The 123,152-nt window shown below is 31.7% G+C and overlaps 10 protein-coding genes, 1 long non-coding RNA gene and 1 pseudogene across 28 annotated transcripts in view; 4 read left to right on the top strand and 8 right to left on the bottom strand.

The window, feature by feature from the left end:
- Positions 1-21,689: 21,689 nt before the first annotated feature.
- On the top strand, positions 21,690-24,300 carry LOC137811399 (remorin 1.4-like). The gene is made up of 5 exons (XM_068613131.1): positions 21,690-21,909; positions 22,769-22,819; positions 22,897-22,984; positions 23,323-23,404; positions 23,874-24,300. Exons 1-5 carry the CDS (start codon positions 21,768-21,770, stop codon positions 24,072-24,074), a joined length of 564 nt encoding a protein of 187 aa, XP_068469232.1. The 5' UTR covers positions 21,690-21,767; the 3' UTR covers positions 24,075-24,300.
- A 2,497-nt stretch (positions 24,301-26,797) lies between these two features.
- LOC137811398 (uncharacterized) lies at positions 26,798-31,377 on the bottom strand. The gene is made up of 4 exons (XM_068613130.1): positions 30,825-31,377; positions 29,751-29,882; positions 29,536-29,652; positions 26,798-27,621 (listed from the first exon to the last, which is right to left on the bottom strand). The coding sequence occupies exons 1-4, from the start codon at positions 31,011-31,013 to the stop codon at positions 27,283-27,285; spliced, it is 777 nt and encodes a 258-aa protein (XP_068469231.1). The 5' UTR covers positions 31,014-31,377; the 3' UTR covers positions 26,798-27,282.
- Positions 31,378-33,913: 2,536 nt separating this feature from the next.
- On the top strand, positions 33,914-45,325 carry LOC137811397 (methyl-CpG-binding domain-containing protein 13-like). Of its 5 annotated transcripts, XM_068613125.1 has the most exons (12): positions 33,936-34,152; positions 34,998-35,295; positions 35,404-35,505; positions 36,352-36,468; positions 39,051-39,146; positions 39,302-39,397; positions 39,876-40,010; positions 40,608-40,703; positions 40,854-40,949; positions 41,469-41,603; positions 42,930-42,993; positions 43,162-45,325. In XM_068613125.1, the coding sequence occupies exons 2-12, from the start codon at positions 35,227-35,229 to the stop codon at positions 45,168-45,170; spliced, it is 3,015 nt and encodes a 1,004-aa protein (XP_068469226.1). In that variant the 5' UTR covers positions 33,936-34,152; positions 34,998-35,226; the 3' UTR covers positions 45,171-45,325. The 5 variants fall into 5 exon arrangements, with proteins under 5 accessions (XP_068469227.1, XP_068469226.1, XP_068469229.1 ...); XM_068613126.1 differs by lacking the exon at positions 40,608-40,703 and having other exon boundaries at positions 33,914-34,152; XM_068613127.1 differs by lacking the exon at positions 41,469-41,603 and having other exon boundaries at positions 34,009-34,152.
- Positions 45,326-48,703: 3,378 nt separating this feature from the next.
- Positions 48,704-57,503, bottom strand: LOC137811395 (uncharacterized). 4 transcript variants are annotated; one of them, XR_011081076.1, is made up of 3 exons: positions 56,595-57,503; positions 56,292-56,495; positions 48,704-49,671 (listed from the first exon to the last, which is right to left on the bottom strand). It is a non-coding gene; the product is annotated as an uncharacterized lncRNA (long non-coding RNA). The 4 variants fall into 4 exon arrangements; XR_011081075.1 differs by having other exon boundaries at positions 48,704-49,668; XR_011081077.1 differs by having other exon boundaries at positions 48,704-49,665.
- On the bottom strand, positions 52,042-52,147 carry LOC137813185 (small nucleolar RNA R71; annotated as a pseudogene).
- Positions 57,504-66,831: 9,328 nt separating the features above from the next.
- Positions 66,832-67,790, bottom strand: LOC137811406 (thaumatin-like protein 1). The gene has a single exon (XM_068613139.1). The coding sequence runs from the start codon at positions 67,672-67,674 to the stop codon at positions 66,946-66,948; it is 729 nt and encodes a 242-aa protein (XP_068469240.1). The 5' UTR covers positions 67,675-67,790; the 3' UTR covers positions 66,832-66,945.
- A 2,961-nt stretch (positions 67,791-70,751) lies between these two features.
- LOC137811407 (protein P21-like) lies at positions 70,752-71,688 on the bottom strand. Its single transcript, XM_068613140.1, has one exon. It carries the CDS (start codon positions 71,647-71,649, stop codon positions 70,972-70,974), a length of 678 nt encoding a protein of 225 aa, XP_068469241.1. The 5' UTR covers positions 71,650-71,688; the 3' UTR covers positions 70,752-70,971.
- Positions 71,689-80,783: 9,095 nt separating this feature from the next.
- Positions 80,784-83,220, top strand: LOC137811394 (heat stress transcription factor B-2b-like). Of its 2 annotated transcripts, none has more exons than XM_068613123.1 (3): positions 80,784-81,129; positions 81,340-81,669; positions 81,746-83,220. In XM_068613123.1, exons 2-3 carry the CDS (start codon positions 81,418-81,420, stop codon positions 82,565-82,567), a joined length of 1,074 nt encoding a protein of 357 aa, XP_068469224.1. In that variant the 5' UTR covers positions 80,784-81,129; positions 81,340-81,417; the 3' UTR covers positions 82,568-83,220. The 2 variants fall into 2 exon arrangements, with proteins under 2 accessions (XP_068469224.1, XP_068469223.1); XM_068613122.1 differs by having other exon boundaries at positions 80,956-81,129; positions 81,330-81,669.
- Positions 83,221-85,205: 1,985 nt separating this feature from the next.
- Positions 85,206-88,354, top strand: LOC137811405 (protein ENDOPLASMIC RETICULUM-ARRESTED PEN3). Its single transcript, XM_068613138.1, has one exon. It carries the CDS (start codon positions 86,812-86,814, stop codon positions 88,237-88,239), a length of 1,428 nt encoding a protein of 475 aa, XP_068469239.1. The 5' UTR covers positions 85,206-86,811; the 3' UTR covers positions 88,240-88,354.
- A 7,022-nt stretch (positions 88,355-95,376) lies between these two features.
- LOC137811404 (E3 ubiquitin-protein ligase At1g12760-like) lies at positions 95,377-100,615 on the bottom strand. Of its 2 annotated transcripts, XM_068613137.1 has the most exons (5): positions 99,730-100,615; positions 97,667-97,786; positions 97,438-97,570; positions 96,169-96,333; positions 95,377-95,802 (listed from the first exon to the last, which is right to left on the bottom strand). In XM_068613137.1, the coding sequence occupies exons 1-5, from the start codon at positions 100,308-100,310 to the stop codon at positions 95,629-95,631; spliced, it is 1,173 nt and encodes a 390-aa protein (XP_068469238.1). In that variant the 5' UTR covers positions 100,311-100,615; the 3' UTR covers positions 95,377-95,628. The 2 variants fall into 2 exon arrangements, with proteins under 2 accessions (XP_068469238.1, XP_068469236.1); XM_068613135.1 differs by having other exon boundaries at positions 97,438-97,786; positions 99,730-100,496.
- Positions 100,616-108,206: 7,591 nt separating this feature from the next.
- LOC137811393 (protein IQ-DOMAIN 22-like) lies at positions 108,207-111,495 on the bottom strand. Its single transcript, XM_068613121.1, has 4 exons — positions 110,992-111,495; positions 109,267-109,470; positions 109,023-109,103; positions 108,207-108,931 (listed from the first exon to the last, which is right to left on the bottom strand). Exons 1-4 carry the CDS (start codon positions 111,292-111,294, stop codon positions 108,317-108,319), a joined length of 1,203 nt encoding a protein of 400 aa, XP_068469222.1. The 5' UTR covers positions 111,295-111,495; the 3' UTR covers positions 108,207-108,316.
- Positions 111,496-116,997: 5,502 nt separating this feature from the next.
- The window catches only part of LOC137811392 (probable serine/threonine-protein kinase SIS8), a 6,835-nt gene continuing 680 nt past the window's right edge, over positions 116,998-123,152 (bottom strand). The window contains exons 2-17 of one of the 9 annotated variants that reach the window (XM_068613116.1): positions 121,784-122,207; positions 121,585-121,680; positions 121,387-121,491; positions 120,843-120,863; positions 120,590-120,713; positions 120,300-120,485; positions 119,834-119,874; positions 119,686-119,754; positions 119,493-119,593; positions 119,178-119,256; positions 118,976-119,074; positions 118,834-118,902; positions 118,637-118,686; positions 118,167-118,248; positions 117,750-117,844; positions 116,998-117,661 (exon numbers count right to left, since the gene is read on the bottom strand). In XM_068613116.1, the coding sequence (XP_068469217.1) occupies positions 117,559-117,661; positions 117,750-117,844; positions 118,167-118,248; positions 118,637-118,686; positions 118,834-118,902; positions 118,976-119,074; positions 119,178-119,256; positions 119,493-119,593; positions 119,686-119,754; positions 119,834-119,874; positions 120,300-120,485; positions 120,590-120,713; positions 120,843-120,863; positions 121,387-121,491; positions 121,585-121,680; positions 121,784-122,207 (1,744 nt within the window). In that variant the 3' untranslated portion in view covers positions 116,998-117,558. Of the gene's footprint in view, positions 117,662-117,749; positions 117,845-118,166; positions 118,249-118,636; positions 118,687-118,767; positions 118,903-118,975; positions 119,075-119,177; positions 119,257-119,492; positions 119,594-119,685; positions 119,755-119,833; positions 119,875-120,299; positions 120,486-120,589; positions 120,864-121,386; positions 121,492-121,584; positions 121,681-121,783; positions 122,208-123,152 lie in introns of all 9 variants that reach the window. The other 8 variants (XM_068613119.1, XM_068613118.1, XM_068613120.1 and 5 more) reach the window with 8 other exon arrangements.

Here is a 123,152-nt window from a genome sequence, read left to right as displayed (position 1 = left end):
TTACAAACCTCAAATCCTCCCTGGAATTGGCTCCTTCTAAGAAGTGGTTCATAATGTAAGTAGCAACAAAAATCTCCATCGAGACAAAAGTATATGTGGTGCACTTCAACTATTCACATTTTGATAAATATTATTTTGAGTTAAATTAAAATTTATTTTTAATATAATATAATTAAATTTATAAACCGATTTTAGAAGATTGAACTATATATAAAAAAATATTATATTATTCTATGTATTTTTGTTATAGACAAGAGTTTTAACAATATCAGATCTAAAACATTCAAAATAGTCAAAATAGTCAAGAATATGTGTATTATTGGTTAGTGTGTAATCTGTTTTTCTTTCTTATGTATTCTTGGTTAGTGTGTAATCTATTTTTCTTTCTTATGTATTTTTAGTTAATGTGTAATCTGTTTTTTTTTCTTGTATATTCTCTATACTAAAATCTCCACACTATCTTCTTTGTAGTTGGCATTGTTATTGACCTAATTCAATAATAAATATTGCTTTCTATTTAAGGTTGATTATTCATAATCTTTTGATTTGTGTTGATACTGACATTAATATCTTTAAATAAGAATATCAGTAAACAATTTGTTGATACGCGGTATTGATAAGCTCATGAGAGTAAAGTAGAACTTGGGAAAGATATACAAAATTAAGATTCACTCTTTTTAATTTTGGTCAAACATTATTACATGTTTTTGTAAAAGTCTACTCCGTATTGTTGTTTTTTACGACAATAATCATAACTAGATTTTAAGTAAAGTGTAAGAATAGCTTAACGAATATTTAATAATTAAAAATAATAAATGTTTATAACTTAATTATTTTAAATCACATTTAAATCCTTAATTAACAATTGATAGCACAAACATAGAAATATAAATAAAATTGACCGTACTTTAATGCTAAAAGTTATATTTATTGAGTGTAAGTTAATCTAATTTTAAAAACAAAAGTACTGTTAAATGTTGTGTTCATTAACTATAATATAATTATCAGACGAACGGTTTTCCTGTCAATGAAATTGATTATGACAAATTATTCTTGATTATATATTTATTGTGTGTTCAAATTTAATAATTAAAAGCATATATTAAAATATGCATTAAAATACTAAAGAAACTTATAATAGAACCTGGTATTCTTAAAGAGCAATGGTGATTGTAAAAGAAATTAGTAATTAAAAATGTGATTCAAATATTACTTTAGAATTAATTTAATTTAGAATTATGTTTAAAATAATAAAATAAATCTCTTTTTTCTAGTATTAATTAGAATATCATGATTTTTATCAAACAAACAAAAAAGAAATGTAGTTCACAAAAAGCAATGTCGCGATTTTAAGAAATTAAAAAAAAAACAATATCGTATTTTTAATTTGCACCAGTAGGTATGCCAAGCTGTTTTTGCTTTTGTTTCATATGTTAAAAGTTCTGCTTTTTTTATTCAAATTCATATTTCGTGTACTTTGAAAAATTAATTTCTTTAATTTTGTCAACATTTATTTTTCCAAGCAATTTTATAAAAGCATAGTCAAATATTAAACACTTCTTTTGATGAGATTCAAATCATGATTTATTACTTTTGGTGGAATGCCGATTTCTTTTGATAAACCCAATTTATGTTTAATAAAGTCATGTTTTACTTATTTATTTGTTAATTTATATATATTCTTGTAACTTTCAGTATATATATGTGTGTTATATTTGTTTTTTTATGTAAGGTAAAAAAACTCATATTATAAACGATATTTACTGCTGCCTAATTTTTTTAGGGTTAAATATGTTTTTGGTCTATGTGCTATGATACTTTAGTTCAAACTTTAGACCATTTAAATATTTGTAATATGAAAATGATTGAAATAAGATATTATTTTGTATGTGAAATTGATTCAATTTAAGGTTTGACTTCATCAACCCATTAGAAGTAGTTACAATAGTCATCAGAATGCAACCAAAGTAACAACGAATTTTGAAAAACAAATAACAATCTTTAAAAAAATAAACTAACAATCATTTTGCATACAAAATGACATATTTCAATTATTTCTCATATATACACGAATGATTTAAAGTTTGAATCAAAAACAAAAATTAATTTCGTACAGATACAAAAATCAATAATCAATTTCGTACATGATGTAATTTTTGTTCCCTTTTTTTATTGGTGTATAGATATGTTGGTTTGTATGAGGATGATCTCATGACATATTCAATTTAAGTTGTATGATTGTTTGCCCGAGATGTCTTCCTCTGTATTAGCTAGAAAAGTTATGAATAGGCAGACTTAGGAGTAAGTCTAATGAGGAAAATTATGGTTGAGTTCATGTATAAGGTTGGATCACCCGTAAAGTGATTCATATTTATTATTTTTTATTGTCGATAAAAAAATTATTTTTTTATTCATAGAAATTAATTCATGTTAGGTAATTTATAATAATGTAAGTATTTTCTTTAATGAATTGAATTAGATAGCCTTTGACTAAAGAATTTGTATATAGTTATACAAGTGTGATTAGGATGACATAAAGTGTGACTCACTATTATAAATGGATTCTTTTAGAAGATTATATAATCATCCAATAATCCTTTTTAGAAGGTTAAGTACTTTTTAATTAGCAGAGGACCCAGTGAAGTAAGTAGATTTGTGTAATTTCTTTATTTGTTCTTTGTTTAATTAAAAAAAACTGCACCTTTAAACACATATCCATAAATTAACAATATATGGTGGTGATAGCAGACGAAAGTCTACGTTGGTGAGTGGGGTTTGTTTGGGGTTAAGAGAATAATTACTCCTACAAAAGAAAAATCCAACTCTCCAATTAATACCATAGTTTTCTTATTTCCTCTTATAATAAATTGAAAACGACTCTTCAACAAAATTTAACATTGTCTAATGTAATGTAGCTCAAAAAAAATGCTAACCAATCCTCCCCTAAATGCTTACTCAACAACAATATAATATAAATAAATTCTAAATAACTAAGTATAGAACATAAATTACTATCTTTATATAATAAATTTCTTGAAATTTTACAATTGTCAGTGTAAAAAAAATTGGTTTAATAGTGCATAACTGTTAATCACAGTATTTTTTAACAAATTTCTTCATAAAAAAATTAGGAAAGAAAAAATAAACTTCTATATAAACTAAAACTAATTGAAATCTTTCGTAAAATGTTTTTAATTAATTGATAAATTTTAGAATATAAAATTAATCCCTTGAATCACTGCTATTAACTCTTTTTCTTATCAAGTATACAAGTTTAACATGATTTACATATTTGTCGATGTTTTAGCTAATAATAAATATTTATTTTGTCTTGCGTGTATCGATTTAAATTCTAGGTAGATTTATTATTTTTTATTTTAATTAAAAAAAATGTTTTTTTTACGTTAACTTCAAACACTAATATAAATATATATGTCAAATAAAATAACAACAAAACCTCACTTTGTTGAATTCACATAAAGGATGTTAGTTACTTAGACAGTTAGAGCTAGATTAAGGGGCAAGTTATGGTGCAGGAGTGTTTTCAGATTCCGAATTATTGTATATATAATTTAATTTTAATGAAAAAATATTTTTAATATGATATTTTGAATAAAAATATGGTCAGTTAATAAAGTTTGCAGCTAGCTACTTATGCAATCTACATTTATTTGCAGAACTGATTGTACAATATGAAAAACTATTAAAAGAAATTAACTTCCCAAAATGGAAGTCTTTAATATTTATAGTTAGGAAAAGAAAATCACCACTATTGATAAAAAAAATTCTGATTTTTTTGGATTATTAATGCTCATTATTTATTATGACTGTGAGGATCTAGTATTCAAGAGTTATAAATTTAAGACTTAATTTTATTCAATCTTCCAATTAAAATATGTAAATATAACATGGAATTTAAAAATTTATATTTTAATTAAAATTATCTCTTACGTGAAACTAAATTTAAAAAAAAAACTTAAAATTAACATGACATAATAAAATGAAAAAAAAAAATGAACATCTCATATAATAACAATTAATTTATTTAAACTTGCTTAATAATTTCTGAATATATAAAAGTTCTATAATTACGTTCACTGGTTAAATTTTGCGAACTATTAGAATATAATTTAAGAACTAGTTTAACTGTACATTAGAAATAGTTTTATTATTGAGATGTTATATTTAAACACTAATTTGTATTTTTTATATATTAAAAAGCTAATACATATATTATTTCAAAGGTGCTCACTTTAAAAAGACGGTCATTTACCGGTTTTAAATGAATCTTTATGTAACTATATTGATGCCCAAATTTTATGCCTACACTTCATACTTTCTCTTTTGTTACTAAAAAATGGGTTTTTTTTTCAAATTCTTTTAACAATTTATTAATATTAGAATTAAAATAATGCACATTAATTATTGATGAAGATGAAAAACCTTTCACTATAAAATTTCTCTAGAAATAAAGAAATTTATTCGTATAATAAAAATATAATGAAAAAAAATCAATTAGAATAGATAAATGGTTTAACTTTTGGTACACTATTATTTAATTATAAATTAATATTTATAATTATTTAGGGGGCAACAAAGAAATCATATTTAATGGCATTCAAATTAGCCCAAAGACTTTATTTCTGTTACACCAATTTGTGTATTTGTTAGTTTGAGGAAGGTGATATTAAGGTTTGTTTGGGGCCCAGAATTATCCAAGTAGTATCTAGGTGATGACAGTAGTAAGTGCTTAACCATATATACCACATTGAATACTTTTATTTACTCCCAAAATACTAAAGTTGTTAAATGCTTGGGAAGAAATTGACATAAATGATTTGTGTGCATGAGTAACTAGTTAGATAGTTGCAGAGATGGTTGATTTTGTTGTACATAATAAATAGTGGTGAAATTTGATGGTTGGAGAGAAAAAAGGAAGAAGCGGAAGATGGAAGTTGAGGGCGATTTAAGTGAAAGTTGGATTGGTGAAGAGAGGTAGGAAGGAGGTGCTTTGGTTTGGTTGGCCTCTTAATTTACTTGCCTTTAAAGCTGGTAATGCGCAAGGTGTGATGCTGCTACTAAACTTTCAGATGAGTCAATGAATTACCAAAGTTTGCAGGGTCCAATTTCAAGCGTGCATCTGCAGTCACAACTCACCAGATTGGAAGACAACTCAACCGCACCATCGCTTTACACATACATATATTCTACTTCTATTCTTTACAAACATTAACATTTTTGCATCTCATCTATTCATGCCCAATGGAAAACGCCTTATTACTTCATGTTCCAATGCCCAACATCTATGTGTTTCTTTTCATTCTCCAAGTGCTGCGGTTTATAATCAATCCATCCACCCACATGCATACCTTCACCTTACCTAAGTATCTCTTAAAGAAAGTGAACTTTTTAAGTCTATCTTATATAATATAAGATGAGACGGTAAGGGAGTGAAGATATATATATATTAAGTATGGTTTTCAACTAACTACAAAACTTAGCGAACAAAATTTTCGGAATTAGAACAATAATAAAAGGTAATAACAATGTCCGTGAAAGGGTGGGTAGAATGGTAGCTGTATGACTGTCTATAGAGTCAACCTACAGGGAAAAGAGGAATATTCAAAGGGTGATTACAGGAAGAAGGATTAAGAGGAAGAAGAAAAATATCACAAAGAGGTCATACCCAAATCTTGTCTGTCCCTTAGGTCATACCCAAATCCTGTCTGCCCCTTAGATCATACCCTGCGAGCCTCTTATTGGTTGTACGTATTATGCTGCTTCTTCTTATACCCTCAGTGTGCATGCCCTCATTAACGTGTAAACTTTTTCTAATTGTCTGGCCAATTACCAAAAATCCCTGCTTTTTAGTTCTTTTTCCTTTGCTGCCCTTTGTGTCCGTAACAACATAAACTTAAATCTACTTATTTATTATAAATTTATCTATAATCGATTAGGGATCTTGAACACACTTCACTTACGTTCAGACTTTTCAACTCGTATGTTAGACTATGACCGATAGTAAGATAAGTCCAATAAACTCTCATTAGAATAGACTCGATAACATCTTAATAGACTTTAGTCCTAACTTAATTTAACAAAACAGATTCATAAGTTGAAATTTGCACTCATTTATACCTATATCATAAAATAGAGGAGGTCTAATAGTCTCTTCTTCTACCCAATAATTTCACCTGTGCAGTTTTTTGGCCACCTGCTTCTTCTTTTCCTACAAGCTGAACTCCAAGTTCTAGATGTATATTAGAACCGTGTGTTAAAGTTTCCAACTATTTTTGTTAATTCGTGGCTAATTGCCCAAGTGTATTATAAAGACTTGAAAAAGACTTGATTTTTTAGAAGAAAAAAATGGGAAGCATAAAGAAGTAGATGCTATTTTATAATGATTTTATTTGTTTATTTTGCATAGCATCATTACGCGCAGGCTGGTTGGTCCCATTGCATATTTTCAACGAGAATGAAGCCTACTCTGCTTTGTTCATGATGATTTCCACTTTTCAGCTTTATAACAAAATTCCATTGGATGCAAATTTTATATTTTATTGGTTCATTAATTCGCATCTTAAAGGAACCCCTTTCAGGCATAATATTATCAGCAAATCATCTTCTGAAAGAATCAGCAGAGAAATGAATGGAAGGGCTGAAATAAGATACATGGTTTTGCAGTTTCCACCAAACTGCATTACTACGTAGGAACTAATTGGACATGTGAACTAATTGTGACAAAGATTAAGAAGTTGCCTGTTACTTAACTTTGTCTGGTTTTGTCGTGTAGATAATATACCTTGCTTAACCATCATGTCAGGGAAGGTATATCTACAAAATTTCATGATCAATCGAAGTGAATCACTGACAAAATGTATCAATCTGCTGCTAACAAGTGCTAAAGCAATTTCTTCGCTGTCATAAGAGTATGTAGAATCATATTCTATAAAATGTGAAACTTTGGTTTCATCGGATGCCAAAGTTAATTTTTTTATTTTGAGATCCTTTCCTTCCAGATCAAGAATTTCAACTTCTAAGATATTGATTATCTCCACTTGAGCAGTTAAATTGTGAAGATTAGGTGAAACAAACTTCCTAATTTGAATGTTCAATTGTGTATGTGTACATAAATTTTGTTCTCGAAACTGGATTGGAACTACGAGAACGATCGTCTTCTTTTTGGTCAGTCTACCTTTCTTTCCTTTCACTTGAATGATCTCTTCATACTTCTCTCGCTTCTCTACTACTCGCCTCAGTGAACTCCAAGTTCGGATGACACCTGCAAAAAACATTCTGACGTTGAAGTAAGATTTCGGTGTTCGGCACTTAGTGCTATTAGTACTAAAGGATGACATATCTGATTCTTAGAATTTGTGCCTATTTATATGATTATCGTGACCCTTCGTTATTATATCAGATTAAGATTTTAAATCATAATTAAAAATATATTATTTTATGCTTAATTGTTGACTAATCTCGTTAATTCTCTATTTAGATATAATAATTTCAGTTGTTTTAATCGACCTTGACCAGATACTGAGCCTCCAGTTATGATTCCTGACCAGTACTAACTCATATCAGTATCCAAATTTGCTCACTTTATTGATTGTTAATTACTGTATGAATTTTAAGATCATGTTCATTTTTTACTACTATTAATAATTCTCATTTATTTTACCAAATTATTTATGAGCTCACTTGGGTGTAAGGAAAATAAAACAAGTTAGTTGGAAGACAAAAAATATCCACCCATCAATATCAGAAGTAATTGGCTAGCTCTGTTTCTTTGATTTACTGTTGTTAATACTCTCGTGAATATGGCTGTGTTAGTTTAGGCCATTCACTTTATCTCTTTCAGTAACGTGACTACAATGAGATCAAATGAAATCTTCCACGTATTTGCTCCATCATGCAGCCTAGGAAGATATTTATGTTCTACTTTATTTTTGTTTTCAGTTAGAAAAAAGACAAGGTTGAATGAGAGTAAGTGATTATAATGGAGAAGAGGGTGTAGAGTGCAGAAAAGTGATGAAGTTGTTTTGCATGTGTGCACAGAGGAAGAAGACATGACAAAAGAAGGTGTTCACATGAAGCATGCAAGTCCATGTCATATATACAATCTTACACTTTATTATACTTAAAAAAATAAATAATATTTTGTTAAAATGTGAAATATAAAGAGATAAATAATTTTAAAATTATAATATTAATTCATAATTATAAGTTAATGTGAAGTTGTCGAAGTGACATTTTAATATTATTGAACCATTAGTTTCACAGTACACTTAAAAGACTACTACATAACACATATCTCAGCTACTTGCACATCCCTCCATTACATATTAAAGCACATTAAATGTTTTCACATAAAATATATCACGTTTGCTTTCTAAAAGGACATGCTTTAGTCGAACTTTTCTTTTTAAATTTTAACGATATTTTCTAATTTAACAATTTTTAAAATTTAAGAAACAATATAATGTGTTTAATGTTATTTAACATTTCTTTTATAAATAATATTTAGTAACTATTTAACGTTTCAGTCGTCTCCAATGTAATTTAATTTAAAGTTAATTTTCATAGACATATTAGAAACACAAATGGTGAAAGCCATGTGCGCTCGTAAAAGAGTGAAAGTAAGAAAGAATATATGCAAATCCAATGTAAAAAAGTGAAGGCAAGGAAAGGGGAATGAAAGATAAAGGAAAAGAAGAAGAAAATGAGAAAAAATAAATAAAAATATCACACAGTATTTAGCCAAAGGTATAAAGAATTCACGTGATTAAAGAAATCCTATGACTATTTTTTCCTTTAATTGTTTTTAAGGGGTACCCCTACATTCTTCATCTCATCATCACACATTAAAAGAGGACGAGACAGATGTCGATTTTGGGCAAGAAATTTATTCATTTCACGGATGTTATAGCCAGATGTACTTTAAGGCTTCAATTTTTATTTCCAAATACTATGGTTTATGCCACGAGAGGTAAGTGGTCAAACTCAGAGTAATCAAACTATTTTTTTTCCACTAAAACAATTGAGACAACAACGTCAAAATATAACTACAACGAATAAATACTAATATTTACAACAGAAAAATTAAAAAAAATAAGAAAAACATAAAAAAAATTAATTATTTTTAAAAATAAAAAATTATAAATTTTTATAAATAATTAAAATATTAATATTTATTGGATTTAAGGTGAAACACAATTGTCAAATAAACATCAATCAAAACAATTTTCTTTCATACACGAGATACTTAACAATATGAGCATTTCTCTTAATAAAATCCAAATATTGATTTGCTACATTGTGCTCGCAAAAGTAACATCTCTGATGAGTTTTGTTGGTGGGTGTTCCTAGACTACGATGGATTTTTCACATTTTATTTTCCTTTCTCGTGTTCTTGTTTTTGCCAACCACGACTTGTTTAAGACTATTTCTTCCTGTATCCCCCTAGGTTCTTTTGGCACCTCCATACACAACATGAAAATATCTTTTTAAACTTTTTGTGTCACCTCCATAAAATAACTTTCGGATTATGTAATCCATATATGCATTTAAAAGAGACTTCCGGAGAATGTAATCCAAAAGTTAAAAAAGACTTTCAGATTACATAATTTGGAAACTAATCATGCATCTGAAAAAAGACTTCCGGATTATGTAATCCGAAAGTTAATTATGAATTTAAAAAAAGACTTTCAAATTACGTAATCCAGAATATTATGGAGGGGTATTTTTGAAAATATGAAAATGTATGGAGGTGGGAGAAGAATATATGGAGGTGCAGGAAGAAACAGCCCTTGTATAATCTGCAATTTTGAAATTTGGATTACGGCCCAAAATGCTTTTGTTTGTGCATCTTGTATTGGGCTGGGCTCGATCATGGGAGAAACACATTGAGGAGTTACAAACAATTTATTTATTAAATATAAAAAAATATTAAAGATCTTCCATATATTATTGATAAAAAATAATAAATATAAACTCTACTTTATAAATCAATTTTACAATATTAAATTAAATTTAAATAAAAAACAAAATACAATGAAATAAGAATGCGAAAGATGTTAGCAAGAAAAAGAACAAAAATATCCTAAATCCTAACACAAAATAGAAAAAAAAATATTAATTCATTAGCAAAGCCTTGTTGCACTCAACATTTACAGAAACCCTGCAACACAAATGCAGAAAAGACCTAACAAGTGTTTTGTGATGTCAATAAGAAATTGCACAATGTTTATTGAACACAATGAAGTAAAAGTGTGATCCATCATAGCATGCTCCTAATACGATTATAATTTCTGAAATGTGATGAAGAAGAATTCAGCAACACCAAGAGAATGAAAGTGTGCAGTGGTGAGAAAGAAAAGCGTAAAGCAAAACGTGAAGAATACGGGAAGAGAGAGCAAGAAAAAGAATCAGATATAGTATGTTATTGTTTCTGTGTAAAAGATACAAATAAAAGGTAATATAAAAGAGGCATGGGCTAACAAAATAAGGCCTAGAGAAAAGCGTTACACAAAGAAAATATAGGGCCCAAGAAGAATCCCAATAATATGATTAACACCCTCCCTCAAGCTGGGAATATATATCCTTCATTCCTAGCTTGGACTTAAGGTTCTTGAAAACAACAGGTGCCATGGGTTTAGTAAGAATATCTGCAGTTTGAAAGGCAGAAGATATAGGAAGCAATTTGAGGAGACCGATATTAAGTTTTTCTCTGACAATGACAATCGATCTCTATGTGTTTGGTTCTCTCGTGGAAAACCTGGTTGGATGCAATTTGAATGGCTGACTGATTATCGCAGTAGAGGGTGGCTGGTGAAGTGAAGGTGAGACCAAGGTCTTGAAGCATGTAGGTTAACCACTGAAGCTCACTAGTAGTAGCTGTTAGGGCTCTATATTCTGCTTCAGAGGAGCTCTTAGAAATTGTTTGCTGCTTCTTTGATTTCCAGGAGATCAGAGACTCACCCAAAAAAACAGAAAAACCAGTTATAGATTTTCGAGAATCAGAACAAGTGGCCCAATTTGAGTCACTATTAGCTTTTAAATGGATAGGACTATTGTTAGAAAGAAAAATACCAGAACCAGTGTTGCTTTTGAGATACCTTGATATTCTGAAAGCAGCTTGTTGATGAAACTTGGTGGGTGCAGAGACAAATTGGTTGAGATTGTTGACACTGAAGGCAATGTTGGGTCTAGTGTTTGTAAGGTAGATTAAGCGCCCAATAATTTTGCAGTATGCTGAGGTTTTGTCTTCATTGAGAGGAATACCTTCGGTTGACGAGAGGCGGGAAGAATGTGTCATAGGTGTAGGCATAGGTGCACAATCTTGCATTCCCGTTTCATGAAGAAGATCTATAGTGTATTTTCGTTGAATAAGATGAATTCCAGAACTGTTGCGGGCTACCTCGAGGCCTAAAAAGTAGGTGAGATCACCCAAATTCTTGATCTTAAAGGTCTGGTCCAGCATGTTGGTTATGTTAAGAATCTCAACACGATCATTCCATAAGCACAATATCATCCACATAAACAAGAATAATAGTAATGTTAGTGTCATGACGTTTTAAAAATAATGAATGATCAGCTGAAGATAAAATGTAGTTTTGTGAAATTAAAAAAGTTGACAGCTTTTCATACCATTGTCTTCCAACTTGCTTAAGGCCATAAAGAGACCACTGAAGTTTACAAACACTGTTGTTAGGAAGAAGAAGCCCAGGGGGAGGCTGCATGTAAACCTCTTCATGCAAGTCTCCATGTAGGAATGCATTATTAACATCCAATTGTGTAAGAGACCAGTTATATGCAGCAACAAGAGTAAGAAGGAGACGAAGAGTAGTTAATTTTGCAACTGGTGCAAATGTATCCAAGAAATCAAGACCTTCCAACTAGGGGTAACCTTTGGCAACCAAGCGTGCCTTGTAACGGTCTACAGTCCCATCTGATTTATATTTAATTTTATAAATCCATCTACAACCAATAGTCTTCTTACCAGGTGGAAGGGAAGTAATTTGTTTGATTGGCGTCAAAAGCATCTAATTCAACTTTCATTGCTAGCTACCAATAGGTTTGTTGAGAGGCTTCATTATAGTTGTGTGGCTCCATATGAGATGAAATAGAAAGAATAATATGCTTAAAACCAGGTGATAAAGCATGGTATGAAACATAATTTTGAAGAGGATAGTTAGAACTTACATTGTGTATAGCTGGCAAATCAGTTTGAAAATCTTCTAAATAAGCTGGAGGTCTCCTTGATCTTGTTGAACGCCGAGGGGGAGTATCAACAACATTTTCAACAATTGTGGTGGCAGTAGTTTCAACAGTATAAGGTGTAGTAGAAAAAGAGAGATCACATTTTGAATCATAATTGGGAGGTAGAGGTAAAGACAGATTATTTGGATTCTGTTGAACATCAATAGTCAATTGATATGGAAAATTAGTTTCATGAAAAATAACATGTCTTGAAATCTCAATTTTGTGATTTTTAAGATTGAGAAAAATATAGCCTTTGGTGTGGTGCTGGAAACCAAGGAAAACACCATGAACAGAACGTGCATCTAATTTCTTTCTATGTGAAGTGAGAGTGTTAGAGTAGCATAAACATCCAAAGACACGTAAATTTGAAAGATCACAAAGATTACCATTTAGTTTTTCATAAGGAGAAATTTTTTGTAAAAGGGGAGTAGGAGTACAGTTAATTAAGAAAGTTGCATGCTGCACAGCAAAGTTCCAAAACAAATGAGGTAGATGAGCTTGAAAAAGTAATGCACGAGTCACATTTAAAAGATGTTGATACTTGCGTTCAACAATGCCATTTTGTTCAGGGGTTTCAACACAGGTGGTTTGGTGAATTATACCTTTAGCAGAAAAAAAATCTTTCATAGCAAATTCAGCACCATTATCAATTCTAATAGTTTGAATAGTAGTTTTAAAGTGGTTTTCAATATAAGCAACAAAACTGACAATATGATTACGAACTTCAGATTTATTGTGCAAAAAAATGGTCCACATAAAGCGAGAGAAATCATCCACAATAGTTAAAAAATACCGGAACCTTGCATAGAAATAACAGAACACGGACCCCAAATATCCATGTGAATCAACTCAAAAGATTTTGAAGAACAGGAACTGCTTAAAGTAAAAGGAAGCTTATTCTGTTTAGCAGGATGACAAGTATCACAAACATCAAGCTTCTTAGCATAAATATAAGGGTATTTAGTGTTTAAAACCATCAATCTTTCATTTGAAACATGTCCCATTCTATGATGCCACAAATGTATGTCCTTAACAGTACAATGTAAAGCAGGAACAATATGAGGCGCAACAGTATTTCTAAAAGTATAATGTTAAAAAACATACAATCCAGTTCTAGCATCAACTAAACCAATCCTCTCTTTGGTTTGAGTGTCCTGTATCACACAGTTTATGGATGAAAAAAATTAAATTGCAGTTGAGATTAGAACACAATTTAGAGGTGGAAATCAAATTAAAAGCAAATTGGGGAATGTACAGGACATCAGTAAGGTAGAATTTGAGATTAAAAACAATCGTACCAGAATTTTTAGCAAAAATATTTTGGCCATTTGGTAAACTAATTTGAACAAGAGTTATACTTTTATATGTATTAAAAGCAGATAAAGAGGTGCAAACATGATCTGTTGCCCATGAATCTAAAATCCAGTAATTTTCAGTTTTCTTTATACTATTGGAAGCATGAATGTTACCCATGGGAGATTGGTCCGTTGCTTTGTTTGTGAGATCAACAGTGAAGGATCCCACCTGTTTCACATGAGTTGGATTTGTTGGAGTGTTGCAGGAATGTTGCTTGAATAGTTCGGACAACACTTGATATTGTTGTCCAGAGAGATAAAAATCTCTATTTTCCTGTTTCTTTTGAGAATGCTCAGAAACAACTTCATCAGTAGTAACAAAAGTATTAATTTGACCAGTTTTACCATTGTAGAATTTGTACCCAGGAGGGTATCCATGCTTTTTGTAACAAGCGTCAACCGTATGACCATTTCTACCACAGTGAGTACACATTTTTCTGTTATTTTTATAAGTCCTATTATCTTGTCCAGGAAAACCAACTTTACGGAAACACACATTCTCAGTGTGGCCAGTTTTTCCACAAAAACACAAACACCAAAAGCATTATTACGATTGGAACTAACACTATTAATATTGGTTACAGAGAAGTTGTTAGCCAGTTGACGTTCTTACTGAGCCACTAAAGAAAAAATATTGGGAATAGGTGGTATGGGTTCCATTAAAAGGACATGGGACTTGATGTTATGGTACTGTTCATTTAACCCACGCAAGAATTGCATAACTTGATCCTCACATTTTCTTTGACTAATAATCGAAGCAACAGAACAAGTACATTTAGTTTGACAAATGCACACAGGATTGGGTCTAAAATTGTCTAGCACATCCCAAATGATTCTAAGTTTAGTAAAATATTTTGTAACAAACAAATCTCCTTGATTTAAAGATACTACTTCAGATTGCAAGTCAGAAATTCTAGATAGATCTCCCTGGGAATATCTAGTTTTTAAATCGGTCTAGACATCAATGGTCATATCCATCCATATAATACTCTGTCTAATAGGAGTAGAGACATAATGCACTAGACAACCATGTTGTTACACCTTTGCTAAGCCGAACACGTTGGTTCGTTCTTAGCTGGGCAGGGATGTGAACCAAGAATGAATTCCACTTTGTTCTTTGCACTCAGCGTCGTCACCACTGATGTGCTCCAAGAATGATAGTTTGTAGAGTCGAGCACCGGTGACACTAAGGGGGCAGCAGGATTTTCATTTGGATGTAGGTAAAGGAAACTATTCACCGATTGGCTCTGTTGCTTTGAATCTCCTTCCGCCATACCTAAAGAGAAAATCAGAAAAAAAAAAATTAGGGCAAGAAAACAATTTAGAGAAAGAAATTTCAAAGTGCACATCAGAGCTCTTCAAAAAGAAGAGCTCTGATACCATAATACGATTATAATTTCTGAAATGTGATGAAGAAGAATTTAGCGGCACCAAGAGAATGAAAGTGTGCAGTGGTGAGAAAGAAAAGCGTAAAGCAAAACGTGAAGAATACGGGGATAGAGAGCAAGAAAAAGAATCAGATATAGTATATTATTGTTTCTGTGTGTAAAAGATACAAATAAAAGGTAATATAAAAGAGACATGGGCTAACAGGATAAGGCCCAGAGAAAAGCGTTACACAAAGAAAATATAGGACCCAAGAAGAAGCCCAACAATATGATTAACAACTCCTTCTCTATTGTAAAACGGATTTGAAGAGTCAAAAGTTGGATTTTGTTAACCATTGTAAATTACATATTTTTTATAGTGTTAAATCACTCATCAACATTATTGATGATATTATTGTTGTTTTTATTCACAGAGATAAAGCAATACAACTATGCACCATTTTTTTATGAACACTAGACTAGAGAAGACTTGTTTATTCTAAAGAAGTCAAAATAAGAAGCATAATTTTCTCAACCAAATCCCTCATTTCCGTAATAAACAACATTTTCATTCCCAACACATGTGCTATAATTTATATGTGAAAAATTATGGAGCTTTTTGTCCCTTTATTATTGGACCTTCCTTCCTCGTTTTCCAAGATAGAGAAAAAAGTAAATTCATGCAAGTGTTTATTTCAAGACATTTATGTTTATTTCTGGAATAAAATTCTTGGAAATATAACTCTGAGAATGATATTCTTTAGGAAAATGTTTGGTTGATAAGTACATTTTTCTTGTTTGAGTTTTCTTATATTATCGCTAATCATTAGTTTGAAAACAAGTAACAGCTTCTGGGGATATATTGACATTTCCACTTAAATAAAATTTATTTTCCATCAAAAGAAAATATTCAGCTTCTTTATAAATTAAAATTAACATATATAAAAAAATTAAATTAAATTAACTTATAAATAAGTTTAAAAAATTATACAAATTACAGTAAATAGGTTTTGCAGAATAGTTTATGTATAAATTAGTTTTAATATATGAAAAATAATATTTTATTTTCTATCTTTCCTGCTAAAGACATATAAACGAAACCGTTTTCTAGACATAACTTATCACAATAATAAAATTTACTAAATAGAATAAGGAATTAAAAATAATCTTATAATAAAAGTGATATAATTAAAATAGCATTTTAATATTTTATCTATTAAAATAAATCAAAAAAAAGTTATCCAAGTTTTATTATAAAATATGTATATAATTTTAGTTTTTTTTTTCTTTGCCTTTTCTTATAAATTGGATTTCATCTTTTATGAGATTGATTATTAGAGTTCATTTTTTGGATTCGTAAAACCACCCAATCCATATTTTTGTTTAGATTAAATTCTTTTTTGCTTTATTTTTTCTTTTGAATCCGTTTTTAATATTTAAGTTTAAGGTTTAATAATAGTATTATTTGAAAATAACAAGTTTTAAAAAAAAATATAAATACTTAAAAAATAAAAAATAACATCTAAAGAATAATTTTCCTAGAAAGACATTTTATATTAAATAGTTGTAAATAAAATCTTATCAGATTTTTCTTATTTTTAAGGGGTTTACCAATTTTCTATCTAAATCTTCTCCTGTAGTCCCATCCTTACAACATAATGAAACAGATACTTTTCTTCTTCAAATGTCACTCTTAGAAAGACAACTTTTAAAAATGACAGCTTAAACATACAAAATTTTAAGTTTACTATCATTGTAAAATATTATAGATATATTTAATCATAATTTCCTTTTTTAATTAATTAATAATTTGTTGTTATATTTAATTTTAGATTTTTAAAATACGCTACATATTTAAAAGAGACAAATTCTTCTATACCTATATATATATATATATTGAATTTCTCATTATAATTATATTTAGTATACACAAATTTCTTCTTATTTTATTTTTATTTAATATTTTATTTTATTAATTTATTTTGGTTATTTTGTCATTTTGTAATTTCATAGTTAAACAAAACAGTTTTTTAGTTTTAAAAATTTATTTTATTTTATTTATTTTATAATTATTTAAATTTAAAACTAAAAAATATTAATATTAAATTTGAAAAAAATTGTTTAAAAAACGTGCACTACATTTATTTTAAAATAATGAGTCAAGTAAAACTTTGAATTGAAAAGTTATTTGATTGAGAATCACTTTAATTCCCTTAGGTACAAAACAATGAGAGGAGTGTGAGAAAAAAAAACAAAATGAATGCAAATCACAAAAATTTAGTTTTTTTTTTTTCATTCTCACCTATTTAAAGGTATTTCTTATTAAACCGATGTCTTATTTTGTACTGATAAATCAATACATGTTGCATAAAATATGATTGTTTAATGGTTAATGTTTCTCATTTTTATTTCTTTTACTTTGTTTTTTATTTTTATACCACGAGTGGAGGTAGAAGAGGAAAAAAAATATATAAACAAAATATTCAAAACTGTTACTTGAATACACATGGATAGATGCGAATATACAACATTGTTGGAAAGAAGAGGAAAAGGATTAAAAAAATATATATTTTCTTAGGGTTTCTTAGTGGAGTTTTTCTTCTTATTCTTCTTTTTTTCCCTTTTCATTATTATATTTCTCTTTTTTAGTTTTATATTAATAACAAATCAAAATTAGTGATTTACAAGTATTGAGTATGAGACAGATTACAAGTTACGTAATTGCGTTGATATAATTATGTTCATTGTCTTATAATTTATTTTTTAATTCAATATATATTTTTTACTATAACTTAATTATTAAAATTGTATGTTAAAACTCATAACTGATGAGCAAAATGTTTCTATCTTATTTTTTTCTTAATGATATTTGATATTAATCTGAATATTTTTATCTGAGATCAGTCGAGACTTTTAATACAATTAAGATAAGTTAGAAATCTTTATCGCTGTCAAAAAGAAAACTTAATTATATACATTTTTTAAATATTAATTAAAATCTCGAAATGGTTAAATTAAAAAATTATTAATTTTCTACTTTAATTATAATTAAGCATAACTTAATTTATGGATATCAATAATTTAATTAAATTTATAATATTATTATATATTTAAATTCTTCAAATAATACAATATAAAATTAATCTTTTAAAATTATATTTTTAAATTTTAATTTAAAGATTTAATTAATAGACCAACTTATCCCACTCTATTTATGACTCTATTTATTATTTAAACTCAGATCTATTCTATCACTCAATTATCTCATGCATGTTTGTTTATGTGGATATGTTATTTACAATTAAAGACATTAAAAAATATCAATTATTTGAATCTAGGATTTTGTAGGAAAAGAACTGATGATATAAGTTTGAAAATTATCATCTTCTTTTAAAATGAAGAGAAACAAAAGAAAAATCATGTTAGCATGGGATTATTTTGAATTTATCTTTATTAAATAAATTTAACTAACATAGATATTTTAATAAAATGAAATAATAATAAAATAAATTTTGAATACAAAAATATATGTACTTATTTATAATAAATAAATTATATAATAATTATTATTATAAATATAATAATACTATTTACATTTAATATAAAAAGATTTTTTAATTACAATTTTAAAATTTATGAATATTTAAATTATTTATTTTTATATAACAATTGACAATTTTTTCATATATTCAAAATTTTAAATGTACATTATTTTTTGGTCAAGTAACTTGTATTTTTTTTGTCAGAAAATAATTATTGAACTATGTCAAATTATACTATAGCTAATTTTAATTTATCAAAATTTATACAAAAATATATAATATTTTATTATTATATTTTTTAAATACAAAGGTAAATTGTAATCTTACATTTTACACTTAAATAAAATAAAAATATTCTCACAACTACCATCACTTAACTCGTCAACTTCAATAAATTATCCTTTTTAAAAATTCACTTTAACGTACCACAATCCAAACACACTAATTTTTTATATTTTTCTCTTAAATCTTCACACATTCACTTAAATCCTTATATTTTCACTTCTTACTTTAAATAAAACCTTAGTATTAAACTTGTGAACATGATGTGTCTGTCATCATAACCGTAAAATTAAATTAAATACGCTTCATATGTCATGTCCAAAATAAAGTATTTTCTAACTTTTTAAACTAACTCCATATAATATCAAACAATCGATAGCTTGAGAGTATATAATAAGTTCTCTCATTTTCAATTTCTTTCTTTCTGTCATCTCTTTTCACATTCAACTCAAATAAAATTTTGAAAATTACCTTAAGTAGGTATCTATATATTTATAAATTAATCATAAACAATCAAACTGAAAAACCTCAACAACTAAAAAATAAAAACAATATTAGTTTTATTATTGGATTGAATTAAATTTCATATACAACCGATTTTTAAAATAGATCAAAATTGAACAAAGTTGATAGTAGTATACACACAATTTTATCTATCAGATTATCATACTATCGTTTTTGTATCGGTAGATATTTATTAAAGTACTATATTAGTCTTTTCTTTTTATAGTATAAAATAACAAAAAGATAAAATATAAGAAAAATCAAACTATCTAATTTAATAAATTTATCAAAATAATAGAATAAAAATATATGTTTATATATGTAAATAAAAAAAGTAGTATAAAAATTTGACTACAATATTAGAAGTTGAACGTTTAAGTCCCAATTTATGACATGTGGCTGTGGGGTTGAATTTACCATAACATAGTTATGTTGAAACATAAATATTCTAACCCGGTATTATTGGCGATAGAAATTATTTTTTAAGAATTTAATTAAATTTATATTAATTTGGGGCTGGTTAATTTGGTATTATCAAACATATATATTTATAATTTTCTATAATTTAATATTATTTATTTTTTACATAAAATATTATATTAGTTAGTGAGTTGTATATTACATGGTGAATTGTGATGAAATATTCAATATTTTTAAAATTACTTTTATTAAATTGATATTTTAATTAATATGTGTAAATTAATTTTATAATGCGATTTATATCAAATGGATTTTGAGTTTTGAACATGAATATGATTTAATAAAATAAAAAAAATTATTGATTAATGTAAAAAGTTATATTATATATATAGATTATGATATTTAATAAACATTTATTTTGATGAAGATTGAGAAATAATAGAAATAGGTCATGAAAAAAAAGTTGTTCACTATTAACCATTAAGAAAAAAAAATGAAAAAGAAAGGAATGAGAAGAGATAGATGAAGAAAAAAAGTTAAAAAAAAGAAAAAAAGTTAAAAAAAAGAAAAAAAGTTAAAAAAAAAATATTCACATATAGACTCTCATGGATCAAAATAAATGTCTTTTTATCTCTATTATAATTAAATATGTAATATGAGAATAATAGTTGGTAAGATCTCATGATGATTGATGATATGCATTGTTCATTATTGTATGTTTTTATTTTACATAACATCCTAACTAACTTACAATAATATTATATATTTTTTGTTTTATCTATTTTTTAAGCTTGGTTTACATCAAAATATATATATATATAAATTATCTAAAGATTATAATGCACATAAAAGTATAGATAGAAAAAACTTATATTTTTCAAGGAAATAAAGTTCCACTATTCCACCATTTAATTTATATATTTTAACTTAATAATAAAAGCTTATAAAACAACTTATAGTTTCTAAAAACTAAAACAAAGTATATGAAATCACACATACAAAGTATAAATAAATAGATAAACATATAACCTAATATAAACCATTACTAAAAAAATATTAAATAAAAACTAAATATAACAAATAACTATTTTTTTGTTTAAAATTATTTTTATTTAATAATTTTTAAATAAAACATTTAAAAGAAATCCTAAGATAAAAAAAAAAATTATTACTACGATCTAGTTTCGTTCAATATTATTTAAAATTTTATAATCTACTATCCACAAAGAAAATAAAATAAAAATTCTATTTATTTATAGTATTTAATTTGCAAGAAAACAAAGATTCTCTATATTTTCTTGTTTTAAATTTTGTTTAAAGTATGACATGAAGTTTGACGTTAAAACATGAAGAAAGAGTCGTATGCACATGTCATTGTGGTATATGAGATTATAAAGTGAATGAATCTAAAAGCGCGTCACTAAATGGTGTAAAATATAAGCAACCGCTTATAGAGTCAAATTTTGAGTTTTATATAATCATCTTCAATTGTCACAAAATAATCACTAGATGTAGGTGTAATTAGTTTTTGGATTTTGCTAACATTAATTTTAAAATTATTTTACTTCAATACAGATATGGAAGGGAGGGGTGATTTAAAAATATATTAATCAAAACTGATTTACTTTTAATAAAAAATTACTTAAATTAATTTTTAAAATCTCTCACCTCCCTTATAAATGAATCAAGAAGATTGAATATAATCTAATAACAATATATAATATATGATATGTATTAAAAAAAGTGTTATAATGAACAAGAAAAGACAAAATCATAGGTAGTAACTAACTAAGTAACTACTATTAAACACAAGAATGCCGTGAATATTCGCGTACTTGTGTTTGGGCCCAACTTGAAACTTCGCCGCGCCCTTACGTTGTTGTGCAAGACGAGGCTACCCTGTCACTCACAACCTTGTTATTTACAATTTTCAACCTTTTGTCCAATCTCTTCAATCTTTGCTATGCTATATATTTAACTTCATAACACTCCTCATCTTCATCCATTGCATCTTCCACAATAAGCAAGACATCATGGGAGAAGAAGTCTCAAACAAAACAGAAACAGAGTCACACTCTGCTGTTGTCGACTCTGTTCCTCCTCTTCAGGAAAAAGAATCAGATAAACCCGACCCTTCAAATGAGAACGTAACTTCTCCTTCTCCACCTGTTCAAAGTAAATCTCTAACTCTTATGACTGTCTCTCATCCCGCTTTCTTTTACTTCTTGACACTTTTCCAGAGAGACTATAATATATGGAAAGCAGAATCTGAATATGAATTTGTTTACTAAGCTTAACAGAAACTCACTTTATGCATGGCTTTTTTTTTTCCTTCTGGTATTTAGTCAAATCATAAAGGATGCTTCTTGCTAGTGTTTCTATAAACTCTTCTTTCTTGGTGATTAGCGTGTAGATTAAAAGTAGAATTGACGATCATGACGCTCTGTTTCTTTTTTTTCTTGACTCTTCTCTTTATTTAGTTTGTTCGAAGTTAATAAAGTTTGAAGAAGAATTTGTCCGGTGGCTGTACTTCTCATGTGTTCAAAAGGGTTTTCTCATCATATTACATATTTCTTATCTCTAGATTTTATCTGCCTCTTTCTTTTGAACCTTTTGATTTATCTAGTTTGTTTATCTTTTTGGGTACCTGTTTGAGTTTTTTTTTATTCTTTCTGCTTTGGTTGTCATGAAAATTTTTTCCCTCAGAATTAATTTCAAGGTTTGTTTGGTATTGTCAACTGTACAATAAAAGGAAAGTAGTTTTTCTTCCAGGAACTGCAACTCTTTATTTATCTTTGGTGGTAGAATATTATAAAATGGGAAATCGAGAAGAACTTTAAGACAATTTTATTTTTTTTTAAGTTAAGACTTTTGCTGTTAAAATTCCCTTCTGAAGCAGAACATATTTACTTCGTGTTGTTTTAATGCTTCTATTATATTCTTCTATGTGTGTATGGTAATTTACATCATTAGGCATGCAGTATTATATATTTTATCCAACTACTATTCATTCTCTCCATCGTGTTTTTTTCAGAGGTTGAAGATCATGCTGCTGAAAAGGATACAGAGGATTCAGTCAGCAAAGGTCATTCTCTAACAAATCTTTTATGTGCTTATTGAAGGTTCAAGAGAAACGTAACCCTTTTCATATTGTTTCACCAGATGTTATGCTTGCAAGAGTTTTAACAGAGAAAAGATTGGCTTTAATTAAAGCATGGGAGGAAAGTGAAAAGACAAAAGCAGAGAACAGGCGAGTTGTCATCTTAAATAATCAGCTAATAACTATTGATGATAAATCTTCATGTATCTAACATAATCCAAATCAAATATTATTCTTTTTTGTTCATTCACTAGAAACATGCTTCATAAGAAAATGCTTGTTTACCATTTTCACCTATAGTTTGGAGTTATTTGGTTCCATTGGTAAATGCAATGTTTCATCATTGAAAAGGGTTTCAAATATCTCAATTCTTTGGTAACTCTTTAAGTTTATCCATTACTTTGTATCACCTCTGACTCAAAACTTTTTTCAATAATTTTATGGATAAATTTCTTATATATTATTCAATTTTCTCATTGATCATTCAGGGCATACAAGAAGCATTCTGCTGTTGAGTTGTGGGAGGATAGCAGGAAAGCATCAGTAGAGGCAGAACTGAAGAAAATTGAGGTGATTAACTACATGTACAAAGACACTAATAATTACATTACTGAAACAACTAATTTTAGAGATAAAAATAGTTAGTTATTATTTGATTAAATTAGAGATATTTTAAAGACTAAAAAATTATTGATATCTAAAGTAATTTTTATTAATAAAAATTTATAAACTATTTTTTAAATTGATATTTATTAATTATCAAAGTTTTATCTACTAATATCTTAAATTCTAAATATTAGTAGTTAAAATCTTAGTAACTAATTTAGATATCAATTTATAAATTATTTTATAAATTTTTATTAACAATAAAAACTACTTTAGATATTAATAATTTTGTAGTCTAAAATAGTGTTTAATTTGATTAATACAATAAATGATTATTTTTTTATCTAAATTTAGTTGTTATTTAATGAATTTTTTTATAGTGTTAACCTTATTTGAACAGTTGATTAAAGTTGAAAAAAATTGTTTTGAACAGGAAAACATGGAAAGAAAGAAGGCTGAGTATGTTGAAAAGATGAAGAATAAAGTTGCTGAAATTCACCGGTTAGCTGAAGAGAAAAGGGCAAATGTTAAGGCTCAGAAAAGGGAAGAATTTCTGGGAGTAGAGGAGACAGCTGAAAAGTTTCGAAGCCGTGGAGTTACACCAAGGAAATTCTTTGCATGCTTTAGTGCCTAAGTTTCTTAGGCATATGAAGGAACAAATTCTCTTTAGATTTGTTATATGTTGTTACACATTTTAATATTGCTTGCTGTGCTGTTTTTTCCTATGTACTGTTTGAAGCTGTTGTTCATTTGAAGAAGACAAACTAGCATAGAAATAAGGGAAGAAGAATTTGTCTCCCATAATTTTTAAAAATATTACCAATTTACTCTTATTATGCTATTTTAATTCTTTCTTAAAATAGGTGCTTTTTCATGTAATTATAATTAGTTTTTTGCCTTTCAAACTTTGTCTTCAAACAATTGCATTTAAACCATATATTAATCGTATAATTATTTATTTACATTTTATCAGTATTCAATCATTAGTTTTACATGATAAGAAGAAAAATTGATATAAGAGTAATTGGTTTAATTGATCTAGAAGTGAAACTTCTTAAAATTTGTGATTTTCAATCAATTTAAGTAAAAAGAAAGTGTTATTAACATTTCTTATTTAATTTATACTTATTCCCATCCTATATAGTATTACTCTTTACTACCCTATCTTCAACATTGTTTCATAATTTTAAAAGCCTTCGAATAAGTAAGTAATGGGATGTTTTCTTGAAATATTTTGCTTTAGGGGAGAAAGTTTAAGCTAATTATTTTATAGTTAAAAGATATAATGGTTATATATATAATATAAATTTTATATTAAAAGGTGATAAAGTAAAAACAACAACTTTGATTTGATCAATTTTTTGTTTTGAGTATTTTTCTACCTCAAATATCTAATTCTTTTTGTTTGTCATATTGGATGCATGTGTAGTTTGCACGGTTGCATGTGACATTTGAGTCCAATAAATGAATATTTGCTGGTCTAGATCTCTAGTTATATATTTAGTCTGCAAACTAGGTTTTTTGAAATCAAATTAGGACTTTTAACTTTTTAGATATTTTAGAACAATTCTTTTAAAGAGTAAAGAAGTTAAGATAAGGAAAATTAATTTAATTCATTGTTTTGGAAATAATTGATATTGTGAGAATAAAACTAGAAGAGATAAAATCCTAGGACAATACAATATTTGGATTTTAGTTTGTGATGTTAAAATTGAAATTTAATTGTACGATTAAGTTTGAAGATTGTAAATTCTGATGATACCATGAGAGGTATTGTTGGCAAGGATTATATGAGATGGATAATGTATTAGGTTTATGTAAACCATTTTGCTTAGTAATATATTAGTTTAGATTGAGTTATTGATGTTGCTTTAATTTAGTGAGATATTTGATATTGGAATGCTATATTGTTTAATAGATTAAATTCAATTGAATTAAAAGAAGTATATTTAAGTGCTAGATTAAAGGGAATTTGGTTTAAAATTATTTATTTTAGTTTTATTAAAAATAAAGTGTTTCAGTACCGTCAATATAGTCTTACATCACTTTGGAATCGAAGTCAAGGGTAATTTATATACTCATTCTTTCTCCAACACAACAAAGCACTTTTAAGGATAAAATTGTGACAGAGCACCGACTTTTAAAACGGATAATACTTCAGATGTGGTGATTAACTCTAGCGATAGTTGAACCTTTGAGGGAGGATGAATGAATTATAATGCTACATAAATATTTTAGAATGAAATTATGCATTTTAAGAATGTTAATTTAATAATAAATTAAAAGATGATAATTTAAGAGAAATCACTTTGTGATTCAATCTTAAAATCCCAAATAAGTGGAATTAGTTATTAGCAAGAAGGTAAATCTATGTTAATGTGATGCAAACACAATTACTTTTAAGCATAGTGAGTTACCTATTATCCATAACAAAAGTTATATATATTTATATAAATAATGTTGAGTTGATAAGTGAGGTGAATATTATTGATTAAATAATAGTATGTACATTCATTACTTTTATTTAATTTACCTTATGAGCTATTTATAGTATCGTTTGATATATTAGTGAGAATGTTTTGATACACAAACAAATGACCATACAAAATAAAAGAAAATGGTTTAAATATTTATATTTTCATATTTTTTTAATCTTTCTTATTTTGAATGTAATATATATGAATCATTTTGTAAATATCAAGTTTGAATATATAGAATCATAAGATTGTATATCTTTAATGTTTAATTTGAGGATGTTAGACTTGACTTTGTGTTTTATAGTTTTTTGCATTTTGATATGTCTGAATCTAGCTCTATATTTTTAAAAGGTTTACTTTGATTATTTCTAACTAAAACGTGAAATTGATTAATAGAATTAACTGACACGTCCATTAACTTTTTGAAGGTATTAGTTAAGAAAAAAAGGAAACTTTTTTTAAAGAATAAAGTATATAAATGAATGTTTTTAAAACATTAACTCTATTAATCAAAATCAGAGATTTTATGGCATTCGTGCTACTGCATTTTATGTCAGTGAAGTAAGGAAGTGCGCACCACTGCAGAGCCTTTCTAATTTTAGCAGAAAACATTTTAAACCGCAATTAACTGCCTTTAATAACCATGGGTTAATCATCAGAAGAGAAGCTGAATAAAGAGATGAAAACTATTTACAAAATATTTGAAGTACGAGGCTTTTGAAAGGACCAAGTTCAATGGTTGGCAATGTAACGGAGTTGGAATAGAACATTCATTATAGTTACTTAAATAGTTTATAACAATTGATACATTTGATGAGTAAAGAGAGTTCAAGGTACCACTTTAGCCAAACGCAACAATAGATCATTTTTGCGCACTATATGTGAAAACGGGTCATACTTCAATAGCAATATAGATCATAACACCTTATTAAGATCAGCAATAAACACGGAATGATGAATACATCCTTAATGTGTATAAAGTAAAAAAAAAAATTGTTAACAACGGTAGAAAGTACCAATAAGAACCTCTTATGAATGTTTTTCACTCAGCCAATTGATCGTGTTTGCTAACATGGTTCGTCGTGTGCCCTTTTGTTTTAGAAAAAACACCAGAAGATGGAATCTGGCCATCGTTACCCTTTGGCCTTAGAATCGTGTATAAGTATAGATAGAAAGAATGCCTTGAATTTGCTATGGCCATTGTTTACCTCCAACTGATTCTGTACATCCCAAACCAGAAGCAGTTTGTTAACAAATAAAAAAGCCCATACCCAACTGAACGACATAAAGACTTTCTAACCACATGTTTTATGTCAACAGATGAGCTATATGAATTCATTCACCACTCGCCACTTGTTCATCGACTCAGGAATTATTTAAATTCTGAAAAAGCTCCGGAAGATGGGCATTAGTCAGCTTGGTCCTCTTAGTGATTTCATTCTTCTTCTTAGGTTTAGGCTTTGTTGAAATGCCTTCCATTTGCGCTGCACTCCTCCTCTTTGCAGTGTTAGTAGCAGGCTTCATTCCATTCTTTTGTAGATCCCTCTCTATGTCAATCATATCACGAGGCAATTCAATCCCCCGGAAAAGCTGTTTTAGGTCATCATCCACCTTCATGGGCACTTTAGGATCATTCGGGTAGGCAATGTCCTCTTGCGAGTCAAAGTTAGATAACAGCCAAACCTCCCTTGAAGCTTTCAAAGCCTAGAGAAACCAATAACTTTTATAAGGTCTTGTTCCGTGAGAAACCAATCATTTACTAAATTTTGACTCCTCACTGCCTCTAAGAAAATCACCTCACCGCTACAAACCATCCAAGTATTAGATCTTGCAAATCAAATTTTTGAAGTAGTTCCATTCTTTGAATATTTCAAAAAAAGAATACCACAAAGTTCACTCATGTACTATTATCCCAGTATCATGTAAACCTCTAAGAAGCAGAGACACAGAATGGTCTTTCAAGAAAAGAACAGAGACAAACTAAAGTACGCAAACGAAGGAGACATGGAAAGACTAAACAAATAAATTTCAATTGCAATGTTCTACAAAATGGAATACCACTCTAATAAATACTTGGTACAAAACTGAACCCCCTTCAGGTAAGACATTCAAAGTTCAACTTTTTGCTCAAGTATCGGAGAATTCAAAATCCCATATACGAGAAAAATCAATTTCCATACCAGCCATAATGGAATAATTCAATATTGGCAACTCGAGGTTGATAGAAAGGGGTAAAATGATTTTAAAATCTCATTCATGTGCAGTTCTAGTGAATAAGCAAATTAGTCCATAAATCAAGATCACATTTAGTTCACCCAAATTTTCTAGTTTGGCACCTACCCTTAACTGACATGAACATATTTTAAAGTTGTAAGATTCCAAAGTTTATTTAAAGTTGCAATTTTGACTTTCTATCCTTACGTTTTATATACTCACAACAAGATGGTATAAGCAAAAGTGCTAACCATATTTGAAACTCAATCTTTTTCAACTATGTCATTCATTGCTTTCAAAATAATAATATATAAATTTAAAGTAGGAAAGACAACCTCTGTATCTATAGTGGTCTCTTCAAGTTATGCTAACATAGCACAATTTTATGTAGATTTAAGGTGTGGAAATCTCATTGTGGTGGAGTTTTTGTAAATTAGAGAAAACTTTATTTTAAATAATTTATTATTTTTATGGCATCCACAATATGAATTTGCCTAAATAGAGTTTCATTGCATGAAAAAGCAAAGCTTTCAAGTACAAACTTCAAAATAAACGAAAAAAAATGAAAAGCTATTTAGAATGTGCTTGAAAGCACAAATAAAGGGTGAAATATACACTTGGACCTGTTCCTTTCCTTGAAAGAGCTAAGACCACAGGGTAGGTATAATATAACTAGTTTTTAAACTATATTTACACTATTTTAATTTGTCCATATAACAGGTAAACCTACCATCATAAAAGAACTTCACACCTCTCCTGCAAAAGCATTTGATTTTTATTCTTAACAAAATGAAATTTAAACCTAACTCATCCCTAAAACCAACTTGTAAGGTGAACTTTGCACTCACTTGTAGACTATAATTTGACTTTGTCTTTAATCAATATGGGCTTTTCAACACATTCCCTCATGGCAAGGACGTAACATCTTGAGCACGGGACTAGGGAAAGCCCGATAACAGGTGACACGATGCTCACATCTTGTTAGGATAAACTCTAAATAACTTTGATAGCATTTTAAGAAGGTGAAATTTAAGTCTAACTCAACCAAAAAAACGACTTGTAAGCTAAGATTTATACGTACTTATATACTATATTTTGATCTTTTCTCTAGTCGATGTAGACTCTTCAACACTTATATCCATCCTTGATATTGCTCATAACATTTGATTATTTAAACTTCTTTCACATGTACAGTGATTAGTGATTTTAGCACAAATGATTTATCCTAAAATTCAAATATGCATGGGAAGAAATCAAATCTGTGAGATATGAATACCTGCACAACGAGCCAAGGCAAATGTGGTAGTGAAAAATATATCTATATTCAAAATCCCACCAGTGCAATTGAAAAATGAATGCCAAGAAAAATTCAAGCAAAACAATTAACTAACAAGAATAATTTACCTGCAAGTCTTCCATCACAGTTGGGTAAGAATCTTTTAGGTCAACAACAGCAATGCCCTCTGGAAACTTACGTACCAGGAAAAGCAGCTGACTTTTGTCCCTAACATCATGCTTGGACTGCAGAGAAAAAGCAATGCCAAGTATCACAAACCAAACTACGGACCTAAAACTGAAACATGAAAGGTACAGTACATATACACGTTGATAAAAGTTACCTTGTAAGAGAATTTTTCCCCATCATATTTTATTTTTGGGTTTTTCCTCATACTCTCAAAAACATCTTTATTAGCTCTCATGTCCACGTAACACGCTTCATTTATTTGCTCCATCGTTAAAGCCTTTCGGGTCTGTAAAGCAAACATAAGCACAAACACTGAGCATCAATGACACTCACTAACCACAATTTAGAATGATCATCAGACACAAAGTAACTTACAGAAGGCTAAAAGAAAAGCATACTATGCACCATGCATTTCCCAATAATCAACAACGTAATATTAAAAATAGCCAAAATGAATTCAATTTTTCAATAAAATATTATCATTAATTCACTTTCATTGTGATTTGCAATGTACTCTTAGTGTGAATTCTGATAAAGGCTTTCTATTTTGAATTTCTTAACTGTCTTTAGGACACTGGTAAAGATCCTTAAAATTAAACATTTTTTTAGAGACCACAAACGTCTTTCACGATAAACAATTTTATTAAAGTAAATTAGGACAATTATGTGTACTGAGTATAACCCAGTTGCATACTTAACACTGCTGATTAAGCATTTTTTTATAGACCACGGGTATTTTTCACTTTTCACGAGAGTCAATCCTGTTTGAGTTCGGATCACTATAAAGTATAACGAAACTGCATATTCGACACTGGTCATTGTGCATTTTTTAGAGAGCACAAGACGGGAGACGACAATACTGAGTCCGTTAGGATCATTGTGGGTTCTAAGAACATTCTTTTAGAAATCACAAGTATCTTACATGAAAGACAAAACTACTTGAATCGGTCAGGATCATCAAGGGTTCTATGTTTCAGCTGTATATTCAACACTGCTGATCAAGCATCTTTATTTAGAAATCACAAAAATCTTTCCCGAGAGACAATCCAACTTGGCTAATACAACCATGGGTGCTACGTACAACTTAGCTGTATATTTGCCACTACCTATTAAGCTAGAACAACTTTATACCAATTGATCCATTCGGTCTTTACTAAACATGATGAATAAACCACAACACAGATTTTTTAATCATATAGAAAAGATGGAATTGAAGAATTATATATACCTCAAAAAGGAGATCAATAACACGCTTCATCTGAGCCCCTACGGGGGCTTTGCGTATGCTATTAACATGTTGAAGTCTTTCCGTGTCGGTAGAGAATTTGACAGCACCTGGAGTTCTTCCATTGTTTGAAGCAGAGGAATTCTTCTCTGGCTGCCTTTTAAACCTGTTTGCCTTCTCCTGAAACGCCATCTGACAAAAAAAAATTGTAGTAATGGCAGAACAAGGTTTTACTCTCGGATTTGCAAATCGATCAACACCACTCTGAGATTTTTTATTATCTACTTTTCTTTGTCTATAATTTGGGGAAAATGCTTAATCAATATATGTTATTGTTCGTGGATCGAAATTGGAAAGGGAATCGAACAGGTGGTGAATGAATTTTGAAAAAGGTAGAGTAAGAGAAGATTGAAAGATATCGCAGGGAATTGGATTGTAAGGTGAAGAGGAGAAGATTGACAGGTTTTTCTCCTGCAGAAATTGAATCAACGCGGACATAGGAAGGTTCTCTTATAATACTACTCCATTATTTCGGCGCGTGCCAACCTCTTGTTCTATTTAACTAGGTTAAATCCCTATATTTTATTATGTAGACAAAAAAAAGATTTATACACTTTTGATTTTATCTATAATTTTGTGAATATACAATTTTTATTTATATCAAATTTTAATTGTACATTTTATTTTATCTTCTAATGTTGAAATATTTTATAATATATAATTATATGTAATTTTTTTTAAACCAATTTAATAAGATTGTGTTATTGTACAATTTCTAATGTTATATAGTTTATATAAAATTTTAGTTGTATATTTTATTTTAATGTTCATTGTATAAATATTTTATAATATATAATTAAATGAAAATTTTATTTTATAAATCGTTTAATAAAGTTGTATTATAGTGTACTTTGTAATATGTTATTTAAAGTTTACTGTAAATATTTTATAATATATAATTAAATGCAAATCTTATCTTATAAGTCGGTTTAATAAGGTTGTGTTATAGTTCACTTTTTAATATGTTATTTAGAGTTTACCCTAGCGAGTGTTTGTATTTGTGTTGCAGATCCCACATAGATTAAGACATTTTATAATATATAAATGAGTGTAAAATTTATCCTATAAAAAAATCATTATAAAATTAAATTATATTTAAAGTTTACTTCTTAATATTTATTTTTTTTAAATAAAATAATTTTTATTGGTTAATAATATACCATCCGACTACAATAACATAAAAAAAGCATTAAAGCTTATATTATTAGTATTTTTTTTAAAGAAATCAATGAGATGTTAGGTGATTTAAAATAACAATTTAAAAAAATATAAAACCTTGTGTGCAACTGAATTTTTCCAAGAACCTAAATTGTATATTCGTAGAACTATAAGAACCAAAAGTAAATTTTTTTAAAAAATGAAAAGTAAGTGCCGGTGTTATTCTTGTACTCTTTTAAAATTTTATTTTTTTTACTTTCTTTATTATTACCAGTGAGAACACAACATTTTTTATTTTTAATTTTTAGTATTATATATATATATATATATATATATTTAAATATAAATTTATGTGTATTTGTATGGACGAGATATATGTTATTGGGTTTCAATATATTTAAGGAAGAAAAGAGATAAAATAAGAAAGAAAAAATGAAAAAACTGCTATACATTTAAAACTGCTTATGATAACTGTTTTAGATAGGAGAATCAATCCCTCTACTCTCCTGTCTGTTAAATGATCACAAATAAAATAAAATTTTAAAATTAAAAAACTGCTTATTTAATAAAGAAGAATATCAGTTTAAAAGAGTAAAGTAACTAATCTCTTCCCTACGTGAGTTAGGTGACAACAAAATAAAACTTATGTACCAATCTCTCCACTCTCTTGCAGTTAGGTGACAACAAAATAAAATTAACGTATCAATCTCTTCACTCTCTTGTCAGTTAAGTGAGAACAAATAAAATAAAATTTTAAAATTAAAAAACTACTTTATTAACTTTTAAAATTATTAAATGTTTAAATAATCAAAATAAATTAATAAAACAAAATATTAAACAATAATAAAATAGAAAAACAATTTAAAGTCGTTAAAGTGAGAAATCCCTACCTTTATATATAGGTAATGATTTAACCTATTTAACTAGGTTAAATCCCTATATTTTATTACTTAGACAAAAAATATTTATACACTTTTTATTTGATCCTATAGTGTTGTGAATATACAATTTTTATTTATATCAAATTTTAATTGTACATTTTATTTTATCTTTTAATGTTGAAGATCTCATTGTAAAAATATTTTATAATATATAATTATATGTAAATCTCATCTTATAAACCGGTTTAATAAATTTGTGTTATAGTCTAATTTTTAATGTTATTTAGAGTTTATATTAAATTTTAATTGTATATTTTATCTTCTAATGTTGAAGATCTCATTGTATAAATATTTTATAGTATATAACTAGATGAAAATTGTATCTTTTAAGCCGATTTAATAAGGTTGTATTATAGTCTACTTTGTAATATGTTATTTAGAGTTTACCCTAGCGAGTGTATCATGTAAATATTTTATAGTATGTAATTAAATGCAAATCTTATCTTATACATCAGTTTAATAAAGTTGTGTTATAGTCAACTTTTTAATGTGTTATTTAGAGTTTATCCTATTGAATATTTGTGTTTGACTATTATTACATCATTATCATATCATTCTTAAATATATAGTATCACACATAAATTAGAGGTCTCGGTTGGAGACCCCACAAAAATAGAAATATTTCATAATATATAGATGAGTGCAAACTTTATCCAATAAAAATCTTATCCAATAAAAAATTACTATAAAATTAAATCATACTTAAATTCACTTCTTAATATAAAATTAATATAAAAGAAGTACACTCTTTACTAAATTTGACGAACCACTAAAAACACTTGATTTCTCTAGTAATAATGTACAGTTCCTCGGTGTAAAACAGTAAAATTAATATACAGTTCAAAGAGCACCTTTACACCAGTTGGATGAAACAGTTATCATTCACTTTTGTTTTAAGAAATATTTAAATAACGATTATTAATTTGACAAAAAGACAGAAAATAACATTTTTTACAGTAGGAGTGAGACTAGGTATCCAGAGTCACTCTAGATAGATATATCTGTATTTTTTTTGGTATCGTCTTTTTATCGTATAAATTAGTTAAACGAGGACAATCCTTCTCGATCCCGAATTCCCAATCACTCAGCTCTGAAGTCTGAAGGTACTGAAAGTGGAGTTGTTCACGGTCTCAGCGTTGGAGCAGTCTCGGATCCAGAATCGATGGCTTAGGGTAATTGATTACTCGCTTCCAGCAAGAAGATTTAGGATTTTTATATCGCATTATATTTTTTCTCTGATTTTACTTTAACATGTTTATTCGAGCCATAATGAAAATCTTCTTTTACTCGCCATTCTACTCTGTTAATCGCCATAATAGAGAGTCTAACCGAGAAACGAAAAATTGTCGTGTGTTGGTTACGTCGTCTTAGGTTCAAACGTAGTATCCTAAAGCTGAGAGGCTAGAGTCGTCTTCAGTTATCTTTATTTTGTGCGGAATCTGTAATTTACTCATACGATCATGGTTGGATGCATCTTACATGCCGTAAATTGTTGTGAATATGCAATACTAGGTACATAATATATATATACACACACATGTGTGTGTAGAGAGAGAGAGAGAGAGAGAGGTTAAGTACAATCACAGCAGAAACTGCTTATTCACTTAGTAAACTGTAATATTTTAGTTTATGGCTATTTTGTGTACACGCCCTGTAATAATGTATAGAGATAAATTTCAAGAGATGGACAAATATTTAGCTGTACTATTGTAATTGTTGTGTCTGGTTCTGTTCTATATTTCGTTTCTCATTGACTTCAATTGTGGCCATTCATAACTAGTGTAATTTTTTCAACTAATCTTGAATTTGGTGGGGAATCTGTTTTAAAATTTTCTCTCTTATTGTATGTGAAATTACTATTTGACTACAATAGTAGAAGACAATGATATTGACATATTAAGGTATTTATTTGTTTCATAATCTAGTGAATGTCTCATGTTTAGATGCCACTTGATTGTATATTATCCAATTTTCCTTCTCTGGTGCTTTTTAATTACATGACTGTCTTTTGTCTCAGGAAAGCAATCCTGGATGGTAACTACTATCTTGGAGGTCAAGTCACAGCTTCTAATATGTGCGCTGATAGTGTGTCCTCCTTGATTCAATGAATCAAATTAGAATGATCTTTTTTGGTTTTGCCAAATTGAGGGAATTACTTGTTAAAAGGAAAACTTTTTGGGCTTTGTCTGATGACACAAATTTGAAACTAGGCTGAAAAGTTCTCTTAAATAACATCGTTTCTGAGAATGGGTAAAGCCCAAGATAAAATGGCTGAAGCAACCAATAGACAGATTATCAATAGCACAAAATGCAAGGTAAGTGCAAAATTTTATAGAATTTATATTTTGTTTTCAGGATGTTGTTTTCCACATTTTAGCTAAACTCTTATCACTCACCACTTTGCTGATGTTTGATAATTTCAGACTGCAGAGAAATCAAATGAACATCCTGAATGGTTACCTGATGGTTGGATTGTGGAATCCAAAACTCGAAAAAGTGGTGCAAATATGGGATGTGGGTATAAGGTGGTAACAGAATCTCTTTAAGTATGATGCAAATATTACTGTTACACACCTTGACAACTTTGATTAGGACATCTTCTGTCATTTTTGTATCTATTTTCTATTCTTATAGGCTGCAGTAAGTTCTTGTTCTTCCATTTAAGGCCAGTTGCGGTTAGTTAGTAGATAGCATTGCTAGCAACACACAATTGCCAGCTTAAATCTATAACGTGCACAACTCCTTAGATCCAAATGTGCAACATGGATAAAGATTTCTGTTGAAGCATCTGTAGTGGAAAGTTTTCCTTGAAAATGTGAATCAAGAATTAGCTGGAAGCCCAAGAGATCTTTAGCTGCTCAATGCTTGGGTTGTTATTAGCAGGATTATCACAGGATCAACCAGAAATATATAGAATATGTGCTGATTCTTACTTGCAATTGTGTCTATTAGTATGTAGGACAAATGCAGTTTTTGTTCTCCTGATCTGCCTGGCTAGTGATGAGCATTGGTTTGAGCTGGTTTTTGGGACATACATTTCAATGCCGTATTCAAAATATTTATAATGGTTATACTCATTGGTAAAACTGTAAATACTACACTCTTCAATTAATGTGAACATATGATTATGTACCTCTTGATATTGTAATCTCTTGCTCTGTTTTGGAGTATTATTATTTGACGTATTAATTGCATAACAGCAATGTGGGTTTATCCTTTGTCTTGTATGTCCACTCTCCTCTATTAATTACTTTTAAAATGGTAAAGTAAATTTTTTAGTAATATATGCAGGTGAGCCTGTTGTGCATTTGCTGGTTGCCATTAATGATACATCTCATCATCATGCTGTAAATCTGTGTTTCTTTTTGCAGTGTTACATTGATCCAACTGGATGCAAATTCTACTCCAAACCTGAGGTGTTACGATATCTTGAGACTGTAAACAGCAACAGTCACAGTTCCAAGAAGGAAAAGATGCGCAAAAGCAATGTTTGTATCTCTTTGTCTCTCATCTCTATTTTTCTTTTAATTCTTGTTTACTTTATAATCAAAACTACTGTTTTTATTTTATCTTGTTATCGTCTATTAAACTGTTGTGGTACATGCACAATTGGTTATTCGCATAATAGGAATTTTGTGATGAATGAAGTTGTAGTGTCATGAGAATTAAAGATAATTAATTCAGGAGTTCTGTTTACTCTATCTTTGTGATTAAAAGACCAAGCTGTAACTTTAACTTGAAGATACAACCTTAATAAACAAAGTGTATTTGCTCAGCTGTGAAATGATGATGCAGTCTGTAATAAAAGATTCACTGGAGATGGAATACCTGCATTAAGTTCTACTTAAGTGTCTTGTTCACTCTTTTTGTGTGTCTTGTTGCTGTGTTTGGATTGAGCTTCTTTCACTGATATTTTTGTTAAGATGTCTTTCGTCCTAGTTTACTTTCTGGACTTTCGTATATACTTATTACTTGTATCTATCTATTTTGGTAGTCTGTCATTGGTGTCATCAATGCCTTAGTACTATCACTATCATCCTGGGTATTTTGGAACATGGCTATAACTAATTATCGTGTGTACTATAGCTGAAATTGTTAATGAAGGGCTTCTTTAAATTCTCTTGTTGATTTCATGGATCTTGTTCATTGCTAGGTCTAATGTTTATGACATAATTGGAATATTACAGTATTACTTGTTGAACCATCAATCATCTATAAAAAAGTTACTCATTGTTGTATTTCCGTTCAGCCTATAGACGTTGAAGCTACAAAATGTTTTCTTAACTTGTTCATTGCTAGGTCTAATGTTTATGACATAATTGGAATATTACAGTATTACTTGTTGAACCATCAATCATCTATAAAAAAGTTACTCATTGTTGTATTTCCGTTCAGCCTATAGACGTTGAAGCTACAAAATGTTTTCTTAACTTGGTGCTGGCAAGCTTTTTTGAATAAATACTATATGCTATCCCACTGATTGAAAATCCAAATTTAAATAATAAGTTGAGTACCTTATGATAGGTGCTTCTCACTTCAAAGTAATGATTAGGTAATGAAAATGCCTTGGATTTGAGAGTGTGGCATGCTAAAAGATTGAATAACTATCTTATAGCAATTGTTTTATGATGTGGCAAAAAATACACTTTAATTAACATGATTTTTAATTCCTACAGCAGGTCATGTAACATTATACTCTGCATGAATGTTTTGGTGTCAAAACAATTATTGTAATACTATCCAAAATTATTAAAATGAACAAAGACTGGAGGTGTGATTTGGAAGCTCTAGTGCATACCTTCAATTGGCAAAACAAGGAACAACGTGATTTCAATGAAGCACTAGCTTATAGCACGTTTGATGGACACTTGCCCATCCCAAACGTGATTTTCCTCAGTCAAACAAACGGGAATTAATCTAATGAACTTGTGTTTCTTTATGAGCAAACTTGATTCTGATCCTAAACCACAGTTTTATTAAAAGCAATAATTCTCTTGTGTTTACATTTAAGCACTGATATATGGTGGAATAAAACACGTGATACCCATCCAACTCTTTTATCAACTTGTGCATTTGAGGATTGCAGCTCTTGTTATTACTTGAACCATTTTCTCTACCTTTTTATCTGACCAAAGCCATGAAATAGGACAAAAAGTAGTTTCCTTTGATTAAATTTTAATTTTAATTTCAACACAGATTTTGTTGTACCTTTTATTTATAAATTATAATATAGATATTATATTTTAAAATTCATATCATGATCTGTTTTTCAGTAATTACAAATTTAAAAGTGACTTTTTTATCAATATCTTATGGAAACATTCATATCGTCAAAAATCACTTATGAAGTATAAGTATCCTAAAGCATGTCATTATATGCCCATTACTGACCAAAATCAAGTTTGCAAACTCCAGGCACACGTTAAATAAAATGCAGGGAGATATCAAAATGTTTCTTCATAATAAACTAGTAACTTAGTAAGTTTGGCATTAATTTTTCATTATAATGGTTGATAGTAAACAAATTCACTGTGCAGCATTATATGAATGTCAATCTGTTATCATTATCTGAATGTAACTTTTGTTTTAAAACTATTTAGCAAGGTAGCTCTGGATTCAGTAAAAGTATAATAGATGTGTAGCAGCACCTTTTAAAAATAGAGCGAATTCCTCTAACTCCCTCTGATTATTGAGATTACGCATGACCCCTTGTTTTTTTTTATTTTTTATGTTTATGTTATGTTAACTTCCTTGAAGGGGATCCAGTGTAATATTTTGTAAATAATTTAGGGGAGTCAGTGTAACGTATAAGGGGTGTCTATACAGTGATTTTCAAACAATTAATGAAAGATAGTGTAGGGATAAAAAGGGTGGAGGGGCATCGGTGGAAATTTGACTAGAGCTTACAGTGAGTTAGTGCAATTTGCTCTAAAATTTTGCTTATGAAATTGATTATTGAAAAAGTTCCTATTTAATCTATTGCATATTATTAGAACTTGGGAATCTGAGTTATCTTGATAAAATTGTTTTTCAATATGCAGTCTTTATAGTTTTGGAAATATTATTTTAGGACGCAGTTGAGAAGTCCACTGCTGAGGATTTACCACCTGATCAGATAGCAGATGTCAAAATGAAGAAGAGTAGTAATGGCTATAGAATAGATCCGGTATTGTACCTTTCAAAATATTGTTTGTGAAACTGAATATTGATTAAATTTCTATTTTGTCCACTGAATACTATTACAAGTTCGAAATTATGAGTTGATGTGATAAAATTGTTTTCCAATTTGCACTTTTTATAGTTTCTGAAACGTTGTTTTAGGATACGGTCGAGAAGTCCCCAGTTGAGGATTTACCACCTGGGTGGACAATAGAAGCCAAGGTTAGGAAGGGTGGTACTGGCAATAGGAAAGATCTGGTATGAAATTCCATCAATATTTGATAGATATACGGTTTGTTGTTCCCCTCCACCCAAAAGAAGATTTTTTTAATACAGGGCTTGCTAGAAAGTTAAAACTTGAATTTTTGAAAATAATCCTACAAAAATTATGGGAGTATACTTCCTTGTTTCTAGATGGAGTATTTTAGGAAATTATATTTTTGGACTTATTAAAATACTGTCAGACGTGTAGCATGCTATAATACTCCTAGAAACAAGTGGAAGTATATTAACAGCCTCCCTTTGGTACATTTGAAACAAAATAAAAGGGATATTTATGACTTATATAATCTTTCATTTCTGTCAAATCTAGTTTTTTTAATTGTATTTCTTCTTTTGGGAGGTGGTGGTTAGCAAATCAAATCTAGTTTGGTTTTTTACGTCATATTGTAATATATTGCTGTAGAAAAATGTTTAGTACTTATGTAAAATTATGATTGGGTTATACTTCCCACAGTTTTATATAGATCCGGTGAGTGGATATGTCTTTCGCTCCAAGAAGGATGCACTGCGCTATGTTAAGTCTGGTGATATAAGTGCGTGTGCGATTAAACCATTTAAACGACAAAACCAAGATGAAGACAAAGTATCTGTAAGGCTTGTCTACTCAATATGAATTATACTATCTGACAATGGTAGCTTTTATCAACTATTACTAATTCCCATTGCTTCTAACTGTTAACTATTAAAAGATTAAAAGGAAAGAAAACTCTGTCAATCACATTGTTTGATAGCAATCTGATCAATAGATAAGTTTAATATTCATGCACTGACAGTGTAAAATAGTTTTACATTGTCATCCAATTGTAAATGATTGCTGGTATGACTTCGAAGATAATTATTGTAAAAATCAACAAACTTACTATACATGGTGGATTTTATATGATGACTGTATAAAATTATTTTACCCTGTCAGTGCATAGGTTTTTCTCTATTAATCTATGCCCCTGCATAAGTAAATAGGTGTAGTTATTATTATCTGAATTAAGCTTGTGTTCTAAAACTATTAATCAAGGTAGCTATGGATCCAGTAAAAAGATAAAAAAAATATCATGTACCTTTTAAAATATTGTTCATCAAACTGATTCTTGAATAAATTTAGTATTATTAGAACTTGGAAGCTATGAGTTATCTTGACAAACTTGTTTTCGAATATGCACTCCTTATAATTTTTGGAAATTTATTTTAGAATGCTGTTGAGAAGTCCATCATAGAGGATTTACCACCTGGGCATTTAACAAAAGTCAAAATTAGGAAGGGCAGTAACGGCAAAAGGATAGATCCGGTATTGTACATTTTAAAATATCGTTAGTGAAATTGATCATTGGATTGGATGAATTTCTATTTTGTCCATTGAATACTATTAGAACTTTGAAAATTATGTTATTGTGATACAACTGTTTTTCAATATATTTTAGTTTTGGAAATGTTTTAGGATTCGGACAAGAAGTCCCAAGTTGAGGATTTACCACCTGGGTGGATAACAGAAGCCAAGGTTAGGAAGGGTGGTACTGGCAAGAAGAAAGATCTGGTATGAATTCATTGATATTTGACACATATATGCTTTGCTGTCCCTCTCCATCCGAAAGAGGAAAATTTCAATACTGAGCTTGCTAAGATACTTTTTTGTGTTTTATAAAGATTAAGCCAGCATTTTAAGAATTGGATTCATTAAAGTAATCCTATAAAACAAATAGGAGTATATTAGCACCCACTCAGACTAGTATACTTCTCTGTTTTTTAGATGGAGTATTTTGGGAAATTACAACTTGGACTTATTTAAATACTCGCAGAGGTTTATCCTGCTAATAAACTCCTAAAAAACAAGTATGAGTATATTAACAGCCCCCTTTTAATACATTTGAAATAAAACATATGGATATGAATATTGTATAATCTCGCTCTGTATCTCGTTTCTGTCAAATCTAGTTTTCTTTTGGGAGGTGGTTAGCAATAATATCCAGTTTGGTTTATTACATCATAGTGTAATATACTGCTTTCCAGATGTTTAGTACTTGTATAAATTATGATTGGTTCATACTTTCAACAGTTATATTTAGATCCAGTGAGTGGATATGTATTTCGCTCCAAGAAGGATGCACTGCGTTATGTTAATTCTGGCGATATAGATACGTGTGTGCTTAAACCATATAAAAGAGGAATCCAACATGAAGACAACATAACTGTAAGGCTTGTCTACTTAATATGATTTTCTATCTTACAATGGTAGCTTTTAGTAACTGTTCAAAGATTAAAAGAAAGAAAAACTCTATAAATCTTACTGGACTAGTTTGAAAACAAGCTGCAAATAAACAAGTTCGAGTTATTGTCAAAATTTTGATTACTGCATGCTTATTAATTTTTATATTCAACAGAACGTGGCTTGCATTCCTTTTGCACTTTCTATATTATCTTTCAATGGTATTCTAATGATGTACTATGGTGTATGATAGAATACGGTGGTTTAGGGTTTATGGTTTCAGAATACGGAAATTAACTGAAAAGAAAAAGTAAATTTTATTTAAGTTCCTTCTCCAACTCTGGATCAGTGGTACCCAGTCTAGGGTCAATCAACAAGTGCAAGAATGATAAAAAAATTATTTACTCCCTAGGAATTTGAGAACTTACTCTCCAACCCAGGACAAAATGACTACCTAACTGCCTCCCCTTAACCACTACAACAGCTTTGCTAACACTTCCCAACTATCAGAGCTAACCCACTTGATTCCTAGGCTCATTTGATGTAAACTTTATTAATTGGGGGCCCTGTTCCTAACAAATACCCTATCCCCCTTCCCCCCCCTCCAAAAGGAAAGAAATAGATAAATAAGTAAAAGATTCACCCTGTCCACAATATGTGGAAAGTTATCCTTGGCTTGACATTCTTGCCCACTCGTTTTGTCTCTCAATCTTGCTATATCTCAAAATTTGTCTTGAAATGCTTGAGTGATGGGTAGAACTCAGCAGCCTGCCCAACCTTGGTACTCGAACATAATGGGGCATGTTTCATTAAATTTTTTTCCAACCTTGATCTACCCAGGAAATGGCTGCCCTCTATTTTTCTTCCATCATTTCTCTGCCATTGACGGATTAGGTCGTTCCTCTCCATCATATCGTTAATGTATTTGTTCTCACTACTTTTCCTTCCATATGATTGGTTTCTTCACCACCACCTCCTTGGTTCTAAATCTTCCTCTTCAAACTTAATTATTGCTTCTGTTTTATAACTTGATTCTAATCCCACATCTTGAACCCGAACTAACTGGTCCAAATCATACTTGGGTTGGAATTTTTTATGCAACTCCTTTTGAAAACTCTACCCCATTATTGTCTTGGGATTGCTTGCGTCCCAAGTTCCACCATTAGTACCAATGTAGGCTTCTCCTTCCCGTACTAAGCATTTTGTGTAGTATGGCCTTCCAACAAATCATACATATATATTTATTTTTTAATTTGGGAAATCAAGATGAGAAAAATTTATAAATCTTGTTTTGTTTTTTGTTCAATATAGCAATCATCTACTGGCAAAAAACAGAAACTAAAGCAGTCTGCAACAAATCGCCGCCATTCTGTAGGTAAGAAGTCACAAAATGTGATATTTTAGAAATCACAAAATGCAACTGCACACACTCCTGACATGATGAAAACATTTGATTCAGGTAGCTTAGTGCTAATAAAAGTTATATTGTTGAAAGAATCAGAAGAAGTTCTCTGATGAAGATGTTTTTACTTAAATCCTGCAGATGATGTGCTAGAGAAGAACCACGTTGTGAATATGATGGAGCATGCTAGTGAAAAGAATCACAGCAACCGTAGTTTATCCAAAACTAAGGAGTCCAATGTGGCTCGCCGTTTTTCACGGAGACTTTCTGGGGTTGAACATGACCAGTTGACCTGTGTGGCCAATGAACAGGCTCTTCAAGTTCCTAAAAGAGATTTCGGAAAAAAGATAAGTATTTTAGACACTGATTTGACAAATAAATCATCTCAGCTGCCGAGTGGTGTCCTGGAAATTGGGCGTGAAGAGCAAGGAAAGGTGCTGTTGAACTCAAACAAATCTGGAACCAAGAAAGAAAAACAAATTTTTTGTCGTGCTTCAAAACGATTAGCTGGACTTCAACCCAAGCTGATGAGCAACTCCATTTCCCACAAAAAAGCTTATAAAAGTAAAAAGTCCAAAGGTGAGGTCAAAGCAACCTTGCAGCAAAGTGATGGTCAGCCAGTTATGGAGCTTGCAGATCATGCAACAATAAATGGAGAGTCGTCAAATAAAGGCAGAAAACTTCCCGAAGCCACACCCATAACTAGCAATCAACTGAAGAAATTTGACGACAAAGAAATAAATAAAGATGAGAAATCAGAACTTGCGCAATCCTTTGCATTTCATTATTCTTGGTCTGACCCATGCTTGGAATTTGCAATTCAGACCCTCACAGGTACATTACCGGTTGAAGATTCAACTGACAATGGTAATGCCAGGGTTTCTGAAACTAATACATCTCCCAAAAATAGGTTGGTTGAGAATGTTACAGGAAACAGCAGTGACAAAACCTCACGTGTAAATTCAAAGAAATCCAAGAACAAAAAGGAGCCTACAGTGCCAAGGCAGTTGTCAAAGCGACTTGCTGGCAATGAACCTGAGGTACTTCCTACTGAAAAAGCTGTTGAATACGCCGCCCCTCAAAAGTCGTGCAATGACAATGTAGCTGCTACTGCGAGTTTAACTAATGGAGTGTCTGGGCATCCTTATGACAGGGAAGAATCCAAACTTGTTGTCCAGGCATCTGACAGGTTGTGTCGTGAATCATTGAGCAAGATTGAGAAGTCATATGATACCAAAACGGTTCCCAATGAACAATTGCGGAGGCATGAAGATGAAAATGTCGATGATGAAAGATCATATTCACAGTTCCCCACACCTTTTGGGGACTCCTGGTCAGATCCTTGCTTAGAATTTGCAATTAAGACTCTTTCTGGTGCTTTGCCAGTTGATGCACCAGCTGCGGACATTTTACCTGCTGTGACTCCTGATGTTAGTGAGACCCCAAATAAGGAGACACTTCAGAGTATGGAGCAGAAGAGAATCGATGCTGAAACTCGTGATGATCCCTACCAGTCCCAGACCAAGATAGAGTTTAATACTGTTTGCCACACATCAAAACAAGTCCAGAACCAGCCCGAGGTGACGACCTACTCCACATCTTGTGGAACTGATCCAAAGTTTGCAACTGGAGAGTCTTACAAGGATGGAGACAGTGTAGCCAGGAATTCTAATGGAAGAGAGCCCCAACGTATTAAATCTGGGAACCCAATAGAAATTGATATAAACAAAACAATTCTCGAAGAAGAACCACAACCCGAAACAATAAACTACGATAATTCTGAAAGAGAATTCGGTGCTTCATTTATGGATTCTTGGTCAGATCCATGCCTAGAATTTGCATTTAATACTCTTTCAGGCACAATACCAGGAGAGGAAAATATAACAATTCCAGCATGTTTCCAGGAAAACGCGCATAGCCATGGCCAAAGAGGGGGTGTCTCGAATATGCCGGAATTTGGATTTTCCAGCATTTCTCATAGTGGTATCTCATTTCACAATAATAATATAGGGGATAACTCCAACTCAGTGCAACAGTCACCAGCGAGTTCTTCTTTTCTCCCCCAGGAAAAACAGGACCTCAACGGTTTCTGGGGGGTTGATCCTCCACAACCATACTTTCAGAATAATAATAATTTTCAGAGAAAGTGAGTTCGCAAAACATTGCTGGCTAGCTCCAGAATAATGCTTAACGTCTGTGCTTGTGAGAACACCTATATCAATGTCATCAATATGCATCCTGCACGGTAGTATAGACTGTTGTATCAATTAAGAAAATCGTATCTATTTCAATTTTAATTAGTTAACCGTCTAAAGTTTTACAATTACAATACACGAAAATTAAATTTGGGAAAATAAACAAGGTAAACTTTGCGTTGTTTGAGTTTTGTTTAACTCAATTGAAAATTATAAATGAAAATAGTTAAGAACAATTAAATATTTACATTCTACGTACCGAATGTTTTACTTTAGATAAATGCAAATTAAATGTATGAAAAATTTATATGTGAGGGGAAGTTATGTTGATAGATTATTCGAATTAAAACTCATTCTTACTGTTATTATGATGTACGAATACAAAATTTGAAACATCAATTAAATATAGTATCAATGAAATATCAATAATCTTAATTTTAATTTATCTAAAGAAATGAAGGATTTATATTGATTTGTAGTGCTAGTATTTTAGCGTGTGTAACAAAACAATGCATATGATAAATATATAAATTGATACAATTAAAATTAATAATGAAGTTGGATTTATGATAAAAAATATATATTTATATTATAATACAATATTAAATTTAACTATTTAAAATTAAGTTAGAAATTAAGAGAAACGCCTATAAATAAAAAGCTCGTGAAAATGTTTCCATTAACAAATAATTTTCAAAAGGACTACACTACAACTATTCTAATTTATATAGTGTAGAAAGTAAAATAAATAAATTACAGTACAATGTTAATGCATGCACTGACAGTATTTATAATCCAATTTACACATTGTTGCTTTTTACAGTATGAATGGGGGTGGGTGGGGGGTAATTTAACCATTGCAAAATAGATTTTTTTTCCTGATAAAAAAAATTAAAATCTGTTTCTTTTCTCTTGTAAAACTATAAACTAGTTAGTGGTTGTTAGACTCGGTCCATGTAAAATTACCAGGCCCAAAAAGCAACCCATGTGGACGAATGATTTTGTAATTGGATAAAACTAGGCCACTACTTGAGAAGTCTGCCATTTATTATTATGTATTTCAGTTTTAATTGTAAGGCCCATGACCCACTTATACCCTTAAAAGGCGCTAAGTAATATGAATGAAGGCAGAGAATGTTTTATGGTAACCCTAGTTTAGTATAGCAGTAGCACAAACCTAACAAATTGGTGCTTTCATTCCCGACCATGCCTCCCACAACAGTCTCCAAAAACCTAGAAGAGCTCATCACCAACATTCAAACACAACTCACGTTGATCCAAGGCCAGCTAGAGGACACCTCTAACCGACAATCCACCTTAGAAGCAAAGAACGACCACCTTCATTCTACATTCACATCATTCATGGACCAGGTAACCACCGTTTCTCATTCCGAGACTCAACTCCCACCATTGAGCCACTAGTCCACTCCTTTCCACAACCATCATCAACAACCTCCAACCCCAACCATAAGGCCACCGACACTGAACCTTCCCTTTTTTTTATGGTACACATCCCCTCGATTGGCTTTTTCAAGCAGACCAATACTTTTCTTTTTATCAAATACCCCCAGACCAGCGCCTTACATGGTGGGATTTCACATACAGGGGGACGCTCTATCCTGGTTTAAATGGCTGCACAATAACAATCTACTTACCGATTGGAATTCATTCACAAGGGCCCTGGAACTGCGTTTTGGGCCATCAACTTATATCAATCATCAAGTAGAGTTGTTCAAACTCCAGCAAACCACGTCAGTCACAGAATACCAAGGCAGGTTTGAAAGATTATGCAATTGTGTTGTGGGGCTCACTCCTAAAACTATACTTAATTGCTTTATTTCTGGTTTGCATACGAAAATACGTAGAGAGCTCATCATATTGAACCCATATTCTATAGCCCAAGCCATTGGTCTAGCTAAGCTTATTGAAGACAAACTCAGAGATTCCAAACCCAAACAGAACCGTTTTCAAACCCAGCCCTATCATCAACTTCCCCCTACATCCTCTTCAACACACCCACCCAGACCCACTACCATTGCACCACCAGCTACTCATCTCCCTATCAAACGTCTATCCTCATCTCAAATGCAAGAAAGAAGAGCCTTAGGGTTATGTTACAACTGTGATGAAAGATTCATTCCTGGTCACAAATGCACTACTTCTCAGTTCTTATTGCTTTTGGATGAACCAATATCCGAACCCATAGAGGATCCCTCCCCAGCTACGGATTACACAAACACCATACACTTTCACCTTTCCCTTCAAGCTCTCACCGGTACCATTTCCCCCAAAACCCTTAAATTCATTGGATTGATTCACAACCTCCTAGTCACTGTCCTTATTGACTCGGGCAGCTCCCACAACATTCTTCAACCTCGCATTGCCCATCATTTAAACCTAGCCATATCACCCAGCCCACCCCTTTCAGTAATGGTGGGAAATGGCGCCTTCATTAAGTGCCAAGGCATTTGCCCAATAGTTGACATCTCTCTCCAAAAATCTACATTCACTATTCCCTTTTACCTTCTTCCCGTTGAGAGCGCAGATGTGGTTTAGGGCATTGAAAGGCTAAGCACACTGGGATCCATCCAAGCAGATTTTTCAATTCCCAGTATAGCCTTTACACACAACCAGCAACACATCACTTTACAAGCTTCCAATTCAACTGCCCCATCAACCACCACATATCACCAATTTTGTCACTACCTATCCACTAATTCTATTGCCTCCTTACACCTTTTATTAGTGGAACCAACCAACTCTCCTACACCCATCACAACTGAGTGTAACAACCCTGCCTCCCCGTTAGTCAATCTGCCCTTACCCATAAAATCACTTCTTCAAGAATATCAAAGCATTTTTCAAAGACCTTGTGGGTTACCTCCACAAAGACCCCATGACCACCACATTCCTCTGTTATCCAACACCTCACCTATCAGAGTGAAACCATATCGCTACCCCCATCACCACAAGGAAGTTATTACCTCACTCATTTCTGAGATGCTGCAGGAGGGTATTATTCAACCCAGTACCAGCCCGTTTTCGTCCCCAGTCCTATTGATAAAAAAAAGGATGGAACATGGCGTTTTTGTGTGGATTACAAAGCCCTGAATGCAGCCACTGTGCGTGACCATTTCCCCATTCTCACTATTGATCAATTGCTAGATGAGTTAGCTTCAGCTACTGTTTTTACTAAAATAGACTTGCATTTTGGTTACCACCAAATACTTCTAGTTCCTGAAGACACTCACAAAACAGCTTTCCGCACTATTGATGGCCACTACGAATTCTTAGTGATGCCATTTGGTTTAACTAACGCTCCTTCTACTTTTCAGGCAGCAATGAATGATCTACTGAGACCATATCTTCGCCGGTTTGTCCTAGTTTTTTTTATGATTTTTTGATTTATAGTCCAAACTTGCAGGAGCATACTGTTCATCTCAAAACTATATTGGAAGTATTACAAAATCAAAAATTCTTTGCCAAGCTCTCCAAATGCAGTTTCGCAACCACAGAAGTCAGTTACTTAGGCCATATAATTTCTGCTCAAGGAGTACACCCAGACCCAGATAAAGTCAGGGCCATCCACAAATGGCCTCAGCCACGCTCACTCACGGAATTACGGGGTTTCTTCGGCCTCATCGGATTCTACAGAAAATTCATCAAGCAATACGCCACTCTTGCCACTCCTCTCACCGACTTATTACAGCACCATAAAATTACATGGTCTAAACTCGCGCAGCAAGCATTTGAAAATCTAAAATTACACATAGCAAAAGTGTCTACCCTACACCTGCCAGACTTCAAGCTTCCTTTTGTGGTAGAGACAGACGCTTCCGTCGTGGCCGTTGGTGTTGTTCTTAGTCAATCAGGGCGTCCGCTGGCTTTCTTCAGTAAAAAAAGATGAGTGTCAAACTCCAAGCTTCCTCAGTGTATGTACGCAAGATGTACGCCATTACAGAATCCATAAAAAAATGGCGTAAGTATCTCATAGGTCAGCATTTCAAAATCATTACAGATCAAAAGAGCCTAAACACACTACTTTCTCAAATCATACAAACCCCAGAGCAACAGAAATGGACAGCAAAATTACAAGGGTATGATTTTCAGATTGTTTACTGACCTGGGAAGGAGAATGCAGTGGCTGACGCCCTTTCAAGACAAAGAGAGAATCAATCAACCATATTGTTCGCTCTATCATCGCCCATTCCTCAGCTTGTTCGCGACCTCCAACAGTATCTTGCATCCACAGAAGGTCAGGAAGTTATTCATGCATGCACCAGCAGTCAAACACAACCGAGCCTCTTCTCCACTAGCCAAGGGTTACTATTCTTCTGCCATTAGATTTTTGTGCCTGCAGTGCATGACTTTCGCCACCGCATCATGGTCGAATTTCACGCTACCCCTGCAGGCGGCCATTCCGACATTAAACCCACGCTTAAGCGTATAACTACTTCTTTTTATTAGCCGAAATGGACCAGAGACGTCCACCGTTTCATCCAACAATGCCCCACATGTCAACAAAACAAATACATGCCAACCAAAACTCAGGGGTTATTACAACCACTACCGATTCCAAAACAGGTATGAGAAGAAATATCAATGGACTTTATAACTCACTGATAAGTGTCTAATTTCAGTAATATTTCATATTAAAATATAGGCACTTATGAGGATTTATTGCTAATTTACATATAAAATAATTCCTAATTTATGAATTTATACCTTTTTACATTTTTTATGATCTTTATTTGAATAAGAGTATTTTATTCTCAAATTTGGTGTTAATTGCAGATTTCTAAGGAAGATTGAAGATTTGGATTAAAGATGAATGATTTGAGCTAAAAAGATAAAGATAAAAGGTCCCAGAATGGAAAAGATGCAAAGAAAGATTGGGCCTTTTTTATGTTTTATCATTTAGCCCATTAGCGCGACATAGGAAACAACCTAACCCTAGAAAACTAGGATAAATAGAGGGCTAGAGGCTCAACCTTAGTGTGGCAGATTGAGAGGAAAACACCATAGAGTGAATTGTAACCCAATTGAGAGAATGGAAGGTGATAGAAGTATGCGTGGCTAATTCTACCCTTTGGGATTGGGAGTAATCTGCTCAAACTCTTATGTATTGAGGTGATATTTTATATATTAATATTCAGTTCTTGATTGATTATTGGTATTGTTGTTTTACTTTTAATTTTCCGTGACAAATTGAGAATCTTAAATCTGACCGGGAGGTATTTTTAGGGTTCGGACCTAAACAACAATACTTAACATATTTGAGTGCTAGGAATAGACTTGAAATGTTAATTGCTATTAAACGTCCGAGCTTCGTTCTAAGTTGTTCTTATAATTATGCGAGGGATCGATAGTTAGGGAACATTCTTAAGGATTTTATATGCGAGGAATCGATATAAATGATTTTTATACGGGCATCAATTTCAATTAAAAAACTTAATATTGACATGTTAATCAAAATACATGAGAGTGAGAGAGATGAAACCTAATCCCTATTTTTCCAATTGAAACAATTAATTCTTTGTCTGTTTTCTTATTGATCATCGCCAATACAACCACTCTCAATACACTTTTAATTGTTTTGTTCTATATTTAGCGATTATTGTACTTGATAATTCACTGTTCCTTGTGGGATCGATATCCGTCCTTAGGGACAATTATTACTTCTGACAAACGCGGTGCACTTGCCGTAAAAAGTCATCAAGTTTTTGGCGCCGTTGCCGGGGAACAGATTTGATTTGTTGAGTATAATTTCCTAAATATTGTAAATATTTTATTTTTATTTTTATTTTTTTGTTTGTTTTGATTTTGTTTATTTTATTAAAATTAGATTTGATTTTATTTTATTATAGATTTGCTGTTTTAAAAAAAAGAAAGTTGTTGATTTTATATTATTTTCTTTTCTTTTCTTTACGTTATTTAATTTAGTTTATTTTTATTTTATTTTGTTTTGATTTTGATTTTGTTTTATTATATTTTATTTTAGTTTTTTTTAGGATTAGTTTACGTAGTTTTATTTAGATTTACGTAACTGTTATTTATTTGTTTTAATTATTATTTTTACTAGTCTTAAGTTTTATTTTTACGTAAGTTAGTTAGAAATTTTGTTAGTTGTTTACAATTATATTTTTTAGTTTTATTCTGGTTTAGCTTTATTTTATTTATTATTTTATTCCTAGTATTTATTTTTTATTTTTATGTACGTTATTTTTTGTTTTTATGTTTTCTTTTATTCTGTTTTTAGTTTTGGTTTTATCTGTATATATTGTTTTTAATATTTTTGTTATTTTTCTCTTAACATCATTTAGTGTTTTATTTTTATTTTTATTTTATTTTGCAGATTTGTTTTTATTTTTTTTTATTTTTATTTTTTTTAAAAAAAATACTTTGTTTTTTTTTCTCACTAATATGTTTTAGGAAGAAAGCAACATGGCAGAAGAGCAAGCACCACCTACACTTGGAGATTATGTCATGTACCAAGGACCAAGGCATTATTCTAGTATCGCAATACCTGCTACCGCTAAGGCCTTGAAAATAAATCCTAATTTTCTCACTATCATCATTACTCATCAATTCAAAGCAATGGATCATGAGGATCCATGTTCACATTTGTCTACATTTTATGAATTGGTGGGAACAATGGGCTTTCAATCAAGTGATCTTGAAAATGCTTATATGCGTTTGTTTTCTTTGTCATTGGCAGGAAAGGCTAAGGATTGGCTCAGATCACTTCCAAATCAGAGTCTCACTAGTTGGAAGGAGGTAGAGGAAAAATTCCTGCAAAGATTTTTTCCAATTTCTCGCTACATCAAAGCAAAGTCTGAAATTTCTGTGTTCAGACAAGGAGTAGATGAATCATTCTGTGAGACATGGGAAAGATTTAAAATGTTACTTAGAAAATGCCCAAATCATGGGTTTGAAGATATTGCTCAACTGAGCATATTTCTCTCCGGTCTCAGATCTGACACAAAGATGCTCCTAGATGCTGCAGCTGGAGGCACAACGATGACTCTTGATGTAGAACAAGCGACAAGGATTATTGCTGCATTGGCGTCAACTGATTATCAATCTCAACATGATAAACAAAATACTCAGAAGGAAGGTTCGTTAGAAGATGCACTCTTGGCTCAAAATAAAATTCTGACACAACAGATTGAGCAACTAACCGCACAAATGGCTAAATTGTCCCAACAGTTATATGTTGTGCATTCATCTCAAAGCCAGAGTCACTCAATCATGTGTGATTTTTGTGGAGGTGATCATCCTAATGGTCATTGTTTTTATCAGAACAATTCACCTGAAGTTGAGGATCCATCCATGCTTGAAAGAATGAATAAAGTTGAAGACGCTCTAACAAAGATTGTGAGCGCGCAAGACAATATTGTGAAAGCGCAGGACAATGGCATGGCCATGATTAGGAGCATAAAGATCCAGATGGGACAACTGACCAAACAAATTGCACAAATTCCAGAGGAACAAAATGGCCAGTTTTCAGTCAATAGCCAAACCAATTCAAAAGAGCATTGCGATAATGTAGTTGCTGAACAAGAAGAAAAAGATGAGACAAAGGGGAAGAGAGATGAGAAAGAGAGAAGTGAGGAGGAAAAAATAAAGAGGAAAAGTGAAAATAAGGAGAGAGGAGTTCTTGAAAAAGATTTATCATATCCTCATTCTCCTTCAAAAAAAGAGAAGGAAAGAAAATTCTTTGATAAATTGCTCCCTAAAAATTATTTTGCAGGAAATTTGAAGCAAGATTCAACATTTGAAAGATTTCGAAAGAATAGGAGCTATATTGAAGAAAGAAATATAGAGCTGGAGGATGGATACAATGTCATTATTCAAAAAGGCTTGCCTAAAAAATTCAAGGACCCAGGGAGTTTTAACCTTCCCGTGTCTATAGGTGCTTTATTAGTAGCCAATGCTTTATTGGATTTGGGAGCAAGCGTAAATATAATTCCTTTGGCAATGCTGAAGAAAATAGAGGATTTGGAGATTAAACCCACCAAGATGACTTTAAAGCTAGCTGATCAAGTAACCTAGTATCCGTATGGTGTGGTTGAAGATGTTCTTGTCAAGGTGGATAAATTCACATTCCCTGTGGATTTTGTTGTGATGGACATGAAAGAAGATGAGGAGGTTCCCTTGATACTTGGAAGACCCTTTATGAAGACTGCTAGAATCATAGTTGATGTCGACAAAGGAGAACTTCAAGTTAGAACTCAAGATGAGGAGGTAACTTTAAATCTTTTTTATGGTCATAAAAATTTTAATGCAGGAGAAGAATGTGTACAGAATGATGCAACAAAGAGAGTTGTCCATCTTGAAATAAACAGGCGTCAAGCTAGATGACGTTAAACGAGCGCTTACTGGGAGGCAACCCAGTCCACATTTTAGTTTTATGTTGTTATCTTTGTTTATTTTATTTTTCAAAAAAAAAATATAAAAAAAATCTTGTATGCCTCCTAATCATTTTGCAGGTTATGTATTTTGACCTGAGGACAGGTTCTATTAGTTAAGGGGGCAGATCCAGCAAATGAAGCAAGATTATAGATAAAGATTTTAACAAAAAGCTGGATGACTTCTTAAGAAGAGAGGATTGAGCAAAAATATGGTTCTATCTATCTAATTCTCTTTTCTTTTCAATTATTTAAATTTTATTTTCTGTTTAGTTTTTATTTATTTTATTTTATTTTTCGGTTATTTTGTTTTTTGTTTATTTGCTTTTTTTTAGTTTGTTTTAAATGCTTATTTTGTATTTTGAATAAATTTGTTGTTTTTTATAGTTTGTTAGTTTTAGGTTTTGAATTTTCTTTCTTGAATAAATTTCCAGTTTTAATTTGTTTGCTTTCTAGTTTATTTTTCTCAAATAAAAAAGAACTAGAATATTAATTTTGAATTGTGGAAAAAAGAATTTGTGTTTAAATATTAAATAGTGAGATGAATTAGACACAGGTTAGAAAAGAAAATTAGATTGAATCCTTATTCAAATGTAGTTAAAAGTATGATACATAAATTTAACAGGATGATTGATTAGGACAGATAATGACAAGACAAAAAGGAATTAGACCAATTAAACCAAGTGAGTGTGTGAACCTTAAACAGTTTGAGAGTTTTACTGATGAATTGACAGTTATGGTTGCTTAATTTTTATTTTTGTTGCATCATAAAAGAGCATGAAGATGTTTGAGGCATTTGTTTGTGTTAATTAGGAGCCAGGGCCAAAAAGCCAACCTTTATATTAGAATTCCATTTTTTTTATCCCCTTTGGGCCAAGAATTTTTTTGTTAATATTGCACCTTAACCTTTATTGATATAATTTCCTACCCTTTAGCATGTTTAAGGAAGGAGAACATAAATGCAATACTTATAGAAAAGGGAATGTTGGTTCTGATTGTGAAAGTCAAAAAGTTGAAAATAGGAAGAATCTTTTCCTATTATTGAAAAGAAAAAAAAGGAACAGAAGAAGAAAAATAAATAGAAAAGAAAGATAGAAAAATTTCATGAAAATCATGAAAAGTCAAAAAGAAAATGAGGGAAAATGTGACATCGAAAGAAAGTGATAATTAGATAACATATATGTTCTCTATAATTGAATTGTAGATATGTTCTTCTTCTTTAATATGTGCATTTTGTTATATAAGAAAAACCAATATTTTTTGGAAGCCCAACCTCATTACAACCCTGGAAAAGACCTCAAGATTCATGTTTCTAATATGTTTGTGATTTGAAGATGAAATGAAAAGCAACTGTGATTTGTTATGATTCAGTGAAAATAGAGAGAAACAAACACTTACCCGTGAAACACTTACCCGTGAGCATATGAGAAGATATTCCTTGATGAATTGTCATTTATTTGTTTTGATTTGATCCTGGAAATTGATTGTGTCTATAATTATCTATATTTGAATTTGGAAGCATCATAAGTTTCTAATTTGATCTATTGTTTAGTGAATTAAGCTGTTTGATATTTAAATTCAAATATATTCATTTACTTTGCTTGAGGACAAGCAAGATTCTAAGTTGGGGAGAGTGATAAGTGTCTAATTTCAGTAATATTTCATATTAAAATATAGACACTTATGAGGATTTATTGCTAATTTACATATAAAATAATTCCTAATTTATGAATTTATACCTTTTTACATTTTTTATGATCTTTATTTGAATAAGAGTATTTTATTCTCAAATTTGGTGTTAATTGCAGATTTCTAAGGAAGATTGAAGATTTGGATTAAAGATGAATGATTTGAGCTAAAAAGATAAAGATAAAAGGTCCCAGAATGGAAAAAGATGCAAAGAAAGATTGGGCTTTTTTTTATGTTTTATCATTTAGCTCATTAGCGCGACATAGGAAACAACCTAACCCTAGAAAACTAGGATAAATAGAGGGCTAGAGGCTCAACCTTAATGTGCAGATGGAGAGGAAAACACCATAGAGTGAATTGTAACCTAATTGGGAGAATGGAAGGTGATAGAAGTATGCGTGGCTAATTGATTGATTATTGGTATTGTTGTTTTACTTTTAATTTTCCGTGACAAATTGAGAATCTTAAATCTGACCGGGAGGTATTTTTAGGGTTCGGACCTAAACAACAATACTTAACATATTTGAGTGCTAGGAATAGACTTAAAATGTTAATTGCTATTAAACGTCTGAGCTTCGTTCTAAGTTGTTCTTATAATTATGCGAGGGATCGATAGTTAGGGGACATTCTTAAGGATTTTATATGCGAGGAATCGATATAAATGATTTTTATACGGGCATCAATTTCAATCAAAAACTTAATATTGACATGCTAATCAAAATACTTGAGAGTGAGAGAGATGAAACTAATCCTTATTTTTCCAATTGAAACCACTAATTCTTTGTTTGTTTTCTTATTGATCAGTGCCAACACAATTAATTTAAAACTCTTTTAATTGTTCTGTTTTTATGTTTTTATATTTAACGATTATTGTACTCGATAATTCACTGTTCCTTGTGGGATCGATATCCGTCCTTAGGGACAATTATTACTTTTGACAAACGCGGTGCACTTGCCGTAAAAAGTCATCAGTCACCTTCCAAGTTCGGCAGGGCACTCGGTCATTTAGGTTGTTTGGATTAGACTCACAAAATATGCTCACTTTATAGCCCTTCCGACGCACTTCACGGCCCAACAGCTAGCCAAGCGTTTTTCTGTGGAGATATGTTGCCTTCATGGACTGCCCAAATCCATTGTGTCAGATAGAGACCCCTTATTCGTGAGTTCCTTTTGACAACATCTGTTCAAGGCACAGGGAACAAAGTTAAATTTCAGTTCATCTTACCACCCTCAAACTGATGGCCAAACAGAGGTGTTAAACCGCGGCTTAGAAGCGTACCTGAGATGCTTCGTGGGTAACCAACCTAATAGGTGGTATCAATATCTGCACTTGGCAGAACTGTGGCACAATACCACATACCATTCAGCGATTGGAACACCCCTATTCCATGCGTTATACAGTCGGCAGCCACCCACCATCACAGACTTTGTTAACACACTAAATGTCGAAACCACCATTCAAGAGACGCTGACGGAGCACACCATTATCCTCCATGACCTTCGGGAATACTTGCGTCTCACATGCCAACGCATGTGCGACCAAGCCAATCGCCATCGCACCGATCGCTCCTTTGACGCCGGCGACTGGGTGTGGGTGCGCCTTCATCCCTACCGGCAACGATCGTTAGTTCGACGTCCAAATCAAAAGTTGGGTCCACGATATGCAGGGCCATACAAAGTCCTCCGTCGCATCGAAGCGGTGGCTTACGAACTCCAGTTACCGGAGTCGGCTTGAGTTCACCCGGTCTTCCACGTTTCACTTTTAAGACCTTTCAAAGGGTCAGTTGGAGAGTCCCCCTCGCCCTATTCTGAATCCACTCGATTTTCTCTTCCATCAGCACTTAACTCAACTCAAACTCCAAATCAAAAGTATCTGAACCCACCGCACATGGAGACCAATGAGCACATGACAGGTGTTCCACTCACAGATAACACAAACTTACCCCGCCTCGAGCCTTACGCACACGCGCATCCTTCCACGTCTCTTAATGATCTGTACACACCTCCTGCAGAAGCCACTGGACGCGCGACACGCGGCACACTCATAGGCGGTGCGGTGCTGCCACACCTCGAGCCCAACGCTCAAAACACTCCAACCACACCTAACCCTAATCCTACAACAACTACAATTTCTCACAACCCTAATGCGTCTGCAACCCAACCCACCAAGGCCCAAATTAACGTTGCACTTTCGTCAAACCCTAATTCTGCAACGGCTAGTCTCCCTTACAACTCTAGCACACCCACAACTCGACCCACTAAGGCCCAATCTCTCACGCCAACCCCACCTAAACCTAATCCCTCAACGGCGTCCCCTATCTTCAACACGAGCGTACCCACAAACCCCAATAATCCAACATCTAATATCCCACCCAACACACCCTTCACGACCCAAATTAACTCCCCACCCCCACCCCATAACCAAAACAATGATCAAGTGGGCCTACCCGGACCCACAAACCCCAATAATCCAACATCTAATATCCCACCCATCACACCCTTCACGGCCCAAATTAACTCCACACCCCCACTCCATAACCAAAACAATGATCCAGCGAGCCTACCCCAACCCACGTCCCCACCAACGACCCAACCAATCCAAAGGCTCCACTTTGAGGGCAAAGTGCTTTCGGAGCCGGATAGTAATGTTAGACTCGGTCCATATAAAAGTATCAGGCCCAAAAAGCAATCCATGTGGATGAATGATTTTGTAATTGGATAAAACTAGGCCACTACTTGAGAAGTCTGCCATTTATTATTATGTATTTCAGTTTTAATTGTAAGGCCCATGGCCCACTTATACCCTTAAAAGGGGCTAAGTAATATGAATGAAGGCAGAGAATCTTTTATGGTAACCCTAGTTTAGTATAACAGTAGCACAAACCTAATAGTGGTGGTAATGGTTAAAGAATTTATTATAAATTTTGTTACTAGTATTTGGCTTTTGATTTTATTGGCATATAAGATTTTGCTTCTACTAGTCAAACTCATGGTTGTAGTTTTTAAAGCGATGATGTGTTTTTTTGGTGGAGAAAGAGAAAGGTAAGCAGAAAATTTTAGTAAATTATGGTATTGATATATAGTATTCTACTACGCCTGAAAAGCTTTTCAGTTCCCATTCATTGAATTGAAAGTTTCAAAAGTTAATCCGAAAATGAGATCCCAATCACATCCAAACAACACCACTCCTTGACCTTGACTTAGTTTACTTAACTATTGTTCAAGTCATCGCACACCTCTCTTTCACTCATTCATTTCATTCGGTTAGAAGTAATTAATAATATCTAATTTCTTATAAAGCTTTTTTTAATCTCTTGTTTCTATTTTAAGCCAGTCTTATTGTATCATATCATTTTAGTAATTCTTTTCAAATTTTAATTTAACTTTAAAATCTTATAAGAAATTTTATTATAAATTTTTTATTTATATTAATTATATTTTTTCACAAATTAAAAATTTAATTTAACTACATGATTAAACAATTTTTATTTTATTGAAACTTATTATCTTATACAAGATTTAAATATTAGGTTTAAATCTTCATCATATCACATCAGCGTATGCAATAACTGCTTACCTACTTAGATCTTTAAACACGGGATAGACGAAGGAGAGATCCTTTAGGTGATGACAATAATCATGCCCTCGCCATTTAAAAAAAAATAACAATATTAAATTTTTAATTCTCAGATGATAAAAAAATGGACTATTTCTTCCTGCACCTCCATACCTTTTTTTTTCACCTCCATAAGTTTTCAAATTTTCAAAAATGTCCCTTTATAATATTCTGGATTACGTAATCTGGAAGTTATTTTTCAAATTTGTAATTAGCTACTGGATTACATAATCTGGAAGTCATTTTTCAAATGCATGATTATTCTCCGGATTACATAATCCAGAAGTCTTATTTAACTTTTGGATTATGTAATCCGAAAGTCTTTTTTCAAATGAGTTTCCGAATTACATAATTCGGAAACTACTCTATTGGGGTGATACAAGAAGGACAAAAATGTATTTTTATGTTGTGTATGGAAGTGGCAGAAGAAGATGTGGAGGTGCAGGAAGAAACAGTCTAAAAAATGAAGTTGTGAAAGAACTTCATTTCCTTGTTGGTAGGCCCGTTGAAGGAGCTACACAGAGTTGGTATGGTTATTTCAATATTGATTGGTGGTGGTATTAGGAAGCATGTGAAGAGGAAGAAAAGTGGTGCTAGGGAGAGTGAGTGAACCATGTTTATATGTTGAGTGTGGATTCCAAAACTAGTGTTTGGTGTTTATGTAGAGTTATGGAAAATGATACTTTGAAATAGTTGTATACAATTAAAAAATAAATTTGTAATTAAATAATATAAAAAAATAATATTAGAGATTGTAATATGGTGGTATAAGAAATATGAATTTCAATATATCATTAAGTTTGAGTGTAGAGTGATTTTAATGATAACTAGTTACAATAACCCGTGGGACTCACGGTGATTTTTCTAAAATTTTATACTTAATTAGATTATCTTGACATGTGGAACTTTATATATTACATTTAATTGGACATTCTAGAACGTAATATATTAAAATTAACATTCTAAAAGATAATATTTTTATTGCGTGTGGCTTTATACTATTGCTTATGAAGTGACCCCTTAACTATTTTGTTTGCTTGAGTGGTATTTATTCTAAAAGATAATATGAGTTGGATAATAATTTGTAAATTAAAATTACATCAATTATATAATTTAATAATAGATAAAATTGATATAAGTTCTATCATAATTTATAAATTAAAATTACATCAATTCTCAATTATATAATCTAATAGATATGATCAACATTTAAAAACAACTAATAGTATGAATTTAACAAAAATAAAGATCAATAGAGGATGATTGAAGAGTGTTTCCTTTGAATATGCAAGTTTTGGAATTTCTCTGATGTTACCAGATAATTAAATAACATGTATTAAATAAGGAAATAATAAATTATATCAACTAAATATATACCTTTTATTTCTTTGTTCATGGTAATCAAATGAACTCTCTGAATGAAGTTTTATTTTGATGTATGAGTAAGTTTTATTGCTTTGAGAGCTGCAAAAATAAAGGATATTGTATCTTTCACATAAAATATGAATATGGCGTAGTAATGAAGAATAAAAAATTAAAAATAATATATAGGTGTTCCTTATTTATTATGCATGTTAACCACTTCGAAAGTAGTCAACACATCCTTCTTAAGACAGCAAGCCAGAACTTAAAATATATAATCATATATATCCTACATGTATGCATTAATTTTGAAAACATAGTATGATAACTTTCTATTATTAAATAAACACTTTTAACATAACACAACAAATGATGAATTAGAGCAAGTACTCTAAGAGAAATAATGCAACAAATTCTTTACTTTTTCATAACTCTATTTAAACGTGAATGCATACAACAATTTTGCAACAATTTGATGGATAAAGTAAAATAATTTTCACAATAACAATTCCGAAATATGATGTATCGATAAATATGCTACATTTATTAAAGCTTTGTGAGAGAAGATCTACTCAATCACATAACAAAAAAGACTAAAAACAAAAAAAAATGGAATACATAACTACTTTTCTTTAGGTGTTATAATATGAGTGTTGAGAAATATGATATTTAATGTTAACATATTTGAATTAACACAACACGTTAATTATATTACCAAAAAAAGTAAGAAATAAAACAAAAATCTGAATGTAACCATGTGTACCATTAATAAAGAAAGAAAAAAATTTATAAATTATGAATAATGATTGAGTACCTCTCATAACTTCTGTCTCAGTAGTTTAAACCAAACATACAACTCAGGTTAATAGTGTTAGAAAAAATAAAATAAAGTAAAATAATATAAGAAATTTTATTAACAAAAATATATATTAATTTTGGTTTACACCATCCTGACGAAGTGGGTGAGGTACCTCTCCTGCTTGAGTTTGTAAACAAACAACAACATTCCTATGTGTATGCACTACAACATTTATTTTTTAAAATTGAACTAATCTCGTAATACCTAATTCGGTGTTTGAATGCTTTAAATGAGATAAAATGTTGATAAAAAAAATGTTCATATGCAATGTACTGTTATAAGAAATGAACATAATACAAAAATAAACACATTTCACGACTGATCGCTTTCATTAGGGAGCAGTATGTAACAAAACCTGTGTAAACTATTATAATACAGAACATGTGTAAACTATAATAACTAGATTACAGTCTATAGTGAATATGCACATTTGGGTTACTAAGCACATTGAAATTCCTGAAGTAGGACTATTCAGAATAAACAAATTTAACAAAACTAAAAATTTAGATAATTAAAATTATTGAATTTATTAAATAAGTATAGATTTGTACCTTTCTTGGATATCCTTTATAGTCTTGTTGAAAGATTTACTATCAGAGAAAAGAATAAACTTGTTATTACAAAAAAACAACGGATGAAAATTGTTATAATCACTTTCATATATTAGATTTCACTCTCGAAACAACAACATATAATTGCCCATGTGTACAAATAATGGACATGGTAGATATAGGCCAACTTTAGAAAACGTTTGACCTTAGCTTTTATTTATTGTCATAGTAAAACACAAAGATATTGGAAATTGTCTTCTCTGAAACTTAAAAGACAGGCCTTGATTAGAAGGAATCAAGTTCATTCTAGGAATAAATATTTTATCACCAATATTTTTTCTAGTGATAACTTTGACACCAATAACATTCTTTCCCAAGTCAATGACTTGTAATCTTGTTCCATTACAAAGTTCATTCGTTTGATCAATATTCCTTAGAAGCATTACCGAAACTCCAACTTTTAGTTTAAGACAATGATTAGTAATATTCCCAAATAGTTGATATCATTCAAAAATTATGATGTAAACCACTCAGCTTGAACCTTTTGTTGTTTATCAGATTGGCAAGGTGTGTCTGAACTTAAATAACTAATTTCTTCTTCGGGGATTAATGATAAGATAAACTCATTGACTTGGTCCACACATTCGGTGGTAGGACAAGGTATTGCACCATCATTAAAAAATTCATCAGAGGTCAGATTTTGTATGAAGTCAGGATAAACAAATTCAACCAATTTCAATAAAGGTTGTTCAATATTTTCAATTAAAAAATCTTTTGATATTTCAATAGTTGTTTCACTAACTTCGTTTAAATCCATATCTCAATCTTTAATCTGAAGGATCCAATCAGCAAACTCTTTGGTTTTGCAAAAATTCATATCATGTTCTGTTTTTCAGTAATTACAAACTTAAAAGTGATTTTTTATCAATATATTCACTGTGCAGCATTATATGAATGTCATATGTTATCATTATCTGAATGTAACTTTTGTTCTAAAACTATTTAGCAAGATAGTTTTGGCTTAAGTAAAAAGATAATAAATGTGTAGCACCTTTTAAAAATAGAGTGAATTCCTCTAACTCCCTCTGATTATTGAGATTACGCATGACCCCTTGTTTTTTTTTATGTTTATGATAACTTCCCTTGAAGGGGATTCAGTGTAATATTTTTTTAAATAACTAGGGGAGTCTATACAGTGATTTTCAAACAATTAACGAAAAATAGTGTAGGGATAAAAAGGGTGGAGAGGCATGCTGGAAATTTTACTAGACCTTAGAGTGAGTAAGTGCAATTTGCTCTAAAATTTTGCTCATGAGATTATTGAAAAAGTTCCTATTTAATATATTGCATAGATAATGACATATTAAAAATCCAAAAACTTTATACAATTAATTATAACTCCAATATTAATATTTTAATATTTTTTTCATATCATTTAATTACAAATTTACTTTTTATTATATATATTTATATTTAAACCCTAAACTCTGATAACTATCAGTGATAGTGTCAAAACTTCATTTTCCTATTTCATATTATTAGAACTTTGGGAATCCGATAAAATTGTTTTTCAATATAGAGTCTTTATAGTTTTTATATTGAATAGAACGTGCATTGCATTCCTTTAGTCAAAATTCTGATAACTGCATGCTTATTAATATTTATATTCAACAGAACGTGCCTTGCATTCCTTTTGCACTTTCTATATTATCTTTCAATGGTATTCTAATGATGTACTATGGTGTATGATAGATACTGGTTCGGAATACGGAGATTAACTGAAAAGAAAAAGTAAATTGGGCCTCAGGAGCAAGGAAAGGTGCTGTTGAACTCAAACAAATCCGGAATCAGCTATTCTAATTTATATATACAAAAAAATATAAATACTAAAAAATAATTTGTACTCGAGAGATCGAATCAACCTAAGAACAAACAATTTAATTTACTTAAACCATATTAATTAGGCAATTTCTTCCTGCACCTCTACATTCTTCAAAATTATCTTTTACAGTTTTAGGTGTTTCTGAAATAGTGGTTACGTAAGCAAAGGGTATTTTCGGAGTAGAAAATCTGAAAGACAAAAAACTCATTATGGAACACATTTTCTGGAACACATTTTTTTTTTCATTTCTGGATTGATAAATCCGGAATTCATAAAACATATTCTGGAAAAGATGTTTTGGAAATATTTCGAAAAGAATAATCCGGAAGTCATTTTTTAAAGGGGGAAATAGTCTTATCTGAAAATGATGGAGTGCAGAAAGAAATTTGTAAAGGTGGAAGAAGAAGTTGCCTATTAATTATAAATTATGGTTAAGACACAATTGGGCCCTTATCTGAATCTAAGAGTAGACCCATAACAGTTGAGACTCATCCCAAAGTTATAAATACATACACTCATCGTTAAAGGTAATTTTTCACTCTTAACTCACCTGCATATTGTATTCAAACTAACTTAAGTGTCAGAGCATCTTTCCAAGTATCCCTTCCCGCTTATCTCAAAGAAGGGAAGTACAAACTGAAAATCACTAAGTCTAAAAATCGAAAAAACAAAAAATCGAAACCAGAAAAAGTTAGGTATCCAACCTTAAAAAAAGTAACCAAATTAAATTACAGAGACCGTATACATAACATATTTACACGTTGTTGTTATGATTTTTATAGTATTCGTGGGGTGGGTGGGGGGTAATTTAATTTAACCAGTGCAAAACAGATTTTTTTTTTCTGATAAAAAAAAATTAAAATCTGTTTCTTTTCTCTTGTAAAACTATAAACTAGTTACTGGTTGTAATGGTTAAAGAAATTATTATAAATTTTGATAAAGGGAAGTGTTTTACGATATTTTGTACTAAGCAAACAAATTTAGTAAATTATGCTAAGTGCAAACTGTATTGATATATAGTATTCTTCCACGCCTCAAAAGCTTTTCAGTTCCCATTCACTGAATTGAAGTTTCAAAAGTTAATCCGAAAATGAGATACCCAATCACAGCCAAACAACACCCTTCGTTGACCTCGACTTAGTTTACTTAACTATTGTCCACATACATTTCATATCCCACACCTCTCTTTCATTCATTTATGTCATTCCGTTAAAAGCAATTAATAATATATGTTTCTTATAAAGCTTTTTTTTATAGTCCGTAACATAGACACGGATACGGACACGGACACTAACATGAAAATACGTAAAATATTTAAAATATAGGATACGGAGATACATATCTATATAATATATAATCATGAATTATATAAATTTACAATAAAGATTTATGTGCACAAGTATCTTTTAGATTATTTTTTAGAAAAAAAATGTTTTTCATAACTGGTTCAAAAGGATTTGTTTCTTATTTTTATAATCATAATAAAAATTTATACAATAAATTTGAATTGGACACTATGTACTAGAATTGTCAGAAATCCAACAAATACTTTTTGAATTAGACACTTCACGGATATGTGTGCGGCATGAGTATCTGACACTGACACGTTATTTAAGAGAAGTGTCTGAGCTTCGTAGTTTTTATAATCTCTTATTTCTATTTTAATCCAGTCTTATTATATCGTATTGTTTTAGTAATTCTTTTCAAAATCTTATAAGAAATTTTATTATAAGTTTTTTTATTTATATTGATTATAATTTTCGCAAATTAAAATGTTAATTTATACATAATTAAATAACTTTTATTTTATTGAAATTTATTATCTTAAACAAGATTTAAATATTAGGTTTAAATCTTGATCATATCACATCAGCGTATGCAATAATTTCTTACCTACTTAGATCTTTAAACATTGGATAGGCATAGGAGAGATCCTTTATGAAATGACAATAATCATGCCCTCGCCATTTAAAAAAAAACAATATTAAATTTTTAATTCTCATCATTATTCGGCTGCTTCTTTATGCAACTGTGTGATTTTTTAAACCTCAGTTGATGATAAAAACATACTATATTTGTAAGATATATTAAATTAAAGCAATATGATCTCATGCAGTGACAACAGTCCCTAAAATAAAATTATCAGTTCCCACTTATTCCATCATATATCACATTCAAATCCCATGTTTCATCATTAAAGACAACGAAAATCATTACGTTGTTATAATTCTGAAAAAAAAATACTCCTATGTTAAAAATTAATAGTAACATAATATTTCAGTATCAAAATATAGAAAAATATTATTTTAATAACAGCATCAAATACGTCACATCATGATACGTAAGTTTACAACTGTCATAGAATGAAATTTCAAAATTTCGAGAATTCACACAAATAATGTAATTCGCTAATGAAAATATAAAAATAGAAAATGCAGAAAAAATTACATAAATAATTAATTTGTCTTTTAAGATTGTATATGATGAGTAGGAAAGACCTAAATTTGAGTGGAATTCGTCAATCATATACATGAATTTATATATATTTTTTAGAAAAAATTAAATTAAATTTTGATATTAAGCATTGTTATTAATTAATTTTAAATAGTTTCTATATTATTATATACGTATTTTTATTTCAAAATATAAATTATTATTTTAAATGAAAAAAATAGTTCAACTGAAATGGCAAGTGTTAAGAGAAACTCAGTTTAAATAAAATACAATGAAGAGATTATCATATGGGACTTTGATTAAAAAACATTAACAGATTAGTGAATTTAATTAAATTAGTATATATATTTGAACATTTCAAACTAAAAGTCATATTTCTTTGTGGGGACATGATCATTTATGTATTTTTGGTTCATTCAAGAAAGAATTATTTCTCAATCTGCTGCAGGTTTAACAATATTACCATCAATCATAATCAGAAATAGGTAAACATTGAAAAATGATAGTTTAAAAAGTCTTGAAATCGCATGATAGTATAGGTTTTAAATTTGTAATTAAATAATATTAAAATAATAATATTAAAAGTTCAATAAATTAATATTTTAAATTATTTTCATTATATTTTTTAATTCAAAATATTATTATATTAATATAAGTGTTTGTGAAATATTTGTTTTTTTCCTTATGATGATATTGTTAAAGAAACTTTTTCCTTACAGAAACTAGCGCGACATAGAAAGTTGAGTGAGAGAGATTTCATTTTCTAATTTGATGGCAGTAGAAGAGATCAAATGAAACAGAAAGGAGATCCAATTTTATTGATGATAAAAAATGAAGTTGTGAAAAAACTTCATTTCCTTGTAGGTAGGCCCATCGAAGGATCTACACAGCGTTGGTATGGTTATTTTAATATTGATTGGTGGTGGTATTAGGAAGCATGTGAAGAGGATCTCCGAGAGGACAGAAGAGAACCTTGTAGTTAGAACCAGCAGGGCAAGTGAAGGTGCTGGTAGGGTCATCCTGAGGGTAACTGTAAGCATCACGGCACCTATCTTTGAAGAACCTAGAGTACGTAGTGGGTCCACAAGTTCCTTGCCCATTGGTGCAGCAATACTCGTTCGTCTTATACACGGTGCAGGGGTTGTTGCATCCCCCTTGGGCCCTTAATGGCCCAGGGCACTGCCCATTAATGTCGGCGGTGCAACTGATTTTGTGACACCCTCCGTTCACGGGGTAGAAGTCCATAGGGATGTTGAAACCGTCCACCAGGGAGATGTCGTAGAAGTCCAAGTTGCCGAATTGGTTCAGGGCGAACTCCGCCAGGGTGTTCGGAGGAACGCCCCAGCCCTGGCAGTTCAGGCCGCCGGTGCAGTCACCTGTCTGGCACCGCCCTCGCCCACTGCCGTCGAAGTTGCACCCGGTGCGACCCCATATGCGGGCCATGGCAGTGCCCGCGTTCACCCACAGGTTCCACGTCTGCCCGCGGTCCAGGCGCCGCCCGCCGCCGGGGCTGGCAGCCGCCCACACCGTGTAGGGGCAGTTGTTGACGATCTCGAAGTTTGCAGCGGTGGCGAGAGATAATGAGGCGAGCATGAGGAGGGCGCAAAGTGGCGTTAGGGAGAGTGAGTGAGCCATGTTTATCGTGTTCAGTGTGGATTCCAAAACTGGTGTTTGGTGTTTATATAGCCTTACATGGTTGAGTGTAGAGAGATTTTAACAATTTATATGAATGGTAATGATACGTTGAGAAATCAAATTTTTATACGATCATATTATAATTCTTAATAATATTTTTTCATATTATTTAATTTTATACTTTTATTATTATTATTATTATTATTATTATTATTATTATATATATATATATATATATTCTAATCAAGATCAAGAGAAATCTCTCTCAATTCGATGGTTATCAGATTGTATTCCTACAAATTTCATGAATTAAGAAAGGAGAAAACTCCACCTATAAAAAAATACTTTGACATTTAAGAGCATAAAATATAAAATATACTGAATATAATATAAAATATAAATTAGAATTACTCTTATGTCTTAGAATGTTACCAGTTGTTATTCCCCTTATCTCTCAGTTCTAATAGTATGTTATATGCTGTTCTTTATTAAGTCATCATATTTCTCTTATAAATAGAATATTACTCTTCTACTTCTCCTTATATCTAATTTTTTTTAACTATATTTCTAAATTGATTATAATTTCATTTATACAATCCATTTCAAATCTTTATAATTAACGTAGTTTCCCTTATAAAAGATAAATATATATTTTTCATTAATTTGAGAGAAGAACATTAAGACCGTTTCAATAATCTCATAATATACCCACATGGTGTTTGGTGTGGAGCTATCGCTTTTAAATGAACAGTGTGCGTGGAAAATTAGTCGCAAAGCTTTGAGGCGGCTATTCATTTCTTCTTCTTCCTTATCTCTCTGCCAAACTTTATTTTAATTTAAATTGTACTTAAAAATATTAGTCATCATATCTATGTATTATGTATTCGGGTCAAACACAACAGTTACACTCCAGTTCAATCAAATACTTCAAAAAAATAGACACGCCTACACGTGCCACCCAATTTTCAGATGTTTTAACAACTTCAACTTTGTGAAAAAAGAAAACCATACTTTAAAAATAAACACTTTACAACTTGTTTTAATAATATATATATATATATATATATATATAAATAAGTATTTTAAGTTAAAAATAAAAATATTAATTTTTCAAATGTTAAATATTGCTTCAAAATATCACTTTTCAACTTTATATTCAAATACTGTTTTATTTGTCACTCAACTCTGCACATTTCGCTATTATCTTAGGTCGCAGATACATCCCATTATATTTTATTATGTTATAAATAATTATTGATTATTTCAATCTAATAAGTTTTTTAAAATTTTAAGTTAGTACTCTAAATTAATCACCGAGGAAATAAAGAGTGCTTTACACAAAAATGAAAGATTGGTTCTGTTGGAAAAAGTTTTATATTTCAGTTTGCTTCTTTAGTTTTTTCAACAAATTCAGTCTTTTGAAATACTTTTTTTGCATTCCTTTGTTTTTCTTTAACCTGATTATTTTAATTTAATTTGATATTTTGATTTTTCCCAGGTAACGTTCTTTTCGGATATAATTGCTACCTTTATGTCTAAGTCAAGTAGAAGATTAACGAAAATGTTCTTGTCTCTTATCCTTCAAAGGTATTCTTATACTTCAAAATACTAAAAAACAGTTTCCTATAAAAACTTCAATAAAGGCCTACACTTTAAAGATGGGCAAGGCCCTTCCATTCTCCACCCCCATATTTTCAAGCTACACCCCCTAAATTTTGAAGTACCAATTACCCTTCTGAATTATGGACATTCGATGTGCTTGTGTTATTGTGAAGTTGGTAGTGCTCAGTGACTGTGGTTGTTGGTGTTTAGTGGCTTTTTTATGGTGGCTAGTTGTGTTGCACGGTGCTTGGTGATGCAATTTCGGTAAGTATTTCATTTTTGTTTTTGAAGTAGTTTGTCATGTGCATTTAGATCCTCTTTTGAATGGTAAATTTCATAATGGTAGAAAGTTAAATTGTTTTATTTTAGAATACAAAACATATATTTCAAAATATACAATTTAAAATACATATTTTTGTTATCGTACTTTTCAGAATCAGTCACCAAGTATCCAAATACTTCAACACAAACACATTGAAGATTCACACCTAATAATTTATTTTAAAATAGTAAAATTGAAATTTAAAATTTTATGGGAGTGCAACTTTAAAATATGAGGATGAAGAATGCAAGTGCATATGGACAATAGTCCAAATTAATTGGTTGCATTTATAAATTAGTTTCAATCGTTAAACCTTTTCCCTTATAATCAAAATCTCTTAAATAACAAGTAACTAATACATTTTTTAAGTAGCTATGGTTATGTATTGGAGACTAGATAGAATTATATTAATTAGCCTTCACTCTGGAAATATTAGATATTTAAGGGTCTTATTTTTAAATTACATTTTATTAACTACTAGAGTCATGATTGATAAAACTTATGTGAGAAAATTATAATAAAAGCTAATCAACTTACATATTATTGAGTCAATACATAAAGTGTATTATCTAAATAAGATTTTATGTCATTAATTTAACTAAGTTTAAAGTAGAGGCAAATGTAATTTATTCAATTATATAATTAAAGATGTTCTTTTTTATCATTTTAGATTTATTAATCACTTAAACAAGTAATTTTATCAAACATTTTTTGTTCAAAACTGATTTTAACAACTTTTTTTTACCAGGAAAGAAAATGTATAAAAACTTCAATTTCATTTCAACATCGCTGTTCAATTCTTAGTTTTTTAATTACCTTTGTCAAAATTGGGAAATATGCATGTCTAACATAAATAATGGATGGCAGTGGAAAACTATTTTGTTCATATGAATGAAACTCATAAGTCGTAGAGATAGGGGCATTCCATTACAACATGTTCATAATGTTTTCAATTGAAATTCTTTATATAAATCCCTAGTCAATAAAAATAATATTTTAATCTATATTCCGTAAATATATTTTTTAAAATTAAATACATTAGAAGAACCTTTTTTTTTCAATTTTAAGAAATTCATCATAAAATATAAGAAGGAAACAACATTGATTTTCCTTTGGAAATGCCCTCTTGCCATAATAAATAAACTCTCTAGGGTTCCAAGAACAAGAACTACTTGTTTCCTTTCATGTGAACTTTTATGTAAATCTTTGTAACTTATTTTGGGACAAAGAGCACCACATCCCATGAGAGAGAGATCCTCGCCTCCAATAACATCTTATTTTCTGTCATAATACATATATCAAAGTATCCAATAACAATACGAATAATGAAATTAAAAAAAAAAAAAGCAATTACAAAAATAAACACAAATGAATTAAGGGCAAAACACAACCCTATAATCAGATCCTCCCATGCAAGTGAATGTGCTGGTGGCATCATCCATAGGGTAACTGTACGCATCTGGGCACCTCTCCTTGAAGAACTTGGAATAATCGGTGGGACCGCACCCCGAAGCACCGGAGGTACAACAGTACTCTGTCGTATTGAAAACCGTGCATGGGTTGTTACAACCGCCCGGAACCTGCAGTTCGGTGGGGCACTCTCCGATGATGTTGGCGGCGCATTTTACGCTGCTGCAGTTAAATGTCGGGTTCAACTGAATTGGAAGGTTGAAACCGTCCACCAGGGAGATGTCGTAGAAGTCGAGGTTGCTGTACTGGTTCACCCCGAATTCCACCAGCGTGTTTGGGGGTGTACCGTGAGTATTGTTGCACACGAGAACACCGCCGCAGTCGCCGGTTAAGCACTCACCTCGTCCCGCGTCGTCAAAGGTGCAGTTTGTTCGGCCCCAAATGCGCCCTCCCGTGGTGCCGTTCGCCACCTCGATGCTCCATGTCTCGTTAGGGTTCAGCCTTGCTCCTCCGCCGGGCACGGCGGCGGCCCACACCGTGAAGTTGCAGTTGTTTGTGACGTTGAACTGCGCGGCCTGGGCTGCGGCGGCGCAGATCACGGCGACGAAGAGAAATATTGAGAGGCTTTTGGTGACTGCCATTGTTATTGATGGTTGTTAAAGGGGTAAGAGGTTTTGTGTTTGTGTGTATTACTTTTATAGGGTTGATTTAGCATATTGGTAGGTTTGAAAAGCAAATGGTTTTTGAAAAGTTCAGCTGGTGTTGTCATGGAGAAGATCTAAATTGTGGACTTTGAAGAGTTGTTGTGCGTTTTAAAATAAAAAATAACTGAATCTGTAGAAAATTGAAGATACTTACCAAAATAAGTCACGTTAATACATTGAAGCGTGTTTTAAATTTGAGCCGTGATTGTGGAAAGCCATGTAATTTGAAAAAACTATATTTTTGCAACCTTTGAAATAAATTGCGAAATTAACAGAAAACAATGTTGCATTGCAGCCATCTAAAAGATTTTTACGAACAAGTGAAAAAGAGAAAGGTTTATGATTTTTTTGGTTCCCCGTCACAATGAATGTTGAAAATGGAAATGCGCAAATATGAAAACATGCCAAACTAATTTCAACACGTAAGAACTAACTTATCTACTTACGACATAAGATTAAGAGTCTGCAAAAATAATAATATAAAAACTAAGTCTAAAAAACAGGCGTATATGAATTACACAATGAAGTTTCAGAGCCCTTAACATCTGTAAAATAAGCACCACAACGTAAATGGATGGTACTTTAGTATATGTAAAAAAAGTTATTATTGTTTTTATATAAGTGCAATATTTTGCAATCTTTTAAAAAAAACATACATAGTTACTCGTTACCCCCATGAGTTTAATTGATGCAACAGGAAAGCAACAAATTTGGTGTCAAATAAAGTCTTCGTTTGATGATATACGAAGTCTGGTGTTGGCATGTTGCTCCTTGTCGATATGATATTAACATTTCATTTTCATTCTTAAGAAACTAATCCAAATGGAAGGGGTTAAAAAAATGTCAAAGTCAAATCACGTTCCAGTTTTATTTAATTTTTGTTGTAGAGCTGCAGGTTGAAAAAAAAAATGAAGACAAGTAGGAATAAAATAAAAAAAGTCAATTAAAAAATGGGCAAAAGTGTTGAAAATCTTTTCTTAAATATTCAACGTTTATTTCATCTTGATCTTCTAGAGTTGGTAAATCTTGAAATTTCATGGCTTATTTACTTGCGTGTAGATGATAAACTTGAAAAGTCCAATTACTCCTATCCCCTACACAAACTAAGGCCTCCACTGCACCTCCATAAATTTTTTTTTTTATTCCCATAAATTTTTATATTCCAAAATTATTATTATTTTAATATTTTTTACTACATAAATCGAGAGTTTTTTCTAAATTTTTAATTAGCTTTTAGATCATGTAATCTATAATTTTTTTTTCCAGTCTCAGTCTCATTACATAATTTGAAAGTTTTTTTTGAATTATGTAATCTGAAATTTTTTTTTTTAAATGGGTGATTAGCTTCAAGATTATATAATCCGAAAGTCTTTTCGATATATGAGATTAACTTTCAAATTATATAATCTGGAATAAATGCGAATTACATAATTCATAGGCTTATCTCAAATCCAAAAAAGACATTTATGAATTTTATAAATCTAAAAAGACACTTCTGAATACAAAAACATCTTCAAGATTATGTATGAGGGTGACACAAAAAGGATAAAAATATATTATCACAAGAAGGAATGGAGTTGTAGGAAGAAACAGTCCACTAAAAGCAGGCCAGAGATGCTTGGGTTAATGAATGTCAGGCCCATAATAAGAAACATTGGCTCTATGTAGCGTAAACGATCTAGGTCCATCTTATTTACACTACCTATTTCATCTTCACACCGATTTATTTTTTCTTTATTTTTTTTAATAAGACTACTTTCCCATCTGTATAATAAATTAAGAAAATAAGCCATTACTTTACTATACATAAAAGAAATTGATTCCACCGTGTCTTGTAAAATGGGCACCTCTCTCTTCCAATTTACAATACACGGCAGTTATAATATTTTGATTTTATGTTTGCATGGAAACGATTGTGTAGAAAACACATAATAGATTTTTATAAGCATTCTTGAAGAAAGAAACATGCGTGTTACATTCAAGATATTTCCATACTTTTACAACTTTTTTTTTCATATCATTTGAAATATTTTGATATCTCCTTTGAGCATAGCACAATCTAATACCCAAAAACTTAATTTGGATTGAGAAATGGAACTGGAAGTGCGAGGATGTGAGAGGAAAGTAAGTGTGCTTGAATTGAGATGTATTAGAGTGAATGTGTTAGGAAGGTTTACTAAATTTTGTGATGGTTGTTAAAGATGTTTTTAATTTTTTTAGAATGTGTAAAATATAAATTTACAAATTTACCTTTGTATTTAAAAATATTTAAATGACAAAACATGAGTTATTTTTTTGTGTAGATTTGAGTTAATTAAAATATTATAAATTATTTTCGGTATCGTTAAATAATTTATTTTGGTACCGTTAAATAATTATTTTAAAAAAAATGAAATATATGAATTATTTAATATTGTCAAAACATTAAAAGAATCATAAAATTAATATTATCTAACCATATATGATGAAAAAATAATAAAACTAAAAGGTATTATTAAATATATTATTACGAGAATGACAAAACTAAAAATAAGCACAAAACGGAAAAAAAATCATCATGTCCCCTTCCATCTTTGCATCTGAAGAGGGATAGAGAAATTATTGTTCATCTTAATCCACTCTTCCTGTTTCCTTCATATTTCTTGATCCAAATCATGGATATTCCCTCACATCCTACACAAAAAAAAAAATATGATAGTGAGAAATAGATGTAAGTATAGTAGACAAATAATCCTTTAAGGTGTGAGAATGAGGCCCAAACTTACAAATATTAGGGTTTCATCTTTCTACACCCCACAATTTTCTTAAGTACCTTCCATACAGTTTGGTGAAAATTGGTCGAATTCCTTTCGTTAATATAATTGTTTCATTTAAAAACACACTTCTTTAAATTTTGAGCCAAGTGTATATTTTCAACTCTTATATAAATATTCAATTATAAATCAATCTATTTTAATTTTCGCAGCAATGAAAAATATTAATTACTTTTAATTTCAATTTGTGTTGTCGTTTTTTTTCTCTTAAATTTTTTTTAAATCAAGTTTTATTTCACATCGATTCCTATTCATTTCTCTATTTGTTCAGAGCAATGTGTTCTGTTTTATGGATAGATAGTGACAAATAATTGCAAGTAATAGTAAGTATATTATTGTGAGAAAAATAGTTTCCTATTAAAATAAAAGCTATCTTAATCATATAGTATAGGCTGACACGTGTTCCTCCTAATATTAGAATTTTTACTTTAGAAAAAGAGTTCATGTAAGCAAACATACTAAAATATCCTTATGTGTAAGAGTAAGAAGAGTAAAAGTGAAACAGTAAAAAGAGAGTATTATTCAATTAAAGTCAATGTACATAGGGGCTCAACCTTATAGTTATATAGGGGAAGAACCTATGTAAAAGATTCACTACAACAGAAAATAACTACTATGTAACAACACTTACAGTATTATATCTAACACCCCCCATAAACTTATGAGTGAGTTATCAACCACCCTAAGTTTATCTTTGAATTTCTGAAACATAGTTTCTGACAAAGGTTTAGTGAGGACATCGGCAAGTTGAAATTGAGACGGGAGATGAACAACCAACAGCTGCTTACGCTGAACACGGTCACGGACGAAATGTAAGCCAAGCTCGAAATGTTTCGAACGGGAATGTAGAACAGGATTGGCAGCAATATGAACAACACCGAGATTATCATAATGAATTATTGGAGTGGAAGAGGGGATGCGTAGTTCCGTCATCAGAGACTGGATCCAGGTAATATCAGCAAGGACAGCGACAATGCTTTTGTACTCAGCCTCAGTACTGCTTTTGGAGACAACTTTTTGTTTCTTTGATGACCAAGACACAAGATTGTGACCCACAAATATGCAATATTCAGTGGTAGACTTGCGATCATCCAAGTTCGTGGCCCAATCTGAATCACTGAAACCCGTGATAGAATAGTTTGGGGAAGGAGTTAAGAGAAGACCGTGAGTTGATGTGCCAGCCAAGTATCGCAGAATGCATTTCACAGCTTTCCAATGATGAATCTGGGGCTGATGCATGTACTGGCAAACACGGTTAACCGAGAAGGAGATTTCGGGTCTGGTGATAGTAGCATATTGCAAGGCACCAACAATAGACCGATATAACGTTGGATCATCAACGGAGACAGATTCATTAGCGATAAGCCGTAAAGAAGAAAGCATTGGAGAGGGTTGGGGCTTTGAGTTGACCATGTTAGTTCGACATAAGAGATCTTTAATATACTTTGCTTGAGATAGATGAATGGAATTGTCTTTAAGCTAAGAAACTTCGATTCCTAAGAAGTAATGCAGCGGTCCAAGATCCTTCAAGGCAAAGGATAAGCCTAACTGTTTGATGAATTCCTGCACTAAGACCAAAGAACTACCAGTAACTAAGATATCATTAACATAAATTAGGATAAAGATAGTGTGAGATTGAGTAAACCGTGTGAAGAGAGAAGTGTCACTCTTAGCAGCAACGAAACATAGACGAAGAAGAGTTATGGAGAGCTTTTCAAACTAGGCGTGAGGTGCCTGTTTGAGACTGTATATGGCTATATTCAGTCAACAAACAAGAGTAGAGTCAGTGGAGAATCCAGGTGGTTGTTGCATGTAGACAGGAGATGACAAGTCACCATGGAGAAAGACATTGTTGATATCGATTTGATGAATTGGCCACCGTGAGTTTAAGGCAATAGTCAAGACAATTCGAATGGTGGTTGGCTTGATGACAAGGCTAAAAGTATCAGTAAAATCATATCCTTCGTATTGTTGAAAGCCTTTGGCTACAAGCCGAGCTTTGTAGCGTTGAAGAGACCCATCATAGTTATATTTCAGTTTGAAAATCCATTTAAAACCAACTAAATTTGCACCATCAAGCAAGGAAGTAAGAGTCCCAGTGTTATTTAGAACAAGAGCATGATATTCAGATTGCATTGCATGAAGCCATTGAGGATGATTCATAGCTTGTTTGTAGGTGGACGACTGAAAAGAATCATTAGTCACAACAATATGGAGAATTTTGGGTTTAGATATACCTACCTTAGCGCGAGTTACCATGGGATGAAGATTGGGAACAAGAATAGGAGAAGTAGTCTGATAATGATTATGAGCAATATATATAGGTGATGACTGAGTGGGTGTAGGTGTAGGAGAGGAACAATTAGGAACAGAAACCATAGTTATAGGTAAAGAAGAAGAGGAAGAATCAATAGTATTACTCTCATTATGAATAACAAAAGGATTATCATGTTTGGAAAAAGGAAACAAATATTCATTGAAAATCACATGTCTTAAGATGATAGTCTTTCCAGAAGGAGTTAGGCAAACATACCCTTAGTGTGTATTGTTATAAACAAGAAATAAACACAAAGATGACTTAAAATCAAACTTATGTTGATTATAAGGTCTCAAAAGAGGATAACAAGCACACCCAAAGATACGAAGAAAGGTATAATTAGGTTTAGATGAAAACAACTTTTCATGAGGACTAACATTATCTAAAACAGGCGTTGGTAAAATATTAATAATATGAACAACAGAGATAAAGGCCTCACCCCAAAATTTAAGAGGAAGATAAGCAGCAGAAAGAAGAGCCAAACCCGTTTCAGCAACATGACGATGTTTGCGTTCGACAGATCCATTTTGTTCGTGAGTGTGCGGACAAGTAAATCGATGAGTAATACCATGATCATGCAAGATTTTTGTTAAGAAAATAAATTCCTTAGCATTATCATTTTGAAGACATTTGATGAGAAAACCAATTTGTTTTTCAGCAAGTAATTTGAAACGCAAAAAGACAGCAGTAGCTTGAGATTTTGAAGTTATAAGATACAACCAAATATACCTAGAAAACGCATCAATAAAAGCAATGTAATACATAGATCCATCACGCGCAGTAACATGTGAGGGACCCCAGATATCAACAAAAACTAACTGAAGAGGAGCAGTATAGACAGTGTGTGAAAGTGAAAAAGGAAATTGATGACTTTTGGCAACAACACATGAATCACAAAACAAATAATTTTTATTGCACGATATATTGCTCATTCGCATTACACATTGAACAGTTCTAGATGAAGCATGACCAAGTCTTTTATGCCACAATTCATACGGAGATATAACAGAGATGTGAGAACTAGTATTCACAGAGGGTAGCAAAGAGCTGTGTAATGAGGGAAAAACATACAAGCCATCACGTATGTTTCCTTGGAGAAGAATCTCTTTGGTATCCTGATTTTTGACAAAGCACTGATTAGGATAAAATTCAAAGAACACATTATTATCACGTGCAAACTTAGAGACACTAATAAGATTTTTATGAATGGAAGGAACATGCAAAAGATTATGTAAACGGAAGGAAGCATTAGAACCAGAAGAACATAGGGAAGCAAAACCAAGATGCTGAATATTCATACCTGACCCATTTCCCAATTGCACAGTATCATTACCAGAATAGTTCATTTTCTTGGAGAAGATAGAGGAATCATGCGTGATATGATGAGTGGCGCCGCTATCAGGGTACCACAAAGGGTCAGTAACGATGGAAGGGGTTCCCAAAATTGAAGGTTCAGGGTCACCTACAGAGGAAGGCTGAAAAAGGGCAGTATTAGCCGAAACACTGGATGGTAAAATAGGAGCAGACCTGTGCCAACAATGAAGAGCAATATGGCCAAATTTGAAACAAAGTTGACTTTGAACCCGAAGAGGTTGAGAAGAAGAAGAATCAAAAACTCCACTCCATGAATTCTTTTGTGAATTACGAAACCGTGGTTGTCGTTTATTGAAGGAATGACAGGCAGAGCCACGGCCGCCACACAAATTGGTTCCACGAAACGAAGATCGTGAAGGGGCCGAAGGGTTCCATTGAGTAGAAGCAGTATTAGCTTGAATGAAAAGGACGATCAAGAGACTATGTTTGTCAAACCTCTCTTCTTGAGCCAGGAGCAATGCTTCAATGTCGTCTACAGTGTAGGGATCAAGACGGGACGTGACAGAGGTGATGAACGAATCATACTCCTCAGGAAGACCATCCAGGATGGCTTCAAGATGATCTTCTGTGGAAACATTGGAGTCAACAGCCGCAAGAGAATCGACAACCCGCTTGATGTCAAGAAGATAAACACTGATAGATCGATCCCGCTTAGGGGTTTTCAACTGGGTTTTGAGCTTGCGAACTCTCGCACGGGTATTGGACGCCAAAATAGACATTCAGCTTGTCCCAAATTTGATAAGCCGATCGTAAACCAACCATTTTGGTTAACAAAGAATTCGACATCGAAGCCAACAGCCAAGCAACCAGAAGATTATCTTGTTGTTTACGTAGAAGAAAGAGAGGATTAGGGTTTTCTTTACCAGAAGAGAGAAACGGCGGAGGAGTGGAAGATGATTCCAAAAATTTGAGTAAATTGAGACCTTCGACCTGCGCAAGAATCTGTTGACTCCAAATCAGGAAGTTGTCATCGGTGAGTTTCAGGGTGAGAGACGTAGGAAAGGTATGAAGTTGAGAAGAGGGAGAGGAAGAGGATGAAGGGGTTTCTTTATCGGAGGTAGGAGAAGATGAAGAAGACATGATCAGAGTTCAAGAAAAAAATGAACCCGATCTTGATACCATGTAAGAGTAAGAAGAAGAGTAAAGGTGAAACAATAAAAGGAGTATTATTCAATCATAGTGACTGTACATAGGGGCTGAACCTTATAGTTATATAGGGGAAGAACCTATGTAAAAGACCCAAGACCCACTATAACAAAAAAATACTGATATGTAAGAGCACTCACAATATTATATCTAACTTTATGAAAATATTTGTTATAATTTAATATTACATACCTTAGCTTTGAAAAATGTAAATAAGACATTTATAAAAATGGGGTAGATAAATTGATTTAATCTTATTGGCAAGATTATCTATTTGACCACTTTTCTTCACATATAAATGTTTATTACAAAAAAATCCAAACTAGTACAAGATACGGTAAGACAATTAATTATAAAAAGGTAACTATTTAGAATTAGCATACAAATAATTAGGTAACTATTTTTCGTTTAATAACTTTTTCTCAGTTTGAATGTTTTTAGTTTAATAATATTTTTTTAGAGAAGAGACAATATAATCTATTGTTTGTTTATATATCATTTTAATCAGCAAATTAGTTTTAAATGATAAAATATGATTCGCTATTGACGTCATATATTAATATAGCAAAACTATTATCAAATTAACTTGCTTTCAAAAAAATATAACAAAATTCATAATGTATAAAATACTGAAATAAATTTGAAAAAAAAAAACATCATCAAGAAGTATTGAGCCACTATATTCAAAACATTTTCGTGAGTTATTTATTTTTTATTGGAAATATTTTTGAATTATGATTATCTCCTTGTACATTGTCTTTAAAATAGAAAATACTTTAAATCCTGCTATATGTGTAGGCGATTCATTGTAAATATTACAATAGATATGTAATTAAGTTACATACCTACATAATTTTCAAATAACACAAGATAAACACTCGTCAAATGTTTTTTTTCATCAAAAAAATAAAAATAAAAATAATATATATATATATATATATATTTAAAGAAAAAACTAATTTGATGCTATTAAATTTTAGTCAAACAACTTATTTAATTTTCAGTCATCTTTAAGTTTAATTTTCATGAAAGTCTGCATTAATTATTTCATAAATGTATGGCTTGACGAAGAAAAGAGGATGGATTGGTTATAATTTATTTTGAACCACAAAGTATATTTAATAATTGAGGATCCAATAATTAATACAGTATTCCCTAAAGTATTTCATTTTGAGTGAGTTTGATTAAGATTTTTGCAACAGTTAAAATCATCTGCAGCGTTGCAGTGCACTATGATTTGAAGCGAAAAAAAAAAAAGCAGCTGGGAAGGAGAGTGACGTGGGCCCTGTCGTCATAATAAACATTGGAACACGTGTTAATCAGATAAGGCATGATAACGTTGGAGAAAATGAATAAACAGTAGAAGAAATAAAAAAAGAAAAGTGAGAAAGGAATGAAGGAAGAGGAAGGTTCTGGAAAGTGGACAAAGCAACGGTTGAAAGCCATATTCGGATGCATCAGCGGCTGGATCAGAGCTCCGCCACGTAACCATTGGCATCCTCTTCTAGCGTCTTCTTCTATCACTCCTATTTCTTGTGGGCCCCACCTCTCTTTTATTTTTTTCCTTTTTCACAATTTCGCTTTCATTCTCGAACCATCAATTAACTCTCGCATCCGAAACTTCTAGAAACAACAAGAACCTACCATCCCTCTCTCTCTCTCCCTTTCTCTCTCAACCTTTGATTCTTCCGCTTCCGACCGTGTTTCTGGTTCTCCGTTGGGCGGGTGGCAGAACTGGTATTCAATATTTCTATCAGACAGATCAAGGTAACCTAATACATCGCTGATAATGATTATTGGTTTGTTAGTATTATTTTGTTTCACCATATATATGCTTTCTGGATGATATCAAGAGGAACCGGGTTGGGTAAAGGTTAGATAGGTTCCGATTCTAGACTTTCTCGTAGATGTAGTTTACCTTATCCAAATAACTTTGCAGTAGTTAAGTACTAAATTCATACATTTAGTTTATTTTAGGAGACGGTTATGAGCGCAGAGAAGTGATTAATTAGGCAGCTTAGCAAGGTTTCAGTTCCAGATCTGGTAGCGGAGCTGATGATGACCCCATTAGCGGTGGAGCAAACAGGTGAATCAGCGCCGGCGGACTTGCAGAGATCCATTCCGACGCCGTTTCTGACGAAGACGTACCAGCTCGTGGACGATCCCTCTGCGGATGACCTAATTTCCTGGAACGAAGATGGCACGAGTTTCATCGTTTGGCGGCCCGCGGAATTCGCACGTGATTTGCTTCCGAAGTACTTCAAACACAACAACTTTTCCAGTTTTGTCCGTCAGCTAAACACCTATGTAACCACTGCAGGCGAGCTCGTTTTATTTCCCTCTATTATCGAATGTTTCTCAGTTTGTGTGTTGTTGTGTGCAGGGATTTCGGAAGGTTGTCCCTGACCGTTGGGAATTCGCCAACGACTGTTTCCGGCGAGGTGAGAGAACTCTGCTTCGCGACATACAACGCCGGAAAATACTACTGGTGCCTCCAACTGCTGCACCGTCAGTAGTCACAGCCAATACTGTAACGGTGGCTGTGGCGGCACCGGCGATCAGAGCAGTGTCTCCAACGACTTCCGGCGACGAACAGGTACTATCCTCGAACTCATCTCCGATTGCTGGAAATAGTAATAATACAGTGCACCGCACCACGAGTTGCACTACTGCGCCCGAGCTGTCAGAAGAAAATGAACGGCTTAGAAAAGAGAACATGCAACTGAATCAAGAGTTGAGTCAATTGAAGAGTTTGTGTAATAACATAATCGCTTTGATGACCAATTACGCTTCTGGTTTTAGCCGTCAGCAGTTAGAATCGTCCACTAGTGCTGTGAGGACAGTGCCGGTGCCGGAAGGGAAGGCTCTTGAGCTTTTGCCTGCAAAGCATCTTTCGTCGGCTGATGACGCCGTGCATGTCGGTGGCGCTGCCGGCTTCGTGCCATGTACGACGGCGAATGCGGCGGAGGCAGAGGTTCCCAAGCTGTTTGGGGTTTCTATTGGGTTGAAACGGTGTAGGACAGAGTGCGAAGCGGAACAGGAGGGAGAAGAACAGAATCAAATGCACACGCTAGCACTAACGCAGGCACAGACACAGACACAATCGTCGCAAGAACCAGATGGCGGGCCAGATGTGAAATCTGAGCCGCTTGATGGGGATGAGTCGGATGATCAGGATGGTCGCTGGCTGGAGCTTGGGAAATAATGCGCCTTCAAAATCTCTCTACTAATTTGGTAGAATGACATAAGGCACGTGACTTGTGCGAGCAGTCTTTGCACATTAAAGACATACACTAAGCTAAAGCTGCAAGACCACATCGGCTTGCACTATCAGAGCTGAGACGCTACCATTGGCCTTGTTTGTAGTGAAAGCTGCACCACGTGGAAAGGGTATTTCAACTTCCTTTCCACTCTTCGCATGAGTGAAAAGTGTTGAAGTCAACTTGCCCGACCACCAAACCTCTTTTATCTTCAGAAATAAATGTTCTTGGTAGCTGATGTCGTAAAAGATAATGAACACGTCAAACTGAGACAAGAGAAAGGGCAGCCCCTACCCTAAGCATTAACGTCTCCTTTTTTTTAAGGAACATTTGTGCGATAGAGCATAACATGTATGTACATATGTGTGTACAACATTATAAATCTTTTCGAATTTCGGTTTAGCCTAGCCTTCGTCACTATGGAGTGTTCTGTAGTCTTTAAAAGTCTTTTTTAGAGGATCAGTGTTATTATCTCTCAAAAGTTTAATGTTTATGGCATCTTATCATAGGCCTAATTCTTAAACTTTTTTTTATTGTTGATTGAAATTTCAATCAATACTTAAAAAGTTATACAGAGTGTCATATTAGTTACTTTTTATCATGTTTGTATTTTCTTTTGTCCATTAATGGATTTTTTTTAGCTTTCTGATATAAAAGATTTGTTCGTGGTAACTTGATTGACCAAGACTTGTTATGATAATAAAAATCAAGATTTATTTAAGATATGTTTGTAGTAATATGGTTACAAATTTTATTTACAATAATTATCCTCACATTTTGTGAGGTGAGAAGTTGTGTGAAAATTACTACACTAATTGATCGGATTTTCAATTATTTTAATTTAATTAAAAAATGTAAAATGCGATTTAATAACAATTGATTAGAAAATTAGTAGGTAAAATTTTAGTATTTTGTTTCATTTATATGTGCTTTATTAGTGTTTTCAATGTTTACAATTTTTAAGTTCACCTAACTAACCTTTTTTTATGAGAAAAAAAACATTTTGAAGTTTGAAATTTTTAGAAATTCTTCATTCTGTCTGTGATTGAAACAAGTTACCCCCCTTTGAAACATTCACCGATGCACTTCACATATTCGCCAAGATAAAATGTTGTGCAAATGGCCATTTTGAAATATTGAATTGTAGACTTTTGTTTCCACTGTTCTTTATTATATCCCTCTTTTCAGAGTGCTTCTTCCTGCAACTCCTTCTGTCACCCATATTAAATGTAAAAATATTTATTTATCCTTTTTGCGTCATACTCATACACAATTTTCAGAATGGATTTGAAAATGTTTTTTAGATTTATAAATTTTGAAAGTCTTTATTTTTTTAATATGAGATAAGTATTATGTAATTTGAATATATTTTAAATTATATAATTTTAAAGCTAATTTCATATTTAGAAAAGACTTCTAAATTATATAATTTAGAAGTTAATCACGTATTTGAATTTTTTTTTATAAATTACATAATTTATTTAGAAGTTAATCTTATATTCAGATTTATGAAAACATTTCTATTTTAATCTTATATTCAGAAAATACTTATAAAAAAAATTGGATTATGTAATTCAAAATATTTTAAAAAAATAATTTTAGAATAAAAAATTTATTAGAGTGGCATAAGAATGTACTATTGAGGTGTTGGAAGAAGCAGACCACTTTTCAATCCAAAAGCTTGACGTGATACTTGGGCCCCCAATGCATATATTTCTCAACAGCTAGGTTCACTACAACTCCTATTAGCAACCCAATATCTTTTAGGCAATTTCTTTCTGCAACCCTACATTTTTTTCTTGCACTTCTACAATTTTATAAATCTCAAAACCGACCTTCACCTGTTATTTGAATTCGAGATTTGGGAGTGTGTTACGGATTTATCAATCTGAAAATAAATCATATTGCTTTCCGGATTAGGAGGTGTTGCATAAGCAAAGTTTGTATTATTGGATTCTGGATTCAAAGCCTAATTTTTATTACGGATTGGTAGATCCGGGATGATTTTTTTTATCTATAGATTTCTGAATTTGAAATGCATATTTTAAATTACGAATTGACGCATCTGGAACTGTTTTTAAATTAAAAGTTCAAAATATGAATATTTAATATATTTTTAATGAAGATGGGTGAAAAATTATAAAGATAGTGATGGAAATAAGAAAAATTATAGTTTACCACTTATCAAAAAAGTTACACCAACTTTCCCAACTATTTTAATAATATAATAATATATATTGATATCTTGAATAAAATATTAATATCTGAGTATGTGAAGTAGTTGTTTTTACTCTATACATGTGAAACTATGGCCCTGTAGAAATAACTTTGGTTTAATTATGGGTAGAGAAGTACCTTAGCACCATCTTACTTGCACAAAAACATTCAAGCTAGATGTGACTACGATAATTTATTTATTACTATGTAATCCACCATAGAATTCTCAGTTCAACATTAAATTTATATAAACATAGTATTGCTAAACAATAATGCAGTTCCAATTAAAGAAAGCTGATTGATTTAAAAAATATATATAATTGGAGAGTTCAGAATGGGCTCTGGGCTACTTGACAGCCCACAGTTTGGAGATATATGTTACATGGACTCTTTCTTCCTACACCTCCATACCTTCTTGTGCCACCCCATACTAAATATGAAAATACCATTTTATCCTCTTTTTTTCACTCCCTTGAATTTGAAATAATAAGTCTATGGATTATGTAATCCGGATAAATATCCGGATTACATAATCCAGAAGTCAATTTCATATTTAGAAAAGACTTATGGATTATGTAATCCGGAAGCTAATAACACATCTGAAAAAAAGACTTCCAGATTACATAATCCGGAAGCTAATCTTATGTATAGAAAAGACTTCCAGATTATGTAATCCGGAAGCTAATCACAAAAGACTTTCGGATTACATAATCCAGAAGCTAATTCTGAATCTAGAAAAAGACTTTCAGATTATATAATCCGGAATATTGAAAAGGGTATTTTTGGAATTAGAAAAATTTATGGATGTGACACAAAAAGGTATGGAGGTGCAGGAAGAAGCAGCCTGTTACATGCCCAAACATTTTCATAGGGCTTTATGCTACAATCATTATTTTTAAAACAAGGGCATTTATCCTCTTAAATTTTGTTTTTTTTTATAAATAAATATCTTAAAAATTAGCTTTATTTTAATTAATATTTACATTTTATCTTATTTACATGTAGAAACCTTAAAATTTATTTATTTTAATTAACTCTTAAATTTATTTATTTTTTAAATAGATATCCAAAACTTTAACCTTATTTTAATATTTTTAAAATTTATTATTTTTTAGAAATACTTTTTCTAACAACGATTTTAAAAAAATTCATCAAAGATTAATAGCTTTTGTTTGATTTATCTTAAATATTAACATTTAATTTTAGAAACAAAATAATAATTAAACACTATATTTACTTGATCTCTTATATCAAAAGTGTAATTGTTATGTGGGAAAATTCTTCCAGCATCTCCATGCCTATACCTTCATAGATGAAGTGAAATGATAATTTTATCATCTTGTTCATGGAGTATCCATTTTCTCCTTCTCAGCAGCAACTCCCCAACTCAAATTTCATTCCAAAAACGTTTTAGGTCATTTTTTAATTTTAAAAGAAATTTTCATAAAATTTTAATTATTTTATTATCTGAATAATACTTTATATTCTCTAAAAATTTGTTATCCAAAAACACTCTAAATATTCTTTAAGAAGAGATAATTCAAAAATTATGGCCTAACCATGTTTTAAATAAGATTATCTTTTAAAATACATATAGTTACGTGTTTCCAATAATTGTAGGACTTGTTGCTTGCTAACTTTTATCTGAAACATGTTTAATTAACAATTATTTAAACAGTATCATATTTTAGCTTAAGTAACTTTCTGATGAAAAAATAAAATAAAATATACTTTTATTTGGATAATAAAAAATTAAATAGGAAACCTATTAAACTTTAATTTAAAATAATATACTTTTATTAATTAAATAAACTTATTGTTTTCTTAATATAATTTTAAATGTAAATTGTGAAATCACATGTTTTGTGTTATATCTGACAAAAACTGAACTAACCAGAAAGCGTTGAAAAAACCAGAAGAATACTTCATTCGTTTCTTCTTCTTTTTCTTCTCTTCTTCTTGTTCGTCGATTATGGAGGAAGAAAGCACTTCAGTAGAATCCAACACCGCAAACGAGCGAATAAAGCTGAACGTGGGCGGAAAGTACTTCGAGACAACGCTATCCACACTCCGCTCCGGCGGCCCCGACTCGCTCCTCTACGCCCTTTCGAACCGTCGCTCGGCCGACCCGAACCCGGTTTTCATCGACCGTGACCCGGAGATCTTCTCCGTCCTCCTCTCGCTCCTCCGCACCTCTCACCTTCCTTCCACCGCGCGCCGCTTCTCCAAACAAGAGCTCGCCGACGAGGCCCTCTTCTACGGCATCGACGCGCACCTCCGTGCTGCCACCGCGCCGCCGCCCTTCAACGGTATTGATGCCGCCCTAGCCGCCTCAATCCGCCCCGCCTCCGAGGGCCTCCCCTCCTCCTTCGCCGCCGCTGATTCCGGCGGCGTTTGGATTGCCCATGGCGGCCAGATCTCCGGCTACGACTCATCCCTCACTCACTCCGGCACCGTCCGCACTCACCTCGATGAAATCGACTCCATATGCCGCGTCTGGCCCGAGATCGCTGCTGTTGGGTCCTTGTCCGACGCCGGCCTTCACTTCTACAACTTCTCCGGCAGCCGCCACGTCGGGTCGGTCCACTGGACTGATCCCCTCGATCCGCGAATCTTCAAGGCGCATGTCAACGCGATAACCGCTTCGGAGAATTCCGTTTTCGCTTCATTCGATTGTCCCCACAGAGAAAATTGCATCCTCGAAGTGGATAAGTCGAATCTTCGGATCGTGAATCAGTTTGCACGGCAATCGGGGAACCAGGCGAAGAACATGGTTCCCGCTAAGCTGACGTGGATTCCGGCGACCGGAGTTCTCGTCGGTAGCGCGGTCACCGGTGGCGCTTTCGGTTTTTCCGGCTATGTCCGATTGTGGGACCCGAGGTCTGGGGAGGTGGTCTGGGAGACGAACGAGCCTGGAGGTTCGGGACGGAGCAGCAGGTTCGGGGATTCGTTTGCTGACGTAGAGGTTGACGTTGAGGGGTTGTTGCTTTTCAAGTTATGTTCTAAGTCCGGGGATTTGGCTATGGCGGATATGCGGTTTCTGAAGGATGATCCTTGGATTTATCTAAAAGAAAAGAACGCTAGTTTGGTGAGTTGTGGTGAAGTGGGGAATAGTGTGGTGCATTGTTACAGGAGGCAAGTGTTTGTGTCTAGAGATGGTGGGTTGGAGGTTTGGTCAAGGGTGGAACAAAGGGAAAATGTTGATACAAGGAGTGAGAATGAAAGTGATGCTGAAGGATTTTATAGGAGGAATTTTGTGGATAAAAGAGAGGATTCAGAGAGAGGGATTATAAAAAAGATTGAAGGTGGTGGGGATAGGTTGTTCGTTAGTAGAGAAGATGTTGAGGGGATTGAAGTGTGGGAGAGTTCTCGTTCTGCTGGAGCCATTTCTGTTTTGTGACCAGGGATGTAAACAGTTTCTTAGTTAGGTAGGATTTCTTCACGAAAAAAAAAGGAATTTACTGGAGCTTAATTGTTGTCAGCATTAAATGAATAAAACTTAATTTATTTTGTAAGCAATGAGTAAGTCACAATTTGATGCAACTTTTATTTTGTCATATTTTCTCTATTTCCTTACTGTTATGCTCTTGATGAATTGACCTTTGGGCAAGCATATACATGATTATTAGTGCAAACTTTATCTTGATTTTACAATTCTGCATAGGAAATGCCTCACTCAACTTTCTTTGCCTTCTATTGTATATGCTGCATTGTATTAACTATGTCATCTTAATTGATTATTTTTATACGGGACTTTTTAAAATCCAATTCTTCTAGAAAGATCTTTCATTCTTCCTTTCCCTTTGGTACTCTAGTTTTATTTCGTGATGGAAATCTCAGATCAATCTAGTTTGCTTCACATGTAAACTTCCACTTTATGCATTGGTCTGTTGACTGATTACGAAGTTTTGAGTTCCAGTGACTTTGGTTCCCAGGTCTCCAACTTCTGGTAAGCTTCCACCATGTATATAGTTATAGTAATTTGTCTATATTTGTTGATTGTCATTCTTGATCATTATATGTGGGTGGTATATTCACATAGGCAATTAATACATTTTATATTAGTGACAAAGTCTGCTATTATGCTTCAGGGTGAGATGTGCATAAGAAATCATTTTTTTATCTGAAGTATTTCATTACAACTCACCCATTTGTTGTTAATTAGCTGATTGCTTATTTCTGTTTATGTATCCTATATTCTTTTTATTTTCTTTCTAAAGCCATTGTTTATTGATATGATTAGAATATAAGGATATAACATATTTACGTGTTCTTATTTTCTGTTTTACTCTGTCTGGAGTCTGAACTCACTAGTTGTTCAATGCACACATTGATACCGTTAGTACAGTTTAGATACCTCCTGCAACTAATTAACCAAATGAATCATAAGATCGGTATAATTGTCGAGTTAGTAACTTAGAAGGTCATGATTGTTGAATAAAACACGAGTTAAACAATTGAAAGAATTGAATGATCACTGGGTTTGCTTAAAAATATTAAGCTCTAAACTGTCATTGAGTCATAAAGTCAATGGGTATTTTTGATAGATTAATACATCTATTGTATCACCTTATCATTTTTTACAGTGAGATAAATTAATTAGCTAAACTATTCTCATGTTTGGTTTTTAGATGCAAAATAAGAAAAAGTAGAAAAAGATAAGATAATATCTACTTCTCTTTAGTCTAGACTAGAGGCTCCATTAACAAAGTGATCAATACTCCTCACTTTTTCTTTATGGTTCTTCAATTGCAAACCCAACTCATCAAAAGATCAAAATTCCTTGAAATTTCCACTATTCACTGTTCAACAATGACCTGCCTTACCTTTCTCCTTTTTGGATTTTTGCTTTTTGTTTTTGCATTTGGGTTGCCCTTTTCAACCCAGGTTGTAAGATTTGCCTGCTTCATTTATTCTCTGGTCAGAAGTCTGATGCCCAAACTGTCTTATCATTGGGGTGAGTTTTGTTGATAGGTACTTGCTGGAGCAACAGGGTTAACGTTAAGGGGGTTAATCCTTCCAACACATGTAAGTAGCATCTTGAGTTGGATGTGAAGTCAAATTGTTTTCTCCCAAGTATTTGCATGAGCTAATTATTTTTCAAGATTTGATTTTAATTTATGGAGATTTTTGCTCCCATAGAAATGTATCCTAGTATGAATGATATGCTTGAGATCCTTCCAACTTTTGGTAGTTTTGTCTCACCCTGTGTGGTAATATGTAGTTCTTTTTGAAACCAGCTCTTTTTAGAAATAGGATTTTCACTGTGGGAGAAAAAATGTACTTCAAATTTGATAGAAAATATTAGCAGCTTAAGGATAATTTATGGCTTTGGTTGGGTTCCATGTAAATTTGGTAGTGAGTCATGACCTTGTTTGTTTTGTTTTTAGTAAGGCAGGTAGTTGAAATTTGGTGAACTTTGTCTTGTATTTATGCAGGGTTCACTCCAGAAGTGAGCAAAGAGGGCATTATCACTCCTTGTTTGGAGTGAGCGAGAATGAGATCTTATAATCATCCGATTTCAGAAACATCTAACACATTGAGCTCCGACTTTAGTTATTTTTTTTGTAAAAAAACAATTAAAAGGATTTAGTTTCATCATTGGAAAATAATATATTTGAAAGTCGACTTTTGTTGTTTACGTTTTTGTTGTGGTATAGCAAGTGGAAAATGTTGATGATGACTTTTATTGCAACACCTCCACAGGCTACAAAAATATAAACTTTGCATATTATCATTATCAACCATAAAAATTATACTTCTCCCAAAAAAAACTAAAAAATACACAAAGGCTTGAAACACAGCACTTTGAATAATATAAAAAAACCACCATACACATTCCCTTCCACACGTTTTGCATCTTCTCACCCCATAGTAAAGTGAATTAATTCACAGTGGGAGAAAAATAAATGGATAGACATTGGAAGAGGCAAGGAAAGAAATAGCAAGTTAAGTGGAATGAACATGAATTTTGGAGGCACTCACATTTTGGGGTATTTTTTCCAGAAATTGAGAATAAAGTTGAATACTTTTTTATTCTGCTCTAAACCACCTAGAATAAGAAGAGAGCCTTTGTTGATTGACTTGCGAAAGCGGGAAATAAAATTTTCCACGAGTCTTATTCTACAGGAGTTTCAGGGTGAGGTTCCACAGAGGTTTAAATTCCACCACTACCACCCACCAAATGGAAGATGATGATAGTTTCATCATCCTTATTATTGCATCACTTTTCATTATTCACTCATCCTTCTCTCTCTACCCCTCTCTCTCTCTCTCACAATGACAACGTTGGATATCACTGTGGTATCCACTGAAGGTCTGAACCAATACTCTTCCTACTTCAACCGGATCAGACCCTTCTTCACTCTCACCAAGCTCCCCGCGCAACTGCTCTACAACTACGACGGCGGAGGAACAGGGGACCACGTGTTCCGTGTCCCACTCGATCCAACCTTCTTTTCCGACACATATTCGCGCCTCCACTTCCACCTCTACAACAACCGCCGCTTTGCGGGGCCCACGCTCCTCGGATGGTGTCTGATTCCGCCCTCCGACATTGCCTTCCCACCCTCTCCCTCCCCACGCTTCCTCAGTTACCGGCTACGGGCAAAAGACGGTTCCAGGACCCACCTCATCCTCAACCTTTCCCTCCGCTTCCACCCGCCCCATCCCGACACCTGTCAGTCTGTCATTGGGATTCCCGTCACAGCGCTTCGTAAATTTCGCACCGCCACCGGCCACTCGAATATGCACACTGATTTTTGATTTTGTTTTCCTTTTTCCTTTGTTTTAGTTTTAAACAACTCATTATCTCACTTTGGAATTGAGTTTTGGAGGTCAAAACTCCTTTCGGCCATCGCAACTTGGCTAAGCACGGTAACGTGCAAAGGTGGCGTTTCAATCTGTATCTGTATTTTTTTTAACTCATGCGCAGTGCATTACTACTATTATATAAAAAAATATTAAAATAATAATATTGAAACTTTTATAAAAAATGTAGGTTCTAAATATATTATTACCCTTTCACTTCTATACTTTATTAGCATCTTTCATTCCACACACATTTTTATTTTACTTCTTCTAAAATCTTTAAAATTACTTAAATAAATAAATTTACACTTAAAAAAAATTATAAAATATAAACCAATTTTTAAAAATCAAAATAATTAATTGCAATACCATTTTAAAAATTAAAATAAAAATTTAATTTTTAAATTAATTTTTATTATTGTTAAATAGTTTTTAAATTATATCTAATTAGTTATTAAAATTTTAATTATCAATTATTTACTTTCTAAATTTGTTAAAAAAATCTAATTAGATATAATTTAAAAATTATTTAATAATAATTGAAATTAATTTACTTTTTTTAAAAAAAAATATTTTTTAATTTAGTTATTATTATAATTAATTATTTTAATTTCTAAAAATTAATTTTTATTTTATTATTTTTTTAGTGTGTTTCACTGAATTTAAGAATTCTACTTTTAAGCTCTCAGGTGAAGTTTTTAAGAAAAAAACATTTAATTATGCATTTTTAAGATGTTTTTAACTTAAAAAATAAACAGAAATAAAGATTAAGCTCTATTTTCAAAAATATTTTTTAATTTAAAAAACGATTTTTATAATTATAACTAGATTTAAAGTTTTTTTTTGTTTTTCTAAGATTACTTACTAATAAATACTTTTTATTTAAAAGACAACTTTTTAAGCTTAAAAAAAACTACCGTTTGTTTCTATTTAAGTTTATCGATATTTTTTATATATTATTTTTTACTAGTTTGATTTAAATTCATATAAATTTATAATCTTTTAAAGTAAGTTTACTTCTTATTGTGGGATTTTAATTTAGTTTTGTATATTGCAAAACATTATGTTTTATTAGTATCAGAATGAAAAAATGTAGCACGCGAGGTCAGTTATATAGTAACTGTGAAGTTATTAATAGTTATAAATCATATTTTAAGTTATTAATTATATTTTAGTTTAAATATAAAAAAAATGTAATTATCTCATCTTAAATATGCAACTACAACAAGTCTTAAACTTGTTGCTAACAAATGAGTTATTTCTCAATATTTGACTTTATAAAATCTTTAAAGTGATGAACAACAAATTTTAGAAGTCATGTTATCTCAACATATATCTTAATATATATAATTATAAAATTAGTTCAAATTTCAAAGAGATCGATACATCCTTCTAAGACTAGAATAAAAACTAACAAGAAGACCTCCAAAACAAGTTAATCAAGAAGAATTAATTTAGTTGTATGATATACATTAGATTTATTGAAATTCAATCATAATTTTTTTTGTATTTATAAAATTTATGCATTAGATTTTGTTTGTCTTAGTCTATATTTTATTTATTTATTGCTTGGACTAATTCTCAAAGTAGTTGTCACTTTCTTTATTTCTTGATTTTTTTTTATAAGTTTGATGTAATCATGTTTATTTATTTATTTTAGTATTATTTTGTATGTAAATAATATTTGGTGCCTAACATGCATGAGTTTTATTTAAAAAAAGTTGTGAGAATAGACAAGCATAAGTGGAGCATGGAATTTTGGAGATTGACAATTGGAGTCCTTATGGAATTTTGAGGTTGACAATTTGAGTCCATATCATCTAATTATTAATCCCAAAATTGTTAAATCACAGATAAGAGTGTAAGCGCCGCGGAAATTTTGGTACATCCACACTCAAAACCTTTAAGAGCTAAGTACTCCTTTGTGTTGTGTTTATCTGACTTATTTTATTTCTCTTATATAAAATAGTATTTTCTTCTGATTTTATTATTAACTTAATTTAATAATAAATATTGTTTTTTATTTAAAATTGATTATTCATAATCTTTTGATTCACACTCATATATATTAATATTCTTAAATATAATTATCTATAAACAATAGGTTTATATGCAAAATCAGAATCAAACCATAACGTTAAAATAGCTAAAATAATAATGAAAAAAAAATTATACATTTAACTTTTGTTACAATTATCTAAGCTCATAAATTCATTACAGGTAGCTTCGGGGAAAGAAAGAAAAGTGTTGGTTTGTTGGAAGATGAGAACTTTATTGGTAGGAGAAAAAGGGAGTCTGAAGAGTTTATCGGTCTTTGTTCTGATCTTTAATCTACTCCATTATATTATTAATATTAACATTTTAAAATAAATTAAAAGTATTAAAATAATAAATAAAATGAATTCAAGTTAACTTCAATTTAATAATTTATTTTAATTTGTTATTTTGAAGTATGATTTTTTTCATTTAGTAATATTTAATAATGTTTTTTTTTCAATTTCAAATTTATTTTAACTTTGATTTATATTTTAAAAAAAATACTTTTACATGAAATCATTTTATAAAATTATGGGTATGAAATTAACAATTATTTTACAACTATATCTAAATAGATTGTCTCTTTGAGGGTGACAATACAAATGTTTTTATTACATCTAATTTTTAACATAACATAGTTTACTTATTTTCTAAACATACTAATTTACAACAAAAAATTATCATATTAATTAAATTCCTCATATACTCTGAATTTATTTCTTTTTAATTCAGCCAACTTTATTTTTTTATTTTATCATCTTTTTTACCTTTACTCTTTCCACTCTTTCATTCTTTTTTTTTTCTCTCAAATCCTCCAAACAAGACTAAGAAAACCAATAGAAATTATATTTCTAATAACTAATTTTATGTATGATCAAATATTAGAATATAGAAATATAATTAGAGTATTTTTAAATCAATGCATTAGAAAATTTAAATAATGAACCTTATTTGAATACAAGAAAACGATTAACTTTTATATATAATAAAATTTGAATTATAAACTAGAGAACTTCTTATTATTTCCTAAAAACATACAATACAACCTATATATAATTTTGATATCAACGCAAAACCAGAACTACTAAGCAACAAAATTATTAAATTTGATTTTAAAATTGTTATTACAATTTCTTATCTAAATTGAATTCATGCACGTATGGGACGAACCAATAACCATATTTATAGTTTTATACGACATAAATATCCTTTTGTAAGTTTGTTCTCTTCTTTTCTTCTTGTATCATATTTTTATTGTATATCTTTAACTAAATATATACACTCCATGAATATATAATTATTAATTTTCATCCTATTTCTCTTTTTTAGTTTTCTTTCTCTGTTTGCACTCAAATAAGCACAAGGTATAACAAAGTTGGCAAGTGAAAGACATGACAAAGCATTCCACAGTGGGTTTTAGGCAAGACATTTTAGGTCCATTACAACAATTCCAATGATGACTATATAAACCACTATAAAAATGATAACCAAATTTGGTATATACCTTTTAGGTCCAAATAAGCACAAGGTATAACAAAGTTGGCAAGTGAAAGACATGAGGGAGTTGGAGTAAACATTTTGGTAACATGTACAGTGAGACATGACAAAGCATTCCACAGTGGGTTTTAGGCAAGACATTTTAGGTCCATTACAACAATTCCAATGATGACTATATAAACCACTATAAAAATGATAACCAAATTGCCTCTGAATATAATTATAGCCGTATGCACTGAAGAACACCGATATACACAACCAGTTAGAAGCCGCAATAACTACAAATAACTAAAACAGTTATCGATGCATGACAACAGTACACAGCAGCAGCAACTGCATGGGACTGTGTCAAAGTATATTTAACAAGCTGTGCCTATTATACTGTGAATCAAAAGTATGCAGATTCCTCAACATGGCCGCTAAAAACTTTCCTGACATCAATCTTCTACACCTCCTCTTGACTGATGTTGCTACTTTTTAAGATGTTATACTTGCAGAGAGGGCAGGTGGCATTAATGTACAGCCATTTATCCACACAGACACAGTGAAAATGGTGACCACAAGGAAGTTCTCTTAACTCAACCCCATCGTCATAAGAGGAAAGGCAGATGCAACATTCCTATATGAAAAAAAAAAAAGTTTCAGAATGGTAGTGACTGATGATGCAGCCATTATTTCCTGCCACTAAGTTACTATATCAAAATTATCTAAGCAGGCACTAAAACCATTATGTCAATTTCCTTATGTTTTTAACGCTATGGTTAGAGAAGAAACCATCAATTTAGTTCTTTTGAAGTATTACTCTCTCTCCTGTATAGTAGTAGTGTGTACAGATTAGCTTATAAAAACTTCATTTTTTCCTACTTATTTTTCTCAACTACAAATGCTTATGACAATTTTCCCAGATAGACCCAATTATACATTAAGAGACAGAGCAATAAAACCAATTGAAAAGGGTTATGCCCACATAAAATTTAAGACGTACCGCATCCTCCTCGGCAAGAACATGTTCGATAGGTGACTCAGCCTGGCATTCAGTCATTACTCCTCCAACAGGTCCTTGTATAGTTCCGGTATGTTTCTCATTGCTTTCAATTCTCCGGAATTTAAATTTTGACAACTGCTCAATGTCTTCCTTTGATGCTCCTTCCTGTTTTTTTTCCCAGACAAGGACAATTAATAAATACCAATAGATAAATAGATAGATAACAATAAAATCTCCCAGTAAACAGTCCTATGCTACACAACATTCACCATGTCCATAATATTAGTGGTACATTCACAATCAACTTCGAAGTCACAGAAAATCAAGTTACATGACACACGTATCTGAACTGTATTTCTTATGACAGCTGATATAGCCAAAAAACATCGGTCTGATTTCTAGGACCTCTACCTAGAGCATCCAGAATTTTGTGTGTTTGTTCATAGTGAGAGGTGTATTTCTTTTGTTATCCTCTGAATCTTAAATAATACTATCTAATTCTTAAAGTTTGTATTTTTCTCAACAAATTTCAAGTACCACAAACAGATATTTACTTATTTTTGCCTAAGATTCTGGGTCTTATTGATCTTTTCTAATTTGACATCAGAAAAGCGCTTCAACACCCTCCTTGGATTCTCAAAGTACCATTAGATTTTGGTTGCAGAATCTATCATTATAATAAAATAAAATAAAAATTCAAACTTAGAATATTTGGGTTTTCTCTCCCGATCCCATCTCTCTAATTTTAGGAGTAAATAATACTTCTGCTATAATTTGCCTAGCCTAAAACCCTGAACATACAGATCTATAAACAGTATGTATCTAAGGGTTTCCTGTGTGCAGAAAAATAGAGGACCTAGTGAGAACACCCTGATATTAGGATTATGCGTCCATGATATCCATTATACTTTTGTTACACTCTACGAATGAGTCATGTTCACTGTGTTAGTACACAATACTACAGTAGTTGGCAAGTCAAACTAGTTAACATTGTGAAACATGTATCTAATTTAACACCGGTTTAATCTGCCCATTCATGTGTTCTACAAATGCAAAGACTCCAGCATTAAATTTATACAAATTATTATATATGTTGAAATGGTTAAAATTGCAGAGTTACTTCAAAGATCATTACTGCTCAGCAACTTCCTACCCATTTTTATACAGAATAATACAGTGCTTCCATTTGGAGCTCCTGAGAAAGTAGATTCAATAGCTTCACAGACTTCAAAACAAGAACAGGTAAATGACCAATCAAATATGACTTACTTGGTCTGCAACTGCGTATAGAAGTGCAATGATACATGGAAGACAACAGCAAACAGCGATACCAATGATACACGCCAGTGCAACACAGAAAACAACAAAGAAAACATCAAAACCCAGGAAAATTATGCATAGCCTGCAAAACATGTAGATTCGGTCAAAAGTATCAGCAGATTTTCCAAAAGATGAATAAATATGAACAATAGGAATGAGAGAGTCTGAGAGGACAAACCAGTAAAGCTGAGGAGACTCTTGGGCTAATTCTTGACCACCAGCTGATACCCAGTAGAATCCAATAATCCACCAAACAAATGAAAACATGGTATTGGCTGATTCCAAGTGCTTTGCAACACTGATGACCGACAAGCAGCAAATTAATGCACAATTAGAATTTCATTGTTCAAAATTTATGAGAAAAAAAAAGTTACATTAATAAATAATGGTAAAATTAAAATATCTTGTAACTAAAATATATTTTGTTGAACTAAGTAATCCTCATCATTTTTCTGACTGGCTGTCAATTATAAATTACATGGAATATACAATTTTTCAAGGAATGATTAATACACTCAGTGGAAGGTTGACTTGGCGAAGATTGGGTGAGAGGCTGAGCAGAGACTGTTATGAAAATAAAAGAAAAATGCAAGAGGAAGAATGTGTTGTCAATGTACACTGGTAGCAACAACAGTTGCTTTAGTACAGAACATTAATGTTTGGTACAGAATGAACATCAGAGATAATAAACAATGAAATAACGTTCTATTTTGTTCCTTTTCTACATCCTTTTAGACTTCATCCCTTGGAATTTCACATGAATTTGGATACTGTGAGGTGCTAAACTCCCACGTCGAGTAGTACTAGTGTGAGATATTCAATAGAATAATTAAGTGCTTGGGTACTTTCTCGAAATTGTAATTTTTAGAGTCGACGTTAAAATTTTGTAATGTTTACTTATGTTTTGTGTATTTGAAATTATTACTTAGAATTAAAATTTCTTAGAATTTGGACTTAGGCCTACCTCAACCCACAAAATTCACAGTCCCAAAAGAGACTAAAACTATGGCAGACTGGGGATTACTGCAATTAAGACGACTTTCCAACATGCCACACCCAGGGCTACTAGCCTGGAGGGTGGTAATGCAAGTGGCCCAATATGCTCCTTTGTTGTTCTAATACCATTTTAGAATTTGAACTCACGGTATGTTTGCACGATTTTCTCCATAAAAAAGAGTGTATCCGTAAGGTAATGTGTAGATCTCTCATATAGCTTCTTCAAAATTTTATTTTTAACTAGTGTATAGGTTTATGGAGAAGTCAATTTTATTTTTTTTCTTCATATTTTTCTTTCCTAAAAGTCCTTATACTGAAGCTTGTCTAAACAGGCCCAAAACCAACCTATAAGGTAAGGAGTAAGGACCACCCATGTCTTATAAAAGCTTCGTTGAAGTCATATTTCTAGTTGATATAAGACTAAACACCATCCTTTAGACTGTAATTAAGACAACCCCAAAGAAACCAAAACCAAGGCAGGTTAGGGGTGAATACCATTAGGGTCACTTTCTAACACAATTCTAAATATAATGCACGTGCTAAACAAAAGGGTGACTTAGTGCACAAGTATTAGAAATTAATTAGGCAAAATTCAATCTCAAAAGCTTGATCCAGAAAGGAGGATTGACCAGGGTTTTTAAAGGCTACCTTCGTCTTTCCTAACCAATGTGAGATATCTACAACTTTTTCCTTACAAGCAGAGAAACTATTTTCAGGATTTGAGTGCATAACATCAAAGTCAAAAGGCCACAGCCTTATCATTGTGCCGAGGTTCGGCTCACGCAAGCTAAAAACAATATCTAAAATTAACTAAAACCAAGGCTGAAATCTGAAATACAGTCAGTTACATCCCTGCGGTTTAACATTGATCCTTTCTGGTACATAAGCATACACACTTACACCTGTGCTTTGAGAAATTTTTTAAAAAAAAACTTTAACAGGAAATTAGGTTACATGGTTATCTCTGTCTTCTCGTTTTACCGTCAAATCATCATTTGCCCGTTTCAATCACTCAGTATCGGGAGAGACTTCAAATTCATCAAGCATTCGATGATAAGTGTTCCTAAGAGAAGGCTACGGTAGCTACATTAGCACTTAATCTAGTAGTGTAGTCATTCACAAATTCGACTAACATGCAACACTCACCTACACCTTAAATTTTCGTTTATGTATCAGTATCATGACGAATTGTTGACCAAATAAAAATCCGGATTAAACCATTTAAAAGAAGGTGAAGAAACTCACCTAGTACCCTCCTCATCGAGTTGCTCCAGCGACACATACTGCACGGAGCCTGAAGAAGAAGCCTCCCTCGAAGATGAACTCAAATTTCCACTGCTGCTCCCAATTCTGTCCTGCACTGAAACCGACGCGGTGGCGCGGTGGCTCCTCCTCCTTCTTCTATACTCTACGCAAACGCAAACCATGTGAAGAATGCATTGCAAAGCGTACCCCAAAATCCACAACCTCAGAGGCATCCCCGGCGCTTCGCTCGCGCTCAAAACCAAAACGGTCCCCGCTACAATCACGAACGCGAAGTTCCAAACGATGTCCAGAACAACCACCGGCTTCGAATACGCCCAATCGCTCTGCCTCTCCTCCAATTGTTCCGCCGCCGCCTCCCGGACCAGCATCGACGGCTCGCGCATCATCCTGCGCCCGCTCGCCTGCCTGAGGAACCGCGCCGCCTGCCGGAGCCGCTGCCGCCGAACAAATCGACGCCCTGTGGTGAGCTCCCCTGAGGAGCCGCCAGAATTGGCCAGAAGCGGCGTGGAATCGACGATGTCCTCAGAGGAAGGGCTCGGAGACGACCTTGTCGTCGCCATGTTTGAGTTTCTTGAGATTGAGAAATCGATTCGAAAAAGCGACTCGCAGAGTCCACTAGTGACTCGGTTCAGAACATGGAAAATTGTTGTTGCAGAGAATTTAAACGGGTGGAGGTGGCACTTTATAGAGGCGAACGAAGGAATGAATAATTGTGGTTTTGATTTGAGCGAAACAGAAGAGATACCTTACCTATCTGTAAAAGGGACTTTGAAATTTGCAAAATAAAAACAGAATATGATTACTGATGACGACAATGTTTTTTTTTTCTTTTTTTTTTTTGATTCAGATGATGTTTCTCCACTTTGCGTTCGGATTAACCTAAGACCATTTTATATTAAATCCAACACATCAAAATTAAGTCAAGTTTTTAATAATTACTCTTTCATGCTACGGTTAGGTACAATATTCTGATTTCATTCAATGCTTAATGAGATTAATTAACCTACCAAATTACTTCTACCAGTCATTTAGACTATTTTTATTTTATTTAATGATGTCTTTCAAAAATGTCTTGAATTAATTAGATTATGTTTTCAATTACTCTTTTTCACTTTTTATAGCATCAATTTTAATTAATGACCCTAAAAAATGTAATGTAATTAATATAAGTAAATGATATTAATTATTGTTTTAAGTCAAGCAAATAGTAACTATTTTTGTTCATATCTGTATCTAGAAAGGTAAACACGGTTTATGACCTACTTAAAATAATATAGGATATTTGAAGTAAATTATATACAAATATCTATGGGGCTAAGTTATCTTATTGGTGATGTTTTTGTTTTATGATAATAGTGAACGATAATGGATTTTTTTAATAAATTACCATTTAAATATTGTGTGGAATAAAATAAAGATAAGATACAATATATTAACAGACCTTGTGGACTGTGGTTTGAGCAGAAGAAAAAAAATGTATTTTTAGTCATTTTAAATTTTCAACTCATAATTCAGCAACTTAATTTAAAATTTAAATTCAATCTAAATTGGTCTGCGTTTGATCTTTGGTGATACGTTTAGTTTTATTTATCTTCGAAAATATTCAATAAATGATAATACATAATTATTTTCTTTACCAAAAGTATCCATGTAATTCCTGAATTTTAAAAAATAGGGACATATTTCTTTAATTAATTTTTTTTTAATCCCTCAACTTTTTTTATAAAAACATTTTTTATATTTTTCAAATTATACACATATCCCTACATTTATCTTTGCCTTATCCCTTACATCTTTCATCTACATATCCCTACTCTCTACATATCCTCTTTGTTTTTTTTACATGGTATCAAGAGGTTATTCATGGCTTTTTCTACCCACTACAACCTCTTCTACCTCCACATCACATGTTGTCCCTCTCCATATCTTTGCCACATCCATCCATTTCAAATTTGATTATGGTAATTATTTTATCTGGAAACAACAGATATTAGTCACCATTCATAGTCTAAATCTTTCATCTTTTTTGAAATTGTCCATTACTTGCTTCATCGGATACATCGTACTATTATCTTGTCAATCTTCAACAAGATCAAACCATAATCAACTTGACTTATTTCTTTATTTAAAAATTATATTGTTTTGTAACTAATGTTTTACACTATTTCGAATAAAAAAAAATCATCATATAAACATTCTTAATAAGAGAAAAAAACTAACCACGGATATAAAACAAATTATCTATAATACTATATGATGGACATGCTCATCTTCTAAAGACACGCCATTTCGTTATATTTACTATTTATTATACCTTAAAATCAAAACACTTGAACTCTTGTAACTAACTCTCTCATGCATATTTCAGTATCTCAATTGTACCTAACAAACAAAATTATCACAAAAATATGTTAAGTAAGACATGGACAATAACCGATTTAAAATATAAAGTAATTAATAAACTGAAAACAAAAAGAATGAAAATCTGTTGAATAATAGCAAGATAGAGAAAAACTATCATATCCAACAACAAAAATAGTTGAACACGCTACTTTTTAAGAAAAAATATACATATTTTATTAAATTATATATATGTATGTATATTATTTAAAATATGTATAATTAAAATTAATATAGACATTCAATTTTAACTCAATTAAGTAAGGTAGTGTGATAGGAAATACAAACACATATGTAGATTATATTGTAAAAATAATAAGATGCTTTTTAGATTTATGTTTTGTTTGGATTAAGGGGTGGAATTGAAGAGAAAGGGTTAGAAATATGAGGTTGTTTGAATCAAGATAAATAGAGTGGAAAGTGAAAGAAAGATTTATGGATATTTGTGAGTTATTTGATAGATATAATAAATTTTAAAAATTATAAAATAATATAAATATTAATAATATAAAAATATAATATATATTTAATATAATAGTTATAAATGTTTATATAATAAAAATATGTATACATAATCGTTTATCATGATGCTAGCATCAATAGGATCAATCATCATATTTGATGTGTGTCGTTCCCCCACGATGTTCCAACTATCGCTAGGGTCAATCACTTGTATTATTCGCTTTGGAGTTTGGAGTTTCGTCACAGTTTTGTCCTTAAAAGGCATCTCAATGGATTAAGGGAAGAAGATGTATATAAATTGTCATTGGTCTCGACTCCTAAACGATATGGAACTATTGGGCGTACCGGAACACATTAATCATCAATAGGATCACCATCATTTAGGCTAAGTTTTAAATTGAGATCCATAAATAATCTAATTGGTTTGTTACCTAAAAAACCAATATCATAGAACAAAGATAAATTATACTTTCTTTGACTTAAAGTGATGTCCTTTTTGGATTTGACAATTTCCAAGCCTAAAAAGTACCAGAGAGAACCAATCATCTTTAGTTTGAACAATGAATTCAATGCTCCATGTCAATTATACATTATCAACATAAGAAGAATCAAGATTTGTTTGGATGTTGTTGTCCATATAGACCAACAAAATGATCAATGAAGAACCAAAATCATGAGGAAACAAATAGTACTTATTTTTAGACTATGTAAAGTTGCAATAAGGTTAAAGAGAACTTGCAAAACCATTTCTAGGAAGCTTGTCTTAATCATATATAGATTTATTCAACTTACTAACTAATCCTCTGATTCTTGTTTTGTAACCCTTGAGAATATCCATGTATACTTTTTCAAATAACTCACAATTTAAGAATGTATTGTTGATATCTAATTGTTGTAGGCTCCAATTTTTTGCAGCAGTAATGACTAATAAGATCCTCACGAAACTATGTTTAGCCACTGGTGAGAAAGTGTTTGAAAAATCAATCCCTAACCTATTATGTGTAGCCCTTGGCTACCAACCTTTGTATCTCTCCACTAAGCCATCAATATTACATTTCATTTTAAAAACTCATTTGCACCTTATGTAATGTATGCTTTATGGTAAAGAGTGTAAAGGCCAAGTGTCACCATCTTTGAAAGTCTCAATTTCTTGAGCCATGTCATTTATTCATTTAGGACAGATGATACTGGTTTTTTAGGTAGCAAATCAAATATATTACCTATGGGTTCCAATTTAAAACTTAACTATGATATTATATTAGATAGTGAGTTTAAGCATAACTCATCCTTACAAAACCGACATAGTAAGGTAAAGTTTGTCTCTACTTATATAATGTAGATTAGTCTTTTTTCTAACTTATGTGAAATCTTCAACACACCTTCACATAATGAGGACATCGTATGTTCACACCGAAGACATCGAGCATGGAAATTGAGGAAGGTCTTGTTGTAAAATGATGCATACATATATATACATATACATATATATACATATATATATATATATATGTATACATATATATACATATATATATATATATGTATACATATATATACATATATATATATGTATACATATATATACATATACATATATATACATATATATATATATATATGTATACATATATATACATATATATATATATATGTATACATATATATATATATATATTGCAGAAGAAGAACCGTTGCAACACACGTTTCCGCTAGTCCATTGTGCAAATCGAATAACACCTGGAAACTCCTCTGTTTTTTCTGATGATTCATTCTCCATCCGTTTTCAGATTTAGTTTGTTTCTTTGAGATCGGATGGAACCTCTGGAATGTTGCAAGACTTGTTCCACGTTCCTCCTCCTTTTCTGGTGGTTTCCCACCTTTTCCAACGTCACCTCCTAACCATTGGAACAACAGGCAACTTCCTAGACAGAAGATATACATGGAAAGAATAAGAGTTTGTAGCTGAAGATGCAGAAACCCCGAGTACGATGCTGAAGTGTTCATTGATGGGTTGGGAAAGCAGGCTATTTGTTGGTGTTTAGCGTTAGTGTGGTTCATTCGTGAATCATATCTCAATCCTTCTAAGTGAAAAGATTGAAGCTTGCTTTGAAATCAAAAGGAATCGGACAATCGAGATGAGTCCTAGTACTCTTCCTCTCTTCTTTTTTTGGTTTTTGAGCTTCTCTATTTGCCTATAAATAAGAGGCACGAGAATGCTCCAACACAACATCACTCACAGTGCATTCTTTCTCCTTCTCTCCTTCATTTTTTTCTCTTTCTTTTATTCTAAACATTTTTGGAATCTTGAGTTCTTACTCTTTCAAGAGTTTACTTGCTAGTTTTGATTCTCAAAATTTTTCGAGAAGTTCTTGTTGTATCCTGCGGGACTTGCACAATACACTGCGAATAAGTCTTTACGGACAGTAATCGCCCACGCCTCAGGAAATCAACTTTGTGTTTTTTAATCTTATTTACTATAAGTCTAACATTGGATTGTACAATAGGGCTAAAATTCATTCGATTAGGATAAACTCTGGATAACTATAGTAATATATAAAAAGAGAAAGAAATAAAATAATTATTTAATCAAAGATAGAATAACTAATTATATATAATATCTATAATATTTTTACATAGAAAAAACTAAATAACTGATTGTATATAATATTTATTTATAATACCTAATTATATTTTATTCTAATAGATTTTAATCATTAATTAAACATGTGTTCTAAAGAGTATCCTAAAGTGTGTTACCTTTCCTAATCTTATAAATATACAAATTTATATGTAGAATATAAACTTTGAGAGAAGAAATAAAAATAAATATAGAGAAGGGCGACAATGTCATAGGCATTGGCATGGTGCAGATTAATGTGATTTGGAAGCTGAAAGTAGAAGCCACTTTATGCCGGCTAAAGGGTTACACCACAGACCCTTCATTACTACTTGTTTGGATTTTGCATTAACAGATTCTTATACATCATCATTTCTCTCACACCACAATTATTGGACTTCTTTCAATTCCATGTAATGTAGGTACAAACCACAAGGACTGCAAAGATTTTCCGCTTCATGTTTCCTTAATCACCTCAACTATCATTTGTTTTCCACTTTAAAATTCATTTCAGACACTCAAACCTCATTTTTTTTTATCTCTAATAAATTAAGAAAATCCCAAGGAAGTGGGATTGTATTTTTTTAGTGTTATCGAACGGAGTTGAAATAAAGAGAACGATTGTCTTTCTTCTCGTTTGGTCGATTTATCTTTCCTTTCTTCTACTCAAACGATCTCTCCGTACTCTTCTCATTCCCTACTCCTCGTCTCCTTAACTCCGAGCTGGGATGGTACCTACAAAAAGTACTTTGACGCTCAAGTAAGATTTTGGTGTTCGGCACTCGGTGCTATTAGTACTAAATGATGACGTACCTGATTCTTTTAATTTGTGTCTATTTATATGATTATCATGAGTCTTTTGTTATTGGGTTGGATTAAGAATTTAGATTGTAATTAAAAATATATTACCTAGTGCTTGATCATTGATTAATTTCATTAATTCTCTATTTGAGTATAATAGTTTTAGTTGTGTCAGTCATTCTTAACCAAGTGTCGAAACTCCAAGTGTCATACAGACTCCACCGGTACAATTAGAAAATAGAATTCATCTCATGAGAAACATGAAATTCTCGACAACTTTTACCAGTGATATAAAAGAGAAGTTAACAAGGTTTTTTGACCATGATGGGGTTATTTTTTTTTGTTTTTACCAAAATGGAGTCCGTTTAAAAAAAATTACAAATTTAGACAAGTCGTGCCAATTCGGCACGACTTCATATGCAGAAATCGTTCCAATTAGGCACGACTTCTGCCATGTCATACTGAAGTCGTGTCAACTTGGCACGACTTCTGCCCCGTCATATTGAAGTCATGCCAACTTGGCACGACTTCTGCCTTGTCATACAAAAGTCGTGCCAAGTTGGCACGACTTCTGCCACGTCATTTTTTTTAGAAAAAAAAATTATTGTTTATATATTGGATAGTAAGTTATGTAATGTTAAAAATTAATTTGATACATAATTTTCTAAGAGTGTTAGTTTTAAGGAATAAAAAATTAGATAATCATGTATGGATCATGTTTGACGGTAATGTAATACAATAACTTGATTATTTGATTAATTAAAAAATGAAGAAAATTGTTATTGAATTTGGAAATAAATAGATAAATGAAAAATTATTATATTTGGAAAATAAATAGAGAATTATTGTTATGAATTTGAAAAATAAATAGCTTGAGAAGTAATGATTTTACAGAACACGTAATGATGAGAAGAAATTAATTGTTAACATTACATAACTTACTACCCAATATATAAACAATAAAATTAAAAATAAAATAAAATAAAATAAAAAAAATTATGACGTGGCAGAAGTCGTGTCAAGTTAGCACGACTTCAGTATGACAGGACAGAAGTCGTACCAAGTTGACACGACTTTAGTATGATATGGCAGAAGTCGTGCCTAATTGCATATGAAGTCGTCCCAATTAGGCACGACTTGCCTAAATTTGTAATTTTTTTTAAACGGACCCCATTTTAGTAAAAACAAAAAAAAATAACCTCATCATGATAAAAAAAAAACACTTAACAAATTAACACAATAGTAATACTATGTTATATTTGTATTTCATATAAAATTAGACAACTTATTTCCTCTCTATTTCTCATACATTTGTATTGTCAAAAACTGAATATTGAACTTCTCATATATTTTACTTTTATATGTCAAATAAAATTATGCCAGCTTTATTAATTTCCTTTTTAAATTTCAACCTTCATTAGCAGAGGAGTCAAAATTGTTTTTGCCTTGTTTTTATAATATCTTGAAGAAATAAACAAGGTGTGTAGAGGGTGTCCTTTGTCTGAAAGCATGAGATGCAATGAATGAAGATATACTAATGTACGCTTGTACATACATTTTCCTGAATAAAGCCCAAATAGGTGACGAAATTGTAAAGGTATCTAAATAGGTAGATAAAAACATCAAAAATGTTCTGCAATTCAATGAAGACTGCTACTTTCTGCACCTCCATAACTCCATATGTTGTTGCACCATCCAATACAAAAACTTAAAAATATCCTTTTATCTTTTTTTTGTCACTCATATAGATTTATAAAATTCAGAAGCAATTTTAAGAAATTATATATATTTTGAATTAATCTCATATTCAACTAATTCAAAATATGATATTTCGGATTCTATATTACTATCAAATTTAAAAAATTAAATTATGTAATTCGAAAACTAATCACACATATAAAAAAAGACTTTCATATTATATAATCAAAAAACCAATCACACATCTGAAAAAAAAATTTCAGATTACATAATCCAAAAACTAATCTTATATTAGAAAAGACTTCTAATATAAAAACCTACGAATTACATAATTCAAAAACTAATTACAAATTTGAAAAAAAACTTCTGAATTAAATAATCCAAAATATTAAAAAAAAATCCAAAATATTACAAAAAAAGTGCACGAAGAAACCGTCTTGGATGGAACTGATCAATTTATGTGATATGATAACTACAATTTTAAAATTGCTCAATTTTCATTATTTTTCATTTAAAGTTATAATGTTATAGTCTAGTACATGATGGTCAACATATGACTCTAAAACATTGAAAATAACAAACATGTATTTACGTATGTGAGTATTTATGCCTATCCAAACGAGCAGAACCAGGGTAAGCTTTGTTAGTGAAGTTTGCGTGTAATGCAGCAAGCCTTTGCGTGGCGAATTTCGAGTCACCAAATCCATGATCATGAACCGAGTATCTGTTAGAAGAAGAACTAGACCTCTCATATTGGGGCCTCTGCTTTGGAGCACTCGCGGATCTTACCTTTGCCATTGAGGATTCAGTGTATGCCATGTAACTCGGATACTCAGGTTCAGAATAACCACTTCCATGGCTCTTTGACCCATCACTCTTGCTAGGAGTAAAAGGGCTTCTTTTGGACCCACCATTTCTAGAAGAGGCAGACAAAGTACGAGGACTATTCTCACCACCACACCATGAGTTCTCCTCAACCTCCTCCTTCATTTTCAGAGGGCTGTAAGACTCAACTTCACAGACCAAACCATGGCTTGGGGAGTAAAACTGGTTTCTACCCTTTGATGTTGTCATCTGTGGTTTTACAGAATCATTTTCTAGCATCCTGAAACATCTTTCTTCGTCCAGGCTACAACCTCTTGACCACGATCTTCGTTGATGCCATGATTCATTGATTTGCATGCGGGATTTTGAGCTGTTTCTCTGCACTCATAGGAATGTTTCCATAAGTTCACTCACTAAAGAATTCAATCATGCACAGAAGAGGTAAATAAATAAATAAATAAATAAATACCTTGAGTAATGATGGTGAGTGATCATATTTCATGCTCTCGGATCTGATGGGGCTTTCAAATTTGTCTGGTTTTGCTGGACTCTGTGAATGGAAAACATTCTAAGGGTAATGTATTTGTATTGCCACAGCATCATTAATTTGATCGAAAAATTTAGTTGATTATCCAATGAATATGTAGGTAAGAATTTGTATCTGTGTAACTCATTTAAAGGCAATAAAAGTGAGAGGAATTGAAGATGGTTACCACATGGAGGAGGGGAGTGGATGAGTTTGCATTCCAATATGGGCCGTGCAAAATTTGGGCCCGCCCAGCACGGAATTGGGCCTGAACACGTAAGAGTGTTTGTACTCTTTGCAGCCATTCTGACGTGCGCTTCCTCTCAATCTCACCCCTCACCAATGCCTGAAGCTTCACCAATCCTTTTAACGCTCCAAGGGCTTTCCTTGCCTACAAATTTCAACATCAAACACCATTAATATCTCAATTTCACCTTTCATTTCACCCAGGTTCATTCAGGGTCACAGAAACTCACAAAGATACCACGTTTAATCTTTCATTAGTGTAAATATCACTATATTATATTTTCATTAAACTATGTAACGTTTATCATTACTCTTTTCCCAGGATTAAAAAATTAAGATCATGTCAACTTTTTGGGAAGAAGGGAAAAAAAAAAGACATGAATAAGTTTTGATGAGAAGGTGCATTGATGGTGTGTGAGGTGTAAGCAAGGGAAAAGTATTTATCAGCATTATTGAAGTGTGTCTGCAGCGTCGTGTTGTGGTATTAATAGTGTTGTGATGAAATGGAAGTTTAATGAGCTGAAAAAGTCATCAATGTCTGTCCCAGGCAAAAACAAACGTATCTTACATTACAGGGTGGCGGGGCTCCTTTTACATTTGCATCTGTCCCCACAAAACCAAGACACAAGCCAAGGATCATTCCTTTACCAGACAAAAGAAAAAAGTACTGTACTTGAGTTTTCAAATCAGTTTCACAGCCCAACACCTGATTAAATCCTTCTACAATCTACATTTAATCTGCGAATCTATCATTACAACAAAGTACCAGCGTTACCAGTTCTTCATAAAAGTTACTCCCAAAACACAACTAAGTTACCAATTCTTCATAAAAGTTACTTCCAAAACATAAATAAAATTGTAGCATCATGGACAGTGCAACGAAAAATTAGACTTTTTTTTATAAGATTCATATGATCCATTGATTTTCTTTTCTGAAATATATTTAATTAATCGTTCTAATAAATATTTAAAATGAATGACATAATTTTTTCTTCCAGTGTGTTAATTAAACCGAACTAATCATACCAATCAACTTTATAATACACTTTACGTTGCTCTGCGTGTGTGAAGAGAGTGAAAAGCAAGATGACATTAATGGTGAAAAGGGCAACACGGAGGGAAGAGAAAGAGGGAGATGGTGACGCAGGACGCACCTCGATACGCGTTAGTAGCTGTCACCCAAACAGATTAATCGGTCGTAATTAATGTTCATTCATTAATGTTCATTCAGAGCAAGAAATTATGTTTCGCAGGAAATTGTTTCAGACCACAATTTTAAAACAGAACCTCCTACAAAAGCCTTCACAAAACAAGACACCGTCTCACAGATAAGCCAAATCTGCAAACATAGGACGACACTCCCTATTTTCGCTTTTCACCCACCCATCTTCCAGGATCCTTCATATTTTTTCCTTATTAAACTAAAACCTCCTTTCACCACCACCCCATAAACATAAGGACAAACAAATACGGAAACTTATTTAACTTTTGTGAAAATTCATAAAACACTTCACTTTATAGAAGCTAACCATAAACACTGATTATGTTAAAACAACCTCGTGCAAGATGATACACCTACTCGAATGTAGGTAACTATTTTCGTTAATGTAAAAAAGAACAATAATTAGAAGAATATGAGAATAATATATAGAATGATCGTACGAACCAAAGAGCCTCGAAACGCGGCCTGAATCTTAACAGCTGCCCATTCTTCTCGAGAAACGCCTCCGACGACGGTGACAGCGGCGAGTGGTGCGAGGTTGGGATCAGCGCTTTCCACGTGTCCCGAGGAATGGCCTCCGCTGGTGGGTGGTGCGTGGTGGTTGACGGCGGAATGGTCCTTTTCTCGGTAGGACTTGACGAAGCTCCACCGCCGTTTCTCCTTGGGCGGTTTGGGAGCGGCGGCGGACGGCGAGTCTTGCCTTTTGAAACCGAAAAGGCCGCGAAACCATTTGGATGCCTTACCCATTAACTGGGTCTAGAAGAAAAAAACCATTAACGAAATGGTTTGGGTTTTGAAGATGCGTTTGTGGAAGAAAAGGAGTTAGAAGTTGGAAGTGAGTTTGCGAAAGAAAGAGAGAGTGAAGGTGGCTTTTTGTGTAAGCAAACTGTGAAGAAAACAGAGAGTAACATAGTAAGGACTCGTTTGGAGCGAACTAACATAATGAGTGTGCATTAAATCCTTTTTCTTTTCTTTTCTGTAGAATCGAGTCTATTAGACACACTCACACGTGTATTCCAGTGAAAGAAAGCTCGTAGAAAATTAAGGACTGGGAAATATAGCAAAGAAAAGCAATAGAAATTGTGAGTCTTGTAATTTTTTTAGAAAACGTGATTCTTAAATAATAAATTTCCGTATACATTAATCAATTTTATCTTTTTCCACAATAGTTTTTTCATTTACAATTTGACCAAAACGATTGATGATTAAATCTAACAATCAAGTATTCTTATTCTTAGTTAAATACCTTTTTATTTATATTTAGTGAAACAAATATCTTTAAAAATAAAATTGTTAAATACATGGATGATAAAATAACGTGAAAGGAGGTGAGTTCTGAATTCAAGTTTGACTAGTTTATAGATTGATCTGTAACATTTATTAATTTTTCAATTTTCCCTAAACTGTTCCAACTAACTGCTTTATACTCTTATTGATTATGTAAGGAAGTTTGATCCATGTTGGTTACGTATTATTAATCTGGTTTCACATTTGAAGCCTTTGATTCTTGTTTAGGAAGTGAAAAATATAAATTATTCAAAATAGCTTGAAAAGAAAGTGAATACGGATATGCATTTATTTAACTCAACATACATATAGAAAATTTGATTGCAAAGTTTGGAAATATAAAATAAAAAATTTGATTGCAAAGTTTGAAAATATAAAATAAATTTTGTGAGTAGTATAAAAAGTCTCTAATCACAAATTAGAGATGGAGTAAACTTGACTAGACTCACATTTCATAATTTTTTTTAAATAAAAATTTTTATGTTAGATATTATTATACAATTTGACATCCCAATTATGTTCATATTTTAAATAATAACAATTATTTTATCTCATTTAAAATTTTATTATTTTTCATTCCAAACACAACTCAGATAAATAGATAAATGATGTTGAATGTAGTTTGAGTTTATACTTCAAGTTTATGATAATAAAAATAAAAATAATAGTTTGACATTATAAAGAAAGACTTATTTAACCATTCACTTTATTATCAATTAGGTTTTTTTTATTGAACATACTTTGTTTAATGTATAATGTCGTTAACCTAGGTAAAGGAAAACCTTGAAATGTAGATGTTTCAAGATAAACATGTTTTTTTATTAAATATTTTATAAAGTAATATATTTATTTTGATACTGTACGTAACAAATACATTTTATATCTCAAGACGATAAACATTTTTATTTTTACTTATATTTATAAAGTAATCCTTTCTACTTTTTTATTTTTCTGTTTCAAAAAATAATTGATGTTTTAAATTTTCAAAATTTAAAATATACCCTCACACTTCATGAAAGTACTAAATAAAGATATTTTAGCTAAAATTTGTTATGAAGGTTCAAATATATATATGTGTGTATATTAACATTATATAATGATGGGGCAGTGTTGTAATTGAATGAAAAGAGGCATCACATGAATGAGAATGGGGGTTGGTGATCCAAGCATATAAACACCAAGATATGTTAAACAGTGGATAAATTATTATCGCATTTTTTTTAATTTCCATTGAGTTTATATGCATATGGATTTGCGTTTTGTTTATGTTTAACGTAAAATTACACGTTTTAAGAGAATGAGTTCAAACAACAACGTTGTTGTCACTCTTATATTACGTTGAATCCGACGAATTTCGAAATATGCTACATATTCGTTTTCTAGTTCCTTCTCCACAATTTCACATTCAATTTAAAATAGAAGAAATTGAATAGAAATATTTTATTATGAAATGGTCTCAATATTTTTTTGTTTGATGAAAGTGGTGGTTGGAAATGTAGACTTTTGAAGTGTGAATTGACATGGTCAAATAGATTGTGACCACATGCAGACATGAACACTTTATGTACCTTTTCTCTGTGAGGAGAAGCTTCAAAATGAGACTCGCTTTTCAAAATTGGACCAATTGTGTTACTCAGTCAACGTATCTAACCGACAGCTACACGTTTTTGGATTGTCTTTTGATATTCACCAGGGTTTATTAGCCTCTACTTTTATTTTATTATTTTCTACAATTATCTTTGGCTAATAAAAAAAATCAAAACCCAATTTATAAACATATTAAAATCCATTTCAAGAACGTTTTTTATATAAATGTTTCTTTAGACATTTGAATATTTGATTAGATGCTTAAGTGACGTGGTTATATGTTGATTATAACCATATTATTATTAACACAGTTCAGATTTTATTGTGTTTTTCCCCACAAATTTAGTAATTATTTTAATTTTACAATTAATAAAGTACGCACAATATTAAAAGTGACATTTATATAAAAATAAAACTTTTATTCATCAAAACTTTAGAATTTAACGGGAAATCAACCATAATAGTTTAGGGTTACATAACAAGACAAAAATAATACAAAAATAAAAAAAAATGTGTTTGTTATTCTCAAATGCGATAAAAAAAAAAACTCTGTTAAATCACATTTTTTCACTCTAATTCTTATTTTTTATTTTTGACAATTATAGTTTCACTCTTCTTATGTAAATATTTATTAATAAATAATAATAAATTTACATGTAAAATTAAAACATGACAAGTATTTTAGATTTTTTAAAATTTGATGAAATAATTTTTTTACTATCTTTTCGATTCTTCTTTAATTCTTCTTTAATTTTTTTAAAATCAAATATCTTATTGGCTCCTAAACAATAAAAGAGAGTGGTGTACTATCTTAGTTTAGTATTGAAGAAAGAATTTCCACATATGTTAATATTAGCATAGAGAAGATACATTTTATGATGCTTGTTCGTACTGATAATATGTTTTTTAATATTGATCGTACGCATTTATGAAATGAAGATGAGAACAACAATTTGAACTCTGCAATTGCAAGCTTTTCAGTAATAGGGTCTATTTGAAGTGTGTAGCACCCACCCTAGGTGTCTGCATTCCAAATAAAGTTAAATAAATATATGCTTCTGTAACAATAACTTTTATACCTGTTATTAACATAAAAAAAATGTCACATTCAACTGTTTTAGGTTAATTCCATCAAAATCAAATTTATCTAACTAAAAATTAACAGACACTGCTGCGTTTGATTAAAGAAAAAAAAATTAAGAAAATGAATTAAAAGTAAAAATGATCTTTTAACTTGTTTAATTGTATCTTTTTACACGAATATATAAAAATGAAAATACATTATAAATAAAAGTATATGAATGATAAATAAATAACTGCATTTTCATTTTGGTATGTATATAACATTTCTCTCAATCTCTCCAAATTCAAAAGAAATATATATATATATATATATATATTTATTTATTGAGGACCTGTACTTATATTTTTCTTTCCTACAAAGTGTCCTTCCAAACAAAGGAAGGAATATTTTTTTTATCCTTTTCCTTCTATTATCAATCTTTACTCTAGTTTTCTCGTGTATGAAAGTGTAAGTATTTGATGTCATTTATTAAGGTTGGAGAGAAAATAAAGAAGAAAAAAAACATTTTCAATAGTTATCTAGATAACAATGATTAACAAACACTTTATTTTTATTTTTATTAATGTGAGACGGATATTTTAATTATAGTTGATTAAAAAAAATTGCACCATAGAAATCAAATATAGATTTCTCACTATGAATTGTTTCCATAAGGTATACATGTAAAATACATAATCACTGTGTTAATTCATACGGCCATATTTAGGGATTACTCGTAATTGAAAATCAAAAAGTAAGATGTAATATTAAACTTATTTAATAGGTAAGTCTCATTAATACTAACGAGATATTTAAATTATTTTAATATGAATAATGGAATTAAAGAGATGTTATAATAATTAGAGATTAAAAATAGTGTCTTATATGAATCATAAATAAAGAGTGAGAAATGAGTAAATATTATATAAAAAGAACAATTGAAAAAGGAAAAGGAATAGACTAAATACTAGGATTTAGAATTCCAATATTTTTAGACACTTTTGAGTTATTTAAAACTTTTACCACTCTCGTAAAATAGGACGTAGGTAGAATTTTCATTCACATCATGTTCTTCTATCTTTGAATAAAAAATAACCAATTGTAAGACTCATCACAAATGCCACAAACACCCCTCCATTGCAGGATATAATTGCTAACATCAACGAAAATCTAATCCCAAGTTCACGTCTAATAGAAACGTTTTCATAAAATTAATCTCCAACATTGTCTTATCTCTAATGGTGCTCATAAAAGCAAGGAATCTTTGCTAGCAACTGCCTCCAGTCACTAGTGATGAGCTTGAAGTGGATCTGACAATTTCCTAGGTATTGATAGAACATGTTATGGATGAGAGTGTCGTATATGCTAAGTATGCGACCGTGAAAAACTTTTTGGATTCGAAACTATAGAAGAACGGGCTAGCATGTTGCTCGAGTTTCATCAAAATCGTTGTCACTAAATAAAGAAAAAATCGGCATTCAACATACCTGCGATTAAGCATGTTTGAGGGAAATGATTAGAATTGTCTTTTAAATTTCAAACTTCATTAGGCAGCATCTACAACCAACCTTATCAAGCTGTATAAATAAAAGATCGACCTTGTTAGGTGGTAAAAAAAATCGACTTTAACTAATGATATTGACAGAACAAACCTTATCGAGCACTACAAATACCAATCTAACTTTGACAACATTTGTTTACAATCCACTTCTTAAGATAATTTATTTTCAGTGTTTTTCACTTAATAAACCTTTTTGCTTACTCAACTTGATGTTGGGAGTTGCGTACCATCTTGAACTTAGGAGATCATCCACGACTGACCCATAAAAATAAAATACGATAATTAAATTCATTTAATAGGTTAATACTTACAATACTACTAAGCCATTTAAACTATCTTAAACACAAATCATGAGATTAAAGAGATATAATTAATAATAAATATATTCAATAGAGACTAAAAACAATGTCTAATAATAATAATGAGTAAGAAATAAAAAAAAAATATTATATTAAAAAATAATAATTGAAAAAGAAGAAGGTAAAGACTAAATACCCAAAACACATAATAAACTTCTTTCTAAAACAAATAAGAAAGAGAAAAATGCGTTTTTGATTTGAGAAAAATATTAAAAAGAAAAATAAGCAATTGTTTTAAATACGGGAGTTTATTACTTTTCATTACCTATTAAAAAAATCAATTATAAATAGTGGCAAACGTTAACACTTGAAAATATATTCTTTAGAGTAAGGAAATTGAAATGTGAGAACCACAATTATTTCCCTTCTTTTATTTTAATTTTACACAACGACATGGGAGATTCTAAGTACACTCTAGTTAGTTCTTTGTACTTCCATTTTGATTTCTGTAATAGCACAGGGACCATACTATTAAAGAAATAAAAAGATAGAAGAGAGAAATACTACTATGATGTAAAAAGAGAAAAATAGTTATAGTTATCAATAGAATGTTAAAATGAAGGAGTTCTCACACATAATTTCTCATTAAATAATTAAGAAAATAAATTTTAATAAATTTATGAATTGCTTATATATATAAATTATACATGTAATATGGTTGGTTTTTGTTGAAGGTTGAGGATACTTTATTTATCCCTCTCTTAACTGATGCATCGTTTTTTTGTTAGTCGTTATATGGAGTTTAAAGGGTCCAATACATTAAGGATCTGGAGTCAAATCCAACAACGAAGAAGGATTCAACTCTAATGCTCGCCCAAAAATGGAACTTATTCTTCACTATTCAGTAACCATTCCTCACAGAAGGCGAACGTCATGGATCAGCTTCACCTCCAGTAACTTATATTATATCTATCTACTACTGCACATGGAATTCGATACCTACAGAGACTTGAAACAGATTATTTTACGAGCATTTTTATCCCCCACTACTCTCACCTCTTCCGTTTCTCTCTCGAGTTGTTTCTACTACTTTCGGAAGGAAGAATGTTGGTTTGTCATTTCCCACCCAATTTGTTGGCTGGTGCTTCTCATAATCTGTTTTTAACAAATATATTTTGAGAAAGCAAATGCCAAACCCAAACCATATAACACGTTTAGGATTCTGCAATTCTCCTAATTGACACTGCTGTTACTCTGTTGACAAGGAACAACGTTCTCTGGATCAGCTCTTCAAATGATGGGCGTTTCTCTGGATCACTGCTCCCATTTAACACAAGTAAACCTGAGTTAGAACCAAGAAGGCAATCTCTATCATATTAAAACTGAAATGGGTGTGTAGAAGCACCTTCGCCAGCAATCATTGATGATTGAGGCAACATAGGGATCAAGGTCATCCGGAAGGTCCAGTCGTCTGTCCACAAAGCCTACGACTCCAACAACCTTTCAAGTGAAATACAATGGTTATAAAAAAATTCCCAGTGTTTAGATTTCTCTACTTTTAAGATGAATAATGCTGCTTACACTTGTTACTTTAATTAATCAATTGTTAAACAGATTTACTAACAAACTATATATACTTAACCATAAGTATGTATCGTTAATTAAAATTGTTAGGTAAATTGTAAAGTTCGGAAATTGGTTAATCAAAGTGGTGTGAGGAGATGTGTTAGTTAGCAGCACTATTAGTTAAAGCTATCACTACAGTAGACTAGTTGTACAGACGAGTTTGTAGTTACTACATGTGTGTCGGGGAGAGAGAGACCTGTAAGGAATTCAAATTTTTCCACGGAATCGAATGAGTCATTAGTTCCCAGAGGATGACACCAAAACTGAACACATCAGACCTGTTTAAAAAATGAAAGAAATTCATTACTTCCGAAGCATCAAAGTGCATTACCAATTTAATAGGATCTAGGCACTATTTGCAAGAACTAAATAACTTCCAAACTAGCGATATTTTTGGAAACTGGACAAGGTGGGAAAGTCATTGAAAACACTCAATATGCAGCCATATAGAAGTTTCTAATCAAAGATCTTAAACATAGGACATTGAAAGCTGATTTAACAATTCCTCAAGATCATCAGGGCTAGTTAGCAAATGATTACAGAAAATGACAATTTGGAGAACTTTTTGGAAAAAATCAGTGTTCAGAACATGTTCTCCATTTTTCAAAGTTTCCAGAAAATTCCAGGCTGAACGCAATCTGTTAAGTCACGGCTAGAAGAAATTACTTCTCATTTGAAGGTTCATTTCTAAGCACTTCAGGGGCCATCCATTGAGGCTGCATTTTAACAGAAAATATGATTGTTAGCAAGATACATAAATAAAACTTCATTCACTACAAACAAACTAAAGATTTTACAGTTGCTTGCTGTTCAGGTCAGAAAGTTCATATTTAAAAAGTGAAAAAAGCGAGTGATGTCATTACGGTGCCTCTCCCAGATTTCGTATTCAATAATGTTGCATCCTTCAACCTAGACAGGCCAAAATCTCCAACCTAAGAAAAAAATCAAAACTCATTATAATTAACCATCCTAGGACCACTAAAAGCATTTTCAAGCATTGATCACCTTTACAGTCCAGTTTTTATCTACAAGCAGGTTGGAAGACTTCAGATCTCTATGCACAATTGGAGGATTTCTGTGATGAAGATAATTCATTCCTTTAGCCTGAAATGAACAACAATGTGGTTTAGAAAATTACAAAATGAAGGTTCAACAAGCCACCGGCTTGCTCTCAACATTTGTATGTGAAGAGGGAGAGGACACGCACTACATCAAGAGCCATCCTTAGACGTCTTCTGATGTCTAATGTCTGATTGTTCCTATGTAGATTTTTGAAAAGGCTTCCCCTACCGTGCAAAATATAGAATCAATTTAAGATGATTCCTATAGTTTGCATACAAAAAAAATGTAAATGGGGATTTTGTGTGCACCGTGGGTGAGATATTCATATTCACTAATGCACAGATCTATTACCTAATGTCATAAAAATATAACAGATACTTCATGCATGATATTTTATGTGCTTCTACACACAGTGCAACTCCTTTAATAAGCTCAAAGATGATGATGTCAAAAATCTTACCTAGGTAATAACTCTGTAACAATGGCAAGCCTTTCCGGTGAATATACTGCTCCCATGAAAAGTAATACATTAGGGTGTCTCAATCTCTTCATTATATCAATCTGAAGTATACACACAGGATTCATGGATCAGTTGCTTTCTATCTAAAGCAAGACACACACAGAGAGAGAGAGAGAGAGAGAGAGAGAGAAACCTCTTTTCTGTAGTCCTGTAAAGTCTCCTCTGTGTATCCGTTCCCAAAATAAACCTTGGCTGCAACATCCTGAAAAAGAAAATAAGTTTTTAGAACAGATGGCTAGTCAATACTATTATTAAAAATAGAAGAATATGATATTTTATACCGATCCATTCCAAATTCCATGATAAACTATTGCATAAGAACCTACACGATACAGTATAACATAACTATGTCAGCAGTCATTAGTTGAAATAGGAATATTCAGAAACATTTCAAGATCTACTATAAGAAAGATACAGGTAGATCAACCTAATTATTTGAAAAGAAATCCATTAGAAATTTCTTGTCCTACCTTGAGATGTTTGAGGCAAATATTTTTTGTTACTTCTTCATTACAATTCATCACCGATTAGACACTGAATTTCAAAAAGATTGATTTTACTTCTGGCATAAAGGATTATAGGCCATTAGATTTAAGAGGGGAAAAATTATATTGATATTATTTTGAGACTGCTCCATATATTTTTTGTTTGCCAAACTTATGCCGCTATTTACAAATAAAAGCATTTTAGCCTTTCAACTCCTCGACATAGAGGAACTATAAAATGCATAATAATAGAATTAATTACCTTGTCCAATCTGCTCTCTTAATTGAAGTTCTTCCCAATGGATTTCACACTCTGAAACAGAGTTTGACTCATTATCCCCTGTGCTAGACAAACTTTCATGCTTGTCTATACTCTCCCTCAAACTTGGCAGTTGCGACCCTTCTTGCTGCTTTTGCACTTCATCTCCTGTCACCATAGTCGTAGCCTCTGGTTCCATTTTCTTGTGATCAAATAGACAGTGTAATCTTAACAGTGGGTATGGGGAATGGGAGAATCAAAACATTCACACCACTCCCCAGTGAAAGGCTTACCAGAATAATCTTTGGAAACAGTGGAAGCTCTACACGCACAGGCTGTTGTATCTGCTCTCTTCATTGCAGGTGAAGAATTACATTTTTGAAGATTTTGTTCTTTGTCTGCTCCATTAACAACATCCTGATATCGATTTAATGCCACTAAGCCTCCAGATGAAACATTTTCATAATTCATTCTATTGCTTCCTGAATTATCATCTGTACAATTATTTTTTATATTTCCATTATCCTTTCCATATTTTGCACGTACCCCAGTTTGAAGCTTGGCTGCCTGAAGTGATTTAATCATAGAGAGGATCACATATCTTAAATGGATAAAAAGTTACACGGAAGTTTCATAGCACACAATTTTTAAAAAAATATTATGTACTACAGGTCAAACCAATGCAGCCTTTACAGAGTCAAATGGACCTCCAGCATATTCTTAGATTCTGCTAAATAATTGCGTAAGTTTGGTATCTAAGCTTCATAAGTGCCCAGAAAGGTTCACAAACACAATTTTTTAAACAAATATTACGTACTATAGATCAAACCAATGCATAATTTACAGATTCATATGGGCCTGGGGTATATATTCTCAGTTTCTGCTAGCATATACTTAAATGGCATTGATTTGGGATCTAAGCTTCATAGTGGCCTACAAAGGTTCAGCCTCCAAATTTATGATTTTAGATGAAGTATCACTTTATCAATACAAACAGTGTCTTACTAAATTTCTGTATTCCTGATATTCATTTATAGCACAAACTAGGCAATTAGAGCATCTAATAAAAGGGAAACTAAGATTTATTTACAATTTTAGAAGGTTGACCAAATTCTGCTGTAGACTCATTCTTCTCGGAGGCCTCTGTGACAATTGTGTTTCCTTTACGGAGATGTCTGGAATGAGGTTTTGTTTCCTGAAATTCGAAATTAGGGGACGAAAACTTAAAATATTCTCATGATTAAATACCTTCCCAGATACTACATCCTCGAGATGAACAGAAACATACATATATGTCACGCTTCTCTAGCTTTTCATCACCTGTTGAAGTGTTCCCGGAAACTGTGTCATCAGTAATATGCAGCAGTGGGAGAAGCTTTGATGCCTGGTAGATGTAAAAAATAGGGTTCTATAACTTAACTCACGCAAATGATAAAAAGAAACCAAAATAAATAAATAAAAAATGAAGTTATATAATAAAAGATCACACTAATGAGAACCAGATTGGAAACAGATGAAGCAATCTGTGGCATTGGTGCAATCGTTGGTCGTGGAGGCCACTGAATTCTTTTAAAGTTTAACCTCTGTACTCCAGATTGGCTATTGTTACCAGATTTGTATGTTCGATTTTCTGAATTTGTAGATTTTACTATAGCCGCATCACTTGAAACAGTTATAACACCAACAAGCTCACCATCCTCATAAAGAGGAGTTTTTGTTACTAATGCCATAATTACTTCACCAGATTTCTTCTTGAAAGGAAACTTCCCAGACCATGGAACTCCTGAAACCACCCTTTCCAGAATTTTTTGTAGAGATGCGTAATTGTCCTCAGCAATTAGGACTTTAGCTACTCTTTGGCCAATGATTTCGTAGTCTTTCCATCCATACAGAGTTTCGGCCGCCTGATTCCTGAAATGGAAATAGGTTTGGCTCAAAAGCAATCTTAAAAACAAAAGAATAGTTTGCAGAGGTCATTTTTTTGAAATTTAAAAAAAAAAAGTGAAATCTTGACTGAAATTGGACTTGATTGTCACTGAATGAGAGGGCACATACAAGTCTCTAATAAGTTATGACGGTTCAAAAGCCAATTTCTAACCATTAATCTCTTTAGATTTGCTATTTTTTACACTACAGGATCCAATTAGTTTTATGACAAATCAGTTTCTATTACTTTACCCCAAATACATAGATCCATATTTACGGATATGACTTCACTGAACAGGTGTTAGCGTGATCCATATTTGCTATACACAATTAACAATTGTTAAGCAAAGTGTGCCTACCAACCACTAACTATTGAAGAAAATGCAACACGATGTCTCTTTTCCTTAGTAACGTCAATGTGACTCTCACTAGAATACCCAAATTCAACACAGAACTAAAATGTCGAACACTCTGTCATTTTTTATAAGGAAGACTTACACACCGGGTCTTCTAATTTCAATCCCCAAGGCTTCCGCCACCATCCTCAGTTTGACATGTTCAAATATATCCTGTAAAATGATCGAGTACAGTAATTCCCATAACCTTTCTTATTTGCTTTGTTGCGGAATTGCCGAATTCGGAACACTCGCCTCATGAATCATTCTAAACATGCTGTACCATACCAAATAAACTTTCAACCGAAATAACTCATTCAATTTCCGACAAAATAGCACTCTAAACGACATCGTGCGGAGGTCTAACCAAACTCGAAACTAGTTTCTCACACATCCTATTCACTATCTCTCTCTACAGCGTTCAACTGTTCCATTAAAAATTATAACACCATGAACAGTCTCAGACTAAATAAATTACCAGAAAGAAGAAACGATTCAAAGAAAAAATGTAGCGTGTACGATGTATTAACTATAC

This window comes from Phaseolus vulgaris, chromosome 2 (genome assembly GCF_000499845.2).
Source record: "Phaseolus vulgaris cultivar G19833 chromosome 2, P. vulgaris v2.0, whole genome shotgun sequence".
Classification (NCBI taxonomy): domain Eukaryota; kingdom Viridiplantae; phylum Streptophyta; class Magnoliopsida; order Fabales; family Fabaceae; genus Phaseolus; species Phaseolus vulgaris.
This window is presented reverse-complemented; position numbering and strand designations above follow the sequence as displayed.

Bases quoted from the DNA above. Each gene is read 5' to 3' on its own strand.
- LOC137811399 (XM_068613131.1), top strand. From the start codon at position 21,768: ATGGGAGAAGAAGTCTCAAACAAAACAGAAACAGAGTCACACTCTGCT. The intron at 21,910-22,768 runs GTAAATCTCTAA...TGTTTTTTTCAG, and splicing joins TCCTTCTCCACCTGTTCAAA to AGGTTGAAGATCATGCTGCT. The intron at 22,820-22,896 runs GTCATTCTCTAA...TTGTTTCACCAG, and splicing joins AGAGGATTCAGTCAGCAAAG to ATGTTATGCTTGCAAGAGTT.
- LOC137811398 (XM_068613130.1), bottom strand. From the start codon at position 31,013: ATGGCGTTTCAGGAGAAGGCAAACAGGTTTAAAAGGCAGCCAGAGAAG. The intron at 29,883-30,824 runs GTATATATAATT...TTTGCTTTACAG, and splicing joins TTATTGATCTCCTTTTTGAG to ACCCGAAAGGCTTTAACGAT. The intron at 29,653-29,750 runs GTAACTTTTATC...TTTTCTCTGCAG, and splicing joins GGGAAAAATTCTCTTACAAG to TCCAAGCATGATGTTAGGGA.
- LOC137811397 (XM_068613125.1), top strand. From the start codon at position 35,227: ATGGGTAAAGCCCAAGATAAAATGGCTGAAGCAACCAATAGACAGATT. The intron at 36,469-39,050 runs GTTTGTATCTCT...ATATTATTTTAG, and splicing joins AAAAGATGCGCAAAAGCAAT to GACGCAGTTGAGAAGTCCAC. The intron at 39,398-39,875 runs GTATGAAATTCC...TACTTCCCACAG, and splicing joins CTGGCAATAGGAAAGATCTG to TTTTATATAGATCCGGTGAG.
- LOC137811406 (XM_068613139.1), bottom strand. From the start codon at position 67,674: ATGGCTCACTCACTCTCCCTAACGCCACTTTGCGCCCTCCTCATGCTC.
- LOC137811407 (XM_068613140.1), bottom strand. From the start codon at position 71,649: ATGGCAGTCACCAAAAGCCTCTCAATATTTCTCTTCGTCGCCGTGATC.
- LOC137811394 (XM_068613123.1), top strand. From the start codon at position 81,418: ATGATGACCCCATTAGCGGTGGAGCAAACAGGTGAATCAGCGCCGGCG. The intron at 81,670-81,745 runs GTAACCACTGCA...TGTTGTGTGCAG, and splicing joins TCCGTCAGCTAAACACCTAT to GGATTTCGGAAGGTTGTCCC.
- LOC137811405 (XM_068613138.1), top strand. From the start codon at position 86,812: ATGGAGGAAGAAAGCACTTCAGTAGAATCCAACACCGCAAACGAGCGA.
- LOC137811404 (XM_068613135.1), bottom strand. From the start codon at position 100,310: ATGGCGACGACAAGGTCGTCTCCGAGCCCTTCCTCTGAGGACATCGTC. The intron at 97,787-99,729 runs GTGAGTTTCTTC...GTCGGTCATCAG, and splicing joins CTCGATGAGGAGGGTACTAG to TGTTGCAAAGCACTTGGAAT. The intron at 96,334-97,437 runs GTAAGTCATATT...GAAAAAAAACAG, and splicing joins TATACGCAGTTGCAGACCAA to GAAGGAGCATCAAAGGAAGA.
- LOC137811393 (XM_068613121.1), bottom strand. From the start codon at position 111,294: ATGGGTAAGGCATCCAAATGGTTTCGCGGCCTTTTCGGTTTCAAAAGG. The intron at 109,471-110,991 runs GTTCGTACGATC...TGAAATTTGTAG, and splicing joins CCGCGTTTCGAGGCTCTTTG to GCAAGGAAAGCCCTTGGAGC. The intron at 109,104-109,266 runs GTAACCATCTTC...TTCCATTCACAG, and splicing joins CCACTCCCCTCCTCCATGTG to AGTCCAGCAAAACCAGACAA.